We start from the raw sequence: 144,179 nt of genomic DNA on the forward strand, positions 1-144,179 counted from the left end.
CGAATATCCTATTGCAGAATACATGGAAACAGAGTTACCAAACTGCTCAATGAGAAGAATGATCTAACTCTGTGAAATGAATTCACACATCACAATGCAGTTTCACAGAAAGTTTCTTTCCAGTTTTTATCTAAGGATATTTCCTTTTTCACCATAGGCCTCATTGAGCTCCCAAAGATCCCTTTGCAGATTACATGAAAACAGTGTTAGCAAACAGCTCCATGAAAAGAAAGGTGTAACTGCCTGAGATGAATTCACCCTTCACAAAGCAGTTTCTCAGAAAGTTTCTTTCTAGTTTAAATCTGACGATATTTCCTTTTTCACCATAGGCTTCAATGTGTTCCCAAATGTCTCCTCTCAGATACCACAAAAACAGTGATGCCAAACTGCTCAATCAACAAAAAGGTTAAACTCTATGAGATGAATACACACATCAAAAACCGTTTCTCATAAAGCTTCTCTCCAGTTTTTATCTGAAGTTATTTCATTTTCACCTTAGGCCTCTAGGAGCTCCAGAATATCCCTTTGCAGATTCCATAAAAACAGTGCTACCAAACTGCTCCATGTAAATAATCGTGTAACTTTGGGAGATGAATTCACAAATCACAAAGCAGTTTTTCAGAATGCTTCTTTCTGGTTTTTGGCTGAGGATATTTTCTTTGTCACCCTAAACTTGAATGTGTTCCAAAATATCTCATTGTAGATGCCAAGAAAACAATGTTAACAAACTGCTCAATGAAAAGAACAGTGTATCTCTGTGAGATGAATTCACACATCACAAAGCAGGTTCTCAGAAAACTTCTTTCTAGTTTTAATCTGAGGATATTTTCCGTGTCACCATAGGTCTCAAAGCACTGCCAAATATCCCCTTGCATATTCCACAAAAACAGTGTTAGCAAACGACTCCCTGAAAGGAAAAGTGTAAGTCTATGAGATGAATTCGAACATCACAAAGCAGATTCTCAGACAGGTTCTTCCTAGTTTTTATTTGAGGATATTTCCTTTGTCAGAATAGGCTTCAGTGCAATCCAAAATATCCCTTCTCAGATTGCACAAAAACAGTGTTACCAAACTGCTCCATGAAAAGAATAATGTAACTCTGTGAGATGAATTCACAAATCACAAAGCAGTTTCTCAGAAATTTTCTTTCTAGTTTTTGTCTGAGATTGTTTCCTTTTTCTCCAAAGGCCTCAATGCACTCGTGAATATCCCTTTTCAGATTCCAAGAAAACAGTGTTAGCAAACTGCTCAATAAAAAGAAAGGTGTAAATGTGTGAGATGAATTCCCACATCACAAAGAAGTTTCTCAGAAAGATTATTTTTGTTTTTTGTCTGGGGATATTACCTTTGTCACCATTGACTCCAACGCGATCCAAAATATCCCTTCTGAGATTCCCCAAAAACAGTGCTACCAAACTGCTCCAAGAAAAGAATGGTGTAACTCTGTGAGATGAATTCACACATCACACAGCTGTTTCTCAGAAAGCTTTTTTTTAGTTTTTACCTGAGGATATTTCCTTTTTCAACATAGGCCTCAATGCGCTCCAGAATATCCCATCACAGATTCCACAAAAAAAGCATTACCCATCATCTCAATGAAAAGAGTGGTGTAACTCTGTGAGATGAATTCCCACATCACAAAGAAGTTTCTCAGGAAGACTCTTTCTAGATTTCATCTGAGGATATTTCCTTTGTCACTGTTGGCTTCAATGCAAATCAAATTACCCCTTATTAGATTCCCCAAAAGCAGTGCTACCAAACTGCTCCATGAAAAGAATCATGTAACTCTGTGAGATGTATTCACAAATCACAAAGCAGTGTGTCATAAAGCTCCTCTCTAGTTTTTGTATGTTAATATTTCCTTTTTCACCGTTTGCCTCAATGTGCCTCTGAATATCCCTTTGTAGATTCCATGAAAACAGTGTTAGCAAACTGCTCCATGAAAAGCAAGATGTAAATCTGTGAGATGAATTCAAATATCAGAAAGCAGTTTCTCAGAAAGACTCTTTGCGGTTTTTGCCTGAGGATATTTCCTTTGCCACCATAGGCTTCACTATGCTCTCAGATATCCCTTCTCAGACACCACGGAAACAGTGATGCAAAAGTGTTCCCTCAACAGAAACTTTTACCTCTATGAGATGAATGCACACATCACAAAGGAGTTTCTCTTAATGCTTCTTTCTCGTTTTTATCTGAGGGTATTTCTTTTCCACCGTATTCCTCAATGCACTCCCGAATATCCCATTGCAGAGTAAACGAAAAAAGTGTTAGCAATCTTCTCAAAGAAAAGAACAGTGTTACTCGATGAGTCAAATTCACATATCACAAAGGAGTTTCACAGAAAGTTTCTTTTTGGTTTTGATCTGAGGGTATTTCCTTTCTCACCTTAGGCTTCAATGTGGTCCACAATATCTTTTCTGAGATTCCCCAAAAACAGTGCTACTAAACTGCTCCATGAAAAGAAAGGTGCAACTCTGTGAGACGAATTCACACATCACAAAGTTGTTTCTGAGAAAGCTTCTCTCTAGTTTTTATCTGAGGATATTTCCTTATTCACCATATTCCTCAATGTGCTCTAGAATATCACATCCCAGATTCCAAGAAAAAAGTGTTAGCAAACTTCTCAATGAACAAAATGGTGTAACTCTGTAAGATGAATTCACACATCACAAAGAAGTTTCACAGAAAGTTTCTTTCTAGATTTTATCTGAGGATAGTTCCTTTGTCACTCCAGTCTTCAATGCGATCCAAAATATTCCTTCTCAGTTTCCCCAAGAACAGTGCTACCAAACTGTTCCATGAAAAGAATCGTGTAACTCTGTGAGATGAATTCACAAATCACAAAGAAACATCTCAGAAAGCTTCTTTATAGATTTTTTCTGAGGATATTTTTTTTTCATAATTTGCCTAAATGCACCTGTGAACAGCCCTTTGCAGATTCCACGAAAATAGTGTCAGTAAACTGTTCCATGAAAAGAAATGTGTAAGTCTGTGAGATGATTTCTCACATCACAAAGCAGATTCTCAGTGTCTGGATGGAGGGAGAGGGAAACAAAGAACAAAAGTGACTAAGATGGCACACTTCCGGGTTCTTCATCACGAACTTTTCCCGTGCACACGAAAATGTAGCTGGTGCCCGGGAAGGTGCAGATCAACTGGGCATGCGCCAGGAGACGTCAATCTGAAGAGACCGAGATTTATCTGGCCGCACCTACAGAATGCCACCCGACACGCCCGTGTCCCGCCTATTGCCCTCCCACTCCCAGAAAAGCCACTCCCAGCAGGCGTGCGGCACTAACTTCCTCGCCCCCCTCCTATTATGGGGACCCAGGAACCTCGCCCGAGAATGCCGGAGCGACCTTCCTTGGCCTCTCCTCCTAAGCGGACCCAGGAACCTCGCCCAAGAACGCCGGAGCGACTTCCTCAGCCTCCGCCGCCGGAGACCGGTGAACTTTGCCCTTTCTTCCTTCATATTGGCTAGCTAATAAAGTTTCCTTTTTTACCTTGCCTACTTGCCTTTTCTCTGGCGCCTGCTCTGGTGGTCACATAAAACAAATCAGTTGGTGCCAAACCTGGGAGGAGACCCCTCCTCAGGGCCCCCCAAGGTCCAAGGAGCCTCCTCCTTCCATGCTGCATATGGACTAGGACCTAGACATCGCTTTCTGCACCTTCAAGTCTCCTAGGGGTGAGTACCTTTTGCCTCCCTCTCATATTCCTCGGCCAGAAGTCCCGTGCAGGCCCAACATTTTTCTTTTGGTCACCAGGTGACCCACAGGAGAGTTCCCAAAGGTAGAGACGTCTGCCCGAAGGAACTCCATTCCAGTCCGTGTGAGACCCGTCGAGGACAGAGACGTCCACCTGGAGGTAATCTCCATTCCGGCTCCAGGAGCCTCCCACCAGTCTCTAGTGGCTCCAAAGGATGCTTTGTAGCCAGGTAGAGTTCGGTCTCTGTTTCTGCCTATTGGTGAGAGGAAGGCAATGGGAAACCCCCAATCCAAATACCTAGAGACTCCCCTTTAAGGTGTCTTCTAACTAATATCAAAACTTTACAATTAGAACAAGATCTTAGGCAAAAGCAACTGGTGTTCCTCTCCACTGTGGCATGGCCAAAATATAAATTAGACAACCAGTCTCAATGGCCGCCTGAAGGCACTCTAGACCATAACATTTTAATCGACCTCAGTAATTTCTGCCAGTGCTTAAGCAAGTAGTCTAAAATAAATTATATACAAAAGTTTTAAGACTTGCATTCTCGACCAGACTTGTGTAGCCAATGTTCCTTAGCCCAAGTCAAGTTGGCTAAGGTGTGGACCTAGCAAAGTCAGAAAAGAGTCATCCTTCCTGTCTGACTCGCCTGTGTCAGCTTCCCCTCCCTTCCACTCCCGCCATATACTCCACCTCCCCCTCCAGCTTTGGCCCCACCTTCCCTTTTGGCTCCACCTTCCCCTTCCGCTTCCGCTGTAGTTCCACCCTTCTCCTCAGTCCCTCCCACCATAGTTGAGGCTGCACCTCCCTCCAACCCCTCGGCAATTCCTCCTGGTCACCTTAGTTCGCCTATATCTGCCCATACCCACTCTAAAGATTGCCTAACTACCCCTGCTCCTACTCCCACCCTATCCAACAACCCTCCTGCAGTCTTAGCACCCTTGTGTGAGGTGGCCAGAACAGAGGGTGTGGTTAGAGTTCATGTTTCCTTCTCACTAGCAGATCTTTCAAAAATTGAAAAATGTTTAGAAGATTTTTCTGCCAATTCTGCAATTTACACCAAAGAATTTAAGTACCTTTGCCAGGCCTATGATTTAACCTGGCATGATCTCCATGTTATTCTTACCTCTACTCTAAACCCTGAGGAGTTAGGGTGCATCCTAGCGGCCGCCAGGCAGCATGCCAACCAGCTACATTTAACAGACCCTGCCTTCCCAGTAGGGGAACAAGCAGTCCCCTCTATAGACCCAGACTGGGGCTATCAGGTAGGCCAGCCAGGCCAGCGAAGACGAGATATGATGACTCAATGTCTTCTGGCTGGTATGCAGGTGGCCTCAAATAAGGTAGTAAATTTTAATAAACTAAAAGAAATTATTCAAGGTCCAGATGAGAATCCGGCCACATTTTTAAACAGGCTAACTGAGGCTTTAACTCAATACACTCGGTTACACTCAGCTTCCCCAGCCGGGGCCACTATTCTAGCATCATATTTTATTTCACAATCGGCCTCAGATATTCGGAAAAAAACTCCAAAAGGCAGAAGATGGGCACCAAACTCCTATTCAAGACCTAGTCAAGACTTCCTTTAAGGTCTATAATTCAAGGGAGGAAACAGCTGAGGCCCAAAGACAGGCCCTCCTAAAACAGAAGGTACAGCTCCAGACCCAAGCCTTAGTTGCTGCTCTGCAGCCTAGCCTTAACCCAAAATCGGAGAGCAAAACCCCCAGAAACTCAAAGACAACAAAAGGGGCTTGCCATAAATGCGGTGACCCAGGGCATTGGGCTAATAAGTGTCCCCAGAGTTCCCAGCCGCCTAGGCCAACACGGCTGTGCTACAAGTGTGGAGTAGCTGGAGACTGGGCTACAAAGTGTCCTAACCGTCGTCTGCCAACAACTCCTTGTCCAGTGTGCCAGGAAGAAGGGCACTGGAAGTCAGACTGCCCCACCCTGAAGACGGGCATGGCGACTCAAAGTGTTGTCCCTTCTCAGGACCCTGGGAGCTCCTTCCAGCTCTTACATCTGGATGATGACTGAAGGTGCCGGGACTCGGGGACCCCCATCACCCTCGCTGAGCTGTGGGTAACTCTCCTGGTAGCAGGTAAGACAATTAATTTTTTAATCGACAACGGGGCTACCTACTCTGTTTTGCCGTCTTTCGAAGGGCTTAGCCTTCCCTCCAATATTTCTGTTGCAGGAGTCAATGGCTCCCCGTCCAGCCCTCGGAAAACCCCACCTCTTAGTTGCTGCCTGGCCAACAACTATTTTGCACACTCGTTCCTCGTCATCTCATGCCCCACTTCTCTACTAGGCCGAGATGTCTTAAGTCAACTGAAAGCCTGTATCTCCTTTCCTACTAGCGCCCCTCACCCCACCTGCCATCTGCTTCTAGTATTGACTAACTCAAATGACTCCAACAATCCTACTAAACCTTCTCTTGGTTTCCCCATTCCTATAGATCCCCAAGTATAGGACACCTCCACTCCTGTCATGGCAGACCTTCATCCACCAATACTTATAAAACATAGAAACCCATCTCAGTTTCCAACCCGCCCACAGTTCTCTCTCTCTCCACAACACTTACGAGGACTAAAACCAATCATTACGAGGTTACTTAGCCAACACATCCTCATCCCCACTCATTCTCCCTGCAACACCCCAATCCTACCTGTAAAGAAGGCAGATGGAACTTTCCAGTTAGTGCAAGATCTTCATCTTATCAACGAGGCTGTTTGCCCCACCCATCCAGTAGTCCCCAATCCCTATACCCTTCTTTCTCTCATCCCACCTAACACAACACACTTTACTGTGCTGGAGCTAAAAGATGCATTTTTCTCTATTCCCTTACATCCAGATTGTCAGTTTCTCTTTGCTTTTACATGGGAAGACCCAGACACCCATACCTCCACCCAACTGACATGGACAGTGCTTCCCAAGGGTTCTGAGACAGCCCCCATTTCTTTGGGCAGGCCCTAGCAAAAGACTTAGCCTCCTGTCCTTTTACCAACAGTAAAATTCTCCAAAATGTAGATGACATTTTACTCTGCAGTCCCACGAGACAGGACTCCTTTAGACACTGCAATCCTCCTTTATCATCTAGGATCCAAAGGTTACCGAGTATCCAAACACAAAGCTCAACTCTCACAACAATGTGTCATATATTTAGGTATTGAAATCACTCCTATGATGCGCTCACTTACCATGGACCGTTTAACTCTAATACAAAATCTTTCTCCTCCTCAAAACGCTAAGGAAATCCAATCCTTCCTAGGCCTAGTAGGGTTTTTCAGACACTCTATTACTAATTTCGGAATCTTAGCTAAACCTCTGTATGCAGTTGTTAAGGAGACTCCCCAAGGACCTTTGTCTAACCCAGCTGTTAAGGAGACTCCCCAAGGACCTTTGTCTAACCCAAAGTTAATCTATAAATATTTCACTCACCTAAAAAATCTGCCTTCTCTCACACCTTACTATCTCACTCCCAGACTTCCAACGTCCCTTCCAGCTTTTCACGGATGAAAGACAAAAAGTTGCTGTTGGCCTTTTAGCCCAACCTATAGGCACCACCTACTGCCCCATGGCATATTTATCTAAACAACTAGATCCCACCGTACAAGGATGGCAGCCCTGCCTTCGGGTCCTAGCAGCAGCAGCCTGCCTAACCCAGGAAGCAAAGAAACTCATTAGAGGTTGTAACCTAACAGTCTTCTCTACTCATCGCCTTCAAGATCTTATTGCCCACAAAAGTATTAGCCATCTAACCCCGTCCAGACTCCAACTCTTTCACCTCTTGTTCATAGAAGACTCCACCATTGCCCTAGGAGTCTGTTCCTCTCTGAATGCAGCAACCTTACTTCCTGACCCTCTCAAACAACCTCATACTGAACACTCCTGTCCAGAACTTTTAGAGGCCCAACCACTTAGTCACTTACATTTACATGACCAGCCCTTAGAAGGCTCACAGTTAACCCTATTTGTAGATGGCAGTTCCTTTATAAATTCTCAAGGGAACAGACAGGCAGGATACACGGTAGTTACATCTTCTACTGTCCTAGAAGCTAAGCTTTTGCCACAAGGGACAACATCACAGCAGGCAGAACTTATCGCACTAACTAGGGCTCTCCTCCTATCCAAAGGTAAAACAGTGAGCATATACACAGACTCTAAGTATGCCTTCTTGATTGCACACACCCATTCTGTCATCTGGAAAGAGAGAGGGTTCCTAACCACCAGTGGCACCCCTATAGTCAACAAGAAACAAATACTGGAAATGCTAGATGCTTTATCAGCGTCTTCCAGAGCAGCCATCATACACTGTAAAAGTCATCAGACTCCATCTAACCCGGTGGCAGCTGGCAATGATTTTGCCGACACCACTGCCAAATTGGCTGCTGGATTCTCCACTCCCACACTTCCTTCTGTTTGTTTTCTTTCTCCTCAATATACCCCTAAGTATATCCAAGAGGAAAAGACTAAGCTATTACAAGATTCAACAGCCATACTATCCGCAGACAATTGGATTTACCTCAACAATAAATTAGTTATTCCTAAAATTCAACTCCACACCATTCTAGAAGACATACATAATTCCCTACACATAGGACGCAAAGCTCTATATAACCTCCTAAGCCCCCTCATCCACTGCCCCACACTCATGAAACACCTAATTATGATCAATCAACAGTGCTCCACATGCCTCAAGTCAAACCCTCAAGGTGCATTGTGCCACCCCCATTCAAGCCATCAACTCAGAGGGCACCAACCAGGCGAGGATTGGCAGATTGACTTTACCCACATGCCAAAACATAAAAAATTCAAATATCTCTTAACCCTCGTTGATACCTTCTCAGGATGGATAGAAGCCTATCCCACTACAGGAGAAACTGCCAATATAGTTGCTTCCATGCTTACTGAACACATTATTCCTAGGTTTGGCCTCCCACTCACTCTCCAGTCTGACAACGGCCCAGCATTCATCTCCAAAGTAGTCCAGCAAGTGGTGACCCTCCTACACATTACCTAGAAACTCCACATCCCTTATAGACCTTAGTCCTCCGGTAAAGTAGAGAAGGCCAACGGGCTCATCAAGCAACAACTCACCAAACTCTCACTCAAGACTCGACAATCGTGGGTAACTTTCCTTCCCCTGGCCCTAACCCGGCTGTGAGCTGCCCCACAGAGTTTGACAGGCCTCAGCCCATTTGAACTAGTCTACAGCCCGCCTCTCACTCTCCAGCAGTTACCCACCCTTTCTTCCCCGCTGGCAAATTATCTTCCATACCTCACCCTCTTGAGACAACTCCTAAGACAACATGCAGAACTAGCACACCCCCTCCAACAGATACCTATAGCCCACATCTCTCTCTCAGCCCAGGAGACCAAGTATACTTAAAAGATATCCAAGCCAAAGATCTTCAGCCCAGGTGGAAAGGCCCATATACTGTCCTCCTATCCACATACACAGCAGCCAAACTTCTAGGACACATGCACTGAGTCCACATATCACAATTAAAGAAAGCCCCCACAGAAGACAATCAGTGGACATCTACTAGACTTGCCCCTACCCGCCTCAAACTCACCAAACTCCCTCAACCACCACATGTTCCCTGACCTCTTATGCTTATCCCGATTTCTCACCATACTCTATATAAACATAACAGAATTCCAGTATATTACCCCAGATCCCTACTTGCCCCCAGATCATAGCCCATCACAGTGGTTTTCCCGCTTACTCACCTTCATAGAATACCTCCAGTGGCAAGGTGTACTCTGTGATGACACTCAAGATGAAGTCCTACTTTATACTTGCATTACTATTCTCATACACTTCAACGTCCATTACTAACCCCACTTTTGTATGGAGATTCTCTATAGTTGAGACATGGAAAACCAATAACAAACAACATTCACAGCTACAAGGCACTGCAGACTGCCCCCCCCAAGGCTGTCAGTCCCTCCTCACCATAAATTTCACCCTTGCTTCTTGCAAAAATAGATGGCCTAACCCGTTTCTCTGCTTTCTATATGACCAAACAGAATATAACTGTAAAAACTACTGGCAAAAACTAAAACTAGGATGCCCCTATCAATATTGTAAAATCCACTATGCATATGATGGAGAACACTTCTTCACCCAAAACGTACAGTCTGTACCCTATCTATATCAACTAAATATCCAAGACCCGTGGGACCCCTGATGGGCGGATGGGGTAAAAGGAGGACTCTACGCTAGATGATCAGCTTCATATCCGACTGCCACCCTCTTAATCAAAAGGACACTTGTCCAACAAAAATCCCTCCCTAAAAATATACAAGTCCTACAAAATTTAACCTTAGCCATACAATCACAGCAACAGGCCCTACAAGACCAACTACACCCCCCCCATAAAGACCCCTTCTCGTAGTTAAAGCTTGTCCATCAAGGGTTAAACCTAACACTTGCAGCTCACATAACACATCTCCCCCACTGTTTCCTCTGTGCAGCCCTTAAAGAAGCCCCCTTAGTGGCAGTCCCTTTACCTACTGCTTTCAAGGCTACAGCTGGCTCTACAAGCACCTCCCAAAAACCATTCTTACTCCAAGTCCCACTATACCAAAACCCAGAAAATCCAATCCTTCCTTTCTGCTACTCTGCCCCAAAATCCTCCTGGTGTAATTACACCCAACCGCCCAAGAAAACCCAGACAGCTAACGTTGGAGGTTATTTCTGGTGTAATAAAACCCTCTTCAAGGTCCTTAACCACACATCCATCAGCCAACCACTCTACGTCCCAGTGTCTTTAGTACCCAGTTTAACTCTATATAGCAAAGCAGAAGTGGCTGAACTCACCCTACAATTTAACTCTCCTCCTAATAATCTCCAAAAACAGGTCGTCTTCCTTCCCTTAGTCATCAGAATTTCTCTAGCCTCCTCCTTAGTGGTGTCAGGACTTGGAACTGGGGCTCTTGCCTACTCTGAACAATCTACCCGATCTCTAACTGCCCAAATTCAAGAAGCCATAGAGGCTTCGATTGAAAGTCTAGCTTCTTTACAACACCAAATCACTTCAGTAGCTCAGGTGGCAGCACAGAACAGGAGAGCACTAGATCTTCTCACAGCTGAAAAAGGAGGAACATGTCTTTCCTTAGGAGAAGAATGTTGCTATTACATAAATGAGTCAGGTCTAGTTGACATTAATATCCAAACCCTAAACTGCATTAAAACAAAATTTAAAAACTACAATACTCCCTTAACCCCTGGTCCACCCATATGGTTATTACCAATAATGCAACAGGTGCTCCCATTCCTCATCCCTGTATTAATTCTCTGTCTTATCCTATGTTTTGCCCCCATTTTAATCAAATTTCTCCGAGCCAAAGTTCAAGAGATCACCCATGTCGCCTTCAACCAGATGCTCCTACATCCCTACGTCCAGGGGCCAACCATGGACCCTCATAACAACGCCCCTGACAGCAGGAAGCAGCCGAACAGACAATGATGCCCCCAATCAGCATAATCAATAAAAGGTTGGACTGTCTGGACGGAGGGAGAGGGAAACAAAGAACAAAGGTGACTAAGATGGTGCACTTCCGGGTTCTTCATCACCAAAATTTCCCACACGTGCAAAAATTTAGCCGGCGCCCAGGAAGGTGCAGATCAACTGGGCATGCACCAGGTGATGTTAATCTGAAGAGACTGAGATTTACCTGGCCGCACCTACGGAACCCCCCTGACACGCCCGTGTCCTGCCTATTGCCCCCCCTCTCCCAGAAAAGCCAGTCCCGGCAGGCGCACGGCGCGAACTTCCTCGGCCCCCTCCTCATATGGGGACCCAGGAACCTCGCCCGAGAACGCCAGAGCGAACTTCCTCGGCCCTCCTCCTACGTGGACCCAGAAACCTCGTCCGAGAATGCCGGAGCGATTTCCTCGGCCTCCGCCGCCGGAGACCGGTGAACTTCGCCCTTTCTTCCTTCACATTGGCTAGCTAATAAAGTTTCCTTTTTTACCTTGCCTACTTGCCTTTTCTCTGGCACCTGCTCTGGTGGTCGCATAAAACAAATCACTCAGAAAGCTTCCTTTTGGTTTTAGTCTGAGGATATTTAGTTTGTCACCATAGGCTTCAATTCACTCCCAAGTATCTTATTGCAGAGTCAACAAAAATAGTGTTATCAAACTGATCAATGAAAACAACAGTGTTACTACGTGAGATGCATTCACAATAACCTTCTTTCTCAGAAAGCTTCTATCTAGTTTTTATGTGAGGATATTTCCTAGACCTCAATGCACTCCCAAATGTCCCTTTGCAGATTCCACGAAAACAGTATTAGCAAACTCCTCCATGAAAAGAACAGTGTAACTCTGTGAGATGAACTCACAAATCACAAAAAACTTTCTCACAAAGCTTCTTTCTAGTTTTTATCTGAGGATGTTTCCTTTGTCACCCTAGGCTTCAATGTGATAAAAAATATCCCTTCTCAGATTCCCCAGAAACAGTGCTACCAAACTGATCCATGAAAGAAATTGTGTAACATTGTGAGCTGAATTAACACATCAAAAAGCGGTTTCTCAGTATGCTTCTTTCTAGTTTTTATATGAGAATATTTCCTTTGTCACCATAAGCTTCAATACACTCGGAAATATCCCATTGCAGAATCCAAGAAAAGAGTGTTAGCAAACTGGGAAATGAAAAGAACAGTGCACCTCTGTGAGATGAATTCACACATCACAAAGCAGTTTCTCAGAAAGCTTCTTTCTAGTTTTTATCTAAGGATATTTCCTTATTCACCATAGGCCTCAGAGTGCTCAGAAATATCCCTTTGCTGATTCCATGAAAACAGTGTTTGCAAACTGCTCCATGAAAAGAAAGGTGTAACTCTGTGAGATGAATTCACACATCACAAAGGACTTTCTCAGAAAGCGTCTTTCTAGTTTTTATCTTAGGATATTTCCTTTGTCACCATAGGTTTCAATGCAATCCAAAATATCCCTACTCTGACGCACCAAAAACAGTGCTACCAAACTGCTCCATGAAAAGAATCATGTAAACTTGTGAGATGAATTAACCCATCAAAATGCGTCTTCTCAGAAAGCTTCTTTCTGGTTTTTATATGAAGACATTTACTTTATCACCATGCACTTCAATGCGCTCAGAAATATCAGATTGCAGATTCCAAGAAAACAATGTAAGCAAACTGCTCAAGGCAAAGAACAGTGTAACTCTGTGAGATGAATTCACCCATCACAAAGCAGTTACTCAGAAAGTTTCTTTCTAGTTTTATCTGAGGATATTTCCTTTCTCATCACATTCCTCAATGTGCTCCCAAATATCCCATTGCAGATTAAACAAAAAAAGTGTTAGCCAACATCTCAATGAAAAGAATGGTGTTACTTGGTGAGATGAATTCACACATCAAAACGCAGTTTCACCAAAAGCTTCTTTTAGGTTTTTATCTGAGGGCATATCCTTTGTCAATATAGGCTTCAATGCGCTCCTAAATACCCTATAGCAGATTCCATGACAACAGACTTATCAATTTGCTCATTGAAAAGAATAATGTAACTCTGTAAGATGAATTCACACACCACAAAGCTGTTTCTCAGAAAACTTCCTTCTAGTTTTACATGGGGATATTTACTTTTTCACTATAAACCTCAATGTGCTCCCGAATATCCCATTGCAGATTCCATGAAAACAGTGTTCGCAAACTGCTCCATGAAAAGAAAGGTGTAACTTTCTGAGATGAATTCACACATCACAAAGAATTTTCTCAGAAAGTTTCTTTCTAGGTTTTATCTGAGGATACATCCTTTGTCACCTTAAGCTTCAATGTGAATCAAAATATCCCTTCCCACATACCCCAAAAACAGTGCTACCAAACTGCTCCATGAAAACAGTGTTGTAATTCTGTGAGATGAATTCACACATTAAAAAGTGTTTCTCAGAAACCTTCTTTCTAGTTTTTATCTGAGGATATTTCCTTTTTCACCATATTCCTCAATACGTGCCTGAATATCCCATTGCAGATTAAACAAAGTGTTATCAAACTTCCCAGTGAAAAGAATGGTGTAACTCTGTGAGATGAATTCACACATCACAAAGAAGATACTCAGAAACCTTCCTTTTGGTTTTTATCTGAGGATATTTCCTTTGTCACCATAGGCTTCAATGCACTCCCAAATATCCTTTTCCAGATTCCATGAAACCATTGTTATGAGACTGCTCAAGGAAAGAACAGTGTAACTCTTTGAGATGAATTCACACAACACAAAGAAGTTTCTCGGTAGGATTCTTTCTAGTCTTTTCTGAGGATATTTGCTTTTTCAGTGTAGGGCTCATTGTTCTCCCAAATATCACTTTGCTGATTCCACGAAAACAGTTTTAGCAAACTGCTCCATGAAAAAATGGTATAACTCTGTGAGATGAAATCACATATTGCAAAGAACCTCCTCAGAAAGCTTCTTTCTCGTTTTTATCTGAGGGTATTTCCTTTTTCAGCATAGGCCTGAATGCCTACCCAAATATCCCTATGCAGATTCCACGAAAACAGTGTTATCAATCTGCTCAAGGAAAAGAACAGTGCATGTCTGTAAGATGAATTCACACATCAGAAAGCAGTTTCTGAGAGAGATTCTTTCTAGTTTTTATCTGAAGATAGATCCTTTTTTTGCTATAGTCCTCAATGCACCAGCAAATATCCCATAGCTGATTAAACAAAAAAGGTGTTCGCAAACTTCTCAATGAAAAGAACAGTGTAACATAGGCCTCAATGTGCTCCAAAATATCCCTTTGCAGATTCAACAAAAACAGTGTTAGCAAACTGCTCCATGAAAGAAGGGTGTAACTCTGTGTGATGAATTCACACATCACAAAGAAGTTTCTCAGAAACTTCTCTTTAGTTTTTGTCTGAGGATATTTCCTTTGTCACTATAGGCTTCAATGTGATCCAACGTATCCCTTCTCAGATTCCTCAAAAACAGTGTTACCAAACTGATCCATGAAAAGAATCGTGTAACTCTGTGAGATGTATTAACACACCACAAAGCTGTTTCACACAAAGCTTCTTTCTAGTTTTTGCCTGAGGATATTTCCTTTGTCAAAGTAAGCTTCTATGTGCTCTGAAATATCCCATTGCAGATTCCAAGAAAACAGTGTTAGCAAACTGCTCAATGAAAAGAGCAGTGTAACTCAGTGAAATGAAATCACACATCACAAAGCAGTTTCTCAGAAACCTTCTTTCTCATTTTTATCTGAGGATATTTCCTTTTTCACAACAGTCGTCAATGCTCTCCCAAATATCCCTTTGCAGATTCCATGAAAACTGTGTTAGCAAAGTGCTCCATGAAAAGAATGGTGTAAATCTATGAGATGAATTCACACATCACAAGGAACTTTCTCAGAAAGCTTCTTTCTAGATTTATCTGAGGATATTTCCTTTGTCACTATATTCCTGAATGTGCACCCGAATATCAGATCGCAGATTAAATGAGAAAAGTGTTAGCAAGCTTCTCAATGAAAAGAATGGTGTAACTCTGTGATATGAATTCACACATCACAAAGCAGTTTCTCAGAAAGTTTAGTCTTGGTTTTTATAGGAGGACATTTCCTTTGTCACCATATCTGCAATGTGCTCTGATATATCCCACTGCAGATTCCAATAATCAGCAATGTTAGCAAACAGTGCTACCACACTGCACCATAAAAATAATTGCATAACTCTGTGAGATGAATTCACAAATCAGAAAGCAGTTCTCAGAAAGATTCTTTCTAGTCTTTGTCTGAGGATATTTCCGTTGTCACCATAAGCTTCAATGTGCTCCAAATTATCCATTTGCGTATTTCATGAAAACAGTGTTAGCATACTTCTCAACAAAAAGAATGGTGTAACTCTGTGAGATAAATTCACACATCACAAAGCAGTTTCTCAGAAACCTTCTTTCTAGTTTTTATCTGAGGATATTTTCTTTTACAACATAGGCCTCAATGTACTCCCAAATATCCCTTTGCCGATTGCATGAAAACAGTGTTAGCAAACTGCTCCATGGAAAGAAAGGTGTAACTCTGTGAGATGAAATCACACATGACAAAGTAGTTTCTCAGAAAGCTTCTTTCTCCTTTTTATCTGAGGATATTTCCTTTGTCACCATAGGCTTCAATGTGATCCAAAATATCACTTCTCAGATTCCCCAAAAACAGTGCTCCCAAACTAATCCATGAAAAGTATTGTGTAACTCTGTGAGGTGAATTAACACATCACTAAGCGATTTCTCAGAAAGCTTCTTTCAGGTTTTTGTCTGAGGATATTTCCTTTGTCACCATAAGCTTCTATGCACTCTGACATATCCCATTGCAGATTCCAAAAAAACCGTGTTAGCAAACTGCTCAATGAAAAGAACAGTGTAACTCAGTGAGTTGAATTCACACATCACAAAGCAGTTTCTCAGAAACCTTCTTTCTCGTTTTTATCTGAGGATATTTCCTTTTTCACAATAAACCTCCATGCTCATCTGCATTATCCCTTTGCAGATTCCACAAAAACTGTGTTAGCAAAGTGCTCCATGAAAAGAATGGTGTAACTCTATGAGATGAATTCACACATCACAAAGAACTTTCTCAGAAAGCTTCTTTCTAATTTTTGTCTGAGGATATTTCCTTTGTCACCATAGGCTTCAATGCAATTCAAAATATCCTTTCTCAGATTCCCCAAAAACAGTGCTACCAAACTGCTCCAGAAAAAGAATTGCATAACTCTGTGAGATGAATTCACAAATCAGAAAGCAGTTTCTCCGAAAGAATCTTTCTAGTCTTTGTCTGAGGATATTTCCTTTGTCACCATAAGCTTCAATGTGCTCTGAATTATCCCTTCGCAGATTCCATGAAAACAGTGTTAGCAAACTGCTCAATTAAAAGAATGGTGTAACTCTGTGAGATGAATTCGCACATCACAAAGCAGTTTCTCAGAAACCTTCATTTTGGATTTTATCGAAGATATTTCCTTTTTCAACATAGGCTTCAATTCGCTCCTAAATATCCCTTTGCAGATTCCACAAAAGCAGTGTTAACAAACTACCCAATGAAATGAATGGTTTAACTCTGTGAGATGAATTCACACATCACAAATCAGTTTCTCAGAAAGCTTCCTTCTACTTTGTATCTGTGGATACTTCCTTTTTCAAGATAGGCCTCAATGCTGTCACAAATATCCCTTTGGAGATTCCACAAAAAAAGTGTTAGCAATTTGCTCCATGTAAGGAAAGCTGTAGCTCTGTGAGATGAATTCACACATCACAAACAACTTTCTCAGAAAGCTTCTTTGTAGTTTTTATGTGAGGATATTTCCTTTTTTCACTATATTCCTGAATGTGTGCCGAATATCCCTTTGCAGACTAAATGAGAAAATTGTTAGCAAACTTCTCAATGAAAAGAAAACCAGTTTCTCAGAAAGCTTATTTTTGGTTTTTATCTGAGGATAATTCCTTCGTCACCATAATCTTCAATGCGCTCCGATATATCCCACTGCAGATTCCAAGAATCAGCAGTGTTAGCAAACTGCTGAGTGAAAAGTACAGTGTAACTCCATGAGATGAATTCACACGTCACAAAGCAGTTTCTCAGAGAGCTTCTTTCTAGGTTTTATCTGAAGATAATTCCTTTTTCAACATAGACCTCAATTTGCTCCAAAATATCCCTTTGCAGATTCTACAAAAGGAGTGTTAGGAAACTGCTCAATGAAAAGAGCAGTGTAACTCTGTGAGATGAATTCACACATCACAAGGAAGTTACTCAGAAGGCTTCTTTCTAGTTTTTATCTGAAGATATTTCCTTTGTCACTCTTGGCTTTAATGCGATCCAAAATATCCCTTCTCAGATTCCAAAAAAACAGTGCTACCAAACTGCTCCATGAACAGAATCCTGTAACTCTGTGAGATAAATTCACACATCACAAAGACGTTTTTCGGAAAGCTTCTTTCTAGTTTTTGCCTGAGGATATTTCCTTTGTCACCCTAAGCTTCAATGTGTTCTGAAATATCTCATTGCAGATTCCAAGAAAACAGTGCTAGCAAACTGCTCAATGAAAAGAATAGTGTACCTCTGTGAGTTCAATTCACACATCACAAAGCAGTCTCTTAGAAAACGTATTTTTGGTTTTTATCTCAGAATACTTCCTTTGTCACCATAGGCTTCAATGTGCTCCCAAATATCCCTTTGCAGATTCCACAAAAACAGTGTTAGCAAACTGCTCCTTGAAAACAAAGCTGTAACTCTGTGAGTTGAATTTACACATCATGAAGAAGTTTCCCAGAAACCTTCTTTCTAGTTTTTATGTGAGAATATTTCCTTTGTCAACATAGGCTTCAATGTCATCCAAAATATCTCTTCTCAGGTTCCCCAAAAGCATTGCTACCAAACTGCTCCATGAAAACAAAGGTCTTTTCATTGACCAGTTTGCTAACACTGTTTTCTTGGAATCTGCAATCAGATAATTTGGAGTGTATTGAAACTTATGATGACAAAGGAAATATCCTCAGAAAAATACTAGAAAGAAGCTTCCTGAGAAACTGCTTTGTGATGGGTGAATTCAACTCACAGAGTTACACCTTTCTTTTCTTTGAGCAGTTTAGTAACACTGTTTTTATGAAATCTGCAAAGGGATATTCAGGATCACTTAGAGTCCAAAGTCAAAAAAGGAAATACCTTCAGGTAAAAACTTGAGAGAAGCTTTCTGAGAAACTCCTTTGTGAAGTGTGCATTCATATCATAGAGTTAAACGTTTCTGTTGAGGGAGCACTTTGGCATCACTTTTTTTTGTAACCATAGGCTTTGATGCGATTGAAAATATTCCTTCTCAGATTCCCCAAAAACAGTGCTACCAAACTGCTCCATGAAAAGAGTGGTGTAACTCTGTGAGATGAATTCACACATCACAAAGCAGTTTCTCACAAAGCTTCTTTCTAGTTTTTATCTGAGGATAATTCCTTTTTCACCATGGGACTCAATGCACTCATGAATATCCCTTTGCAGATTACAAAAACACAGTTTTAGCAAACTGCTCCATGAAAAAAAAAACGTGTAACTGTGTGAGATGAATTCACACATCACCAAGAAGCTTCTCAGAAAGCTTCTTTCTAGTTTTAATCTGAGGATATTTCCTTTGTCACCTTAGGCTTCAATGCCATCCAAATATCCCTTCTCAGACTCCCCAAAAACAGTGCTACAAAACTGCTCCATGAAAAGAATGATGTAACTCTGCAAGATGAACTGACACAGAACAAAGCAGTTTCTCAGAAAGCTTCTTTTCACCTTTTATCTGAGGATTTTTCCTTTTTCACCATATTTCTTGATGAGCTCCAGAATATCCCATTGCAGATTCCAGGAAAAAACAGTTAGCAAACTTCTCAATGAAAGGAATGATGTGACTCTGTGAGGTGAATTGACACATCACAAAGCAGTCACAGAAAGCTTCTTTTTGGTTTTGATCTGAGGATATTTCCTTTGTCACAATAGACTTCAATGCACTCCCAAATATCCTATTGGATATTCCAAGAAAAAAGTGTCATCAAACTGCTCCATGAAAATAACAGTGTAACTCTGTGAGATGAATTCACACATCAAAATGCAGTTTCTCAGAAAGTTTCTTTCTAATTTTTATCTGAGGATATTTCCTTTTTCACTATACATCTCAAAGCACTCCCAAATATCCCTATGCAGATTCCATGAAAACAGTATTAGCAAACTGCCCCATGAAAAGAAAGGTATTACTCTGTGAGATGAATACATACATCACAAAGAGGCTTCTCAGAAAACTTATTTCAATTTTTGAAAGAAATATGTGAGGATATTTCCTTTGTCACCATAGGCTTCAATGCAATCCAAAATATCCCTTCTCAGATTCCCCAAAAACAGTGGTACCAAACTGCTCCATAGAAAGAATCATGTAACTCTGTGAGATGAATTAACGCATCACAAAGCAGTTTCTCAGAAGGCTTCTTTCTAGTTTTTATATGAGGATATTTTCTTTTCCACCATAGACTTCAATGCACTCCCAAGTATCCCTTCTCAGATACCACAAAAACTGTGAGGCCAAAGTGCTCCCTCAAGAGAAATATTTAACTCTATGAGATGAATGCACACCTCGCAAAGGAGTTTCTCTAAAACCTTCTCTCAAGTTTGTACCTGAAGATATTTCCTTTTTCTCCATTGGACTCTATGCGCTCCCGAATGTCGCTTTACAGTTTCCACAAAAACAGTGTTAACAAACTGCTCAATGAAAAGAAAGGTGTAACTCTGTGAGGTGATTTCACTCATCACAAAGCAGTTTCTCTGAAAGCTTCTTTCTAGTTTAAATCTGAGGATACTTCTGTTTTCAACACTGGCATCAATGCGCTCCCAAATATCTCTTCCCAGATACCACAAAAACAGTGAGGCCAAACTACTCAATGAAGAAAAAGGTTAAACTCTATGAGATGAATACACACATCACAAAACCACTTCTCGAAAAGCTTCTCCCATGTTTTTATCTGAAGTAATTTCCTTTTTCAGCATAAGTCTCTAGGAGCTCCCAAATATCCCTTTGCAGATTCCATAAAAACAGTGCTACCAAACTGCTGAAAGAAAGCAAATGTGTAACTCTGTGTGATGAATTCACCCATCACAAAGAAATTTCTCGGAAAGCTTCTGTTTATTTTTTTCCTGAGGCTATTTCCTTTGTCACCATAGGCTTCAATGTGCTCCCAAATATAATATGGCAGACTCCATGAAATCAGTGTTATCAAAAGGCTCAAAGAAAAGCCCTGCTTAGCTCTGTGAGATGAATTCACCATCACAAATCAGTTTCACAGAAAGCTTCTTTCTACTTTTATCTGAAGATATTTCCTTTTTCACCATAGGCCTCGATGCGCTCCCAAATATCCCTTTGCAGATTCCACGAAAACAGTGTTTGCAAATTGCTCCATGAAAAGAAAGGTGTAACTCTGTGAGATGAATTCACACAACCCAAAGAACTTTCTCAGAAATCTTCTTTCAAGTTTTTATCTGAGGATATTTCCTTAGTCACCATAGGCTTCAAGGTGATCCAAAATATCCCTTCTCAGATTCCCCAAAAACAGTGCTACCAAACTGATCCACGAAAGTAATAATGTAACCCTGTGAGATGAATTAACACATCATAACACAGTTTTTCAGAAGGCTTCTTTCTAGTTTTTATATGAGGATATTTCCTTTGTCACCAGAAGCTTCAATACGTTCTGAAATATGCCTTTGTAGATTCCAAGAAAACAGTGCTAGCAAACTGCTCGATGAAAAGAACGGTGTAACTCTGTGCCTTGAATTCAAACATCACAAAGCAGATTCTCAGAAAGCTTCTTTCTAGTTTTTCTGTGAGGATATTTCCCTTTTCACTACAGGCCTGAATGTACTCCCAAATATCACTTTGCGGATTGCACAAAAAGAGTGTTAGCAAATTGATCCATGAAAAGTAAGGTGTAACTCTGTGAGATGAGTTCGCACATCACAAAGAACTTTCTCAGATAGCTTCTTTCTAGTTTTTATTTGAGGATAATTCCTTTTTCAGCATAAGCCTCAATGCACTTCCAAATATCCCTTTGTAGATTCTATGAAAACAGTGTTAGCAAACTGCTCCATGAAAAGAAAGCTGTAAGTCTTTGAGGTGAATTCACACATCACAAGCAATTTTCTCAGAAAGCTTCTTTCCAGTTTTTATCTGAGGATATTACCTTTGTCATCCTGGGCTTCAATGCAATCCATAATATCCTATTGCACATCCCAAGAAAACAGTGTTATCAAACTGCTCAATAAAAAGAACAGTGTAGCTCTGTGAGATGAAATCACACATCGCAAAGCAGTTTCTCAGAAAGTTTCTTTCTAGTTTTTATTTGAGGATCTTTCCTTTGTCACCATAGGCTTCAATGTTCTCCAAAACATCCCTTCTTAGATTCTGCATAAGCAGTGCTACCAAACTGCTCCATGAAAAGAATCATGTAACACTGTGAGATGAATTCATAAACCACAAACAGTTTCTCAGAAAGCTTCTTTTTAGTTTTTATCTGAGGATATTTCCTTTTTCACTATGTGCCTCAATGTGCTAATAAATATCCCTTTGCAGATTCCACGAAAACAGTGTTAGTAAACTGTTCAATGAAAAGAAAGATGTAACTCTGTGAGATAAATTCACACATCACAAATAACTTTTTTGGAAAGTTTCTTTCTGGTTTTTATCTGAGGATATTTCCTTTGTCACCATTGGCTTCAATGTGATCAAAAATATCCCTTCTAAGATTCCCCAACAACAGTGCTACCAAACTGATCCATGAGAATAATCGTGTAAATCAGGAGATGAATTAACACATCACAAAACAGTTTCTCAGAAAGCTTCTTTCTAGTTTTTATAGGATGATATTTCATTTGTCACCCTAAGCTTCAATGCATTTTGAAATATCCCATTGCAGATCCCAAGGAAACAGTGTTAGGAAACGGCTCACTGAAAAGACTAGTGTAACCCTGTGAGATGAATTCACACATCACAAAGCAGTTTCTCACAAAGCTTCTTTCTAGTTTTTATCTGAGGATAATTCCTTTTTCACCATGGGACTCAATGCACTCATGAATATCCCTTTGCAGATTACACAAAAACAGTTTTAGCAAACTGCTCCATGAAAAAAAAAAAAAACGTGTAACTGTGTGAGATGAATTCACACATCACCAAGAAGCTTCTCAGAAAGCTTCTTTCTAGTTTTAATCTGAGGATATTTCCTTTGTCATCTTAGGCTTCAACACCATCCAAAATATCCCTTCTCAGACTCCCCAAAAACAGTGTTACAAAACTGCTCCATGAAAAGAATGCTGTAACTCTGTGAGATGAATTGACTAATAACAAAGCAGTGTCTCAAAAAGCTTCTTTTCAGCTTTTATCTGAGGATTTTTCCTTTTTCACCATATTTCTCAATGAGCTCTGGAATATCCCATTGCAGATTCCAGGGAAAAACAGTTAGTAAACTTCTCAATGAAAGGCATGATGTGACTCTGTGAGGTGAATTGACACATCAAAAAGCAGTTTCAAGGAAAGCTTCTTTTTGTTTTGATCTGACGATATTTCCTTTTTCACGGTAGACTTCAATGTGCTCCCAAATATCCTATTGCATATTCCAAGAAAACAGTGTCATCAAACTGCTCCATGAAAATAACAATGTAACTCTGTGAGATGAATTCACACATCAAAAAGCAGTTTCTCAGAAAGTTTCTTTCTAATTTTTATCTGAGGATCTTTCCTTTTTCACTATATGCCTCAAAGTGCTCACAAATGTCCCTATGCAGATTCCATGAAAACAGTGTTAGCAAACTGCTCCAGGAAAATATATGTGTTACTCTGTGAGATGAATATACACAGCACAAAGAGGCTTCTCAGAAAGCTTCTTTCAACTTTTATGTGAGGATATTTCCTTTGTCACCATAGGCTTCAATGCAATCCAAAATATCTCTTCTCAGATTCCCCAAAAACAGTGGTACCAAACTGCTCCATAGGAAGAATCGTGTAACTCTGTGAGATGAGTTGACACATCACAAAGCAGTTTCTCAGAAAACTTCTTTCTAATTTTTATATGATGATATTTTGTTTGTCACCCTAAGCTTCAATGCACTCCGAAGTATCCCATTGCAGATTCCAAGGAAGCAGTGTTAGGAAACTGCTCACTGAAAAGAATAGTGTAACCTTGTGAGATGAATTCACACATCACAAAGCAGTTTCTCACAAAGCTTCTTTCTAGTTTTTATCTGAGGATAATTCCTTTTTCACCATGGGACTCATTGTACTCGTAAATATCCCTTTGCAGATCACACGAAAACAGTGTTAGCGAGCTGCTCCATGAAAAGAAATGTGTAACTCTGTGAGATGAACTCACACATCACCAAAAAGTTTCTCAGAAAGTTTCTTTCTAGTTTTAATCTGAGGATATTTCATTTGACACCATAGCCTTTAAGGCAATCCAAAATATCCCTTCTCTAATTCCCCAAAAACAGTGCAACCAAACTGCTGCATCACAAGTATTGTGTATCTCTGTGAGATGGATTCACACAACCCAAAGCAGTTTCTCAAAAAGCTTCTTTCTGGCTTCTTCCTGGGGATATTTCTTTTGTCACCATAAGCTTCTATGCACTCTGACATATCCCATTGCAGATTCCAAGAAAACGGTGTGAGATAACTGCTCAATGAAAAATTCAGTGTAAATCTGTGAGATGAGTTCACACGTCACAAAGCAGTTTATCAGAAACCTTCTTTTTGGTTTCTCTCTGATTTTACTTTCTTTGTCACCATTGGCTTCAATGTGCTCCCAAATATATCATTGCAGATTCCACGAAAACAGTTTTAGCAAACTGCTCAATGAAAAGAACAGTGTAACTCTGTGAGATGAATTCACACATCACAAAAAACTTTCTCAGAATGCCTCTTTCTGGTTTTTGTCTGAGTGTATTTCCTTTGTCAACATACGCTTCAATGTGATACAAAACATAGCTTCTCAGTTTACCCTAAAACATTGCTACAAATCTGATCCATTAAAAGAATCATGTAACTCTGTGAGATGAATTAACACATCACCAAGCGGTTTCTCAGAAAGCTTCTTTCTAGTTTTTATATGAAGATATTTCCTTAGTCACGTTAAGCTTCAATTTGCTGTGAAATATTTCATTGCAGATTCCAAGAAAACAGTTTTAACAGACTGCTAAATGAAAAGAACATTATAACTCCGTGAGATGAATTCACATATTACAAAGCAGTTTCTCAGGAAGGTTCTTTCCAGTGTTTTTCTAAGAATATTTCCTTATTCACCATAGGCCTCAATGTGCTCGCAAATATCCCTTTGCAGATTCCACGAAAAGAGTGTACACAAACTGTTCCATGGAAAGAAAGGCACAACACTGTGAGATGAATTCCCACATCACAAAGTAACTTCTCAGAAAACTTCTTCATAATTTTTATCAGAGTATATTTCCTTTGTCACCACAGGTCTCAATGCGACCCAAAATATTCCTTCTCAGATTCCCCAAAAACAGTGCTACCAAACTGCTCTTTGAAAAGAATCGTGTAACTCTGTGAGGTGAATTCCTGAATCACAAAGCAGTTTCTCAGAAAGCTTCTTTCCAGTTTTTGTCTGATGTATTTCCTTTGTCACCATAAGCTTCAATGTGCTATGAAATATCCCATTGCAGATTCCAAGAACACAGTATTAGCAAACTGCTCAATGAAGAGAACAGTGTAATTCTGTGAGATGAATTCACACATCACAAAGAAATTTCTCAGAAAACTTCTTTCTAGTTTTTATCTGAGGATAATTCTTTTTTCAATATAGGAAGCAATGTGCGCCCAAATATCCCGTTGCAAATTCCATGAAAATAGTGTTAGCAAACTGCTCCACGAAAAGAAAGGTGTAACACTATGAGATGAATTCAGACATCACAAAGAACTTTCTCAGAAAGATTCTTTCTCGTTTTTATCTGAGGATACTTCCTTTGTCACCATACGCTTCAAATGGATAAAAACTATCCTTTCCTAAATTCCCCAAAATCAGTGCTAACAGACTGATTCATGAATAGAATTATGCAACGCTGTGAGATGAATTAACATATCACAAAGCAGTTTGTCAGAATCCTTCCTTCTAGTTTTTATATAAGGATAATTCTTTTGTCACCGTACGCTTCAATGTGATCCATAATATCACATTGCAGAATCCAAGAAAACAATCTGTGATTGTTTTCCTGTAATCTGCAAAGGGATATTTGTCAGCACTATGAGGCCTAGAACAAAAAAGGAAATATCCTCTCATAGAAACTAGAAAGAAACTATCTGAGAAACTGAGAAACTGCCTTGTGTTATGAGAGTTCATCTCACAGAGTTAAACTGCTCTTTTCATTAAGCAGTTTGTTAACACCGCTTTCGTGGACTCTGCCAGGGGATATTTGGCAGCCCTTTGAGGCCTGTAGTGAAAAAGGAAATATCCTCAGATAAAAACCATAAAGAAGCTTTCAGAGAAACTTCTTTGTGATGCGTGAATTCATGACACAGAGTTGCAGATTTCTCTTCATGAAGCTGTCTGCTAACACTCTTTTCGTGAAAACTCCAATGGGATATATTGGAGCTCGTTGAGGCCTACGGTGAAAAATACAAATACTCAGATAAACACTTGAAAGAAGCTATCTGAGAAACCGCATTGCAATGTGCGAATCCATCTCACACTGTTACACTCTGCGTTTCATGGAGCAGTTTGCTAACACTGTTTTCGTGCAATATACCAGGGAATACTTGGAAGACCTTTGAGCCTTATCATGAAAAAGGAAATATCCTCAGATAAAAACTAGAAAGAAGCTTTCTGAGAAAGTTCTTTGTGATGTGTGAATTCATCTAACAGAGCTACACCTTTGCCTGCATGAAGCTGTTTGCTAACACTGTTTTTGTGGAATCTGCAATGGAATGTTTCTTAGCTCAGTGAAGCCTCTGGTGACACAGGAAATATTCTCAGATAAAAACTGGATAGACGCCTTCTGAGAAAGTTCTTTGTGCTGTGTGAATTCATCTCAGAGAGTTACACCTTTCTTTTCATGGAGTAGTTTGCTGACACTGTTTTCCTATAATCTGCAAAGCCACATTTGTCAATATTATGAGGCCTAGAATGGGAAAGAAAATATTCTCTGATAAAAACTAGAAAGAAGCTACCTGCGAAACTGCGTTGTGTTATGCGAGTGCATCTCACAGAGTTAAAGTGTTCTTTTCATTGAGTAGTTTGTTAACACAGTTTTCGTGGTCTCTGCCAGGGGATATTTGGCAGCACTTTGAGGCCTATAGTGAAAAAGGAAATATCCTCAGATAAAAACTAGAAAGAAGCTTTCTGAGAAACTACTTTGTGATGTGTGACTTCATCTCACAGAGCTACACCGTTCTTTTCATACAGCAGTCTGCTAACACTGCTTTCATGGAAACTGTATTAGGATGTTTGGGAGTGCATTGAAGCCTTAGGGGAAAGGAAATATCGTCAGATAAAAACCAAAAGGAAGACTTCTGAGGAACTGCTTTGTGATGTGTGAATTCACATCCCAGAGATGCACTTTCCTATCACGGAGCAGTTTGTTAGCACTATTTTTGGGGAATCGGAGATGGGATATTTTAGACCTCATTGAAGCCTACACTGACAACGGAAATAGTGAAAAAGGAAATATCCTCAGATAAAAACTAGAAAGAAACTTTCTGAGAAACTGCTTTGTGATGTGTGACTTCATCTCACAGAGTTACACCATTTCTGTGTAAACTTGCTTCCATTTAGACTACAACAGCAACAGCCAACACTACCACCTCTACTGATCCCACCACCACAACAGCCAGCACTGTAACTGAGCTGTCTGCTACCACAACTGCAGGCACTTCCACTGAGAATACATCCACAGCAGACACCACTGCCACTTCTACCAAACCTACAGTGACAACCACCACAAGCACTGCAACTGAACAGTTTGCCACCACAACTGCAGACACTTCCATTGAGACTACAACCACAATGGCCACCACTGCCACCTTTAGTGAATCCACAACCACAACAACAGCCAGCACTGCAACTGAACAGTCTGCCACCACATCTGCAGGTACTTCCATTGAGACTACAACCACAACAACCACCACTGCCACCTCTACTGAACCGACAACCACAACAACAGCCAGCACTGCAACTGAACAGTCTGCCACCACAACTGCAGACACTTCCATTGAGAATACAACCACAACAGCCACCACTGCCACCTCTACTGAACCCACTACCACAATAACAGCCAACACTGCAACTGAACAGTCTTCCACCACAACTCCTGGCACTTCCACTGTGACTACAACCACAACAGCAACCACTACCACCTCTAATGAACCCACAACTACAAAAGCAGTCAGCACTACAACTGAACAGTCTGCCACAACTGGAGGTACTTCCACTGGAGTTACAACCACAACAGACACCACAGCCATGTCTACTGAACCCATCACTACAACAGCCAGTACTGCAACTGAACAGTCTGCCACCACAACTTCAGGCACTTCCACTGAGGCTACAACCACAACACCAACCACTTCCACCTCTACTGAACAACCACAACAATAGCCAGCACTGCAACTGAATAGTCTGCTACTACAACTGCAGGCACATCCACTGAGGCTACATGCCCAACAGCCACCAATACCACTTCTACTGAACCCCCAACATCAACCACAGCAAGCACTGTAACTGAACAATCTGCCACCACTACTGCAGCCACAGCCTCTGAGACTATAACCACAACAGCCACCACTGCCACCTCTACTGAACCTGTAGCCACAACAACAGCCAGCACTGTAACTGAACAGTCTGCCACCACAACTGCTGGCACTTCCACTGAGGGTACAACTACAACAGCAACCACAAGCACCTCTACTGAACCCACAACCACAACAACAGCCAGCACTGCAACTGAACAGTCTGCCACAACAACTGAAGGTACTTCCACTGGAGCTACAACCACAACAGACACCACTGCCACAACAACTGGAGGTACTCCCACTGCAGTTAAAACCACAACAGACACCACTGCCACATCTACTGAACCCGCACTACAACCTCCAGTATTGCAACTGAACTGTGTCCCACCACAACTGCAGGCACTTCCACTGAGGCTGTAACCACTACAGTCACCACGACCACCTCTACTGAACTCATAACCACAAGAGCAGCCAGCATTGTAACTGAACAGTCTGCCACCACAACTTCAGGCACTTCCACTGAGACTACAACTACAGTGGCCACCACTGCCACCTCTACTTAACCCACAACCACAACAACAGCCAGCACTTCAACTGAACACTCTGCCACCAGAACTGCAGGCACTTCCACTGACACTTCTACTACAATAGCCACCACTGCCACCTCTTCCGAGTCCAGTAGTAGAGCAACACCTGGCACTGCAACTGAACAGTCTGCCACAACAACTGCTGACCCTTCCACTGAGACTACAATGACCACAGCCACCACTACCACCTCTACTGAACCAAGCACTACAACACAGCCAGCACTGCAACTGAACAGTCTGCCACAACAACTGCTGACCCTTCCACTGAGACTACAATGACCACAGCCACCACTACCACCTCTACTGAACCAAGCACTACAACACAGCCAGCACTGCAACTGAACAGTCTGCCACAACAACTGCTGACCCTTCCACTGAGACTACAATGACCACAGCCACCACTACCACCTCTACTGAACCAAGCACTACAACACAGCCAGCACTGCAACTGAATAGTCTGCCATAACAATTGCAGGCACTTTCTCTGAGGCTACAACCACAACAGCCACCACTACCACCTTTACTGAACCCACAACGACAACAACAGTCAGCAACTGCAACTGAACAATCTGCCACAACAACTGTAGGCACTTCCACTGAAGCTACAACCACCACAGCCACCACTGCCATCTCTACTGAACCTAAAACCACAACAGCCAGCACTGAAACTGAACACTCTGCCACAACAACTGCAGGCACTTCCACTGATACTGCTACCATAATTACCACCACTGCCACCTTTACTGATCCTGGCAGTTAAACAGCCAGCATTGAAGCTTAACGGATTACCACAAGTGCAGCAGTTTCTGCTGAGTCTTCAACCACATCGGCCACCACCACTTCTTCCTCAGAAGTCACCACTTCAATCCAACCAACCACCTAATTGCCAGCACTTTTACTGAGGCTACCACCATGGTGAGCACTACTACCTCCTCTACTTGATTGACAACACCAATAGCAGCCAGCACCTCCACTGAAACAACTGCCACAATAACATCAGGTCCTTCCACTGTGGCTACAACTACAACAGTCACCACTCTCCCTTCTTCTGTACCCACAACCACAATAGCAGTTAGCCCTGAAACTAAACAGACTGCCACAATGACTGTTGGTACTTCCATGGTGGGTACAACCAAAATTGCCACTGCGATTGCCCTCATTGAGTCTACAACCACAATAGCAGCCATAATGCCCACTGAACAGACTAGTACAACAACTGTAGGGACTTCCACTGAGCCATCAATCACAATGATTCCAACTTCTGCTTCTACTGAATCTTCAACCACAACTGCACCTACCGGTTCACCTGAACTGACTACCACAACAACCACAGGCACTCCCACTCAGGCTACAACCACAAAAGTCCCCATTACTACTTCTACTGAACCCACTACTCCAACAGCATCCATCACTTTGACTGAACTAAACCTTGAAAATAGAAATAGCCACATTTTGCACATTTTGACGATGGTCATTATCGTAACAATCATAGGCAGCATCTCTACTAGCCTGTAAGTATAAGAGTCAGGACTATTGCTTCAAAAGAACCAGTTATCACAACAGCAGCCATTCCTTCAATTTAACCACAAATCACGCAACCATATATAGCACTTCAGCTGAATTTAACAGAACAGCAACATGCACCTCATCTAATGAGTCTGTAGACACTAATGGTATTGCTACCATTTTTTTTTTTTTGAGACAGAGTCTTACTCTGTCACCCAGGTTGGAGTGCAGTGGTGCCACCTCTGCCTCCCAGGTTCAAGCGATTCTCCTGCTTCAGCCTCCCAAGTAGCTGGAACCACAGGCCTGTACCACCATGCCTGGCTAATTTTTTGTATTTTTAGTAGAGATGGAGTTTCACCATGTTAGCCAGGATGGTCTCGATCTCCTGACCTCATGATCCACCTGCCTCGGCCTCCCAAAGTGCTGGGATTACAGGCATGAGCCACCGCAACTGGCCTGCTACCATTTTAAATAAACTAATAACCACAACAGCAGCTGCTACTTTAACTGAAGTTAGTATAACTACATCTACTGGTAGCACCTCATCTGAACGTGTCAGCATAATTGTGAGCACCATCTCTTAATCCAAACTTATCATTGTAACTCCAAGCTTTGTTCCTTCAACTGAATGTATTACCACAATCACAATTATCTTTTCAACTGAGGCCACAGCCATGACAACCAGGTTCATATTAGCTAAGTCTATGACCATTGTAACTTTTACTGAATCTAGTATCATAAGATTACAATAACAGTCTCACTCATTGGTATCCACAGTGGCCAAAACTCCCACTTCGGTTGAAGCTACAACTACATAAATCATCCAACAACTTTTAACTCAACCCTGAATTGCTCTCGTATCAAATGAACCTACAAATGATTATTACTTTAACAAAATCATCAGACACTACTACCTGCACTTTAATTGAATTTACAACCCTCACAATAGCTACCTCCAACTCAGTTACTGAGTCTCTTCTGTTTTCTGATACAACTAAAACAACATCTTTAACCTTCACTGCCACCAACTCAATTAATGAAAGCCAACACATACGCTACTAACTCAACTGACTCTTCAATCACAACTCTCTAGAAATGTCAGCTCAATTTACAATCTCCATGAGCATCATTACCTGTTAATAGAAAATGAAATCGCAGTTATAGTTTCTACATAATCTGCTATCACAATACTGCCAACTCTTCCACTGCCCCTTCAAATGAGTCCATTCATAGCCACAACAACCATGCTACATCAACAAAATGTGCTACTCCCATAACATCTACTGAAATTTCACAATAGAGACCACCACATTTCTACTCTATGTACTCCTACAACAGACAAAACTTTACTGAACCTTTTAATAGCCTATCACTGGAATCTACAAGCATTACAATTTCTATTTCATGTTATTCAAAGCCATTCACCACTTATTCATAAATACAAAGCTTTCATTTTTTTTCTAGTAAATTGACTAAGTCTGATTACTACTCTCACTTGACAAAAATGGCAACTTTCTAATGACCTATTCTAGGGCAACTGTGGTTAGTATACCTACAAATTAAATCCTAACACCTACTACCATCATTCTTATACTAAATTCTGTATCTGCCATCAGTACCATAGGGAATTATATGGCCAATATCACTGCCAACGTGTAACTCCAAAAACGTGGGGTTATAGTGGTTACCAGAAACAACCACTTCTTAAACAAGACTTACTTATTGCTTATTGACCAGTTCAGCTATTACTACCATGACAATGAAATCATTTTCATGCCTATACTTAGATTTAAAAATATGACTTAGCAGACCTGAACACTAAATGTGGAGTTTTCCTATTTTCTCTGTGAAGTTTTAGATAATGCAATTTTCATACAAAGTAAGTTCAATCTATTTATTTATGTTGGAAACCTCTTCTGATTAAATAAATAAGTTACCAAATATGAATATAGTCTTTTATTATTCCAAAATTTTAGTGCTTAATACATATACTCATTTTGTAATAGGGAAGGAACATTCTGTACGGTGAGGGTATATTAAATGTATGAAGTACCACATTTCCTTTTCAGACTGTGTGAAATTATTTCCACTTCATTATTTACTGTTTAAATTGTTTTGCTATTTAAGTAATATTTATGAATGTGTTCTCACTATTTCTGGTTTTAAAAATTTATTTTCCGCTATGTTTTCAGTAATCTTTTACAATCATTCAATTTAAAACTTTGAGTAACCATTTTCTGTGTGCCTGCTATTTGCTGAAATACTGAAGAAAATTTAGAAAAAGAAAATAGCAATGCAGGCCAAGCACAGAGGCTCACATCTGTAATTCCAACATTTTGGGACCCTAAGACAGGAGGATTGTTTGAGGTCAGGAGTTCAAGACCAGCCTGGACAACAGGGTGAGACCCTGCCTCTATAAAAAATAAAAATTTAGGTGGACGTGGTGGTGCACACCTGTAGTCCCAACTACTCGGTAGGATGAGGTGGGGGGATTGCTTGGCCTAGGAGCTCAGGGCTGCAGTAAGCTACGATCATGCCACTGCACTCAAGCCTGGGTGATAGAGCAAGGCTCTAAAAAAAATGCAGATAACAATAAAAAACTTACAAATTTGGGTTCTGTTATTTAGAATTCTTGGTAATTGACAGATTTAAATTAATGTTGATGGTACTTGCATTCCAGTGCAGTTATACTAAATCAAAATCATCAAGAATGGGCCAGAATTCCATATTTTTCAAAAAGTGTGTAGCCAGGGCTCATAACTATCCAATGAAGCATTGAACTCAGGACGACATTGTGACTTGTTATAGCTTTTGGATGGTGTTGATGAGATTGATACAAATCATCTAACAGTTTTTAAACACTAAGAAAATTCAGTTACTTTTTGGTGTTATTGCTATGTATAAACGAAAGATGGTGGTATATAGGCACTTCACTTGAGCACGTGGTTGGGAGTGGGAGTGAAAATGTTTTATTTACCAAAAAAAAAGTGTTCTCAAGAAATTTAAAACAAAGATTTTGATAGACTTTATGCTACTTAGAAATCATATTTAACTGTTTTTTAAATGTCATTCCTATAAAAGTGTTTTCCCCCATTTGGCTAGCCTGCTTACTGTCATTATATGCAATTAATTTAACAAAACTGTATTCAAACACTTTAACTCTATTTCTTTCCTTTCCTCATTATATTTTCAATTAGTATTACTTTGTTATTAAGTGTATCACTGATAAAACTTTTTCTGCAAATTCTTTCACAGTAAATAAAAGTTATAGGAAAATAACTTTTATTAGTTATAACTTCTACATTTTTCTAGTTCTACATTTTGGCTGCTAATTAGGATGAGAAATGTTCCAGAGTAAATTCATTATGTAAATAAATACAAATTTGTTTTTTTTTAAAGATAGAAGGTTTTCCCAGTTTAACACATTGTAGGTGCTTAATAGATATTTATTTAATGTAGTTGACCCGGCTGGGCGCGGTGGCTCAAGCCTGTAATCCCAGCACTTTGGGAGGCCGAGACGGGCGGATCACGAGGTCAGGAGATCGAGACCATCCTGGCTAATACGGTGAAACCCTGTCTCTACTTAAAAATACAAAAAACTAGCCGGGCGACGAGGCGGGCACCTGTAGTCCCAGCTACTCGGGAGGCTGAGGCAGGAGAATGGCGTAAACCCGGGAGGCGGAGCTTGCAGTGAGCTGAGATACGGCCACTGCACTCCAGCCTGGGCGACAGAGCGAGACTCCGTCTCAAAAAAAAAAAAAAAAAAAAAAAAAAAAAAAAAAAAAAAAAAGAAATAATGTAGTTGACCCTTGATCTCTGCTCAGTCTAAAATCTGCATAGAACTTTTAACTCCTGAAAAATTTAAGTACTAATAACCTACTATTGACCAGAAGCATTTCCGATGACAAATCAACACATCTTTTGTATATGTATTACAGACTGTATTCTTAGGTAAAGTAAGCTAGATAAAAGAAAATATTCACAAAATCAGAAGGAAAAGAAAACACATTTACTATTTATTAAGTGGAAGTAAATCATCATAGACTTCTTCCTTCTTGTCTTCATGTTGAGTAGGCTAAGGAGAAGGAAGAGGAGGGTTCGGTCTTGCTTTCTCAGTGTGGTGGAGACATAAGAAATTTGCAGCACGGTTAAGTCCCATGATGTTCAAGGGTCAACTGTGAGCACGTAAAGGCATCATAAGAAGGCAATATGAGGTAAACTTTCAGAGCCAGGGACTTGGCCTCTATGTTTAACCACTATGTGTACCTGGCATCTAGTAGATAATAAACATTTGTTCCACAAAAGAAAATAGTGATCAATATAAGAATTTATTATCAAACTAAGATGACTAGAATTGGAATTAGACTGTTACCTCAATTTTTAGTCTACTTTTGTTTATGTTAATCTATTCCTATTAGTATCAGTATTAGTTTTCTAATTTCCTTAGTTGAAGTACAACATATTAGTAGAAAATGCAGAAATCATTAGACACAATGCAATGAATTATCACAAAGTGAACACACCCATATGCAAATCAAGAAATAGAACATTATCAGCCCTTCAGAAACTCTCATGTGCTATTCCCCAATCACCACTTCATTTTTCTTCCCCACAAGGTAAACACTGTTCTGATTTCTAACACTGTTAATTACTTTGTCTGATTATGAACATAGTAGAAATGAAATAGTATCACATGAACCCTCTTCATCTGTCTCTTCATCTGGCTTCTTTGACTCAACCTTATATTTGTGAGATTTATATATGTTTTTGCTTATGCCAGTGGTTCCTAGTGTTACGTACTAATCCATGTGGCTATCCAAAGGACCCTGCATCATTTATTTAAAAGCCTATCCTTTCCCATTTTTCTGCAGTCTTACCTTGTCATAAATCACATCTGCCTGTTGACTCCTATTATTCTGAATTTGCTTGATTAATTCTCCCTGTGTGTAACCAAGGTCCCATTCCATGACACCTCTGCCACTCCTTCAGTGACACAGATGTCCCCTTCAGCCACTCAGCTACAAAACCCAGCGTCATCTCTTGTATCATCCTCTTTACCCTGTTCAGCCTCTGACTGTCCTCCCAGAGCCATTCTGGCCCTTTTCACTTTCAAAGCAGATACCTTCATTGCTCTGTCCCACCTAGTGGGCTTTAGGGCTGAACAATTCAGAAAGGGAAGGAAAAAGAAGAGTGCAGGGGCCATTGAAAATAATATGCTGAGAATAGATAAGGCTCAAGGACAGTATCTCTAGCTAGTTGCACTTTCAATGAACTCCAGTAGTCAAGGATACTATCTCTAGTTGAACTTTTAATGAACTCTAGTAGGCGCCAAGAAGGCAGACAAAATAAGAAAGAACTTAGAGACAAAGAACTAAGCAGAAGGTTATATCTGGGTGCAGAAAGTTTGTTTTGCATTGTGTTATTTTTGCTGACGTGGAATTCATGGAGTATAAATAAAGTGAGGCGGAGGCTCTAAGCGCGGCCGCCATGTTCTCTGTTTGTCTTTGTCTCTTGTGTCTGTTCATTCTCCACCACCCCCGGCACGGACCCCAAGAAGTGGTGCAGCGAGCAGGGTGCACAGGGTGAGTAGTGGGGAACAAGAAGGGGAACCCCCTAGGAGTGGGTAAAACCCGGAACTCATTAAGGGGAAATCATTAAGGGGAACCTTCTTAAGCTTTCATTATGGGGAATTCCAGTTCCTTGGCCTCAGAATATTTAAGATTATTACAAGGGCTTCTACTTTCGATTGGGGTTGATGTAAAAGAGAGAACTTTGCGGAAATTGTTTGCTCATGTGGAACAACATTGCTCTTGGTTTCAATATCAAACTGAAGTACAATTAAATAAGCGAGAGTGGCAACAGGTTGTTAAGACCCTTCGTCAAGCGCATCAGCGCGGCGATGTAATGTCAGCGCCTTTGTGGGCCCTTTGTGCCTCTATTACTCAGGCTTTGGAGCTCTTAGAGACAGACTCTGAAAAGGGAGAAGGCAGGGATGAGGAGTCTTTGAAGTCTCCGATAGCCGTTTCCCCTCCTTTAGATAATTCTGTAACTGAAGGAGAAGGTCCTTTGTGTGATAATGTGTCTCATGAAAAGGAATCAGAAATTCAAAAGGAGCTTCAGTCGGTTGTTCAATTGTTACAACAAATTTTACAATTGCAGTTATCTCCCCCTCAACCTTCTCCTCCACCCACTCCTGTTTTTACTTTTCCCGTGGTTCATCCACCCCCATCAGTACCTAAGGCGGAGGAAGAGGACAGTTTTCCCCCACCGCCACCACCACTGCCGGTGGAAATGCTGCCTCGTTCAGGCACGGTTTTTGCTGTTCCCACTTCTACTGCTAAAGCTGTAATTAAGGTATTGGATTCTCAGGAGGATGAGGATCCTCTACAATTGTTCCCCATTATTAGGCAACCTTTTGGTCCTAATGACCAATTTCCTCAAGGGGGTATAAATGTACAGTATAATGTTCTTCAATTTAAGTTTCTTAAAGAAATGAAGGCAGCTGTTGCTAATTATGGCCCTCAATCTCCTTTTGTCATGGCGCTTCTAGATTCTTTCTCCTCTGATAATTTGTTTTTGCCTCTTGATTGGGAGACTTTGGGGAAGGCTGTTTTGGACCTCTCTCAGTGGCTTCAGCTATGCAGTTGGTGGCTGGAAGATGCTAAAAAACAGGCCTGCCGTATTGCTGCTAAAAATCCTCCAGGGCCAACAGAGGAGCAATTAACAGATACTGGTCAGTTTGCTACCGTAGCGGCTCAATCTGGACTCGATGATATGGCATTATCACAAGTTAAAGGACTGTTTTTAAAGGGTTGGTGTAAAGTAGAATCATCGGGGAAAGCTGCCTTGTCTTTTGTTAAGGTTTTGCAGAGTGCCAATAAACTTCATCTTGATTTTGTTGCTTGGCTCCAAGATGCTGTAATAAAGACTGTGGGTAACGGGGCAGCAGGCAAAATCCTGGTAACCACACTAGCTTTTGAGAATGCTAATCAGGAATGTCAGAGGTTGTTGCGTCCTCTAAAAGCTGCTGGAAACTTACAAATAGAAGATTTTATTAGAGCCTGTGCAGGAGTGGGAGGGGCTGCCTACAGCATTCAGTTGTTTGCTGGAGCTTTATCTAAGGCATTCATGGGAAAAAAGGGAGTTTGCTTTCAATGTGGAAAGACCGGTCATTTTAAAAAGGAGTGCTGTAAGTTCTCTAATAGGAGTGACTCCTCCAAAGTAGAATTTAAAAAGCTTCCTACTGAGCCCTGTCGTCGTTGCAGCAAAGGACGACACTGGACTAATGAATGTCACTCTAAGGTGGATAAAAACGGTAACTCTCTCATTTCCGGATCGGGAAACTTGCAGAGGGGCCCTTCAGCTTGGAGCCCCAACAACAATACAAGCCCTCTTCACTTGCAATTTCCAGTTAGCTCCGGGATCCAGCATCAGCAGGCCAGTCAGCCAATGTTAACCCCCAATTCTCATTAGCTCAGCTTTTCTCTGCTACTTCCGGTAGCGCCGCTGCTGATGTGGCGATTTTACAGGCTGTTGAACTCGCCCCAGAAATGGGAGTTGTTAAATTGGCTACAAGTGTTTTTGGGCCATTACCTCCACATACTGTTGGATTGCTTATAGGACGAAGTAGTAGCATTTTACAGGGTTTACAAGTTCATTTGGGTGTTATAGATTCTGATTATAAAGGGGAAATTCAAATTATGGCTCAGGCTCATAAACCTATATCCCTGAAAGAGGGGCAGCGAATTGCACAACTCCTTGTACTACCCTATTTTCAGTTTCCTTCACGGAGGCAAGAAAGAACCGGAGGTTTTGGAAGCACGGGTGAACATATTTTTTGGGAAACTTTAGTAACTCAACAAAAACCCTTGTTTCCCCTCGAAGTGGAGGGAAAAATTTTTCAGGGCTTGGTCGACGCTGGAGCTGACGTTTCTATTATTGCCTCTGATCAATGGCCTTTGCAATGGCCTAAACGGCCTGTTGCTGTTTCTCTTACAGGATTAGGTTCTGCCTCTGAGGTGTATCAAAGTTCTCAATCCTTAAATTGCCGAGGGCTGGATGGTCAAGTGGCCCAAGTTCAGTTTTATATTGTTCCTATTGCCCTAAATTTATGGGACCGAGATTTATTGCAACAATTTGGAGCTTTTGTTTCTATTCCTCATGTCTCTAATTCTGCCAAGAATATGATGTTCTGCATGGGCCACAATCCCCTTGAAAAATCTTTAAACATGTAGCCACTGTTCAGCAGCCTCAAGCCCTTCCTTTGACTTGGAAAACTAATGTTCCTATATGGATTAAACAGTGGTCTTTAACACGTAAAAAGCTTAAGGCCTTGGAAAACTTGGTTCAGGAACAATTGTCCTTAGGCCATATAGAGCCTAGTACTTCTCCATGGAATTCCCCTGTCTTCGTGAAAAAAAAAAAAAAAAAAAAAGAAAGAAAGAAAGAAAGAAAGAAAAAAAGTAAATGGAAACTATTAACAGATCTTCGTGCTATTAATGCATGTATTCAACCCATGGGATCCTTACAACCTGGCCTTCCTAACCCTTCTATGATTCCTCAAGAATGGTTACTTATGGTTATTGATTTAAAAGATTGTTTATTTTTTCTATTCCTTTGGATCAAAAAGATTGTGAACGTTTTGCCTTCTCTGTCCCTGTTTTTAATAATTCTCAGCCACTTTCTCGATATCAGTGGAAGGTTTTACCTCAAGGAATGTTAAACAGCCCTACCTTGTGTCAAGAATTTGTCCATTGAGCTCTGAATCCTGTTCGAAAATGTCATCCTTCTGTTCTTTTATATCATTATATGGATGACATTCTTCTTGCTGCACCTACTAAAGAAAAGCAGCAAGATGCTTTCGCATCGTTACAAACTCAGCTTTCTTTATACTCACTTAATATTGCCCCAGAAAAAATTCAAATGGATTTTCCTATTCAATATTTAGGTTATACCTTGGGAGCGCAAAATATTCAGCCCCAAAAGATCCAAATTCGACGTGATCATTTAAAAACATTAAATGAGTTTCAAAAGCTTTTAGGAGATATTAATTGGATGTGTCCTGTTTTAGGAATACCAACGTATCAATTACAACATCTTTTTTCTATTCTAGAAGGAAACAGTCACTTGGATAGCCCACGTCATTTAACTCCTTTGGCTTTACAGGAACTCCAGCTGGTAGAAGAGCAGCTTCAAAAAGCCCATTTACATTATATCCTTCCCGACGTCCCCCTTTCCTTTTGTTTATTTCATACTTTACATTCTCCTACAGGTATGATTCATCAAACAAATAGGCCGTTAGAATGGATTTTTTTATCCAACAAAACATCTAAATGTTTGACTACTTATATCGATCGTTTAGCTAAATTGATCATCAAAGGACAACATCGCTGTCGACAACTCTGGGGAGGAAATCCTTCCTTCATTATTTCTCAATTTACTCATAGTCAGATTACTTATCTTCTTGCCACTTCTGATTCTTGGCAAGTTGCTTGCGCTTCATTTGTCAGACAATTTTCTACCCAATATCCTAAGTCTCCGATTTTTTCATTCTTTAGGCAGCATTCTGTATTGCCCTTCTCACCAATATCTATATTTCCTGTTCAAGGTCCTACTTTTTTCACTGATACTAGTAGTAATGGTAAAGCTAAATATTGGAGTGTTCATCAATCTCGAGTTACAGTTTATCTTTATCCCTCGGTACAACAGGGAGAACTGTTTGCTATTCTCATGGTCTTACTTGATTTCTCTTCCACCAGTTGTAACATTGTTAGTGATTCTCAATACGCCGTCTATGTTACTTCTTATATTTCTCAAGCCACTCTACCTCTTTGTGCCACTTCTTCTTTTCAAAAACTCTTTTCTTTGTTGTCTTCTACTTTGAGCCAACGTCGAGCTCCTTTATTCATCACTCATCTTCGTTCTCATTCTCAACTTCCTGGACCATTAGTTCATGGTAATGCTCAGATTGATTCACTTTTAATCGGCCACCTGCAGGCTGCAGAACAAGAACATGCTCTACATCACACTAATAGTTCTGGTCTTCAACGACGATTTCATTTAACTCGTAAACAAGCTCGTTCTCTTATTCGAGCTTGTCCTTCTTGTGCTCCTTTGAGCATTCCATCTTTCCATCCGGGGGTTAATCCACGAGGTACTCAAGTTAATCAGATTTGGCAAATGGACGTCACACACGTCCCTTCTTTTGGACGATTAAAGTCTGTTCATCATACCATTGATACTTTCTCTCATTTTCAATGGGCAACTCCTTTGCCATCTGAAAAAGCTGATTCTGTTATTACTCATCTCTTAGCTTGTTTCGCCATCATGGGCATTCCTTTAATACTTAGAACTGATAATGCCCCTGCTTATGTTTCTCGTAAGTTACAAGTTTTCTTACAGCAATACAATATTCAACATCTCACTGGTATCCCAGGCAACAGTCAAGGTCAAGCCATCATTGAGCGCGCAAATTTAACCTTAAAAACTCAACTGCTAAAACAAAAAAGGGGGAAATGAGTCCCCCAGAAATCAGATTTTAAAGGTTTTGTTTACCTTAAATTTTTTGAATCAATGGAGACAATTGCAGGACTCCGCTGCCGTAACTCATCTTTCCTCACCTCCCTCGACAATAGTCCCCGCCGATAATTTAAAGGTTTGGTATCCTAATGAAGAAGGTAAGTATGCACAGGGGCAAGTTCTAAAACAGGGACAGGGCTATGCTCTTGTCCTTACAGGGAGCGGACCTGAGTGGTTTCCTACAAGGCGACTGAAACCCTGTTGAAAAGAAAATAAGCATGCATCTATTCCTTTGTTGGATGTGTCTCAGCAGGGGATTTATTTCCCTTAGTGAGGCTTTGTATGAATATTGGACTTATATTTCCTTTCCACCCTTGTATCAGGGAGTTGCCTGGGGGGAGGCAGAAGTTAAGGTTTTCACCAATGACACTATTGGATGCCGTCCCCCTATATGGACAAGGACAACATAGAACGGGAAATGGGAATAATAAACAGCACATACCAATTTGGAGTGGAAGGACTTCCGATTTGCATGGGAAATAGTCCTCATTGTCTCCGGAAATCGCATGAAGCTTGGGCTGTTCGCTATAATCATAGCCATGTGGCTGCCAATACTGTTATTATTGTAACTAGAAGTTTTCATTATAATCATACTGTATATATTAATGAGACTATTCCTAGTTCCTTACCTTTTTGTCCTATTCCAGAGGTTTCCCCTAATATTGAGGTATTGGAGTGGCAACATTGTCGGGGAACTAAGCCCCGGATTTTATTAGCATATAATGCAAGTAATTGATTGGAGTGTGCACGGTGATTTTCAAACAAAATTTAGTCACATACCTTTGAAATGGCACCAGGTAAATAAAAGTATTGCTGCTAACAGTAATGAAACTTTGGTATGGCGTGAAGGAGGCTTGTCGCCACCTACGCCTCACCTTAAATACTCTTTACAAGTACAAAGTCATCTTTGGAAGTTATTAGCTGCAGGTGATGCTATTAGTACTTTTGTGGGGAATATGTCCCTTAATCTTTCTAACCCGAATAACCCCTTTCATATTCAATTACATCGGAATGTCTCCCGATATATTATTGCTTGTGTCTGAAAGCCTTACCTATTGTTAGCAGGAAATTTAATATGGGATAATGATACAGGGATTGTTAATTGTAAAGATACGTGTACATTTTTGTCTTGCCTCAATCATTCCTGGTGGCAGTTTTACGGGGGATATTTATATCCTCAGGGCTCATAAGGAAATTTGGCTACCTGTCAACCTTACGTGACCGTGGGGGGCATCACCTCTTGAGACTTATATTTGGACTTCCCTTCAGCGGACCTGTCGTGCCCTTGGACTTATAATTGCCTTGGTGATGAGCCTTGTTGCCATTGTCTCCACTGCAGCTGTGGCAGGGCTCGCGCTACATCAAAGCATAAAAAATGCTGAATTTGTGCAACAATGGCACGAGCAATCTCATCGGCTGTGGCTTCAACAACGGAACATCGACTCTCAACTCGCTGAAAGATTGGACAACGTGGAACAAGCTTTGACGTGGCTTGGAGATCAGCTCACTGTCCTCAGTACTCGAATAATATTGCAATGTGATTGGAACTCCACGCAATTTTGCGTAACACCTGTGCCTTTTAATGTTTCTCAGAATTGGACCGAAATCCGAAGATTATTAATAGGCCATAAAAATATTAGTTTGGACATCCAAGAACTCACTGAAAACATTTCTGTAGCATTTTAACAACAATTACATGTATTGTCCAGAGCAGCTACTATGCAGGAGCTGGGTCAACGCCTTGCTGCACTTAATCCATGGACCCAGATGAAAACATGGATTTTTACAATCTCTGGAAGCATATTGCTTTGGGCGCTTGGATTAAGTCTACTTTTCCTGATAATCCAATGCTCCCTCCGTCGCATCCAAAAACAAAAGAAAAACCAGGAACAAGTATGGGCTGCCTTTCTAAGATTGAGGCAAAACAAAAAAGGGGGAAATGCAGGGGCCATTGAAAATAATATGCTGAGAATAGATAAGGCTCAAGGACAGTATCTCTAGCTAGTTGCACTTTCAATGAACTCCAGTAGTCAAGGATACTATCTCTAGTTGAACTTTTAATGAACTCTAGTAGGCGCCAAGAAGGCAGACAAAATAAGAAAGAACTTAGAGACAAAGAACTAAGCAGAAGGTTATATCTGGGTGCAGAAAGTTTGTTTTGCATTGTGTTATTTTTGCTGACGTGGAATTCATGGAGTATAAATAAAGTGAGGCGGAGGCTCTAAGCGCGGCCGCCATGTTCTCTGTTTGTCTTTGTCTCTTGTGTCTGTTCATTCTCCACCACCCCCGGCACGGGCCCCAAGAGAAGAGAAAGAAAAAGTACAAGCAAGAGCAGAAGGTATTTATGTGGTTTGAAGTTATCTTATTTTCTCCATATGAAATTGGCCTCAAAGTTGTTAACTTAAAGAAAAGAACTGAGGTAAAATTGAAATAAGTAGAGAGTTTATTTGGACCAAATTTGAGGACAGCAACCTGTGAGACACAGATTCAATTTTCCCTGAATATATGCTCTAATTAGCAGCTAGCAAAAGTGAGTTTTTAAAGGAAAAAAAAGAAAGTAGTTCCTACATTGTTCATTAAAATAACATAAACTATTGATTGGCTATAAGTTATCTTCATGAGATATCTTTATTTAATCTTGTGAAGATACTGAGTGAAGGTCACACTGTGAAACTTGTGATGACATTTTGGGTAATTTATCAACTAGTCTGGAAACTATAAGGAAGAAAAGAAAGAAAAAATGCCTTTAACAATTGCCCTGGGCATGGATATGGTGGGGCAGGGAGTGGGGGTGGGGTGGAGTGGGAGTCCTGTCCAGATTGAAGTCTCATATTCATGTTTCTCTGAACCTGATCAATTTTGCATACCTCACATAGCTCACACTGCTCTGAGCTACTCTTCTTTCTCAAACTTTTCCTGTTGATAAGAAAATGATCGATCAATTGTTCCTGCTTTGAAAAAAACCTTTTACTCTGGTTGCTTTTAAGATTTTCTCTTTTTTTGATTTTCTCGCCGCTCGGCGCGCCCCGGCCCGACGCGCCGCGGCGGAGGCGAGCGGGAGGCGGGACGGGGCGGGGAGAGCGGCGGGGCCGGCGGGAGGACGCGCGGCGCGCCCTGCGGAAGCCGCAGGTCCCATGCCGCGCCGCGACCCCCGCGCCCCTGCCGCCCGCGCCCGCGGCCGCCCCCCGCCGCCCGCCGCCCCGGGCTCGCTGCGCCGCGCCCGCGCGTCCTTAGCGGGGCCACCGAGCGATGCCCGCCGGGCGCCCGCGAAAGTTTGTCGGCTCCCGCTGAAGGGCAGCGGCTACCCCGCGCCCCCGTGCCCCGCTCCGGCCAGGATCCTTCACGTAAATGGGTCCAGTCATGCCTCCCAGTAAGAAGCCAGAAAGCTCAGGAATTAGTGTCTCCAGTGGACTGAGTCAGTGTTACCGGGGCAGCGGTTTCTCCAAGGCCCTTCAGGAAGACGATGACCTCGACTTTTCTCTGCCTGACATCCGATTAGAAGAGGGGGCCATGGAAGATGAAGAGCTGACCAACCTGAACTGGCTGCACGAGAGCAAGAACTTGCTGAAGAGCTTTGGGGAGTCGGTCCTCAGGAGTGTCAGCCCCGTCCAGGACCTGGACGATGACACCCCCCCGTCCCCTGCCCACTCTGACATGCCCTACGATGCCAGGCAGAACCCTAACTGCAAACCCCCCTACTCCTTCAGCTGCCTCATATTTATGGCCATCGAGGACTCTCCGACCAAGCGCCTGCCAGTGAAGGATATCTACAACTGGATCTTGGAACATTTTCCGTATTTTGCAAATGCACCTACTGGGTGGAAAAACTCCGTGAGACACAATTTGTCACTGAATAAGTGTTTTAAGAAAGTGGACAAAGAGAGGAGTCAGAGTATTGGGAAAGGGTCGTTGTGGTGCATAGACCCAGAGTATAGACAAAATCTAATTCAGGCTTTGAAAAAGACACCTTATCACCCACACCCACACGTGTTCAATACACCTCCCACCTGTCCTCAGGCATATCAAAGCACATCAGGTCCACCCATCTGGCCGGGCAGTACCTTCTTCAAGAGAAATGGAGCCCTTCTCCAAGATCCTGACATTGATGCTGCCAGTGCCATGATGCTTTTGAATACTCCCCCTGAGATACAAGCAGGTTTTCCTCCAGGAGTGATCCAAAACGGAGCGCGGGTCCTGAGCCGAGGGCTGTTTCCTGGCGTGCGGCCGCTGCCAATCACTCCCATTGGGGTGACGGCAGCCATGAGGAATGGCATCACCAGCTGCCGGATGCGGACTGAGAGCGAGCCATCGTGTGGCTCCCCGGTGGTCAGCGGAGACCCCAAGGAGGATCACAACTACAGCAGTGCCAAGTCCTCCAACGCCCGGAGCACCTCGCCCACCAGCGACTCCATCTCCTCCTCGTCCTCCTCCTCCTCGGCCGACGACCACTATGAGTTTGCCACCAAGGGGAGCCAGGAGGGCAGCGAGGGCAGCGAGGGGAGCTTCCGGAGCCACGAGAGCCCCAGCGACACGGAGGAGGATGACAGGAAGCACAGCCAGAAGGAGCCCAAGGATTCTCTGGGGGACAGCGGGTATGCATCCCAGCACAAGAAGCGCCAGCACTTCGCCAAGGCCAGGAAGGTCCCCAGCGACACACTGCCCCTCAAAAAGAGACGCACCGAAAAGCCCCCCGAGAGCGACGATGAGGAGATGAAAGAAGCAGCGGGGTCACTCCTGCACTTAGCAGGGATCAGGTCCTGTTTGAATAACATCACCAATCGGACGGCAAAGGGGCAGAAAGAGCAAAAGGAAACCACAAAAAATTAAAAACAAGTCACTGATTTGTTTTGAACTTACGGCCATTTGGTTTCAGCATGTCAGGAGATTTCGAATGATTTGTGGCAATATCAGCGATTTTTTTCTTTTTTCTTGTTTTTGGTTTGGTTTTCTTTCTTTTCTTTTCCTTTTATTTTGTTTTAATTTGCCCCCCTTCTTTGTTTTGGACCCTTAAGAATTTTATTTTTAAAGGAGATTGAAGCCATAGAACTCATATTGACACTCAGCTGTTTTACAAAAGCTTTTCATTATCTGAAGACAAAACCGAAAAAGCCAAAATTACCATTGCTTCCTCCAGCTTGTCAGAAACCTGTGGCTGAATCCACAGGGATGTCAACGTCAATACCCCAGGAACACACATTCGGCACCTAGAAGGCACGTGGGCAAAGTAATCATCGTTCAGGCCCAACCCTTAGGTTTAAAAAGTCAGGTTGTCCATCCCATTGGGTTCACTGAGGCACATAAAGCAATTGAGGAGAAGGAGGACCCCTCGTCCGCCTAGGAACAGACCCAAGCCTGTGGCACCAGGCATCTGAGGGTGCCAGGAAATCCACTGGAACTGTCACACGGCAAGCACAGAGGGCCAGCCACCAGTCCTCCATGCTTCTGAACCCTGAAGCCCGATGACGTCTTACGAGGTGGACGTTGGACTGTTCACGCACATCGGGCGTCAGTGACTCATGGAGAAGAAATGGGGTAAATTTTTAGTGATGTTGCTAATCATTGAATTCTGTTCTCTATTAAATTAAGAAAATATTCCAAAAGCCATAAGCCTGAAGGTTGGCCCTGTGCACACACACACACACACAGACACACACCACAACACACCACACACACATACACACACACACACAAGAAGGAGAGAGAGAGAACACTGATGTGGAAAACAAGCTGTGTCTTCTTAACTGCCCAAGTGAAAAGCAACCAAGTCCAGGAAATTACAATAGCTGTTAAGGAAAGGAAATAATGGTACAGATCTTTTTCTGTCTATCAAAACTATTTGATCCAAGTGAAAAAAAAAAAAAAAACTAGAAAGCTACGGAACCTGCCATTAGTATTGTGGTGTATTTTTAAGATTAAATGCACACCGATGGACAAAAAAAAAAGTAAAACATGGCAAAAAATAAAATAACTCCTATACTGCCCTCAAAATGGAGTTTGCAATTAATGTCAGGATTTATCTTTGCAAAAATCAATGATTTCCACATTCAGCCAGTATAGCCAGCAGTAATTTCTGATCCACAATGCATGGATTCCTTTGAAGAAAAAAAAGAAAAAAAAAATCACAAAAACAAACTTTTTTTATTCAAAAGTAACAAAGTTCTTGTAAGGTAAATAATGTATTTAGCATGAAGCATGAATTATTTTCATATAAATATAGAAAATAGAGAAAAGGCTATGCCTCTAATTTTTAAGCCCTTAGGCTTAGAGGTTCTTTTGGTTTTCTTCTTTTTTCTTTCTTTTTCTTTGCTTCCTTTCTCTCCTTTTTGTTTTTGTTTTTTGTGTTTGTTTTTGTTTTTTTCGGGTTATTTTGTTTTGGTTTTTTGAAGCAGGTGTTTAAGGTTTAACCTTCTTCAGGGACAAATTCTGACTGTTGGGGAACTTACTCTGCAATATAAAAATATCTTCATGCTCTGGTAGGGCTTGGATGGTTGAACTCTGTACTGCCTTGTGTGCACTTCAGCCCCGACCCCCTCTGATTCTCTGTTGAAAAGTGTGTCCTTTCTCTCTGTCTGTACATGTTTAACATGACGCAATAATTTGAGGGCAAACTTAGTAGTGAGTGTGTATGATAGAATCAAGAGAATTATGGGACGCTTACTTGAGAAAATCATTACCATGATTTGGTTCTAAGAAAAAGGCAGTGAATAATTATGCAAATTAGCCAGAAGAAGGGGAAACGTGCTAATGGGCCTTATTGGGTGAGGGGACGAGATGGGGTTCACGTGAAGGAGGAAGCGATGCCGAGGTAGGAAAGGCCAGCCCCAGACATCCTATCACCACAACGCCATGTCGCAGTAGGAAGCAGGGGCCGGCCATCGCTACCTTCAGCACACTGACCAACCTGGAATTAAGACCACCTGGATCGTGAGAGCTGAATTTAGAAACCAGACAGTGTCATGCAGCCCAGAAACTCCTGCTGTTACCTTTGCCTAAGAAATTTTCTTTGGAGGGGATGGGGGGGTTCCAAAGAGAAATCTCTAGAAGAATATGATCTTCCATCCAAGTGGAGGGAAACTTTAAAACACAGACACCCAGTACTGTGGCTCAGGATATGATGCGTGAGGAGAGGGAGGGAACAGAGATGACCTTAACTTTTAAACAAGGGACTGCTGTGGGCCAAAGCCAAGCCCATCTGCCAGGACCAGGTAGTGTCAGAAGCTCCATCAGCCCGGACAGTGGGAACTAACTGGTGCATTCCCCACACTTACCTTCCGGTGGGTTGCTGATGAGAGAACCTGAAAAAACCTGCACCTCTACAACAGGTCGAATTCATGACCTGAAGCTGAATACTTCTAGCATATTTGTTCAGGGTGTAGATGGGAATAAAATATCTTTGCAGTGCTCTGTTCCCTCCGTCTCCCCAGACATCTGCCACCCTAAAAGCCATCCACAGCTATGGAGCCTGAGCGACACCTTGATTTGTGTTGTCACCTGACGAAGCCTAAAGACCTCCAGCTCAGTGCCCCACCTTCATCCTACTCCCCCGATGATAAAATTCAGACCTCTCTCCTGAAAGGCAGAGGTTCAACATTCAGGACTGTTTCTGGCCAGGGACTTCTTCCAATTAAAACCCCTACCGTGGGCTGTCTCCCCTCATTTCATTTTTCTAAAGGGGCAGAGGCCTCTTTTAGAAAATAATAAAATGCAATGTGTGTGATTTACTTTTCTGATCTCTTTGAGAAATAGAGAAATATAAAAGTGTGTTCTTAACTCCAGAACCACTCTTTTTGCATAAATACCTCATCGGGCAGCTTTCTAAGTGTGATTTTCCTGAGTCTCCCTTCGTTGGATCTGCCGGAAGACTTGTCGGGGAACCTTTAGTGAGGGTACTTCTTCCTATTTTTCTTCTGTTTTTGGAGGCATACACATTATGCATAACCAAAACAATGGCTTAATTGTGTTTAACTTTGCATTTTGATTGTTGAGAACAAAAACAAAAAGTATCAATGTGTATGTGGCTGTTTGTAGTGAATTCATTGCAGAATGAGGTTGTCCGTGTCCTTAACAAGCCAAGGGGCAGGAGGCACCCTCTCTTATCCCCTCCTCCAAGAGCAGTAGAGAATTTAAGCACAAGCCTATTTGTGAAAGAATATTTTGCTTAAGTGTCATTCACTTTAGTCTTGGAATTCCTTCCCAAACGTCAGTTGTTCTTTTAGCTTCCAAACTAGCATATGTATCCATTAGTCTGACAGATCGCCTGAACACCATTAAGAGGTGTGGTGTTTTTGCTTTCATTTCTCCTGCTGGGAGAAGTGGCGGTTCGTGTGTCATTCCAGTATCTCACATACTCACACGGGGCAGGGGGGAGGGGGAAACGGGAAACTATAGCAATATTTAAAGATGCTTTGGAAACCAACCGTGAACGCATCAACGCCACGATGTCTACGATTACTTGCTATTGGCCCTCGGACACATTTAAGAGAAAGAGACAGTCACTCTTTTTTTCTTAAATGATATACACATAGACAGTTATTTTTATCCTATTATAATTGTCTTTTATCTTTATCTAGTACTATGTGGAAAGGGTTTGCATCATAGATATTTCCCAGCCTTATAAGCTCCTACTTCCCTGCCCCTCTCTAATCAGTATTCTTTAAAGAGTTCTTTGGTGAAGCCATCTATCTGAAACTAAAATGAACCAAACCCATATTTCAATGGTGGTTGGAGAAAACCATGGCCAGAATGATTGTGGCAGGTCTCAATCTTGGGAGTTTTTAAGAAGGAATGTGCCAGAGGCCTTTCCCAAGAACGGAGTTGAGTTTTGTTTTGTTTTGCAGAGGCATTCAATGTGTCTAGTGCTTGCTGGCCACAGCAGTTACTACCAGGAGCCTTCTGGGAGGGGCCGTTGTGTTGAAGGAGGCTCCTGCCTGAGGGACAGTATCAGGCAGTGGGCTCTGTAGAGTGAGAACCAGGTGGACGCCTTCGGTGCCCAGCTCAGAGTCCTGCACCACGCCAGGACTGCCCAGGCCAAGGGCTACTGATGCAAGTTCCACTCATTCCACTCTGTGTGGGGTGCCGTGCGCCTCTCCTGGAAGAGCTCTTGGAGAAGGAATTGGAGTTACGTACAAGTGACCTAAATGGGAAGTTTTTCTAGATGAGACTGGATTAAATTCCATGTGATTTATCTTTCCCTTTAATTCAGGTTGGGACTCGTTTCTTTCTGGTGGATCACAGCTGCCCAGATGTTGCAATTGATTTTTATGTTTCTGTAGAGAAGTATTTTTCTTTCATCTTCAGAATTTTTTTTGCCACCAAAAGAAAACATTGGAACTCTGTGTTTCCTCTTGATTGTGACTTCCCAGTGTTGACAGTTAAGTCCTTAGTGTCGTAGGTCCCAGCCCACCAATACTATATCAAACACTGTTATGCACATAATGCAGCACTGTGATCTAATTTAAATAATACTTTTTTATTATTTATACTACTATATATAATATACATCAACACTTTTGCTATATAACCTAAGTGATAACCCTCTTTTAGTTACCTGCCAAACTCTGGACTTGGTTTATATTGCAGTTAACACAGTTACAAAGTTGTAATGGTGTCTTTTTTTTCCTTTGTAACGGAATGTGTAAATCAAAGTATATACATTGTGTGGTGTTCCTGTTTCTGGAGTTTCATGAGGATTTACACATGGCATTCAGTGTTCTGTATAGATCTGCCTACCTTTGTGAATTCATCTGTTAACCCCTCTTCCTTTGAGAGAGCACCGGCGATGGTGGTTAACTCCTTGTGTTTTCTCTGTCTCCTACTGGTTATTCTTGAATTAAGCACAGACTCGTCAGCTCGGCTGCTTTATCATGAATAATGTGTGTGACCTTGCAGTTCTTCCACAGTTCAGCAAACAAGTGCTAGCTTCACTGACCAAAAATTAAGGAAGGAAAACACAGTTTTTAAAATGATCCATCTTTTAACAGCTGAAACCGATGTGTCTATGGTGCTGCATCTTGCTGTTGTACTTCTGAAATCAGACCTGTGGGAACCATCATTTCTGACTTAACCGTGAGATGCTCACGAGTACCCTTCCTGTTGTTTTGTTAGCATTGAAATCAAGACTATTTATTTGGAATACATACAACAGTGTTTTTCCACTGTATTTCATTTGCAAAAGTTGAGAACTGCTTTCTCTACCTTTTGCAAAATAATTGATATTCCATATTGGATTCTCAAAGACTTCGATATGGTGAACCTATTAAACCTAGAAATTGTATTCATCCTTTCATGACTGTGGCCTGAGTTCCCCAGCCCCTCTCCTCCTTTTTTTTAGATGAGATTTAGCACACTCTCAGTTATTTAAACATGCAACATTTCTTGAGTATGTATGTTGAGGCCATCTGAGCTCATAGCTGATTCAGTAACCAGTTTCATGCTGTGTCATTCACACTCACTACTTAATACTGCCATGGTGAAAATGTGGAGGAAAAATGTATCCATGTGTGTCTGGGAAGCATATACACTTGTACATTTTTTAATACTCTGATTCTGTAACATTTCTGAGTTTTGTTTTGTTTTACAGAAAAAAAAAAAAGTGATAAAGCAATCAGAAGACCAAGAGTTTACTATTGATGCTTAGGGTCATCTGACCTTGGCTGGCCAATAGACGTACACGGCCAAATTAATTTACGAGAGTAATAATTTTTCAAAAGCCAATTTTTTTTCTGTATTTTCTGTATGAAACTGCCAATATCATGAATAGAAAGGGAGAACCATAAAGGAAGAAAGAACGTGATGTTCTGTTATGTTCGTGTGAACCTAAAGAAACAATGTGGAGGCAGGCGCAATCAGCCGAACTCTAGGGACTTGATGGTGTTGCTTGGAAGGCATCCATACCTGCATTTTGCATTCTTCATATGTAATCATATTGCCAAAGACAAACTATTTCATCATTTATTGTAAATAACATTTTTCCCCAGACCTACCATAAAGTTTCTGTGATGTATTGTCTTCCAGTTGCAATAAAAATTACTGAGTTGCATCAATTGAAAAAAAAAAAAAAAAAAAAAAAAGATTTTCTTTTTTTGTTTTGGGTTTCTTGAAGTTCAAGTGTGATCTGCCTCTGTCATAGTGTTACTTGTATTTATTTAGTGATGAAACTTTTATTGATTTATACTCTAATGCTCTTGAGTTTTTGGTTTAATATTTTTATATTAGTTTGAAAAATATGAAATCATAATATTTCCCAGCATAACTGCTTCTGCTTATCTTCTCTCTTCCGTCTTCTGTGATGGAAATCATGTCCATTTGGACTCACACTATTCCCCCATTTTTTTTGTCTCTGTGTGCTTCACTCTGTATTTTTTCTGATGCATCTTCTAGTTTGCTAATCTCTCTCCTTAATTGTATATAATTTGCTAACAAAGCCTGATATGATTTGACTGTGTCCCCACCCAAATCTCATCTTGTTTTGTAGTTCCCATGAACTCCACATATCATGGGAGGGACCTAGCAGGAGGTAGTTTATTCATGGTGACAGTTACCCCCATGCTGCTGTTCTCATAATAGTGAGTGAGTTTTCATGAGATCTGATGGTTTTATAAGGGGTTTTTCCCCCTTTTGCTCAGCACTTCTTGCTGCCACCATGTGAAGAAAGATGTGTTTTCTTTCCCTTCCACCATGACTTTAGGTTTCCTGAGGCCTCTCCAGCCCTGTGGAAACTGTGAGTCAATTAAACCTCTTTCCTTTATAAATTATCCAGTTTTGGATATTTCCTCATAGCAGCATGGGAAAGGACGAACACTGTAAATTTGTACTGGTAGAGTGGGATGCTGCTGTAAAGATACCCAAAAATGTGGAAGTGACTTTGGAACTGGGTAACAGGCAGAGGTTGGAATAATTTGGAGGGCTCAGAATAAGACAGGAAAACATGGGAAAGATTGGAACTTCTTAGAGACTTGTTGAATGGCTTTGATCAAAATGCTGATAGTGATATGGACAATGAAGTCCAAGCTGAGGTGGTCTCAGATGAAGATGAGGAACTTGTTGGGAACAGGAGTAAGGGTCACTCTTGCTATGAAAAGAGACTGGTGGCATTTTGCCTCTGCCCCTAGATATCTGTGGAACTTTGAACTTAAGAGAGATGATTTAGGGTATCTGGCAGAAGAAATTTCTAAGTAGCAAAGCATTCAAGAGGAAGCAGAGCTTAAAAGTTTGAAAAATTTGCACGCTGGCAATGTGATAGGAAAGAAAACTCCATTTTCTGGGGAGAAATTCAAGCAAGCTGCAGAAATTCACATAAGTAAGGAGGAGCCAAATGTTAATCACCAAGACAATGGGGAAAATCTCTCCAGGACATGACAGAGACTTTCACAGTAGCCCTTGATTTTAAACCACAGGTCTGGAGGCCTAGGAGGAAAAAGTGGTTTCCTGGGGGGGGGACCCCCTGCTCTATGCAGCTTTGGGTCATGGTGCCCTGTATCCCAGTTGCTTCAGCTCCAGCCATAGCTAAAAGGGCCAATGTACAGCTCAGGCCATTGCTTCAGAGGGTCCAAGCCCCAAGCCTTGGTGGCTTACATGTGGTGTTGGGCCTGCAGGTGCACAGAAGTAAAGAATTGAGGTTTGGGAATCTCTGCTTAGATTTTAGAAGATGTACGTAAATGCCTGGATGTCTAGGCAGAAGTTTGCTGTAGGGGCTGAGCCCCTCATGGAGAACCTCTGCTAGGGCAGTGCAAAAGGGAAATGTGGGATTGGAGCCCCCACACAGAGTCCCCACTGGGGCACTGCCTAGTGGACCTGTGAGAAGACAGTCACTGTCCTCCAGACCCCAAAATGGCAGACCTACCAACAGCTAGCCTTGCATGCCTGGAAAAGCCACAGATACTCAATGACAGCCCATGAAGGAAGCTAGGAGGGGGGATATATCTTGCAAAACCACAGGGGTGGAGCTGCCCAAGGCCATGGGGGTGTGACCTGGATGTGAGACATGGAGTCAGAGGAGATCATTCTGGAGCTTTAAGGTTTGATGCTCCACTAGATTTTGGACTTGCATGAAGTGTGTAGTCCCTTCATTTTGACCACTTTCTCCCATTTGGAATGGGTGTATTTACCCAATGTTGTTACTCCTATAGGCAGTAACTAACTTGCTTTTGATTTTACAGGCTCTTAGGTGGAAGACACTTGTCTCTGATGAGATTTTGGATTTGGACTTTTGGGTTAATGCTAGAATGAGTTAAGAATTTGCAGGACTGTTGAGAAGTTATGATTTTAAGTGTGAGGACTTGATATTTGGGAGGGGCTGGGTGGAATAATATGGTTTGGCTGTGTTCCCACCCAAATCTCATCTTGAATTGTAGTTCTCATAATCCCCACGTGTTGTGGGAAGGACCCATTGGGAGGTAATTGAATCATAGGGTGGTTACCTACATGATGCTTTTCTCATGATAGTGAGTTCTCACAAGATCTAATGGTTTTATAAGGGTTTTCCCCCCATTTTGCTAGGCATTTCTCCTTGCTGCCACCATGTGAGGAAGGACATGTTTGCTTCCCTTCCACCATGATTGTAAATTTACTGAGGCCTCTCCAGTCCTGCAGAACTGTGAGTCAATTAAACTTCTTTCCTTTATAAATTACCCATTCTTGGGTATTTCTTCATATCAGTGTGATAACGGACTAATACAAAGCTGTAAACCAAAAGTATCAGATGTGAGGCTCATTCAGTTTAGAAAGTTTACTTTGTCAAGGTTAAGAACATGCTTGTGACATAGCCTCAGGAGGTCCTGATGACATGTGCCCAAGGTGGTCGAGGTATAGCATGGTTTCATACATTTTAGGGAGACATGAGACATCCATCAATACATATAAGAAGTACATTGATTCAGTCTGGAAAGGATAGCCAGCTCGAAGCAGGGGCTTCCAGTTCATAGGTAGATTTAAAGATTTTCTGACTGGGAATTTGTTGAAAGAGTTATTATCAATAGAAAGGAATGTCTGGGTTATGATAAGGCATTGTGGAGACCAAGTATTTATCAGGCAGATAAAGCCACCAGGTAACAGGCTTCAGAGAGAATACAGTGCAAATGTTTCTTATCAGATTTAAAGAGTCTGTTCTATCAGTAATTCCAAAAGGGAAGAGGGTATAATGAGGCATGTCCAACTCCTCCTTCCCATCATGGCCTGAACTAGTTTTTCAGACTAACTTTGGAATGTTCTTGGCTAAGAGGAGGGGTCAATTCAGATGTTGTGGGGTTTAGAATTTTATTTTTGGTTTACATTATCCCCATTCTGTCCAAGATTTGCCAGAATCAATGGCCACCAAACTTTTACTTTGTCCCATACTGTTAACAGGGTGGCATGTCTGCCTGCTGTAGGCCCATCCTGTTCCTCAGTGGGACTCCTAAAGGCCAAGGGTCTTAGAGCCAAAAGTCTTATAGCCAATGAAATTGTTAGGCTAGATAGGAATGGATGTGGACAGACATTCATTATCCCTGAAAAATTTTAAAGTAATATAAAATCCAACAAACAAAAGCCAAAGGCAAGCTTAGAAAATTGACCATATCTATCTTTAACTTCTATGCATTGAGCTACTGTAATCTTGGTTTTGGTTACAGACTTATAGGAATTAGCTATTGAAAACATAATTATTATTGGCCAGGCACGGTGGCTAATGTCTGTAATCCCAGCACTTTGGGAGGACGAGGGAGGTGGATCACGAGGTCAAGAGATCAAGAATATCCTGGCCAACATGGAGAAACCTTGTTTCTACATTTTTAAAAATACAAAAACTAGCTGGGCATGGTGCCATTGTGCCTGTAGTCCTAGATGCTCGGGAAGCTGAGTCAGGAGAATCACTTGAACCTGGGAGGCAAAGGTTGCAGTGAGCTGAGATTGTGCCACTGCACTCCAGCCTGGCAACAGAGCAAGACTCTGTCTCCAAAACATAATGATAATAATAATCATCATCATCACCACCATAATGATTTTAATAATTAAAATCTTTTAAACTAAGAAAGTTAGAGACTTTTGTTGTGCCACAATGCTTTTTGTGGTCTTTTAGTAATTTTGTTGTAAGATGGCTGATAAAATTTAAAAAATATATGTATCTGCCTAAATTTCATAGCTAGGAGAATTATACCCAGGAGGCTTTGTCATGAGGTATCGTTATATCCTCTCAGTAATAATTTTCTTCAATTATATGGGAAATAGAAAAATTCTTTAAGGTTGAGGTGGATGAAAAGGTGCCATGCACATAATAACCCAGGAGGCAAAGCCCATTATACCAGCTATTTAGACATCTGTGTAGCTCATCCTTGATTTGGAGGATCTGAATTAATTCCAGCCCTCAAAACTGGCTGTTGCAATCTCATGGACCCACCTCTTCCAGGATAGTCCTGGACCTAGGTGCTTGTATACTTTTAGCAGTAGTGCGTTTGCAGTGAAAAACAGATTGAACTCAGTGGGATTCTAAATGAGAAAAATTCACAGGTTTTGTCAAATCATCTCTAGTCTTTAGAATATCATGACTCTAGTTTTCTCAGATGAAGTAAAACTATGGGAGATAAATAATATTCATAATTTGACAATTAAAAGTTAATGTATGTGTCAGAACAGAAAAAGGAATCTATTCCATTAGAGCTCCAAATAAAAACATGAAGAAAATTATAACCTGGTGCTGTGCTCTTTAGACGATTATTGTAGCCAAGAAATAATTCATTATTCAATCTGCACTCAAAAGTCAGGGCTAGAATCTACTAATAGGTGTTACAGTTTTCCTTTGAAACAATTTTCTTTTCTAGCCCTCATTATCTACTAAAGAGAAATAATAAGACCAATTTGTGTGCAAAATAAGTTTCAGGCTTATTATACTTGGCTTGATTATTTGCATAAAGTGCAGCAAAAATTGATTGGCCATATAGGATCTTTTCAAGTTGGCTTTGCTGAAACTTTACCTGAAAATGTGTTATTCCAGTCAAACCCTTGGTAAAATAACCAGCATCTCCAAATGTGACTCGTTTCAAAAGAAGGGACTCTTATTAAACTTATGCAAATAACTATATTGTCATAAAATCAAAATATTTATGAATAGCTTTTGGATTTTGGAATTTAGAGTATGATCCATCATCTAAATTCCACTGGTTACTTTTACCTTTGGTAACTGAATACAGCCCTGCTGCAACTCCATACCATGGGTTACCACATGGCCACCTAGTAGTCAAAGTTTCTTATTTCCTGCACTTTTATTTCTCTTTATTCATTAGTTTTATTTATATATTTTTTCTTTTATTTTAAAGCAACCCTTAAATAGTCTCTAAATGAGAAAAATTACATTTTCTTTAAAAAAACTACATATTCATGTTTTTATAAACTTACCAAACCCACATTTTTATTTCCTACTGTTCTAACTATTGGCAACCCTAATCCCCATAGGAAAACCTAGTATTACTTAATTTCACATAGCATGACTTTAAGAACACTTTAAATTACTGGAGAAAATTGAGATTAAATTTAACAAATTAATCTTACCAAAGATTACTAGTCATATGAACTAAAAAGCATCTGAGCTAGATTCTGTTAGTCTGAGAAGCACTTACTTTTTTTTTCAAGCCAATTGATTAGAGCTTTTTCATATAATGGGTAGTGAAATATCACTTCCACATGACATATATAAATATATAGATACAACAAACACACAGACAGAGGCAGGTCCTATAAGAGTTTTCATTTGCCATTTGCTAGTTTTCAAAAATTTTCCCTTACTTTAGACTATTAATTTAAAACCATTACACAGCAGCCAACAAAAGTTGGAAAGAGTTGCCATCCCAGGCCTTCTAAAATGTAGAAAGAACGGAAGCAGTAGGGTACAGCAGAGGTTGAACTTCTGATTTATCAATGTGAAGAATTTTGAAAAGACAGAGATAATAGATTTTAAAAATTAAAAGCTTCTTGCAATTTCACTGAGTAAATAAAATTATAAGAAAATATAGTTCTAATAGTAACAGCTCCAGTCTCCAACTCCCAGCGCGAGCGACACAGAAGACCGGTGATTTCTGCATTTTCAACTGAGGTACTGGGGTCATCTCACTAGGGAGTGCCGGACAATCGGTGCTGGTCAGCTGCTGCAGCCTGACCAGCGAGAGCTGAAGCAGGGCGAGACATCGCCTCACCTGGAAGCGCAAGGGGGAAGGGGATCCGTTTTCCTAGCCAGGGGAACTGAGACACACAACACCTGGAAAATCGGGTAACTCCCACCCCAATACTGCACTGTAAGCATACAGGCACACCAGGAGAATATATCCCAATCCTGGCCGGGAGGGTCCCACGCCCACGAAGCCTCCCTCACTGCTAACACAGCAGTCTGCCGCGATCTATCGGCAAGGCAGCAGCGAGGCTGGGGGAGGGGCGCCCGCCATTGTTGAGGCTTAAGTAGGTAAACAAAGCCGCTGGGAAGCTCGAACTGGGTGGAGCTCACAGCAGCTCAAGGAAGCCTGCCTGTCTCTGTAGTCTCCACCTCTGGGGACAGCGCACAGCTGAAGACCAACAGGGGAAGTAGCAGGAGCCGGTGCAGACGCGAACGACTCTGTCTGACAGCTTTGGGGAGAGCCGTGGATCTCCCAACGCGGAGGTTGAGATCTGAGAACGGACAGACTGCCTGCTCAGGTGTGTCTGTGACCCCTGAGTAGCCTAGCTGGGAGAAATCCCCCACTAGGGGCAGTCTGACACCCCACACCTCACAGGGTGGAGTACACCCCTGAGAGGAAACTTCCAAAGGAAGAATCAGACAGGTACACTCGCTGTTCAGCAATATTCTATCTTCGGCAACCTCTGCTGCTGATACCCAGGCAAACAGGGTCTGGAGTGGACCTCAAGCAATCTCCAACAGACCAACAGACAGTCCTTCTGACTGTCAGAAGGAAAACTATCAAACAGGAAGGACACCTATACCAAAACCCCATCAGTACGTCACCACCATCAAAGACCAGAGACAGATAAAACCACAAAGATGGGGAAGAAGCAGGGCAGAAAAGCTGGAAATTCAAAAAATAAGAGCGCATCTCCCCCTGCGAAGGAGCGCAGCCCATCGCCAGCAACGGATCAAAGCTGGTCAGAGAATGACTTGGACGAGAGGAGAGAAGAAGGCTTCAGTCCATCAAACTTATCAGAGCTAAAGGAGGAATTATGTACACAGCGCAAAGAAACTAAAAATCTTGAAAAAAGAGTGGAAGAATTGACAGCTAGACTAATTAATGCAGAGAAGATCATAAACGAAATGACAGAGATGAAAACCATGACACGAGAAATACGTGACAAATGCACAAGCTTCAGTAACCGACTCGATCAACTGGAAGAAAGAGTATCAGCGATTGAAGATCAAATGAATGAAATAAAGCGAGAAGAGAAACCAAAAGAAAAAAGAAGAAAAAGAAATGAGCAAAGCCTGCAAGAAGTATGGGATTATGTAAAAAGACCAAATCTACGTCTGATTGGGGTGCCTGAAAGTGAGGGGGAAAATGGAACCAAGTTGGAAAACACTCTTCAGGATATCATCCAGGAGAACTTCCCCAACCTAGTAGGACAGGACAACATTCAAATTCAGGAAATACAGAGAACGCCACAAAGATACTCCTCCAGAAGAGCAACTCCAAGACACATCATTGCCAGATTCACCAAAGTTGAAATGAAGGAAAAAATCTTAAGGGCAGCCAGAGAGAAAGGTCGGGTTACCCACAAAGGGAAGCCCATCAGACTAACAGCAGATCTCTCGGCAGAAACTCTACAAGCCAGAAGAGAGTGGGGGCCAATATTCAACGTTCTTAAAGAAAAGAATTTTCAACCCAGAATTTCATATCCAGCCAAACTAAGTTTCATCAGTGAAGGAGAAATAAAATCCTTTACAGATAAGCAAATGCTTAGAGATTTTGTCACCACCAGGCCTGCCTTACAAGAGACCCTGAAGGAAGCCCTAAACATGGAAAGGAACAACCGGTACCAGCCATCACAAAAACATGCCAAAATGTAAAGACCATCGAGGCTCGGAAGAAACTGCATCGACTAACGAGCAAAATAACCAGTTAATATCATAATGGCAGGATCAAGTTCACACATAACAATATTAACCTTAAATGTTAATGGACTAAATGCTCCAATTAAAAGACACAGACTGGCAAACTGGATAAAGAGTCAAGACCCATCAGTCTGCTGTATTCAGGAGACCCATCTCACATGTAGAGACATACATAGGCTCAAAATAAAGGGATGGAGGAAGATCTACCAAGCAAATGGAGAACAAAAAAAAGCAGGGGTTGCAATCCTTGTCTCTGATAAAACAGACTTTAAACCATCAAAGATCAAAAGAGACAAAGAAGGCCATTACATAATGGTAAAGGGATCAATTCAACAGGAAGAGCTAACTCTCCTAAATATATATGCACCCAATACAGGAGCACCCAGATTCATAAAGCAAGTCCTTAGAGACTTACAAAGAGACTTAGACTCCCATACAATAATAATGGGAGACTTCAACACTCCGCTGTCAACATTAGACAGATCAACGAGACAGAAAGTTAACAAGGATATCCAGGAATTGAACTCATCTCTGCACCAAGCGGACCTAATAGACATCTATAGAACTCTCCACCCCAAATCAACAGAATATACATTCTTCTCAGCACCACATCGCACTTATTCCAAAATTGACCACATAATTGGAAGTAAAGCACTCCTCAGCAAATGTCAAAGAACAGAAATTATAACAAACTGTCTCTCAGACCACAGTGCAATCAAACTAGAACTCAGGACTAAGAAACTCAATCAAAACCGCTCAACTACATGGAAACTGAACAACCTGCTCCTGAATGACTACTGGGTACATAACGAAATGAAAGCGGAAATAAAGATGTTCTTTGAAACCAATGAGAACAAAGATACAACATACCAGAATCTCTGGGACACATTTAAAGCAGTGTGTAGAGGGAAATTTATAGCACTAAATGCCCACAAGAGAAAGCAGGAAAGATCTAAAATTGACACTCTAACATCACAATTAAAAGAACTAGAGAGGCAAGAGCAAACACATTCAAAAGCTAGCAGAAGGAAAGAAATAACTAAGATCAGAGCCGAACTGAAGGAGATAGAGACACAAAAAACCCTCCAAAAAATCAATGAATCCAGGAGTTGGTTTTTTGAAAAGATCAACAAAATTGACAGACTGCTAGCAAGGCTAATAAAGAAGAAAAGAGAGAGGAATCAAATAGATGCAATAAAAAATGATAAAGGGGATATCACCACGGACCCCACAGAAATACAAACTACCATCAGAGAATACTATAAACGCCTCTATGCAAATCAACTAGAAAATCTAGAAGAAATGGATAAATTCCTGGACACTTACACTCTCCCAAGGCTAAACCAGGAAGAAGTTGAATCCCTGAATAGACCAATAGCAGGCTCTGAAATTGAGGCAACAATTAATAGCCTACCCACCAAAAAAAGTCCAGGACCAGATGGATTCACAGCTGAATTCTACCAGAGGTACAAGGAGGAGCTGGTACCATTCCTTCTGAAACTATTCCAATCAATAGAAAAAGAGGGAATCCTCCCTAACTCATTTTATGAGGCCAACATCATCCTGATACCAAAGCCTGGCAGAGACACAACAAAAAAAGAGAATTTTAGACCAATATCCCTGATGAACATTGATGCAAAAATTCTCAATAAAATACTGGCAAACCGGATTCAGCAGCACATCAAAAAGCTTATCCACCATGATCAAGTGGGCTTCATCCCTGGGATGCAAGGCTGGTTCAACATTCGCAAATCAATAAACGTAATCCAGCATATAAACAGAACCAAAGACAAGAACCACATGATTATCTCTATAGATGCAGAAAAGGCTTTTGACAAAATTCAACAGCCCTTGATGCTAAAAACACTCAATAAATTCGGTATTGATGGAACGTACCTCAAAATAATAAGAGCTATTTATGACAAACCCACAGCTAATATCATACTGAATGGGCAAAAACTGGAAAAATTCCCTTTGAAAACTGGCACAAGACAGGGATGCCCTCTCTCTCCACTCCTATTCAACATAGTGTTGGAAGTTCTGGCTAGGGCAATCAGGCAAGAGAAAGAAAGCAAGGGTATCCAGTTAGGAAAAGAAGAAGTCAAATTGTCCCTGTTTGCAGATGACATGATTGTATATTTAGAAAACCCCATCGTCTCAGCCCAAAATCTCCTTAAGCTGATAAGCAACTTCAGCAAAGTCTCAGGATACAAAATTAATGTGCAAAAATCACAAGCATTCTTATACACCAGTAACAGACAAGCAGAGAGCCAAATCAGGAATGAACTTCCATTCACAATTGCTTCAAAGAGAATAAAATACCTAGGAATCCAGCTTACAAGTGATGTAAAGGACCTCTTCAAGGAGAACTACAAACCACTGCTCAGTGAAATCAAAGAGGACACAAACAAATGGAAGAACATACCATGCTCATGGATAGGAAGAATCAATATCGTGAAAATGGCCATACTCCCCAAGGTTATTTATAGATTCAATGCCATCCCCATCAAGCTACCAATGAGTTTCTTCACAGAATTGGAAAAAACTGCTTTAAAGTTCATATGGAACCAAAAAAGGGCCCGCATTGCCAAGACAATCCTAAGTCAAAAGGACAAAGCTGGAGGTGTCACGCTACCTGACTTCAAACTATACTACAAGGCTACAGTCACCAAAACAGCATGGTACTGGTACCAAAACAGAGATATAGATCAATGGAACAGAACAGAGTCCTCAGAAATAATACCACACATCTACAGCCATCTGATCTTTGACAAACCTGAGAGAAACAAGAAATGGGGAAAGGATTCCCTATTTAATAAATGGTGCTGGGAAAATTGGCTAGCCATAAGTAGAAAGCTGAAACTGGATCCTTTCCTTACCCCTTATACGAAGATTATTTCAAGATGGATTAGAGACTTAAATGTTAGACCTAATACCATAAAAACCCTAGAAGAAAATCTAGGTAGTACCATTCAGGACATAGGCATGGGCAAGGACTTCATGTCTAAAACACCAAAAGCAACGGCAGCAAAAGCAAAAATTGACAAATGGGATCTAATTAAACTAAAGAGCTTTTGCACAGCAAAAGAAACTACCATCAGAGTGAACAGGCAACCTACAGAATGGGAGAAAATTTTTGCAACCTACTCATCTGACAAAGGGCTAATATCCAGAATCTACAAAGAACTCAAACAAATATACGAGAAAAAAACAAACAACCCCATCAAAAAGTGGGGAAAGGATATGAACAGACATTTCTCAAAAGAAGATATTCATACAGCCAACAGACACATGAAAAAATGCTCATCATCACTCGCCATCAGAGAAATGCAAATCAAAACCACAATGAGATACCATCTCACACCAGTTAGAATGGCAATCATTAAGAAGTCAGGAAACAACAGGTGTTGGAGAGGATGTGGAGAAATAGGAACACTTTTACACTGTTGGTGGGATTGTAAACTAGTTCAACCATTATGGAAAAGAGTATGGCAATTCCTCAAGGATCTAGAACTAGATGTACCATATGACCCAGCCATCCCACTACTGGGTATATACCCAAAGGATTATAAATTATTCTACTACAAAGACACATGTACACGTATGTTTATTGCGGCACTATTCACAATCGCAAAGACTTGGAATCAACCCAAATGTCCATCTGTGACAGACTGGATTAAGAAAATGTGGCACATATACACCATGGAATACTATGCAGCCATAAAAAAGGATGAGTTTGCGTCCTTTGTAGGGACATGGATGCAGCTGGAAACCATCATTCTTAGCAAACTATCACAAGAACAGAAAACCAAACACCGCATGTTCTCACTCATAGGTGGGAACTGAACAATGAGATCACTTGGACTCGGGAAGGGGAACATCACGCACTGGGGCCTATCATGGGGAGGGGGGAGGGGGGAGGGGGGAGGAGGGAGGGCTTGCATTGGGGAGTTATACAAGATATAAATGATGAATTGATGGGTGCTGACGAGTTGATGGGTGCAGCACACCAACATGGCATAAGTATACATATGTAACAAACCTGCACGTTATGCACATGTACCCTAGAACTTAAAGTATAATAAAAAATAAAAAAATAAAAATAAAAATAAAAAAAAGAAATTATAGTTCTAACCGATTCTTTAGTTTTGTATTCGTGTTCTTTTAATATCAGTCCAATTTTTAGAAAGACTATTTGTTTTGATTTCCTTTAACTATGACCAATTTAATCACCTAACATTTTTATAAATTCCTTCTTTCAATGAACCTTATTATGACTTACACAGACCATTTGTGATGTGCTTGGACTTTCTGTTTTGTTCTAAACATCTCTCTTAAACAATCAGTCATTTTATTTTAGGTCAAAATTTACTATGTGTTTCTTTCTCATAACCTTTCTTACCAAAAATATGTCTTTATATCTATAACCTTCTCTACATGTCTTACTTCCTGGTTCCTTTTACCTTGCTTTATAAATAACCTTTGAATTAGACAAAAATACACTTTTTTAGAAAACTGTTTTCATAAAACTGTTTTTTAGAAAACTGTTTTCATAAAACTGTTTTTTAGAAAACTGTTTTCATGTTTAGAAAACTGTTTTTTAGAAAACTGTTTTCATTTCTCAAACTGGAAGTGACCCAGACATTGAATAAATATCTGTTATTTAATTTGATACAAGTTTAGATGCTAAATTATGTGACAATTTTACTTATATGCATTTATTCCGTTACATTTACTTAATTTATTATTAGTTTTTAACAGTTTACCTACATTATTGATGAAAATGGTGATAGTCATCATTTAAAGTTTTTCCTTGCTAACCATTTTTATAGCCTGTGAATTTTAGATGCTTACCTAAATAAAAACCTTAAGTTTAAATATATAGGCATTTTACCAGTAACTCAGGATTTAGATGTTTTTATTAAACCAACTATATTAAATATCATATTTATCAAAAATTTCACAATCAAATATCATTATGTTTTGTGCTGGATTTATAGGTTTATAACCCTTATGGCAAATTTTTGACAACTTATAGTATTTGGCAGGGATAGGCATGAACCACTTGATCAATAAGTAGAAACGAAAATGCTGACAGTTCTTAAGACATTTCTAATATTACTTTACCAATACTTTTAAAGCCAGCTTATTTATTAAACATTTTAGTTAAGTCACATGAATTTGAAAAGCATTTGGGCTTATTGTTTAATTTTATGAGTATTCTTTAAGACAATTTGGTACCTTGTGTCCAAATCACATAACAAAATACATATACATGTATACATTTTTGTACACATAAACACAGACACACACACATGCTCATACAAACTAAGATCCTATAGCTTTTACTTTAGAGCTCCAGGCATGGGATACTAATACAGACTCACTGGTTTACAAAAATAGTAACAAGAATAAAAAGTTGCATTGAAATAGTGGGTTTCATCTCAGTAGAAAAGTAACAGCAGATTTATACCAGGCAGAAAAGAAATAAATAGACAACTTAGGAACTTTTTAGTTGCAGGTCAACCTCTGGGCTCTGAATTTTTCCTTGATGTAATTTGTCCATCAGTTTAAGATGTGCACAAAATGATCATAATATGCAACCAGCTGGAGTACCAGAGAACCTGACATGCCCTCAACTTTTTCCATTTTACACAAACACTTGCAAGTAGAGACACCATAAAACCAATGAGGTGCCCAAAAGGGGGTCCTTCTCCTTGCCTTTCCTCATTCTTAGATGATTCATTTCCCACATTTTTTTCATAAAAGGAGAAACTGAGCAGTGGCCTAGGGTTTAGTGTAGTGGAGAGAAGTGTGCTGATTGAGTAGAACTCCCACAGTGTGTCACTATTGAGTCATTTCTTCCCTCTTTCTCTCTCTGAAGGGCTAGCAACTTTAAGAGGGTTTAAAACACAGAGTGACCAGCTCTTATATGTGTTTCCTGGACAAGCCTTTTTAATTTTGCTGGAGTTTCCCTATAGGGCCACTGCACACTGCAGGAAGGTCAATCCCCTAGACAATCCCAGTCGGGCCCACTTGGTCACCCAGGGGCACCTTTTGGCTGGGAGGAGCAAAAGATCCTTTCTCTTCAGAGCTGAGGAACTCAGTTTCTCATTTATCTACAAGAATGACAGCTTAGTTCCTCACACAAACGTACAGACATGCCAATCGAGAATAATTTTGAGAGCTAAGGCAATGGAGAAGACCCTTTAGAATGCACTACCAAACTAGACTTAGGATTTTCAACAAAAACTTTTTAGGAGGGAAAAAACCCAGCTAAGACCACTTTCTGTAAACTGTCCTCAGCCATCCCTAATGTTGTAGTTCTTGTCCTCCTTTACACACACCAAGGCCAAATCTTCTCACAGTATAAGGTAGTCTCTGATACCCCCACAAAGCCAAAGAGGTCAGTTAATGCAATACAAGAAAGCAGGGCTGCAGATCTAAGAAGAATCTGCCTATGACTCTTGAAACCCCACGAAGAAAACAGCAGCCTGGGTGAGTGGCACCTTTATTCTGAGCTCTTTTTTTTTTTTTTTGAGACGGAGTCTCACTCTGTCACCCAGGCTGGAGTGCAGTCGTAGGCGATCTCAGGTCATGCAAGCTCCGCCTTCTAGGTTTACTTACGCCATTCTCCTGCCTCAGCCTCCCGAGTAGCTGGGACTACAGGAACCTGCCACCACACCTGGCTAGTTTTTTGTGTTTTTAGTAGATACTGGGTTTCACCGTGTTAGCCAGGATGGTCTCAATCTCCTGACCTCGTGATCCGCCCACCTAGGCCTCCCAAAGTGCTGGGTTTACAGACGTGAGCCACCACGCCCAGCCTATTCTGAGTTCTTTAAGGAATCTGAGTCATTAGAAGATTTCTCTAGATTTTTTTTTTCAGTTGATACTGAAGATGGCCAAGAGTGAAGGAGGAATAGGGTAGAAGAAAAGTAAATGAAAGAACAGTTTTTTTTAAAGAAAGGAAGTGAACAGAGAAACCAACTGGATATTTTTGTTTTTGAGTTGCAAATAATTTTAGCCAATTCAAAGGCCTTGTTCTCCATAATTTGGAATTCCTAATCAGATTTGACCAAGTAGAGTAGAGCCGGTCAAATCCAAAGGAAGACCAGAACAACAGCAAACAAAACAAAACAAAACAAAACAAAACAAAACAAAACAAAGAATGATTACTGAGTGCTCTAATGGTAACGAGAAATTAAGACCAGTTGGTTGTCAATTTTAACTTTTAGTTATTTAGGAGAATTTTCAAGACAAAAATCCCAATTCAGCTACTTACCCAGGAATGGGGCCCAGGGTCAAGACTGCTATCTACCATTCTAGAAGCAGGGAGGAAAAAACTCTGAAATTCACCTTGCCTGTTGGAAGTGAGCTGAAACTCCAGAAAGCAGTTGCTTCCTCTCCATTGCCATGGAAGCAGGAACAAGCACCTTCCTCATTGGAAGTGAGTAAAACTCCAGAAAAGGAGCTATACAGCTAAATAAACTTTAAATCTCAACCAGATTTTGGGAGATTGGGGATTCTATGGAGAAGAGAGCTCCCAGTCTTCACAAAATTGTCCTATTGGTTTGAGCAATAAAGATAGCTCAAGCTGATCAAAGGTCAGGGGCACCTCCACTCAGAATCCCTTTGTGGTTGCCAATTTGTAGACCAAAAGTATCTGAGACACATCTCAATCAGTTTAGAAAGTTTATTTTGCCAAGATTAATGATGAGCTTGTGACACAGCCTCAGGAGGTCCTGATGACATGTGCCCAAGGTGATCAGGGTAGAGCTTGGTTTTATACATTTTAGAGAGACATGAGACATCCATCAATACATGTAAGATGTATATTGGTTTGGTCCAGAAGTGCTGGACAACTCAAAGCAGGGGCTTCCAGGTCACAGGTAGATTTAAGGATTTTCCGATTGGCAATTGGTTGAAAAAGTTATTATGAATAACAAGGTCTGGGGCCTGTAAATCCCAGCTACTCAGGAGGCTGAGGCAGGAGAATCCTTGGGCTGGAGCAGAGGTTGCAGTGAGCCAAGATTGCACCACTGCATTCCAGCCTGGGCAACAGAGCAAGACACCATCTCAAAAGAAATAAAAAGAAAGGAATGCCTGGGTTATGATAAGGGATTGTGGAGACCAAGAATTTATCATGTAGATAAAGCCTCCAGGTAGTAGTATTCAGAGAGCAAATGTTTCTTATAAGACTTAAGGAGTCTCTTCTCAGTCATTCCAAAAGGGAGGAGGTTATAATGAGGCATGTCTAGCTGCTCCCCTTCCCATCATGGCCTCAACTAGTTTTTCAGATTAACTTTGGGATGCCTTTGCCAGGACGAGGGGTCCATTCACATGGTTGGGCAGCTTAAAATTTCATTTTTGGTTTGCAAAGCCATCCATTGAATTCTTAACATTAATTATTTTATTTTCAGTTTTATAATTTAAATTTTTAAAATAGTTTTATGTTTCTGCCAAATTCACCTCCTTGTCTTTAATTTCCTGAACGTGTTAATCAAAAAGATTTTTAAGTCGTATCTGAAATTCCAATACCTTTATTCCTGTGTGTCTGTTTTTTTGCATATTTCCTTTCTCTTGTTTTTCATACAAATGTTATTTTCTCACATGTGTAGTAATTTTTGCCCAATATTTTTTCATGAAAAATTTATAGAAATAATTTGAGAATCTTAGAAGGATTCTCTTTCCCCAGAAATGATCTACATCTGCTTCTGGCAGGCAGCTGGGTTGGAGGTGGATCACTTTAATTCAGTAAGATGTGGAAATGATTCATACTTGAGGTTTCCTGCTTGTGAGGGTCAGTTTGTTTCCAATTCATCTCTACCCTAGTCAGAGACAGTTCTTTGGATCCCAAATAAATACCTGCAATATTTATCAAGACCCATCCTTTTGCATAGAGAATTTAGAATAGAAGCTTTATGAGGACAGGAATCTTTGCTATTTTATTCATTGTTCAAAATTCTGATCAGGACCTGGAAGATATAGGCATCCAATAAATATTTCTTGAATTAATAAATTGACAAATGAGCAAGATACAAATTACAGTAACTAGGGGATATAAATTCATATAAAAAAGTGATGAAATTACAAATCTGACAATATCTAATTTTTAGCAAGTAGGTATAAAACTGAGACCATCCGTACAAGAATGTATACAGGTAGTTTTAGAGCTCGATTTGGCAAAACATGGCAATTGAGGCACATACAGTTGGAACTAGCAAATCCATTCTTAGATATATAGTTTAGAAACATTTGCACATATACACCATGGAATACTATGCAGCCATAAAAAAGGATGAGTTTGCGTCCTTTGTAGGGACATGGATGCAGCTGGAAACCATCATTCTTAGCAAACTATCACAAGAAGAGAAAACCAAACACCGCATGTTCTCACTCATAGGTGGGAACTGAACAATGAGATCACTTGGACTCGGGAAGGGGAACATCACACACTGGGGTCTATCATGGGGAGGGGGGAGGGGGGAGGAGGGAGGGATTGCATTGGGGAGTTATACATGATATAAATGATGAATTGATGGGTGCTGACGAGTTGATGGGTGCAGCACACCAACATGGCATAAGTATACATATGTAACAAACCTGCACGTTATGCACATGTACCCTAGAACTTAAAGTATAATAAAAAAAAAAAAAAAAAAAGAAACATTTATCTGCTTTTCCATGTAAAATTCTTTCTGTCTGTTTGTATATTTGAAATATTTCTTTATTTTTTAAGACAGCATGGTTGGGACATAGTAAGTAAGTATATAAATGAGTGAACAATGAAGCTTGACAGGGGAGCAGGGGTTACTCCCGCTTAAGGTCTTACAGGTCATTCTAAGTTTTAGTGGTTTCCCCTCTGAAGAGGAAATGCCATTGAGGTGTTCTGAGTAGGACAGTGACATATCTACTTTCATTTTAGATCAACAATGTGGATGATGTGTGGAAAAGGGATTGGGGGATTGTAGAAGTGGAAATAGGGAGGACAGTTGGGAGAGTTTGCAATGGATTTGGTAGGAAGGGAGGGCGGGGTGGGTGAAAAGACTCAACATAGTGCCTAACACGTGGTGAGTGATCAATACCATAGATATTACTCTTATTGCTCTGACAATCCAGGGATATGCAGTCATTTGTCCTTTACTGAGAATGGAACCCTAGCCCTCAATATTTTATTCACATACAATGACCATGTTGTTTTCCTGAAGTTATGTCTTATCTGTTCTAGATTTAAAATCAAAGTTCTCGTCATCTGCTTTCTCACTTTGTACGTTGATCTCATTTCTCTACATTTTCACAACAGCCTCTCGGTATACCTGGTCCTATCTTTATAATTTCCTTCAATCTTAGAGTTCCTCTGCATTGTCCTATCTGCTCTCGCCTTCTCCAATGCCCTTCTTCCTCCCCTTTTCCAACCTGTGTACATCGTAACTTTTAAGGTCTGATTATCTTCTCCATGCTGTGACCAGGTTCTTTGCTCAGAGATTATTTTCTTTGCCTTTTTACACGTTGAAAATCATCACCCTGAATATGTTTATTTCCAGCTCCATCCCTTGGGCCTCGCCTGAGCTTCTCTCAGATCCTCACCGCAGAATCCACCCAAACCTCTCACCTGTAACCTCTATCTTGCCCCAGCATCTGCCCTAGTCCCAGGCAGAACTGGGTCAGAGAAAACAATTATATTAGTGCTACTGCCCCTTATCTTCTGCTGTTTGGCAGGGGTGCTTCATACTCATCTTCTGCCACCTTCAACTCAGATTAGGTGGCAAATCCCATATTCTGACCACTGACAGCACAGTCCTACCCTGACATTCTGCTCAAAACCTTCCTTGTGGTCCTGAGTGGGGGCTGAATGTCCCAGTGCTGATTCCTGCAGTCCCACTGTGATTGTAGGGTTAGAGCTGTCCCCAGCTCCCACAGGACCTCAGATTGGACAACTCCATCATGGCCCTGCAGCTCTTAATCCCTTTTCTGTGAGCTAGTTTGTAGCCTCTGATAATTAGAGGATCACTTTTGTGTTGCTGATGAATATCTGGTTGATTCCCATTCATTTCCCAGTAGTGCTTACAGCCATACTTTGTTCTTTTCAGGCCTCATCCCTGGAGTCTAGGTCTTTTCCATAAAGTTTACCTCCAAAGGCTAAACACCTTCTGTCTCCTGCAGACCTTGACTAAGACTGCAAGACCTGCAGGGCTCTTGATGGATTCATGATTCTTGTACTCAGTGAGAGGACGGGCTTCTCCAATGGGGATGCCTTAGTGCTGATCACCTGTTTAAATCTGGGTTGGAGATTGGAGTGTTTGCATGGATAGGAAACCAGGCGTCCTCAATTAGATTTGCTAAGCCATTGCTACTACTTACAGCTTGGACTCCTGCATGCACTGCCCCGTGGATGCTCTATTTCCAGCCCTCAACACTACCGCTGTTTTGCTGCCCTGTCTTGTGTTAATAACATCTAGGCCTCCCTGATGCATTTAAAGATAAGTCACCAGTATTTGTATTTTTTCAGTGTTTTAGTTTGGTCTCTTTGAATGAATCACTTCTAAATATCTTTCATTTCTAATTCCCTTTTACTGTCTCCCCCAATATACTTTCCAAATATCAACTTTATTGAGATATAATTCACACATTATAAAATTTGCCAATTTACAATGTACACTTTTTCTTCTCCTATTATTCTTAACAAAGATGTGCAATAATTATAGAATGACCTTAATTAAATGATTGTTGGTTGAGTGAGGTAACCTCAGATTCACACACTAAACTTAGCTTGGGAGTCACTGAATGTTTCAGAGTTGATGTCTCATCAAGACATAGGGATAATAACCTTTCCTTCTTAGAGGGGTTATAAGAATTAAATTATGAACAGAGAGGTGCACCTACTCATTAAGCACACATCTTTTTATAGTGAATTTATTTATTCTGAATGAAGGAGGAAAAGACAATATTCTATTGATAAAAACACATTTGACATTTTTAATCTAATGTAATGTGGAATTAGAAATATTACTCATATGGGTCAAAACATATTTTTCAGCTACTTGTTTCCGTTTTGAGTGGTATTTATGATTATTATTACAATTGTAATAGTACTGGCAAGTGTGGAAAATACTGCTCAGGTGTTAACACTCATTTAGGAGGCTGCAGTGACATTTTGCAATAACAGATGGTGCTATTCATTCACTTATCTCTTCCCCATTAAAAATAAGTGACTTAGGTAAAAGTCAAATAGTAATTTTTATTTTTTAAGAAGTTTTTTTTTTTTTAATTTGAGTAATGAAGGGGCATGTTTGTGGTGCTAAAATAATTAAGAACTACCATTTAGAAGAATTTTTAAAATGTCAACTTTTATTTTAGATACAGGGGATACACGAACAGGTTTGCTATGTAGGAATATGGCATGATGCTGAGGTTTGGGGTATGGATCCCGTCACCCAGATAGTGGGCTTAGTACCTGATAAGTACTTTTTAAACCCACACCCTCTCCCTCTACCATACAGTATTCTATTGTGTCCATTGTTTCCATATTTATGTTTGTGTGCGCTTAATGTTAGCTCCCCCTTAGAAGTGAGAAAATGCAGCATATATTTTTCTGTTCCTACATTAATTTGCTTAGGATGATGGTCTCTAGTTCCATCCATGTTGCAGCAAAGGACATGATTTCATTCTTTTTATGGCAGCATAATACTCCATGTGTACATGTAACACATTTTCTTTATCCAGTCTATCATTGATGGACACCTGGGTTGATTCCACATCTTTGCTATTGTGAATCATGTAGCAGTGAACATATATGAGTGCATGTGTAGAAGAATAATTTGATTTATTCTGTGTGTCTCTCTACAAAACAGAATCCGGGGCAATAAGTTACAGTTACTGAGAAGACTTTGACTCAACGTAGAGAAGAATGATCTAGTAGTGTTAGTCAACTCAAGAGAAAATGTTGCACCCTAGAAAATGAATGAACTCCTGGTCATTGTAAGTTGACATAGAGTCTGGAAGATGGAGTTGACTTTTGTTCATTGGAGTTTGATCATATTTCTAGGTCCTTTTATCTAAAATACAATTGCATACATTTTTTAAAAGCAGAGTATTATCCGTAATCAAATACAACTACTTTGAGAGGCTGAGGTGGGCAGATCGCTTAAGCTCAGAAGTTTGAGATCAGCCTGGGCAACATGGCAAAACCCTGCCTCTATAAAAAATACAAAACATTAGTCGAGCATGGTGATATGTGCCTGTAGTCCCAGCTACTCAGGAGGCTGAGGTAGGAGGACTGCTTGAATCCAGGAGGTTGAGGCTGCAGTGAGTGCGATCATGCCAACTGTACTCTAGCCTGGGCGACAGAGTAAGACTCTGTCTTAAAAGAAAAAATATACAACTACTGTTACTTAAAAGAACTTTTACATTTATAAACAAAAGTTAATTATTATATATATTACCAGCTGCATTAAGACTAGAATGTAAGCTCCAATAACACAAGTAATCTATTTTATTTATTGCTTTTTGATCACTATTTCCAAAAAATCTGACTTGTATTACATTTTCAATAAACGTTTTCTGAATGAATGAAGAAAAGACACTATCATTAAAATGCATTTGGCATTTTTAATCAATCATTCAAAATGTATTTTTCAGCTGCTTGTTTCCATTTTGAGTAGTATTAATTATTAGTATTACAAGATACTATCTAATTTATTTTTCATTAATTTTAATCTGTTGAAAGGACATTCTGTCGCTGGTATTGGAAGTTGAGTAAAATAAAGAACCACTCTTATTTTTTATGATAATTACATAAGAGAATGTGCAAAAGTTTCCTTTTTTAAAATGTCTACATTTAGTGATTTTATGCAAAGCACTCACTGAATTAATACCAATCTGAGAAGAGTTTTGAAAATTTTTTTGCACCTCTGTGTATTTTTATAATGACTTTTCACACATTAAATTAATTGAATAATATTGGAAATCTAATTATCACTAACTGCACTATATTTTAAAACCTCTTGTCTGGCTTGTTAGTTACTATGCCAATAAAACAGTTAAAAAGGGAACTAAGATAAACTCTTTGCCTGAATATTGTCAAAAATCAAAGAACCGGAGCTGTCATATTGGTCTCAGCCAATGAATGAACTAAGTTGCTTTAATTATCATCAGACCATAGTGAAATTTCAGTCAAGGAGTTTGTGTGTGTGTTAGTCAAAATAGAAAACAAACTGGCATAGCATTCATAGATGAAACTAAAAGAGACCATCAAGTTTCTTTGGCTAAAGAATGGCCAAATATCAAAGCACTTTCACTGCTTTACTGACTAATAAGTGTTTCCAAATTCTTTTGGAAAAAAAAAAAAAAAAAAAAAAAAAACAGAGTGGAAGTATATGACTATGAAGATGGTGGGATACGCAACTGCAAGTGGCATCATATTCACAATCAAAGGTGCAAAATAATTTAAGGTGCACTTTTGTCCCTGGTATTGGGCAAAGTAACAATCCTGGATTTACCCATACGTTATTTGCACATCATATTAATCCGGGTGTTCTATTCTGAATAATATACTAATACCTGCATAAGAAATGTTCTTTGGGTGCAGCACACCAACATGGCACAAGTATACATATGTAACAAACTTGCACGTTATGCACATGTACCCTAGAACTTAAAGTATAATAAAAATAAAAAAAAAGAAAGAATGAATAGTACCTAGTATTTGATAGCACATGTTTATTATAGTCAAAATAATTTAATTGTACATTTTAAATTAACTCAAAGAGTATAACTGGATTTTTTGTAACACAAAGGATAAATAGTTGAGGGGATGGATACCCCATTTTCCATGATGTGATTATTAAACAATGCATGCCTGTATCAAAATATCTCATTTACCCCAAAACACTTACTATGTAATCACAAACATTAAAAAATTTAAAAAGAGAGAGAGAGAAAAAAAAAGAAATGTTCTTTGTCAATGTAAAGATTAGATGAATTTCGCAGAAACATATTTTTTAGTACCTCGTAATTTAGTCTTGCAACTGTGTAATTAATTAGGCATTTTGAAAGAGGAACATGCCAATTATTGTACAAACATCAGAAATAATTTATTAATCTGTAGGCTATCAAAATAAGGTATAAATACTAAAGAATGCTTGCAAAATTTTATCTATGCTGTGGTTATGGTGCCCCAGGGCCAAATTAAGATAGTATCTCCTCCCTGCCGTAATATGTTAGTGTATTATAAAGATGTAATCAACTGTTATAAAAGTCTACAGTGCTGCAGTAATTCTTCTTTATGAAGGTTTTAGAGGTTCAAGCTTCTTTCACTTTGCTACTCTGTGATTCATAGGATATTGCCTTGATCTCTTGAGTTGACTTACACTATTAGATCGTTCTTCTCTATGTTGAGTCAAAGTCAATGCATAAGGAGTAAGTAAGCTGATTATCATACAATGCATTAACCATCTTATTTCAGGAGTGACAAATCATAAAGGATGGCGTCCTTCCTCCCCAGCCCTCTCCTGCTCTGATTATAGCCTCTGTCCTCTGTTTGGCTGAGCTCAAATTTATTCATCTCTCTTAATCCCGTCTCACTCATAACAGTGCCTTATTATTTTTTATAGATGAACAACCTGATTTATTACACACAGAGACATATCCCTTCTTTATTCCCTATAACAGAGCATGAAGCCCTTGAGGCGAGATAGAGACCACACAACACATTGATCATTTGCAAAATACTTGATCTTTCTTAGCTTTGCCTTGAACTTGGACCCTGGTTTTCTGTTAGAGCATTGAGTTACTACTAATACAGAATGTGTCTTTGCATGGGGGGTTTTAAATGGTGATTTTAGTTGCAGGCACTCCAGGATTAGCAGGAGAAAATTGAATGATAGAACTTTCTGAACTGTTATTATGGGAAGTCTCCACACCACTTTTGGTCTCAATAATTTTATTTCTGAAATAGCCGGCAGGGATTGCTCTTGGTAAGCAATTGGTTTTCTTTTAGCTCTGATCATCTATGACCCCTTGTTTTTATACCTAATAGAAGCTCTGTTGTGGTATATCTTCGTAGGATGCACCTATGCTTGAAATATGGGGATATTTAATAAATACGCATCATAATATGATGATAATGGATGATGGGTGATCTTGCCTCATAATATTAATAAAGTACATGAAATAATAAAAGCTAGTGACCTGACTGGATTTAATTACTTTGAGAGATAATTTTATTTAAAGACTATATTTATCATTAAATAAAATGAAAATTTTGATTTATTCAGTACAAGTCTTGTTTTAAATATTGATCTACTAATAATTTTATTACATGTCACGAGATGGTTTAAAATTTTTGGAATAATTTTGCTTAAAAAATGCAACACAGAGCTTCTTTTTCTTCACATTTGTTCCATTGTTTTGTCCCTGTAGACACTCCAGAGTCCAAACAACCATGAAGCTCATAGTTCAGCATGTCAGTTTCTACTAACGTCACCAGTGGGGCTTGCACCAATATCAATGCTGTCTGCGTCAATCCAGGAACCCCTGAACCCTCAGAACTCCCAGAAAGACTATTCCAGAAGGACCAGATAATGTTTGTGATAGTATTGCTTGTTTCCCCAGTGATACTTCTGTGGCAGTACTCTTGGCTCAGTATTTATTGAATGGGTATATGTATGTAATAACATAGGAATTATATATTAGGAATTACATATATATACATGGAGAGAGTGTATATTTCTATAGAATGATGTGTGTATGTATATATACATATATACACATATATATGTGTGTATGCATATATGTGTGCATGTGTATAATATCTAATATCCCATATATATACACACACACATATATCCCATATATATATATGGAATGGGTAGGTAAACTAAGCTCAAGTAGCATGAGAAAGGTGTCAGTGTTCTCCAAGACTCTAAAGGTCCTGCTCTGTGGGAACCTGCCTTTTGCTGCAATCCCAATCCAGCTTCTGAGTTAGCCTGACTGTCTTTTCTTTACCCCTGTGGGCTCTGACTTCTTTTTCTTTTCAAACTTTTTATTATGGGAAATTTAAGACATGCAGAAAAGTAGAGCAAATAGTATAAAATAACCTCATATTTATATCATTCAGTTTCAACAAGTATCAACATTTTCCCGAATGTGTTTCATTTATCCTCTTTCATTCACTTTAGGTCTTTTGACTCGCAGGTAACTCCGCATACTTCTCTATCTGATAAGGACATTTTAAACAACATCACCACTTTTCTGTTACCATACTTATAAAAATTAACAGTAACTCCTTGATATTACCTAAAAGCCAATCTATATTTGAATTGTCCCTATTATCTCCCAAATTATAATTTTTGGTTTTAATGAGGATCTAAATAAAGTCCACACATTTCTTTGATTGTTATATATCTGAATCTCTTTTAGTCTAAAATAGTTTTTCCTCCCCGCTCACCCACCATTTTTTTTTAGATGGCATTGATTTGTTGAAGAAACTAGGTCATTTTCCATGTAGAATGTCCCACATTCAGGATTGGGTTGGTTGTTTCTTCCTGATACTTTTTGACTTGTTACTTTATCCTCTGTATCTCCTGCAAGCCACAGGCAAGAAAAATGTACAGGTGATGCATTCTACATTTTATTGCACACAAAGTCTGTTTTTTTCCACTTACTGTGATGCTAAGTCTACAGGTTCATGTGGTATCAGGCTGATAGCACTATCATAAAGTTCCTTCACTCTTCCACATAATGGCTTTAGTATCTATTGATAATCTTTACCTAGATTCACTTTTGTTTTCCCATTAGGGGTTGGAAACTGGTGATTTTCTGATTATATATTTCCCTCTACAATTATTAGAGTTCTTTGACAAGGATGAACCAACTATTTTATTACCTTGAAATGCAATCCTTAAAGAAAGGACTGCAGAAATATTTTAATATTTCATTTTATTTATTAATTTTCAAAGAGATGAGCTTGCTGCTACTGTAGCAACCTCCAGTGGTGAACCGTGAGGTTTGATTTTTAAGAGTCAATGTTATAATTCCTTTTTTGATGGTTTAGTTTTCCCTTCGGGCCAGTTAGGAGCCCCTTCAAGTTGACTCTTGTGTCTTATTGGCAGAATCTCACTAATCTTTGACAGATCTCTTGCTGAAGGAAAGAATGTCCTAGGAAAATCATTTTGTACTTTGCACACCTCAGACTTATAATTGGCTACCTCTCCAAGGACTACAAACTTTCTTTTGCCCTCCTGATTCTAATCTTAGTGTTTTTCTTTTTGTTTTTGTTTTGCTTTGTTTTTGGAGACAAAGTCTCACTCCATCCCCAGGCTGGAGTGCAGTGGTGTGATCTCGGCTCACTCTGCCTCCTGGGTTCAAGCAATTTTCATCCCTCAGCCTCCCAAGTAGCTGGGACTACAGGTGCTTGCCACCATGCCTGGCTAATTTTTGTGTTTTTAGTTGAGACGGGGTTTTGTCTTGTTGGCCAGGCTGGTCGTGAATTCTTGACTTCAAGTGAGCCGCCTGTCTTGGCCTCCCAAAGTGCTGGAATTACAGGTGTGATAATCTTAGTGTTTTTAACCTTGACTTAGAAACCTTACTTTGTTTCCCTGTGTTTTTCACTTTGATTTGGTGCCTAGGCTCAGATCTCCCATATTTCTGAGCTCCTGCCATATTGCTATATTTACTTCACCTCATATCATGATCCTAAGCCCTGAACCTGGCAGAAAACTGCCATTGCTCTGTGGGTGACATGTTTGGCAGCTCAGTTGGGTTATCCTGGCTTTGAATCCACCCCTCCTCTTTTTCTTGCCATTAGGCAGCATCTTCTGGAGGGTACTGGTCCTTGATACAACTTTAGCAGAGCTGAGGCAATGTGGATGTTGGGGTGAGCTTAAACAGAAGTAAGAGGATGTGTCTCCTTGTCGGCAAAAGTGAAATAAAACATTTTGATTTTCAAGCTGAAAGTTATCTTACCTACCATTTAATCCGGCCTCTTCATTTAATAACTGGAAATACACCTTCAGGAAAGTTGAATATTTTGCGAGAATTTATACAACTAGTTAGTGGCTGAGATGAACTAGTATCAGGCAAACTTAGAAACTTCTACTAAATATCATAGTTTTGAGACTTAAACTTAAGAATGTTTGATTTTTTAAAAAAAGCCTATTGTTTTGCCACATTCGTGCTACCTGTCTGCTTCATAATAACAAAAAGGATTTGTTGCCATGTCACGATAATCATCAGTACCAACCATAATCACAAGCATTGTATAGCATGCGCTAAATCCCAGGAAGTGAGATAAGAACTTTACACATGTATCTCATTTAAGCTGCACAACAACCCCATGTGCCAGGTTATATTATTATGCTTATTTTACAGATGAAGACTGTGAAAAGCAGAATTGGAATAATTTGCTCAAGGCAACACTGTAAATTGCAGAGCCAGGTTGGAAGCCAAGCTGTTTCTGGCTCCAGACTCTATGCCGTCCAACCACCACGTATTCAACCTCTCACTTGAACAGCTCTTTATAGTTCACAAAGCTATTTCATCCACATGAGTCTTTGTGCCAGTATTTTATGTCTACTAGCACTACTGTTACTAATTTTACAGATGAGGACATACACTCAAAGAGGATAAGCAATTTTCCAAGGGAAAATTAGCTTGCAGAAGTTAGACTCTCCTAAGGTCTGTCTGAAAATTGTCATGCTGACGACTCCTAATATGAGCTGAAGCGTAGCAGATGAATGTGTTTTGCCTAATAATTTAAAAGTAAGCCACTGGAAAATTCCTAGGGAGTGTAGTTAATGGAAGAATTTTGAGTTTTAATAGGCTCAGAAAGGAGAAAATTTTTATCAGGAGAATTTAGGCGATTCCTTATTGACAACATAAAGTCAACAACCTACTTGTGTACTGACCTTTGAGGATTTTGTTTTTTTAGCAAGATTTTCTTTATAAGATTCAGACATAAGAATAAGAAAGGATGAGAGTTGTGTGCAAGTTTCTTTACTCCAGTGGTAGGAAAAACTTAAGACCAATCATTGCCCAGGATGAAATGTAGAAATTTAACTTCATATTTATTATGAAAAGAACAAATAATAGTGACATTTACACACTTTTGGTGAGGCAAGTTGCATGTAAGTGGCAAATTATAAATAACAAGCACAAATTAAAATTATAAAGAAGTGACAATGACCTTCATTTTTCTTGAAATGATTTATTTCATTTTTACTATTTTTATTTAAATTGTTTTTAGGTGACACAAAATATATCCAGTGATTAGTCTTCGTGGAAAATTTTTCTTATTTGTCTCTTAGCCTGTGTAATAACAGCAGCAATTGCAGTACTCATTGTGGGCCTGGTCAATAAATATGAGGACAACAGTGCCTCCGTTATTATCCATGTACCCCTAGATGATGGGGAACCTAGAATAATCATTCCTGGAACAACCACATTGCCTATCTCTTAATCTACAGTGACCACGACAACAGAACTAACTACAGCACTTGTGCGTACAACTACCACAACAGATAATTCTACAATTTCAACTGAACTTACGACTATAAGGTCCTCTACCATCATGTCACCTGAACCTGCAGCCAACACAATTTCAACTGAACCTACAAACATAAATTCAGTAACCTTCACTTCAATGGAAGCTATTACCATAATGGAAAAAATAATCAGCAATTCAACGAAATCTACTACAATGAATAGTACCACCACTCCAACAGAATTTATCACTTCAGTTGAGCATAATAGCACCATAACAGTAATGGCCATGTCAACAGAAGTTATACCTAGTATTACTCCAACAGACCTTACAACAATAACCTCTTCAATGGAACAAACAACTCCTGAACCTACAACTATCCTAACTTCTGAACCTACCACGATAGCCATTCCCATTTCAAATGAATCTGTAAGTATCACCTCTTCCATTGATTCTGGAACCCATTTAACTATAGTTACTTAAACTGAACATACGTCCACAACAGAAATGGTCATTGCCTAGAAAATGAATTGTCAGCTGGGATGTTTTCCAACACTGAGACTTTAATCCTTACTTTTCTTTGTTTTCCCAAAGACCTGTAATTGATATCTACCATGATGTTTACATTTCTAAATGATCTCTCATGTGCTAGGTAACCTGAGAGGGGTGCTAGACTAACTGACGGGAGACACATTCAACCTGAATCCACAGAACACAGATTGCGCTACTTTTCTTTCCTAGACTTTGGGATCCTGATCTCAAATTCACTGCTAATGCTTCGTTTTACTTCTTTCCTTTTCCTTTTTTTGTAGAGACAAGGGTCTCACGATGTTGCCCAGGCTGATCTCGAAATCCTGGCCTCAAACAGTCCTCCCACCTCAGACTTCCAAAGCACTGGGATTATAGGCATGAGCCTTTGCAGGTACCTGGCCTCTTTCTTTATTTTTTGTTTTTTATTGAGGGCTAACATTCATAAAGTTCGTTAACGTAATATGTGCGCGTGTGCACGCACACACACACACACACACACCTGCCACACACATCAAGATACAGAATATTTCGGAGAGCAGAGCAAGATGGCCAAATAGGAACAGCTCCAGTCTCCAACTCCCAGCGTGAGCGACACAGAAGAATGGTGATTTCTGCATTTTCAACTGAGGTACTGGGGTCATCTCACTGGGGAGTGCCAGACAATCGGTGCTGGTCAGCTGCTGCACCCCCACCAGAGAGAGCTGAAGCAGGGCGAGGCATTGCCTCACCTGGGAAGCGCAAGGGGGAAGGGAATCCCTTTTCCTAGCCAGGCGAACTGAGACACACAACACCTGGAAAATCGGGTAATTCCCACCCCAATACTGCGTTTAAGCAAATGGGCACACCAGGAGATTATATCCACACCTGGCCGGGAGGGTCCCACGGCCACAGAGCCTCCCTCATTTCTAGCACAGCAGTCTGCAATCTAACCGCAAGGCAGCAGTGAGACTGGGGGAGGGGCGGCCGAGATTGCTGAGGCTTAAGTAGGTAAACAAAGCCACTGGGAAGCTCCAACTGGGTGGAGCTCACAGCAGCTCAAGGAAACCTGCCTGTCTCTGTAGACTCCACCTCTGAGGACAGGGCGCAGCTAAAAAAAACAACTAGGACAGCAGCAGAGGCCTGTGCAGACCCGAACGACTCTGTCTGACAGCTTTGAAGAGAGCAGGGGATCTCCCAACATGGAGGTTGAGATCTGAGAACAGACAGACTGTCTGCTCAAGTGGGTCCCTGACCCCTGAGTAGCCTAACTGGGAGACATCCCCCACTAAGGGCAGTGTGACACCCCACACCTCACACGGTGGGGTACACCCCTGAGAGGAAGCTCCCAAAGTAAGAATCAGACAGGTACACTCACTGTTCAGCAATATTCTATCTTCTGCAACCTCTGCTGCTGATACCCATGCACACAGGGTCTGGAGTGGACCTCAAGCAATCTCCAACAGACCTACAGCTGAGGGTCCTGACTATTAGAAGGAAAACTATGAAACAGGAAGAACACCTATACCAAAACACCATCAGTACGTCACCATCATCAAAGACCAGAGGCAGTTAAAACTACAAAGATGGGGAAGAAGCAGGGCAGAAAAGCTGGAAATTCAAAAAATAAGACTGCATCTCCTCCTGCAAAGGGGCACAGCTCATTGCCAGCAATGGATCAAAGCTGGTCAGAGAATGACTTTGATGAGATGAGAGAAGAAGGCTTCAGTCCATCAAACTTCTCAGAGCTAAAGGAGGAATTACGTACCCAGCACAAAGAAACTAAAAATCTTGAAAAAAGAGTGGAAGAATTGATAGCTAGATTAATTAATGCAGAGAAGGTCATAAATGAAATGACAGAGATGAAAACCATGACACGAGAAATACGTGACAAATGCACAAGCATCAGTAACAGACTTTATCAACTGGAAGAAAGAGTATCAGCGATTGAGGATCAAATGAATGAAATGAAGCAAGAAGAGAAAACAAAAGAAAAAAGAAGAAAAAGAAATGAACAAAGCCTGCAAGAAGTATGGGATTATGTAAAAAGACCAAATCTACGTCTGATTGGGGTGCCTGAAAGTGAAGGGGGAAATGGAAGCAAGCTGGAAAGCACTCTTCAGGATATCATCCAGGAAAACTTCCCCAACCTAGTAGGGCAGGCCAACATTCAAATTCAGGAAATACAGAGAACACCACAAATATATTCCTCGAGAAGAGCAACTCCAAGACTCATAATTGCCAGATTCACCAAAGTTGAAATGACAGAAAACATCTTAAGGGTAGCCAGAGAGAAAGGTCAGGTTACCCACAAAGGGAAGCCCATCAGACTAACAGCAGACCTCTTGGTGGAAACTCTACAAGCCAGAAGAGAGTGGGGGCCAATATTCAACATTCTTAAAGAAAAGAATTTTCAACCCAGAATTTCATATCCAGCCAAACTAAGTTTCATCAGTGAAGGAGAAATAAAATCCTTTACAGATAAGCAAATGCTTAGAGATTTTGTCACCACCAGGCCTGCCCTACGAGAGACCCTGAAGGAAGCCCTAAACATGGAAAGGAACAACTGGTACCAGCCATTGCAAAAACATGCCAAAATGTAAAGACCATCGAGGCTAGGAAGAAACTGCATCAACTAAAGAGTAAAAAAGCCAGTTAATATCATAATGGCAGGATCAAGTTCACACATAACAATATTAACCTTAAATGTAAATGGACTAAATGTTCCAATTAAAAGACACAGACTGGCAAATTGGATCAAGAGTCAAGACCCATCAGTCTGCTGTATTCAGGAGACCCATCTCACATGCAGAGACATACATAGGCTCAAATAAAGTGATGGAGGAAGATCTACCAAGCAAATGGAGAACAAAAAAAAAAAAAAAAAAAAAAAGCAGGGGTTGCAATCCTAGTCTCTGATAAAACAGACTTTAAAGCATTAAAGATCAAAAGAGACAAAGAAGGCCATTACATAATGGTAAAGGGATCAATTCAACAGGAAGAGCTAACTATCCTAAATATATATGCACCCAATACAGGAGCACCCAAATTCATAAAGGAAGTCCTTGGAGACTTACAAAGAGACTTAGACTCCCATACAATAATAATGGGAGACTTCAACACTCCACTGTCAACATTAGACAGATCAACGAGACAGAAAGTTAACAAGGATATCCAGGAATTGAACTCATCTCTGCACCAAGCGGACCTAACAAACATCCATAGAACTCTCCACCTCAAATCAACAGAATATACATTCTTCTCAGCACCACATCGCACTTATTCCAAAATTGACCACGTAATTGGAAGTAAAGCACTCCTTAGCAAATGTAAAAGAACAGAAATTATAACAAACTCTCTCTCAGACCACAGTGCAATCAAACTAAAACTCAGAACGAAGAAACTCAATCAAAACCGCTCGAGTACATGGAAACTGAACAACCTGCTCCTGAATGACTACTGGGTACATAACGAAATGAAGGCAATAATAAAGATGTTCTTTGAAACCAATGAGAACAAAGATACAACATACCAGATTCTCTGGGACACATTTAAAGCAGTGTGTAGAGGGAAATTTATAGCACTAAATGCCCACAAGAGAAAGCTGGAAAGATCTAAAATTGGCAATCTAACATCACAATTAAAAGAACTGGAGAAGCAAGAGCAAACACATTCAAATGCTAGCAGAAGGCAAGAAATAACTAAGATCAGAGCAGAACTGAAAGAGATAGAGACACAAACACCCTCCAAAAAATCAATGAATCCAGGAGTTGGTTTCTTGAAAAAATCAACAAAATTGACAGGCCGCTAGCAAGACTAATAAAAAAGAAAAGAGAGAAGAATCAAATAGATGCAATAAAAAATGATAAAGGGGATGTCACCACCGACCCCACAGAAATACAAACTACCATCAGAGAATACTATAAACACCTCTACGCAAGTAAACTAGAAAATCTAGAAGAAATGGATAATTTCCTGGACACTTACACTCTCCCAAGGCTAAACCAGGAAGAAGTTGAATCCCTGAATAGACCAATAGCAGGCTCTGAAATTGAGGCAACAATTAATAGCCTACCCACCAAAAAAAGTCCAGGAGCAGATGGATTCACAGCTGAATTCTACCAGAGGTACAAGGAGGAGCTGGTACCATTCCTTCTGAAAGTATTCCAATCAATTGAAAAAGAGGGAATCCTCCCTAACTCATTTTATGAGGGCAACATCATCCTGATACCAAAGACAGGCAGAGACACACACAAAAAAGAGAATTTTAGACCAATATCCCTGATGAACATCGATGCAAAAATCCTCAATAAAATACTGGCAAACCAGATTCAACAGCACATCAAAAAGCTTATCCACCATCATCAAGTGGGCTTCATCCCTGGGATGCAAGGCTGGTTCAACATTCGCAAATCAATAAACGTAATGCAGCATGTAAACAGAACCAAAGCCAAGAACCACATGATTATCTCAATAGATGCAGAAAAGGCTTTTGACAAAATTCAACAGCCCTTCATGCTAAAAAACGCTCAATAAATTCGGTATTGATGGAACGTACCTCAAAATAATAATAGCTATTTATGACAAACCCACAGCCAATATCATACTGAATGGGCAAAAACTGGAAAAATTCCCTTTGAAAACTGACACAAGACAGGGATGTCCTCTCTCACCACTCCTATTCAGCATAGTCTTGGAAGTTCTGGCTAGGGCAATCAGGCAAGAGAAAGAAATCAAAGGTATCCAGTTAGGAAAAGAAGAAGTCAAATTGTCCCTGTTTGCAGATGACGTGTTTGTGTATTTAGAAAACCCCATTGTCTCAGCCCAAAATCTCCTTAAGCTGATAAGCAACTTCAGCAAAGTCTCAGGATACAAAATTAATGTGCAAAAATCACAAGCATTCTTATACACCAGTAACAGACAAACAGAGAGCCAATTCAGGAATGAACTTCCATTCACAATTGCTTCAAAGAGAATCAAATACCTAGGAATCCAACTTACAAGGGATGTAAAGGACCTCTTCAAGGAGAACTACAAACCACTGCTCAGTGAAATCAAAGAGGACACTAACAAATGGAAGAACATACCATGCTCACGGATAGGAAGAATCAATGTCGTGAAAATGGCCATACTGCCCAAGGTTATTTATAGATTCAATGCCATCCCCATCAAGCTACCAATGACTTTCTTCACAGAATTGGAAAAAACGGCTTTAAAGTTCATATGGAACCAAAAAAGAGCCCGCATTGCCAAGACAATCCTAAGTCAAAAGAACAAAGCTGGAGGCATCACGCTACCTGACTTCAAACTATACTACAAGGCCACAGTAACCAAAGCAGCATGGTACTGGTACCAACACAGAGATATAGACCAATGGAACAGAACAGAGTCCTCAGAAATAATACCACACATCTACAGCCATCTGATCTTCGACAAACCTGAGAGAAACAAGAAATGGGGAAAGGATTCCCTATTTAATAAATGGTGCTGGGAAAATTGGCTAGCCATAAGTAGAAAGCTGAAACTGGATCCTTTCCTTACTCCTTATACGAAGATTAATTCAAGATGGATTAAAGACTTAAATGTTAGACCTAATACCATAAAAACCCTAGAAGAAAACCTAGGTAGTACCATTCAGGACATAGGCATGGGCAAGGACTTCATGTCTAAAACACCAAAAGCAACGGCAGCAAAAGCAAAAATTGACAAATGGGATATGATTGAACTAAAGAGCTTCTGCACAGCAAAAGAAACTGCCATCAGAGTGAACAGGCAACCTACAGAATGGGAGAAAATTTTTGCAGTCTACTCATCTGACAAAGGGCTGATATCCAGAATCTACAAAGAACTCAAACAAATTTACAAGAAAAAAACAAACAACCCCATCAAAAAGTGGGGAAAGGATATGAACAGACATTTCTCAAAAGAAGATATTCATACAGCCAACAGACACATGAAAAAATGCTCATCATCACTGGCCATCAGAGAGATGCAAATCAAAACCACAATAAGATACCATCTCACACCAGTTAGAATGGCAATCATTAAAAAGTCAGGAAACAACAGGTGCTGGAGAGGATGTGGAGAAATAGGAACACTTTTACACTGTTGGTGGGATTGTAAACTAGTTCAACCATTATGGAAAACAGTATAGCGATTCCTCAAGGATCTAGAACTAGATGTACCATATGACCCAGCCATCCCACTACTGGGTATATACCCAAAGGATTATAAATCATGCTGCTATAAACACACATGCACACGTATGTTTATTGTGGCACTATTCACAATAGCAAAGACTTGGAATCAACCCAAATGTCCATCTGTGACAGACTAGATTAAGAAAATGTGGCACATATACACCATGGAATACTATGCAGCCATAAAAAAGGATGAGTTTGCGTCCTTTGTAGGGACATGGATGCAGCTGGAAACCATCATTCTTAGCAAACTATCACAAGAAGAGAAAACCAAACACCGCATGTTCTCACTCATAGGTGGGAAGTGAACAATGACATCACTTGGACTCGCGAAGGGGAACATCACACACCGGGGCCTATCATGGGGAGAGGGTGGGGTGAGGGATTGCATTGGGAGTTATACCTGATATAAATGATGAATTGAGGGGTGCTGACGTGTTGATGGGTGCAGCACACCAACATGGCACAAGTATACATATGTAACAAATCTGCACGTTATGCACATGTACCCTAGAACTTAAAGTGTAATAAAAAAAAAAAGAAAGAAAGAAAGAAAGAAAGAAAGAAAGAAAGAAAGAAAGAAAGAAAGAAAGAAAGAAAGAAAGAAAGAAAGAAAGAAAGAAAGAAAAAAGAAAGAAATGTTTCTATGGCCGTAGGATATACAAATAGACCCTTTAACTTTCTGTATACACCTTCATGTAAACATAAACCAATGTCAGTATTTACTTATTAAGCTCCATTTTTACAATTTGATGCTTAGAATTTTTAGACTTGTCAGAACTCAGGTTTCTAAATATGCTGAAAAACCAGATATTAATCCTAGATATTAATATTCCTAAGAAAGAAATCCTCCAAAAAACCATGTCAAAATATGACTATTTTGTCTGCTTTTTATAAAATATTTTATTCCAGAAACCAAGCCTTCAGTGTATAGTTATCATAATCATATATCTGTATCATATACAGATTTTATGTATCTATTTATATCCAACAAAATTATGTTTGACTTCAGAGAAAAGGAAGGACATGTAATGAAAATTAAAATGGTGAGTTAAAATTCACTGCCTGAAGAATGAGTGAAACATGTGTGAAGAAATAGCTTGCTTTTGTCATATGGAGCTGTGGTAATCAGCCTGTATAACTCACGAGATAAACCAAAGAAGAAAGTCCTGTTTCTCAGTACGTGTTAATACAAGACTCCTATGGAGGATTTCTGGTTCACCAAAAGAACCAAGATCTTCAGTCCCTGGGTTGGTGTCTGGAAGTTTGCTTGGTCAGTTGCTCAGGCAACCCTGTAATTGGATCTTCAAGATGTCCAAATACTCAGGTGGAAAAAATATATATATACTTGGCCAGGTATGTATCATCTTGATAGTTTTTCTAGATAGTAACAAATGTAAAGATGTTTACAAATATTAGCTTACTTTGTTTTTTTTTTTTACAGCATATATCTGGATAGCTGACTAAATATTTTTCTTTATTATATTATTCAGGCATAGATACAACAATATTTTTCTCTTCAGACCAAATTCAATAATGGAATTTTAAAAGTATTTGAAGATTATAAACACAACAAAAATAAATGTTGGTGTCCTTGTTTTTCTGTTAGGGATCTAAGAAATCTCAAGTTAATTTTTATAAAGTTAGGGTAAAAAACTTATAGAATGTACTTTAGTAAGTACAACTAATGCATTTCAGTTGCCTGTGGCCATTATTAGCTAATGCTGATTATGCTAATGCTAGTTAAACATTATTTACAGCTCTTCAACTCTTCCAGTTTGGAAAAGAGACTCCACCTGTACTGAGTCAGAGCAACCTGACACAGTAAAATTATTACTTAGGCTGCAACCAAGCCTAGATCACAGGTTCCCCATCCTTAGTGTAGACCCACCCATCACCTTCCTCTCTGAAAGGGCTGGGATTCTAACAGGGCCAGAAAATTCTGGGAAACTGCCCCGCTGAGTGAGTTTCACTTTGTTTGCAAAGTGCATTAAAATGTTCAGGTTCACCAGCCACAAGCAAATCGGATGTAATGAAAACAACAGGATCAGCATCTAGTTAAATAAGCAAGGGTATTAACAAAGATAAATTCAACTTCCTCAAATTTGCATAATGAATAGAAAGTAGAATTTTGTTTATTCATATTTGATAAACATGGGACTGATATCTGTTTCTTTGATATTATACTTACAGAAAAAATTAACTTAGCTAATTGTCTACTGCCAGGAGTATCCCATCTTATTTAATGACAATTTTATATTTTTGTATTTTTAATGATAATTCCTAATGGGTCAATGATTATATATCATTCTGGTTTGACAGTTTTCATGGAACTCACTGGTTCATTGGCCAGTAATTTCTATAAATATTAGTAATGGGTTATTAAATCAACACAAAGACAACTAGTGGCAGTGGTGGTAGTAATTAAAATACTATTGCTGTTAACAGTAATGATAGTTAACACCTATTCAGTGAGTATTATGTGCCAGACATTGCTCCAAGCATCTGGCAGTTACTTACTCAGTGATCATATGAGCAAATCTGTAAGTGGGTAATTTTAGTATTCTCCTTTTGAAGTTGATTGAGGAGTGACCAAAGATCACCTTGATTCACAGCTAGAAAGTAAACATTAGCATCCTGTGAGATGAAGAGCCTTACATAATTCTACATTATGTTTCATATGTAATAAAACTTTTGGCTGGGTATAGCAGCTCATGCTTATGATGCCAGTACCTTGGGAGGGCAGAGCCAGAGGATTGCTTGAGCCCGGGAGTTCTAGACCAGCCTGGGCAACATATGGAGACCCCATCGCTATGAAAAATAACATCAAAAATAATTAAATGAGCATAATGGCATATGCCTGTAGTCATGGCTACTCGGAAGGCTGAGATGAGAGGACTGCTTGAGCTTGGGAGGTCAAGGTTTCAGTGAACCATGATTGTGTCACTGCACTACAGCCTGGGTTACAGAGGGAGAGCCCATCTCAACAAAACATAACAAAACAAAACTAACAAAAACTTTTCCACAAGATCCATAAATTCCTGAATCTACTCCTCTCTCACGTTCACTTTATCTTATCCTTCCCCTCTTTTAACACACCCCTTCCCTGAAGTCTTTCCCCGCCAACTCAGTCATTTTCAATCCATATTCACCTCTTCTGAATAATTTATAATTATTGCATTTATTTGTTAATTATACACTAATCTGTTTTGTCTCCCTGTTAGCACATAGACTCCTTGAGAGTAGAAACCTGTATTGTTGTGGACTGTTTTTACATTGCTCTATGCCCAAGAGGAACCCAGCAAAAGCATACTGTAAATTTGACCAATGGTTTGTCTTCTGTATCACTGTCATAGGCTTGCAAGTTCCATTGGATAGAGCATGGTATGAATTATGCAAAGCAGTCACTTTGTGTAAAAATTTTTCACTAGTATCATGTAGTATAGTATATACTACATTACTATATTAGCATAGCATGGTGTAGCATAACAATATACTATTCCTAGTATAGTGTAGTGGAGTACATGGACCTTAACACCAGAAGGTCCGAGCTCCCATGCTCGCTGTTGTGTCATGATGACAAATCATTTCAACTCTTTTTACTTCAATATTTTCATTTCCAAAATGACCTGAGCAGGTTGTACCCAATAAGATGCAAGGACTTCATTCAGCTCACCATCCTCTTCCTTATAGAGACTTCTTAATATATGCTCCACATAAGGCAGCTTGCAATGTTAAGGATATTCAATCCATTTGTGTAATATGAGGAAGAAGATACACATTCCTGAACTAGAACTTTAGTAACTTATCAAAATTAGTTAAAGTATAATATATAATAATATGTCTAGATTTTTTTTTTATCTTCAGAGCATAAGAAAACATTTATTCCTTTTAAAAGTCATACTCTTAGGTATGTTTGATAGAAGAGTTTTATTTTAGCAATTCAACACCATGGTTTCCTAGGCTTCCTACTCACTTCTAGTTTGCCTTTGTAGCCAACCACATGTCCAAATGACCAAGAGGCTCACAGTTCCATATGCTGGTGTCCACCTTCAAATGATATAACCAGTGATGCCTCTCCCAACTTAACTGGGGTCTGCACGAGCCCAGGAGTCCTTGCACATTCAAGATGTCTACAATCAGAATCCGGTAACACACAGGTAATGTTTAGCACAGGAGCTTTTATTCAGGTTGGGATGTGCTCTCTAAGGGCATGTACTTTGCCTATTATTTCCCAAGAAATGTATTTAATTACTTAATTCATTTACATTTGTATTAAGCATCTGCTGTATTCTCAGTATAGGTACACGTCACTGTGAGGCAATTCACAAGAAAATAAATATTTGCTAGTCTCTGTTTTCCAAGAGCTAATGTTCTAATTGGGGACTCAAATATCCATAATAGATACGGAACATACATGAAAATCAAAGGAATAAGTATAAGGTGCAAATGCAAGATTAAGGAGGGGCGGGTGAATAAGAAGGTTGGCAATATTAGGGTTTAATTCACCATTAGGCTCTGATGGGAGACTGTCATATTTAAAATTTCCCAGGTCCTATTATTTTGGCGATCACCTTATTTTCTTACTCTGTGGAGCCTCTGAACCTGTGTGTGGCACTTTCTTTAACTCCCTGGGTTCTGTCCTCTGGTGTATATCACCTTGACACAGAAACCTTACTGTTCTCTGGAGTGTCTCCACTAGCGTTGGACACCAGACTTGGCTCCCCTTGGTTCCTGACCTCATGTCCTGTAGGCTGAATGAACTTTAACTCATGAATGTATCTTTAAGTCTTCAGCCATTGTATAGAAATTTAACATTGACTATAAATTACCGATATGCTTGGCAGTTTGGTTTGGTTCCACACACTCTGGCATTCCTTCCTTTCCCTGCTTAGTCTTGTTATAGAAACTCAGTAGAGAGCCTCTGAGCCTTGTTTTTGGATTCTGGACAAAACAACATGAACTTTATACTGTTTCTGGGACAATGTGAAATAATAAATAAGCTCAGTAGGATGGAGTTAGAAAATGTTTCTTCTTGTTTGCAGAGGTAAAGTAATCCATATCAATCATGGAATTGAAGGAGGTCTTCAATAACATCAAGGCTGCTGGCTCTTTTTTTTATTTTTATTTTTTATTTTTTGTTTTTTGAGGCAGGGTCTCACTCTGTAACCTAGGCTGGAGTGCAATGGCACAATCACGTCTCACTGCAGCTTCACCCTTCTGGGATTAAAAAATCCTCCCATCTCAGCCTGCCAAGTAGCTAGGACCACATGCATATGCCACCATGCCTGGCTAATTTTTGTATTTTTTGTAGAGATGAGGTCTTGCCATGTAGCCCAGGCTGGTCTCAACCTCCTGGGCTCAAGGGATCCACCCACCTTAGCCTCCCCCAATGGTAGGATTACAAGTGTGAACCTCCATGCCCAGCCTCTGCTGGTTCTTAAACTTGACTGCATATTGGAATCACCTGGGGACTGTTTAGGGCAAATCAAATGCCTGAGCCCCACCCCAGACCAATTAAATCAGAAACTCTGGGGGGTGGGGCCCATACAACAATAGTTTTTAAAAGCTACCCAGATGAATCTAATGTACAACTAGTGATGAAAATGGCTGATCTAGTCCCATTAAATTATTTTAAAATTAAGGAAAATATGGCTCAGGAAAGTTTAGAGAGTTGCTAGAACTCGCACGGTTTTTGTCAGAAGGGGCCAAAGCAGGAGGAGAACATAGTTTCCTTTTGTCTGATCATGCGTGTTTAATGTCACTAAAGGGCTCTTTTTAAGTTTGTGTAATGCAGTATTATAGAATCCTCTCCCAGATGTACATAAGCCTTTTTGCCACTTTCTTTTCTTGAACCTCCTTTTCAGTGCCTCCCATCAAGGAAAGAGGATGTTATTTGTCCTAGGGCTAACTTGGTCTTAGGGGCCCTCATTTCCCTGGCCTTGGTGACCACTGCCCTCATTCTTTTGCTGCTGTCTTGGTATCATCAGGCTTTTCATGAAACTCTAGTCTTCCAACAAATACCATGGCCCATATTTTGTAATATTTCAGACCTACTGTATTCTGTCTGAAAGGTACAAGTTTTGTGTTCTATTCCTTGAAGATCTTGCTTTCATCCAGGTAATTATGAAATAATCTGTTGGACTCCAAAGCCCTTGTTTCTAAATTCTATATTATACTGCATCAAAACCAAATATAATATTTTTGAAAAGTGGTAACTTTATGTATGTTATTTTTAATCTTCTCAATAACAATATAAGATGTTGTGCTCACATTAAAAAAAAAGGTAGGAGTGAGAGAGAGAAGAATAGGAGGAACACAGAGGATTTTTTAGAGCAGTGAGACTACTCTGCATGATACTATAATGGTAAATACATATCATTATATAGTTGTCCAAACCCGTAGAGTGTACACCACCAAGAGTGAACCCTAAAGTAATCTGATAATGGTATATCATTGTAGGTTCATTAATTGTAACAAATGTTCTACTCTGATCAGAGAAGTGGACAATTGGTGAGGCTGAACATGTGTGAGGGCAGGAGGCATATGGGAAATCTCTGTATTTCCTGCCTAGTTTTGCTGTCAACCTAAAGCTGCTCTAAAAATAAAGTCTGTTAAAAAGACAAATGGAAAATAGGATAAGAGAAGATGAGATTTTGCAGATTTGTCTTTCTTCTAATGTAAGGGACAGCAGACAATTATTTCTACCTGCATGAAAACATGGACTTCAAGCCCAACTTTCAGAGACACATAGTGACTCAAATTATGTTAACACAGTAAGTTATAAGTAATATACAAGAGATGATAAATTACAAGCAGTTTTGTTTCTCATTGCTGATATTTTTATATACATGCTTAGGTAAAAGAACATTGCCGCAATGACTGGTCTATGTGGAAAGTCTTCCTGGCTTGTCTCTTAGCCTGTGTGATAATGACAGCAATTGGAGTACTTATGGTATGCTTGGTGAATAACAAAGGATCTGCCAGTTCCTCCATTGTTATCCAGCTATCCACAAACAATGGAGAGTGTGTGACTGTCAAACCTGGAACACCCTCTCCTGCTTGTCCAACTACAATGACCACCACTTTGACTGTACCTGCAAGAACAGCCACTGAATCTACAACTTCAACAGCTAAAACTGCCACCACTTCCACAGAACCTACATCTGCTGCAGCTGCCAATCAATTATAATTTGAACAGCCACAGTCATCACTTCAACTGAAACTTCAACCTCTACCACTTCAACTCAGTTTGCAACTATAACGGCTACTCCTATCACTTCAAGTGGAACCATGGCTGCAGTCACTTTAATAGACTATAACTGTTACAACTTCAACAATATCAAGTCCTACTTCAACTTAAACTTACTTGACAACTCAAATAATCACCACTTCTACCATCTCTGACTGAATCAACAACTACATTCCCTTCAACTGAATCTGCAACTACTTCCACTTAACCTACTATAACTACTGTAACTTCTACTTAGCCTACAGTAACAACGCTCATCACTCTTTTCCAACGATGTATAATCTCCACCTATTCATCTGAGGACTAAGCTCTGATTTTTTATCTTGCCCAAATTCCTTTCTAGGGGGTCTGGGGAGTCATGTCCTACAAACCATACAGTCTCATAAGATGGGTTTTATTTAACCCCATATATTGTGACTTACTTTCTAATCTGACTCTGGCATAACAAGGGAAAAAAATCAAAATGTTTTACCCCAAAGTATATTTCCTTGCTATACCTTGAAATTGTCCTGCAAAGTCTCTTGTGGAGGAACTCCACATTCTATAGAGAACATCCTTCCCCCTTTGTTTTCTTTCCTTTCTTTCCAGATCCAAGAGATAATCAACTAAGAGCCAGGCACCCTTTGGGGTCTGATAAGAAACATTTTACAACCTGCTCTCTCTCTGAAGTCTGCTTTCTGAGAGATTCCTCTGAACAATAAAACTTGGTCTCCACAATCCTTTATCTTAACCTGAACATTCCTTTCCATTGATCTCAGGTCTTCAGATAAACTAGACCAATTGTCAACCAGAACATGTTTAAATTTACCTCTAGCCTAGAAGCCCCCACTTTGAGTTCTCCAGCCTTTCTGAACCAAGCCAATGTATTTCTTAAATGTATTTGATTGATGTCTCATGCCTCCCTAAAAATATATAAAACCAAACTGTACCCCGACCACCTTGGATACATGTTCTCAGAACCTCCTGAGGGCTGTGTCCTGAAGCCATGGTCACTCATATTTGCCTCAGAATAAATCTCTTAAAATATTTTACAGCATTTGACTTTTTCTTGTCAATACATCCAAACCTGCAACCACAAATGCCACCACTACCACCTAAAATTTAATAGAACTAGCATCAGTCATCAAAATTACCTATTCTATATTAAGTTAACTTTTAGTTATCACCAGTAATATTAGCCTACAACTACTCCCCACACTGGCTCTTCCCCAAAATTGAAATTGTATAGTATCTGAGTCTAGTTCTAGCCAACGTAACATTATTGCCTACATTAAAAGCTTCTGCAAAGCAAAGGGAATGAAACAAGAAGGCAGCCTGCAGAACAGGAGAAAATGTTTGTATATTGTATATCTAATAGGTGGTTAATATGTAAAATATATCAGGAATTCACATAACTCAATAGCAAAAACAAACAAACAAACAAAAAAAAAACCTGATTTAAAAATGGGCAAAAGATTGGAATATACATTTTCCCAAATAGGACATACAAATGGCCAAGAGGTATATGAAAAGGTGGTCAACAGCACTAACCATCAGGGAAATTAGAGTCAAAACCACAATGAGATACCACCTCATAGCTGTTAGTTTGACTATTATCAAAAAGTAAGTAGATAACAAGTGTTATTGAGGATGTGGAGAATAAGGGATCCTTGTACACTGTTGGTGAGAATGTGAATCAATACAGCCATTATGGACAACAGTGTGGAGGTTCCTCAAAAAATTAAAAACAGAACTACCATATGATCCAACATTCCCACTTCTGGGCATGAAATCATTGTCTTGAAGATATATCTGCATTTCCATGTTCACTTCAGTATTATTCACAATAGTCAAGATATGGGACTGATCTAAGCTTCCATCAATGAATGAATGGATAAAGAACATGTGATATATATAAAATATCTGTCTATATTCAGCCTTTTAAAGGCTGAATAGTATTCCATTGGAATACTATTATATATATATTCCATATATATGTATATATACACACACACACATACACAATTTATATATATATATCTATATATACACACACAATTTATCATATATATACCTATGTACTATATATGTATACACAATGGAATACTATTCAGACTTTAAAAAGAAGGAAATCCTGACATTTGCAACAACATGAATTAACTTGGAAGCTATTATGCTAAGTAACATAGATCAGACACAGAAAGACAAATATTGCTTGATATCACTTACATGTGGAATCTAAAGTAGTCAAACTTAGAGAAACAGAGAGTAGAAAGGTGGTTGCCAGTGGATGGGGAATAGAGAAAATAGGCAGATACAGGTCAAAGTGTACAAACTATCAGTTATAAGATCAATAAGTTCTAGAGATCTAATGTACAGTATGGTATCTATAGTTAATAATAATGTATTGCATATTTGAAAATTGCTAAGGTAATAGATCTCAAGTGTTCTCAAGGCAAACACAAGAAAAATGATAATTATGTCAGGTGAAAATATGTTAATTAGCTCGATTGTGGGAATCATTACAAAGGTATATTTATATGAAAACACCATGTTGTATTCCTTGAATTGTTGTGTTTATGAAAAAAAAACCATGTTTTCCACCTTAAGTACATAAAATATACAAATTTTTCATCAATCATACCTCAGTCTTTAAAAAATAAATATCAAAAAAGAAATATGTTATATCAGTAAATATAATAAAAAGAGATTATATTCTCCATCAATAAAAATAAAAAATAAGAGAATCCATAGAATCTTCAAAATAGCTTCTACAATTAACAAGTTGAGTAAAGGTGTAGGACATAAAGTCAACAGACAAAAATTAATTGTATTCCTATATACTATTGGAGTTGCTAATAACATTTACAATAGCATGAAAACATGATATGCATAGATATAAATCTAACTGAATATGTGCAAGAGCTATCGCTGAAAACTAAAAAGCACTTTTGAAATAAATCAGGGAAGACCTAAATAGAGAAATATACTGTGTTAATGGATTGGAAGAGTCATGTTAAGATGTTCGGATTTCTCCATATTGGTCTAAAGTTTCAATGTAATCCCAATCAAAATATCAGGAATATTTTCTGTGAAATCAAGAAACTAGTTTTTAACTATGTGGAAGGGGGAAGGAACTAGAATAGCTAAAACAATGCTGAAAAAGAAATGCTGAAAGAATCACAGTAATGATTTCAAGACTTACCGTAAATTGTAGCAATCAAGAGTTTTATATAGGTAAATGGAAAGAAGCATAGATCAATGGCCCAGAATAGAGAATCTAGAAAGATCTACAAACATATAGTCAATTCAACTTTCACAAATGTCCAAAGGCAATTCAGTGAGAAAAGAATAGCCTTTTCAAGAGTTGGTGCTGAACAATCAGGCAAATTTATAAACATACATACACATGTACAACTGTCTAATTTTTCAGTGTATGTAAATATGCATATGTCTTTTAAAAAGATCCTTGCCTCATACTTCCCATACTTTCAAAAAGTAATTCCAGATAGATTATAGACCTAAATGTAAAACCTAGAACTGGGAAATTTCTATGAGAAAATCTTTGTGGTTGAGGGGAGGTTCCAAGATGGCCAAATAGGAACAGCTCCAGTCTACACCTCCCAGCATGAGCAACACAGAAGACTGGTGATTTCTGCATTTCTAACTCAGGTACCAGGCATCACCTCACCTGGGAAGCGCAAAGGGTTGGGGAATGCCCTTTCCTAGCCAAGGGAACCTGTGACAGACAGCACCTGGAGAATTGGGTCACTCACACCCTAACACTGTGCTTTTCTCATGGTCTTAGCAAATGGCATACCAGGAGATTACATCCCGTGCCTGGCTCAGAGGGTCCCATGCCCAGGACCAAATCTACATCAGATTGGTGTACCTGAAAGTGATGGGGAGAATGGAACCAAGTTGGAAAACACTCTGCAGGATATTATCCAGGAGAACTTCCCCAACCTAGCAAGGCAGGCCAACATTCAAATTCAGGAAATACAGAGAATGCCACAAAGATACTCCTCGAGAAGAGCAACTCCAAGACACATAATTGTCAGATTCACCAAAGTTGAAATGAAGGAAAAAATGTTAAGGGCAGCCAGAGAGAAAGGCCGTGTTACCCACAAAGGGAAGGCCATCAGAATAACAACGGATCTCTCAGCAGAAATTCTACAAGCCATAAGAGAGTGGGGTCCAATATTCAACATTCTTAAAGAAAAGAATTTTCAACCCAGAATTTCATATCCAGCCAAAGTAAGCTTCATACGTGAAGGAGAAATAAAATCCTTTACAGATAAGCAGATGCTGAGAGATTTTGTCACCACTAGGCCTGCCTTACAAGAGCTCCTGAAGGAAGCACTAAACATGGAAAGGAACAACCAGTACCAGCCACTGCAAAAACATGCCAAATTGTAAAGAGCATCAATGCTAGGAAGAAACTGCATCAACTAACAAGCAAAATAACCAGTTAACATCATAATGACAGGATCAAATTCACACATAACAATATTAACCTTAAATGTAAATGGGCTAAATGTTCCAATTAAAAGGCACAGGCTGGCAAATTGGATAAAGAGTCAAGACCCATCAGTTTGCTGTATTCAGGAGACCCATCTCACATGCAGAGACACACATAGGCTCAAAATAAAGGGATGGAGGAAGATCTATCAAGCAAATGGAGAACAAAAAATAATCAAGGGTTGCAATCCTAGTCTCTGATAAATCAGACTTTAAACCAACAAAGATCAAAAGAGACAAAGAAAGCCATTATATAATGATAAAGGGATCAATTCAACAAGAAGAGCTAACTATCCTAAATATATATGCACCTAATATGGGAGCACCCAGATTCATAAAGCAAGTCCTTGGAGACCTACAAAGAGACTTAGACTCCCAAACAATCATAATGGGAGACTTTAACACCCCACTGTCAACATTAGACAGATCAATGAGACAGAAAGTCAACAAGGATATCCAGGAATTGAACTCAGCTCTGCAGCAAGCAGACCTAATAGACATCTACAGAACTCTCCACCCCAAATCAACAGAATATACATTCTTCTCAGCACCATGTTGCACTTAGTCCAAAACTGGCCACATAGTTGGAAGTAAAGCACTCCTCAGCAAATCTAAAAGAACAGAAATTATAACAAACTGTCTCTCAGATTACAGTGCAATCAAACTAGAACTCAGCATTAAGAAACTCAATCAAAACTGCTCAACTACATGGGAACTGAACAACCTGCTCCTGAATGACTACTGGGTACATAATGAAATGAAGGCAGAAGTAAAGACCTTCTTTGAAACCAATGAGAACAAAGATACAACATACCAGAATCGCTGGGACACATTTAAAGCTGTGTGTAGAGGGAAATTTATAGCACTAAATGCCCACAAGAGAAAGCAGAAAAGATCTAAAATTGACACCCTAACACCCCAATTAAAAGAACTAGAGAAGCAAGAGCAAGCAAACACATTCAAAATCTAGCAGAAGGCAAGAAATAACTAAGATCAGAGCAGAACTGAACGAGATAGAGACACAAAAAACCTTTCAAAAATCAGTGAATCCAGGAGCTGTTTTTTTTTTTTTTTTTTTTTTTTTTAAAGATCAAGGAAGAGAATCTGAGTAACCTTAGCTGCAGATAAAGGTGCATGGGGTTAGTGAAGGGGCAGAAGCGTTTGACATGTCAGCCTCTGGGATAAGGAAAAGACTCCCAGATATGTTGAGACTGCTGATAGTGCTAAGGACATTAGTAGAGTTTAATAGGGTCTTCAGCTACAGAGGGTCTGGACTGAAGCTGAATACAGCACCCACCACAAAATTGGACATGCCCTTCATACAGTGAAGACCATATGGGTATAGGCCACCAGCAAAGGGTGGAGCTGTCTGAAATCACAGCTAAACCACTTTTGCCTTTGTTCCTGCTTCCCTGCTCCCAACTGGAGGGAGATAGAGTTTATAAGAGAGAAGGGGAGGAGGTGACTCAGAGAAAAGATTCCCACACCCACCACACTCTGTGTGCTACCCTTGATACATCCTCAGTATCTTAGAGATACTGGAGAAAATAATATGGACCCAGATGGAGAAAGGAAGGAGATGAGTAGTGAATTGAATTTGAGATTACAGGATTTTCTGTTTTTATTTTTATTTTTTTTTAGTTGGTCAAGATTGGAACCTAATGCCAAAATAAGACTGTTAATAACAAAAGAAAGAATAATTATAGACTGGCTAAAGAGTCATTAAGCACTGTGTTACCCATTGGCAAGGAGGGACTCAACATTGTATAGTTTTGATAAAATATATAGCTAATTCATGTGTAAATTATACAAACTTGAATTCCCCAATAAATGGTTAGTTACACTAGTGGATATTTTTAGCTATTAGAATAATCTAGGTTAATCACAAGAGCTATGTACATTGAAAATCCCATTAGCTGAAACTTTAATTTCAGAAATTGAATTAACCCATAATTAAATTTATAAAATACATTGATTTTACCTCTTTTTAAAGATTCATTTGAGATAGAGTCTCATTCTGTCACCCAGGCTGGAATGCAGTGGCACGATTGTAGCTTACTGCAGCCTTGACTTCCTGTCCGCAAGTGGTCCTCTCACCTCAGCCTCCTGAGTAGCTGGGATCAGAGGCATGCGCCAGCATGCCCAGCTAATTTTTTTGTATTTTTTGTAGAGATGGGGTCTCACCATGTTGCTCAGGCTGGTCTTAAACTCCTGGGTTCAAGCAATCTACCTGCTTCGACCTCCCAAAGTGCTGGAATTGCAGACGTGAGCCCCTGCACCGAGTCTTCTTTTATATTTATTTATTTTTTAATAATGTAACATTTTTAAAAATTTTATTTTTTTTATTTCAAATGGTTTTTGGGGAACAGGTGGTGTTTGGTTACATGAAAAGTTTTCTTTTTCTTAAATATTTATTGAATTCCTGCTGTGTGCCAGACACTGTTCTTTATTTTTAAAAAAATTTTATTACCATAGGTTATTGGGGAACAGGTGGTATCAAAAAGATAATCCACCATGATCAAGTGGGTTTCATACAGGGATACAGGAATGGTTTCACATATGCAAGTCAATAAATGTGATACACCACATAAACAGAATTAAAAACCACATGACCATCTCAATAGATGCAGAAAAAGCATTTGAGAAAATCCAGCATGGATTTATGATTAAAACTCTCAGCAAAATCGGCATACAAGGGACATACCTTAATCTAATAAAAGCCATCTGGGACAAACTTACAGTCAGTGTAATACTGAATGGGGAAAAGTTGAAAGCATTCCCTCTGAGAACTGGAACAAGACAAGGATGTCCACTCTCACCACTCCTCTTCAACATAGTACTGGAAGTCCTAGCCAGAGCAATCAGACAAGATAAAGAAATAAAGAGTATCCAAATTGGTAAAGAGGAAGTCAAACTTGTTGCTGTTTGCTGATGATATGATTGTTTACCTGGAAAACCCTAAAGACTCCTCCAGAAAGCTCCTGGAACTGATAAAATAATTCAGCAAAGTGTCTGGATACAAAATTAATGTACACAAATCAGTAGCTCTTCTATACACCAATAGCAACCAAGCTGAGAATAAAATATAAAACTCAACCCCTTTTACAATAGCTGCAAAAAAAAAGACAAAAACAAAAACAAAAACAAAAAAACTTAGGAATGTACTTAACCATGACGGTGATCTACATGGAAAACTACACAACACTGCTTTTTTATTTCTTAAAATCATTTCTTTCAGCTCTAAGCATGAGCTCCTTCTCTTTCCTCTTGCCCTTTCAAACCATTCTCCCCACACCAGCTAGAAGGAGTTTTCAAAATTACAAATTCTATTTTGCTACTTGTATACTTAAATGAATCTTGTGGTTTCAAATAGCTTTCAGAATGAGACCCAGTGTGCTCCACGTGATCTGCCTCCTTCTTTCCTTTCCATCTGTCCTTGCTCCTAACGAGCTCTCAAAAGGTCCATCAGTCTCTTCACAGGCAGCCAGCTCTTCCTGGAGCACTCACTCCTTTTCTTTCACCTGACTTGCTCCTTATGAAGCCTTTAAAACTCAGCTGAGCTGCTGAATCCTACAGAAAGCCTTTCCTGTTATCGTCAATGGGGTTAGGTGGTTTGGCACCCTCTTTGATGGGTCTGTCGCGCAGACCCTGGCTGAGGGTCGGATGAAAGGAGTACTCAGACACAGGTACGCAGTGTAAGAGCTGCTAAGGGATTGCCACTGCTAGGGGCCAAAGCAAGGGCAGACTTGATAAGCTAGCACTGCTTGGTTTTATTTAGTGCAGACATAATGCCGAAAGCCTGGCACAAACACAATCTATGGGTAATTCACATTACTGTTCCCCTTACAGGGAGCAGTCAGGCATGGATGGCCAAAGATGGGTTTCTGGACAACATGGGTAAACAAGCCTATTTAGATAAATTCCCCCATACTTCCTTATACCTATTTCTCACCCTCTGCCCCAGGGTAAGAGAACAGCTGCCTTCAGCTTACTCTCCCCTGAAACTTTGCAGAGCATTCTGACCTTTCAAAAAGCCTGCTTCCTTCCCTACAGCTTCTTCCACCACTCTGACCGATCCCCCACTTCTCCCCCTTTTCTGTTTTTTGCATCAGGTCTTGTTGATTGAAGAGTACAGATGTGTGCAGCAACAGATTTTTCAGGTGTAGTGGCTACAACTCGTTTTCCAGCTTTGCATCCTAGAATTAGTAAATAACATGAGACAAACATGAGTATAATCAGTAATATTCTTTTTCAATCAAAGAGTGACCCCCAGGAGTGGAGGTCTATCCAGGAGAGGTGTTTTTGCTCATTGTTTTATAGGGCTGTTACTGAGGAATCCTACTGGGGTTATGTTAATCCCTCCTAGCTAAACAGTCACGTTGTTAGAGGCTGGTAAGGGGGTGTTTACCCAAGTAACAGGGCAGAAGAAAGGTGGATCTAGAAGATGGGCCTAATAGAGAGTAGCAGGTACAGGTAGCAGGCAAAGTGAGAGAATTGAAAAAGGTTAATAAAGCATAGCAAGGAACAAATTATCTGGAGTGAATGGTGTCTATGTCCAGAGGAGAATTCGCTCAGCCTCCTAAGTTATCTTCTTCAGCATAATGTCTGGGGCCTGTGTCATCTGAGGAAGCTGCCTCATCCGGGGCTGCAGGTCCTGCGGGGTCATTTCCTTTATTTTTGGTACCGGGTTGGGTTCTAGCCATGCTATGGTATGGTTTGATGCATCGTGCTGGAATCTAAAGAGGACCTGAGTGGGTGTGAATACAAGCACATCCTCTTCCCCATGTTAACAAATCATTTGAACTGCACCATTACTATTTACATATTTCCATAAAACTGCAGGTTTTATGTTTTCAGGGGCTTTTACAAAATACTTTTCTGTGGCTGATTGAAATTTGTCATTTAAATTTAAGAAATTAAGGGTAAATAAGGCTTATGCCAGTACTGTCATATTCCCCCTTTTTGTTTTCTGAGGATATTCTTAAGGGTGGAGTGGGCATGTTCTATGGCCTGTCCTTGGGGGTTGTATGGGATACCCGTGGAATGTTGGATGTTCCATGTGTGATAAAACTGTTGAAATTGTGGAACGATATAAACCGGGCCATTATCAGTTTTAATTTTTGTGGGCTGCCCCATAAACGTGAAAGTTAAGAGAAGAGCTTAATGATATATCAGGTGGACTCTCCAGGAAGAGCATGAGCACTAATTAGGTTTGAACAGGTATCCATGGACACATGTACATATCTTAGTTTTCCAAATTCAGGGACATGTGTAACACCTATTTGCCATAACTCATTAGGTTCTAGTCCTCTAAGGTTAACACCTGTTGAAGGAGGGATTGCCTGTGAGCTGGCAATCTGGGCACTGTAAAACAACTTGTTTAGCTAGTCTTTGGGTAAGTTGAAATTGTTTAGATAAATTACTCCAATTTTGGTGGAAAAATTGATGTGATTGGGTGGCTTGGTCAAGCAGTGATATCATAACCTGCAGGTCTGCTTGATCATTGCCATAAGCCAGTGGGCTGGGCAGTGAGCTGTGGGCCCGAATGTGTGTAATAAAAATAGTATGTGTATGTTGATCTAGCAATTGTGGAAGTTGAAGAAAAAGTGAACACAGGGTGGGCTCAAGAGTGGACTTAATGAGGACTGTCTCAAGGTTCTGTAATAAATGAACAGAGTAAGCAGGGTCACTAACAATATTGCATGACTTGCACACTATCAATGCTAATTTCCAACCTATGGGGCCCCAAGGGTGAGTGAAAAAGGTTTCTAGGGCCAATATTAGGGCTCCGACCTCAGCTCTCTGAGTGATAGTAAATCCAGATCAAGTGAGGGAGTTAAGCAGTTCCCACCAGATAGCTGTTTTTCCATTTTTACCAGAGCCATCAGTAAAAAGAGTTAAATTGTTAGGTACGGGGGAGTGAACTACCTTTGTAGGCATAACTACAGGATTATGAGATAAGAACTGAAGTAGTTTGTCAGCAGGAAGGCTATGTTCTATATGGCCTGCATAATCAGACAGTGCTATCCTGAGTGTCTAGAGATAGGGGCAGGACTGCTTCAAATTTTTCTTTACTTAAGGGAATTCTTATGACATCAGGGTCATAACCTAGCAATTGATTGCATCATTGGCAGCCTGTGTAGATGACTTTGCCAACTAGCTAGACATAGCAAGATAGTGTTTTGGTCCCGGTATATGAGCCAAAAACCCATTCTAGGAAGCGTAGCCCTGGGGCTATCTGTCCTATTCATTCTGTTGGGGAATGATTAGCAGGAAAAACAAACAACTGGACTGAATATTGTGGGTCTATGCAATCTAGTTGCCTCTAAGAAACGGTTTGCTCTATTTCCTCAATTTCCCTTTTGCAGTGGCAGTTAAATACCGGTGGGAGTTCAGGGCTGCGTTGCCCTTTAGGATAGAAAACAGGTTTTGTAACTTGTCAGTAGTTATGCCCAAGGTGGGGTGAAGCCAGTTGATATCGCCAAGTAATTTTTGATAATCATTTAAGGTGTGTAAGTTGTTAGTATTTAATTTAACCTTCTGAAGTCTTACTGATTGAGAAGTTAGTATATATCCAAGATATATCCAAGGAGAGAACATGCATTTCATGGATGATCTTGCAATTAGGAAATTCTTTTCTACTTGGGAGCAAAGCCTGATTTCCATGATACTGACCCATGGTAGGACTGTTCAGCATTCCTTGAAGAAGTACTTTCTAATGAAATCCGGGAGCTGGCCTTTCATTATTGATAACTGGTATTGTAAATGCAAATTTTTCTCTGTCGTGTTTTGCAAGAGGAATAGTATAAAAACAGTCTTTTAAGTCAATAATGAATATAGGCTGATCTCGAGGAATTGCAGCGGGGAAGGGAGCCCCTGTTGAAGGGGCCCCATAGGTTGGAAATTAGCATTGATAGTGTGCAAGTCATGCAAAAGTCTCCATTTACAAGACCTTTTGGGAATGACGAAAATGGGTGAATTCCAAGGGCTGTTTGATGGTTCTATATGGCTGGCTTTTAATTGTTTCTCAACTAATTCACGGGCTGTTTGTAATTTCTCTCCCTTTAAAGGCTACTGTTCTACCCAAATAGGATTTTGAGAGAGCCACGTCAGGGGTAGGAGAGAAATAACAACAGTGGCTATTATTAGAAAGGGGTCTGCAGAGTGACCCTGCATTTGGTTAATAGGTCTCATCCCCAAAGATTAACAGGGATGGGCATCATTAGAGGTTGTATAATAATATAGGGACCCCTTCCCTGGAGCATCGCAGCTGTTATGTTTTGCCCAGCCAATTGATTTTGGTTGGCCTGTCGTCCACACAATTTATCAAATTCTGCTCTGCAGAGGAGGTACTGACTGGCCTCTACAGTTGTTTTAGCTAATACTGACCAGTCCCCTGGGGTTATACAGAAATTGTCTGCCATGGGCTCAATTAATCCTTTCATAAATGGGCTAGAGGTTCCATTTTCTCTAATGCTTTTCCTTATCTCTTTATAAGTGTCAAAAGTAATGGGTTCATATACCCAATTGCCTCATTGATCTTGCATCACCAGGCAGGCCAAGACCTGCCCTTCTAACACCATTTGCCTAAGACAGGGTCCCATAACTGTAGTGTATCCCTTGTCTTGTTTCCAATTTATTGGGAGAGGGGAGCTCAGGAGAAACCTCTGTTTCCTTTTTTGTATCTTTACCCAGTAACGGCAGGGCTGAGGGAGGAGAAGCAGACAGTAAGGTAGATGATGGTTCCTCTTCCCTTCCCATTTTAGGCTCTTTTGTGTAGAGTGGGCTCAAAGCAGTCCTAACTAAGGCCCATAACACTAAAGATGTTACTGGGACCTGTTGTCCTTGTGCATGATGTTGTTTAAAATTTCTCCCCACTTTTTCCCAGAGCTCTAGGTCTAGTGTCCCTTCTTCTGGGAACCATGGGTTATGGGAAACAACTGTTTACATTCAGTCCCTTAATTGAACCTGTGAAACTGAGCCTCCACTAGCTTTAAGCAGCTGTTTCAATACTTTTTTATACTGTGGTCCCATGATGAAACCTTAGCTTGAAAATTTTCCCTAACATAGGAAGCCCGACTAGGCACGAGTGATCTACAGACAGTGCAGTCTCTTCACCTTTGTTTTCGGGGGTTCCGTCGTGATCCATTGTAGTGTTTCTCACAGGGGCCACCAACTGCCAGATCTGTCCCACACACCATGGATGAAAGGAGTACTCAGACACAGGTATGCAGTGTAAGGGCCACTAAGGGACTTGCCAGCACTAAGGGGCCGAAGAGAGAGCAGACTTGATAAGCTAGCATTAGTTGGTTTTAATTTGGTATAGAAATAATGCCAAAAGCCTGGAGCAAACACAATCTGTGGGTAATTAACAGTATTCTTCCTCCTTACAGGGAGCAGTCATGCGTGGATGGTCAAAGGTGGGTTTCTGGACAACATGGGTAAACAAGCCTATTGAGGTAAATTCCCCTATATTTCCTTGTACCTATTTCTCACCCTCTGCCTCAGGGTAAGAGAACGGCTGCTTTCAGCTTATTCTCCCCTGATGCTTTGCAGAGCATTCTGACCTTTCAAAAGGCCTTTTTCTTTCCCTATAGCATCTTCCACCACTCTGACAGATCCACCACACCTCTTGTGAGTTCCCACAGAGGTAATACATGCCACACCACAGTGGAATCACCTGCTCAAGTGTCAGTCTCCTCTCCAGGCTGAGATCACTGGCTTTTAGCTCTGAGTACACAGCACTTGGCATTTGATTTAACCAGCACAAAGCCGATGTCAGTAGGTAATTGTTCAATGAATGAATAAATGAATGACTAAGATTGTTTTTAACAAATCAAGTCTTGCCAACTAACTCACCTCTGGTGAAAGGCATTATGTGACAAAGTGTTAAACAAACTAAATACAAAATGCCAAAGTGTTGCATTACAACACATCTCTTCATTTGTTCGACTAGAAATAGAAACTAGAAGGTGAAGTCACCAGAAAGTGTTGGCATGATTATAGAGCCTTTGTCAAGTTCCAGTCATGGTTGAGTGGAGAATGGAGATTGTGAGTAGGATTTCCAGTTCAAAGAAAAACCTGGATTTTCTGGAGTAAAAACATCACTATAAATGAACTCACCTAGTAGAACTTATTTATGCAATATATACAATTAAACTTGCCAAGTCAGTTTACTTCCAATTAGGAAGGGGATCTTCTTACCCCATCTTTCTACTTCATTTTAGATGAACTAGCTTCTCAACTTATGCTGATAATTTTTTTCAATTTGTTTACTTACCTATAACTTCTTGAAGAAATGACAACTTCTGACTTAGTAAATGTTTAAAATAAAACCAAAAGGACAAAAAATCATGAAAGGTGACCATGGTTGTCAGTGAACCTCCATTTTGCCACAATTCTGCAAATCTATTAAATGAGAAAATGGGGCTAGATAATTTCTCTAGTCTCATACATATTATTCTTCAATTAAACAAGAAACAATTGAGTCATTCCATGAATCCATAGGCTGGAGGCATGCTTTTAAGTAGGAAGCTGACAAGTAAGCTAGAAGTTTGCTTTCTTTTTTCCTTTTCAGTAGGAGGTAGGATACCTTTACTCAAACAATGTTTTGTGGCTAAGAAAAAGTGTACCTGAGAGATATTGGGAGGAACAACACAGCACTGAAAGTGGTTTTGGCGGTTGCCACTAGAGTTTCCTAATAATTTTACCAAGTGGTTTGGACTTTTGCCAAAACAAATGATTCATCTTTTTCTCTTTGGGAATTGTAGTATATGTCAACAGTAACACACTAGTATGTTAATGGAAGAAATTTCATACAGATTACAGAGTCATTTTCTTGTGAGGAAGGCTAATAAGAAAGAAATTAGATATTTTTTCAGTCAAATGGTGGCATGGTTAATATTATTGTTTTACATAAAATATATACTGAAAAAGGTGTAGCCTACAATGAGAAATCATAATTACTGAATTGAATTCACTCCTGGATAGTTAACCTAGTGTTAAGTCCAATATTTATTGAAATCTGTGATTATAAAAAGCATCAAACAAAGTAAATATTTCTAGAGCTGGGATTATGAAATTGGTTGCTATGGGATGGAAGGAAAATACAGGACATAATCCTACATGTACTAAACAACTTCACATCTAAACAATGAGTAGTACAAATATTTTTAACTCTCTATTAACCTGAGCTTTCCACTTATCATCAAATATCTAGCTTTCTGATGGTAAATCAAAATATTTTACAATGATTTTTACTTTACTTGTATTAAGGTTAAAATAGCCATGATTTCATAGGGAAATGCATTTCTAATATATGAACTTGCTGTATGACTAAATAGCTTATGTACTTTATTAAATTGCTTTTCTATTTCAGCCATTTGAGAGAGGCTATTTTTTTCAGAATCCGGATTCAATGCTGCATTTCCATAGTATTCATTTTGCAAACATAACCAGGTAGAAGATAGAATACATGATTTCTGAGAAAATTTCCTGACAGTTCTTCAGGATTTAGCTAAGTTCTTACATGATAGTTTCAAATTGAACACAGTTTTCACAGCCTAAACAGAAAACTTCTTAAGAAACAGCTAGTTTATTACCAGTTTATTATGAATGGTATCACATGCAAGGCAAACAGTAGAACACTAATGCTTTTCCTAGATTTTCTTCTAGAGGATCAGCAGAATGGATCTGTTCCTATAATTCCCCCATGTAAACCACACAGGAATGATCCTAGAGAGAAGGAGTCTTTTCTTTAAGAGTTGAGATAAGATCATAATGCGATAGCATCTTACCTTTACAAGAATGGCCATAATTTTAAAAATTAAAAAAAATAGGCTGGACACGGTGGCTCACATCTGTAATCCCAGCACTTTGGGAGGCTGAGGTGGGCGGATCACGAGGCAAGGAGATCCTGACTACTTTACAGATGTAAACAGATGATAAAGGGGCAAGAGTATAAGCAAAGAGTCTAGGAAAGAATTGAAATAACCTGAGAGATGATTCTAGCCTGGACCATGATTGCAGTGGAGGTAATAAGTGCTAGTATTTCAGGTCTATTTGACAATAGAGCCAACAGAATTTGCTGATGGATTGGTTATGAGATACAGGAGAAATAGGATGGCATCCCATGTTTTGCCTTGTTCGAAAGAAAGGATAGATAGATTGTCATTTACTGAAATGAGTATAGACTTTGAGATTCTTCTCTTCCTGTGGTCCACATCTGGGAAAGCTGATAAGAAAGCCTGGGTACCGGGGGGCGGAGCAAGATGGCCGAATAGGAACAACTCCAGTCTCCAACTCCCAGCGCGAGCGACACAGAAGACCGGTGATTTCTGCATTTTCAACTGAGGTACTGGGGTCATCTCACTAGGGAGTGCCGGACAATCGGTGCTGGTCAGCTGCTGCAGCCTGACCAGCGAGAGCTGAAGCAGGGCGAGGCATCGCCTCACCTGGAAGCGCAAGGGGGAAGGGGATCCGTTTTCCTAGCCAGGGGAACTGAGACACACAACACCTGGAAAATCGGGTAACTCCCACCCCAATACTGCGCTGTAAGCATACAGGCATTCCAGGAGAATATATCCCACACCTGGCCGGGAGGGTCCCACGCCCACGAAGCCTCCCTCACTGCTAACACAGCAGTCTGCCGCGATCTATCCGCAAGGCAGCAGCGAGGCTGGGGGAGGGGCGCCCGCCATTGCTGAGGCTTAAGTAGGTAAACAAAGCCGCTGGGAAGCTCGAACTGGGTGGAGCTCACAGCAGCTCAAGGAAGCCTGCCTGTCTCTGTAGTCTCCACCTCTGGGGACAGCGCACAGCTGAAGACCAACAGGGGAAGTAGCGGGAGCCGGTGCAGACGCGAACGACTCTGTCTGACAGCTTTGGGGAGAGCCGCGGATCTCCCAGCGCGGAGGTTGAGATCTGAGAACGGACAGACTGCCTGCTCAGGTGTGTCCCTGACCCCTGAGTAGCCTAGCTGGGAGAAATCCCCCACTAGGGGCAGTCTGACACCCCACACCTCACAGGGTGGAGTACACCCCTGAGAGGACACTTCCAAAGGAAGAATCAGACAGGTACACTCGCTGTTCAGCAATATTCTATCTTCGGCAACCTCTGCTGCTGATACCCAGGCAAACAGGGTCTGGAGTGGACCTTAAGCAATCTCCAACAGACCAACAGAGAGTCCTTCTGACTGTCAGAAGGAAAACTATCAAACAGGAAGGACACCTATACCAAAACCCCATCAGTTCGTCACCACCATCAAAGACCAGAGACAGATAAAACCACAAAGATGGGGAAGAAGCAGGGCAGAAAAGCTGGAAATTCAAAAAATAAGAGCGCATCTCCCCCTGCAAAGGAGCGCAGCCCATCACCAGCAACGGATCAAAGCTGGTCAGAGAATGACTTGGACGAGAGGAGAGAAGAAGGCTTCAGTCCATCAAACTTATCAGAGCTAAAGGAGGAATTACGTACCCAGCGCAAAGAAACTAAAAATCTTGAAAAAAGAGTGGAAGAATTGACAGCTAGACTCATTAATGCAGAGAAGATCATAAACGAAATGACAGAGATGAAAACCATGACACGAGAAATACGTGACAAATGCACAAGCTTCAGTAACCGACTCGATCAACTGGAAGAAAGAGTATCAGCGATTGAAGATCAAATGAATGAAATGAAGCGAGAAGAGAAACCAAAAGAAAAAAGAAGAAAAAGAAATGAGCAAAGCCTGCAAGAAGTATGGGATTACGTAAAAAGACCAAATCTACGTCTGATTGGGGTGCCTGAAAGTGAGGGGGAAAATGGAACCAAGTTGGAAAACACTCTTCAGGATATCATCCAGGAGAACTTCCCCAACCTAGTAGGGCAGGCCAACATTCAAATTCAGGAAATACAGAGAACGCCACAAAGATACTCCTCCAGAAGAGCAACTCCAAGACACATAATTGCCAGATTCACCAAAGTTGAAATGAAGGAAAAAATCTTAAGGGCAGCCAGAGAGAAAGGTCGGGTCACCCACAAAGGGAAGCCCATCAGACTAACAGCAGATCTCTCGGCAGAAACTCTACAAGCCAGAAGAGAGTGGGGGCCAATATTCAACGTTCTTAAAGAAAAGAATTTTAAACCCAGAATTTCATATCCAGCCAAACTAAGTTTCATAAGTGAAGGAGAAATAAAATCCTTTACAGATAAGCAAATGCTTAGAGATTTTGTCACCACCAGGCCTGCCTTACAAGAGACCCTGAAGGAAGCCCTAAACATGGAAAGGAACAACCGGTACCAGCCATCGCAAAAACTTGGCAAAATGTAAAGACCATCGAGGCTAGGAAGAAACTGCATCAACTAACGAGCAAAATAACCAGTTAATATCATAATGGCAGGATCAAGTTCACACATAACAATATTAACCTTAAATGTTAATGGACTAAATGCTCCAATTAAAAGACACAGACTGGCAAACTGGATAAAGAGTCAAGACCCATCAGTCTGCTGTATTCAGGAGACCCATCTCACATGCAGAGACATACATAGGCTCAAAATAAAGGGATGGAGGAAGATCTACCAAGCAAATGGAGAACAAAAAAAAGCAGGGGTTGCAATCCTAGTCTCTGATAAAACAGACTTTAAACCATCAAAGATCAAAAGAGACAAAGAAGGCCATTACATAATGGTAAAGGGATCAATTCAACAGGAAGAGCTAACTCTCCTAAATATATATGCACCCAATACAGGAGCACCCAGATTCATAAAGCAAGTCCTTAGAGACTTACAAAGAGACTTAGACTCCCATACAATAATAATGGGAGACTTCAACACTCCGCTGTCAACATTAGACAGATCAACGAGACAGAAAGTTAACAAGGATATCCAGGAATTGAACTCATCTCTGCACCAAGCGGACCTAATAGACATCTATAGAACTCTCCACCCCAAATCAACAGAATATACATTCTTCTCAGCACCACATCGCACTTATTCCAAAATTGACCACATAATTGGAAGTAAAGTACTCCTCAGCAAATGTAAAAGAACAGAAATTATAACAAACTGTCTCTCAGACCACAGTGCAATCAAACTAGAACTCAGGACTAAGAAACTCAATCAAAACCGCTCAACTACATGGAAACTGAACAACCTGCTCCTGAATGACTACTGGGTACATAACGAAATGAAAGCGGAAATAAAGATGTTCTTTGAAACCAATGAGAACAAAGATACAACATACCAGAATCTCTGGGACACATTTAAAGCAGTGTGTAGAGGGAAATTTATAGCACTAAATGCCCACAAGAGAAAGCAGGAAAGATCTAAAATTGACACTCTAACATCACAATTAAAAGAACTAGAGAGGCAAGAGCAATCACATTCAAAAGCTAGCAGAAGGCAAGAAATAACTAAGATCAGAGCAGAACTGAAGGAGATAGAGACACAAAAAACCCTCCAAAAAATCAATGAATCCAGGAGTTGGTTTTTTGAAAAGATCAACAAAATTGACAGACCGCTAGCAAGGCTAATAAAGAAAAAAAGAGAGAGGAATCAAATAGATGCAATAAAAAATGATAAAGGGGATATCACCACTGACCCCACAGAAATACAAACTACCATCAGAGAATACTATAAACGCCTCTACGCAAATCAACTAGAAAATCTAGAAGAAATGGATAATTTCCTGGACACTTACACTCTCCCAAGGCTAAACCAGGAAGAAGTTGAATCCCTGAATAGACCAATAGCAGGCTCTGAAATTGAGGCAACAATTAATAGCCTACCCACCAAAAAAAGTCCAGGACCAGATGGATTCACAGCTGAATTCTACCAGAGGTACAAGGAGGAGCTGGTACCATTCCTTCTGAAACTATTCCAATCAATAGAAAAAGAGGGAATCCTCCCTAACTCATTTTATGAGGCCAACATCATCCTCATACCAAAGCCTGGCAGAGACACAACAAAAAAAGAGAATTTTAGACCAATATCCCTGATGAACATTGATGCAAAAATCCTCAATAAAATACTGGCAAACCGGATTCAGCAGCACATCAAAAAGCTTATCCACCATGATCAAGTGGGCTTCATCCCTGGGATGCAAGGCTGGTTCAACATTCGCAAATCAATAAACGTAATCCAGCATATAAACAGAACCAAAGACAAGAACCACATGATTGTCTCAATAGATGCAGAAAAGGCTTTTGACAAAATTCAACAGCCCTTCATGCTAAAAACGCTCAATAAATTCGGTATTGATGGAACGTACCTCAAAATAATAAGAGCTATTTATGACAAACCCACAGCTAATATCATACTGAATGGGCAAAAACTGGAAAAATTCCCTTTGAAAACTGGCACAAGACAGGGATGCCCTCTCTCACCACTCCTATTCAACATAGTGTTGGAAGTTCTGGCTAGGGCAATCAGGCAAGAGAAAGAAATCAAGGGTATCCAGTTAGGAAAAGAAGAAGTCAAATTGTCCCTGTTTGCAGATGACATGATTGTATATTTAGAAAACCCCATCGTCTCAGCCCAAAATCTCCTTAAGCTGATAAGCAACTTCAGCAAAGTCTCAGGATACAAAATTAATGTGCAAAAATCACAAGCATTCTTATACACCAGCAACAGACAAGCAGAGAGCCAAATCAGGAATGAACTTCCATTCACAATTGCCTCAAAGAGAATAAAATACCTAGGAATCCAGCTTACAAGGGATGTAAAGGACCTCTTCAAGGAGAACTACAAACCACTGCTCAGTGAAATCAAAGAGGACACAAACAAATGGAAGAACATACCATGCTCATGGATAGGAAGAATCAATATCGTGAAAATGGCCATACTCCCCAAGGTTATTTATAGATTCAATGCCATCCCCATCAAGCTACCAATGAGTTTCTTCACAGAATTGGAAAAAACTGCTTTAAAGTTCATATGGAACCAAAAAAGAGCCCGCATTGCCAAGACAATCCTAAGTCAAAAGGACAAAGCTGGAGGCGTCACGCTACCTGACTTCAAACTATACTACAAGGCTACAGTAACCAAAACAGCATGGTACTGGTACCAAAACAGAGATATAGACCAATGGAACAGAACAGAGTCCTCAGAAATAATACCGCACATCTACAGCCATCTGATCTTTGACAAACCTGAGAGAAACAAGAAATGGGGAAAGGATTCCCTATTTAATAAATGGTGCTGGGAAAATTGGCTAGCCATAAGTAGAAAGCTGAAACTGGATCCTTTCCTTACCCCTTATACGAAGATTAATTCAAGATGGATTAGAGACTTAAATGTTAGACCTAATACCATAAAAACCCTAGAAGAAAATCTAGGTAGTACCATTCAGGACATAGGCATGGGCAAGGACTTCATGTCTAAAACACCAAAAGCAACGGCAGCAAAAGCCAAAATTGACAAATGGGATCTAATTAAACTAAAGAGCTTTTGCACAGCAAAAGAAACTACCATCAGAGTGAACAGGCAACCTACAGAATGGGAGAAAATTTTTGCAACCTACTCATCTGACAAAGGGCTAATATCCAGAATCTACAAAGAACTCAAACAAATATACGAGAAAAAAACAAACAACCCCATCAAAAAGTGGGGAAAGGATATGAACAGACATTTCTCAAAAGAAGATATTCATACAGCCAACAGACACATGAAAAAATGCTCATCATCACTGGCCATCAGAGAAATGCAAATCAAAACCACAATGAGATACCATCTCACACCAGTTAGAATGGCAATCATTAAGAAGTCAGGAAACAACAGGTGTTGGAGAGGATGTGGAGAAATAGGAACACTTTTACACTGTTGGTGGGATTGTAAACTAGTTCAACCATTATGGAAAACAGTATGGCAATTCCTCAAGGATCTAGAACTAGATGTACCATATGACCCAGCCATCCCACTACTGGGTATATACCCAAAGGATTATAAATTAGTCTACTACAAAGACACATGCACACGTATGTTTATTGCGGCACTATTCACAATAGCAAAGACTTGGAATCAACCCAAATGTCCATCTGTGACAGACTGGATTAAGAAAATGTGGCACATATACACCATGGAATACTATGCAGCCATAAAAAAGGATGAGTTTGCGTCCTTTGTAGGGACATGGATGCAGCTGGAAACCATCATTCTTAGCAAACTATCACAAGAAGAGAAAACCAAACACCGCATGTTCTCACTCATAGGTGGGAACTGAACAATGAGATCACTTGGACTCGGGAAGGGGAACATCACACACTGGGGTCTATCATGGGGAGGGGGGAGGAGGGAGGGATTGCATTGGGGAGTTATACATGATATAAATGATGAATTGATGGGTGCTGATGAGTTGATGGGTGCAGCACACCAACATGGCATAAGTATACATATGTAACAAACCTGCACGTTATGCACATGTACCCTAGAACTTAAAGTATAATAAAAAAAAAAAAAAAAAAAAAAAAAAATAAAAAAAAAAAAAAAAAAAAAAAAAAAAAAAAAAAAAAAAAAAAAAAAAAAAGAAAGCCTGGGTACCCCCTTCTTTGCACTAGCAGGAAGTTCAAGCCATGCTTGCAGAAACTCTCACTCTGACCTCACTCCCTAATCACAGGAAAGCCAAACACCTTTCTTTTCTTTCTTTCTCAAGCCATTTTCAGGCCTGCTTGCAACCCTGCAGTGCTCTCCCCAGAAAGTCTCGTTATGTGAGTAGTAAATCCCTTCAAACCCTCCTGGGGTGTGAGGTCCATCTCACCTATGAAGGACATCTACAACAGAAACAAATCAGTTTCATGGGCTGGGTAGGGAGGATGAAAGGAGGTCTAAGGAATTTATTTGGGGCAAATAAGTTTGAGTCGTCTGTTAGATATCAGAATGAAGTTGTTATATCTGGGTAGACAGATAAAAGTGTCTGGAGTTCAGAAGATAATCCTAGGCTTTAGATAGAAATTTGACAGTCATCAGCTTGTGGGATGATTCCTAAAACCACAGACTGGATAGGCTCACCTAGGGCATGAGCATAGAGCTGGGAGAGAGTACAAGAACTGAGCCCTGGTGCTTCAGGCATTAAAGGTCATAGAGATGAGGAGGAGCCAGAAAAACCTTCTGAGAAAGAGTGTGTGCCTTGTGACCCAGGAGGAGAATCAAGAAAAGTGGTGCCCTTGGAAGCCAAGCCATTATCCAATGGGCCAAGTGAATATATTGAAAGGAGAAAGGCAGAGCCATCAACAGGGTCAAACACTGTTGACAGGTGAATGTGCCCTCTTTCCAGAGAGATTTCTTCAGTAAAAAAAATAGTCTTTGAGCAATGGAAAAAAATGACCATAAATAAATTTAGGACAACCAACCATAAAATTTTGAAGGATTTTGCACATATTATTTAATTGCTTTCCTTTCCTTTATCAGGGCTATCAACACATTATTTATTGATACACAACTACTAGTCTTCTGTTTGTTGGATGGTTGACTTTAAATAATAGAAACCTTCTGTCAGTATCTCTAACTTGGCTTACCTTGAAAATGTTTGCATATGTGGATGCTGTATTGGGTCACCCAGGCATCTCCCCAGATTGAGATACCAGCAAGCCCTCCCTCTGCTGACTTTCCAGGACTGTCTTACAAGGCAGGATGTAAGGTGTATGGCTGTGAATATGGCTTCCCTCAATGGTGGGTGATGGTGAGGCTCATTTCCCTGAGCTGTTTGGCTGCTGGGAGGGTGCCAGCTCTTCTGGGTGACCCAGCAGCCATGAGGTACCACCAACCCAGCCGGAACTCTCCCTAGCTGTGTAAGACTTCCATTCCAAAGCTGACAAAGCAGGGCCCTTCTCCATTTATCCCTGGCTCTGGGATATACCAGGCCCCTCTTCTCCTCATGTTATGCTGCATCTTCTTCTCATTTCATGCTTTAGAGGGGCTCTTCCCAGAGCTTATGTGAGCCAGGTCTTTTTGATGTTACCCTGAAAGACACAGGAAAAGCTTTAGGGTGGAGTGGGGAATGAGGAAGGGACCTCTTGAGGTAGGGACAAGCAAAGGTTGGAACCAGTATTCCCGCTGGTGTAAATCTGAGTTTTGCCAATACTAGCTTTGTTATCTTGGGTGCATTATTAGCCTCCTGTTTAAATCAGTGATAATTATTGGATCTCATTTGGTCGTTGCAAGAATTGAAGCACTGAGAACCCTGAGTAAGAGTTTTGCAGACACAAAAGACACACAAGAAAAAGTCTGACATATTCAGTGCCCTAACACAAAGCTTGTGTGGTCAGAGTTATTAAGTGGAAGGAGATGAATTGGGAAAGAGGCAGTGACCACATTATAATGAGCTTTTATAGATTTCATTTTCAGTGAAACATAAAGTTGCAAAAGGGTTTTATAAAGAGTCTGCTTTGTGCTTTAAGATGATGGCATTAGATTCCTTGGAAAGATGCTTTACAACTATAATCTAGGATCAATATGAGAGACAAAAAATTTTTTAAGCCTGAGGAACTGATGAAGGTCACATTTCTACTGTCTAGTTCTATTTAATGTCAGTTTATTTGGGTTTCTCTGTTTTTGTTTATTAAGCCAAAAATCCAAAGGTGGAATCTTCAGCAAATGTCTGTTTAGTATAATTCATACAAATGTGCCTCATTGTTAATTTACAGTAGGTTCTTAATCCTAATTAAATACTTTCTATGCCTCTTAATTGTATTTTGGAAAAGACAATAGATAACTCCTAAAATATGTTTGGGTTGGTTGTAAATCACTTTATAATGAATATAAAAATAAGGCAGCGTGTTGTAAGCATTAAGGGACCAGTGAACAAAGAGGTGTGTCTTTAACAATTGGCAAGGTCTAACTTAAAGAGGATTTTTCTGTCCTGAAAAGAGCCTTAATCTATTAGATTCATCATATTAGTGAGAAAGCATGTATTGAATGTTAATATTTTCAAGGTCCTATGCTAATCATTATCTTTTAATTTGAAATATTTATAATACAATTCATTTTATTCCATAAGCACTTATTAAATATTTCCTATGTGGTAAGTGTTGGGAATTTGAAAGAGAATATGAAATGATGAACTGAGCATTTCAAAGCTGGGTAATAAAGGCTGTGGAAGCAGCAAGTCCCGGATGCTGCAGACACATAGGAAGAGCAGCAGCAGCCCTAGAAATGGATGCTGGCTTTTGACTAAACAAGTCTGGAAATAAACTATTTTTGGTCCCAATATCATTTTGATCCCAACTGTCTGGTAGTAAACTTTTAGTTACCATTGTGGAAGGCTGAATAATCATGTCCATGTCCTAATCCCTGGAACCTGTGCATATTACCTTACACAGCAGAAGAGACTTTGCAGATGTGATCAAAATAAAGATCTTAAGATGGAAAGATTGTCTGGTTTATCCAATGGGCCAAATGTAATCACAGAGCTTATTATAAAAGAGAAGGGTCAATAATTAGTAGCAGATGGGATGACAGAAACAAGATGTTGGAGTGATGTGAGGGAGGGACTACAAGCCAAAGAATGCAGGTGGTCTCTAGGAGCTAAAGAAGGTAAAGAAATTTTCCCCAAGCCTCTAGAATGAACATAGCCATGACAACATCTTGACTCAGTTCAGTGAGGCTGTTTTTCGACCTCTGATGTCCAGAACTGAAAGCCAATACATTTGTTGTCTTAAGCCACTAAGTTTGTACTAATTTGTTACAGCAGCAATAGTAAACTAAAATGCCATGGTCTCCACTGGTAGTAGTGGTGGCTATGATGAACATTTTTCCAATTAGCTAAGAATAAGGAGGGCAGGACAAGGGCCTCTTCTTTGAAGGGGGTCTCACTACTATGAAGAAGGGGAGAGGAATATTAGTAAATACCTTGTTTGGGGAATCTTGTAAACTATCAATGACCATGTTTGTTTGTTTATTTATTTATTTATTTTTGGAGACAAGTTCTTGCTTTGTTGCCTAGGCTGGAATGCAGTGGTCCAAACATGGCTCACTGCAGCCTCCATCTCTTGAGCTCAGATGATTCTAACACCTCAGCCTCCAGAGTAGCTGGGAACACAGGCACATGTCACCACACCCAGCTAATCTTATTTTTTGTAGAGATAGGGTCTCTAAAAAAGTTTCCCAGGCTGGTCTTGAACTCCTGGGCTCCAGAAATCCTCCTGCCTTGGCCTCCCAAAGGCCTGGGGTCACAGGTGTGAGCTACCACAACTGGCCTTCCACATTTTATTTCTGCAAACTATCATTTGTAAACATGCACTCTCATTTGTTGTTGTTGGTGGTGGTAAGATAACATATCTGTCTGACTGCCTTCTGGGTAATCTTGCCTTTTTATATAATCTTGAAAGTCATGGCAGGGCAAGGCCAAAGAAAAAACTTCATATAATGATACACAGTATATGTCAGAGATATATCATAAATTTAAGTATATTTATTTGGACTGGGTATTTCAAGGGATACAAAGACAAACCTATTATTAGACACTGCCTTTAAAGGATTTTCAATTAACAAATGGAAATTACATATGCTCACAACTGAGTTTTAGGGAAAGCAAGATAAGCTGGAGTTAGCTTGAGGAGACTGGAGAGTGCCTAATGAGGGAATCTGCCCTTTATTGGTAACAGGAGGCCACTCAGTGCCTTAAAACCTACATTTAGGGCTTTTCTCCCTGGAGGCCGTGTGTAGGATGGATTGGAGGGCAAAAAGAGAAAAGACGGAAAGAATCACTAGGACTCTGTTGAAATCACTCAGAGTCATGGTGGTAGAGATGGAAAGGAGAAAACTCAGAGATCTGAAGTCAAGGAGTCTTTGACCCAGTTAGTATATGACTGAAAGAAATATCAAATCATTTGATTCCTGGTCAAGTTTCAAAACCATATTTGAAGTATCTGGTACATAACATAGAAAACTGTGAGAAGAAAAAAGAGCACTGTTTGTGAAGAATAGATAACTGGAATAGATGTAATTTATTTCACATGGCCCCGAAGCCTTGACTCCTACCTGATAACTTTATACCCACCTCATTCCTGAAACTTATTTTCTTAATCTTTTGTCACTGACATGCCCATTTCACTCCTTTTTGCACATTTTGCTCTTTTTGTCTTGTTTTCTGTCCCGTCTCTCTTTCCTGCTTTTCCTTCCAGCTGTGATTATTTCTCCTTGTTTCTTCAAGGCCATTTAGCCAAGCACTTAAACTATTGTGATTTCTAAGCTTCTGTTCTTTGTCTATTGCTTTTCTGACTTTATATGCTTGCTTCAGTCTAACTTACTGATTTTTACACTATCATTCTTTCAGAGTGTATCTATCTGTGGCCCATTTCGTGGCTCTAATAAAGGAATCTTAAGCTGGGAAATAATTGCTGGGATTGGTGAATTACTGTGGACAACCAAATTACCAGCTTATCCAGAATGTGGTAATTTATAGAGCAACTTATGACATTTCCAAGTGTCTCTCAGGAATATGAGCCATCTTGTACTGGGGTACTGTCCAGGACTCCTGGCTACTGGGGATTCCTGCCTTGTGTTATAAGGAAATATAAATGGCCAATAAACATCTTATTCTAAGATGCTCAGCCTCATTACTTACCAGGAAAATGAAAATTTCTCAGTCATACTGTGATAGTTTACACTCACTAGATTGGAAAATATTTTTCTTTTTTTTAATTATTATTACCTAGTCTAAGATGAAGAATATTTTTTTAATCCCTATAAATCTGAAACATTGGCAGTGATTTAAAACAAACGCCATTTTTATGCATTGCTGGTAGGAATGCAGAATAGCACAAACAGAAAAATATTTTGAAATTTCCCAGAAAATTTGAAATGGGCATACCATGAAACAGAGAAACTTCATTTCTAGGTATATATACCCTAGAGAAGTACCAGGAAATATGAACAAAGTGTTCATAGAAGTATTGTTTATCTTAAAAAATAAAATGAATGTATTAGTCCATTCTCACGCTGCTGATAAAAACATACTTGAGACTGGGTGATTCATAAAGGAAAGACATTTAATTGACTCACAGTTCCACATGTCTGGGGAGACCTCATTATCATGATGAAAAGTGAAGGAAGAGCAAAGGCATCTCTTACATGGCAGCAGGAAAGAGAGCAGGTGCAGGGGAACTGCCTTTTATAAAACCATCTGATCTCATGAGACTTATTCACTATTACAAGAACAGCGTGGGAAAAACCTGCCCCCATGACTCAATTTCCTCCCCCTGGCTCCCTTACACAACACATGGGAATTGTGGGAGATACAATTCAAGATGAGATTTGGGTGGGGACACAGCCAAACCACATCAATGAAATAAAGGCAAGTCCAGACACACACCATTTGATATTTTTACCATTTGTGTCTACAAAGCTGCACGGTTATGGAATCTAACCAGCTATATAACCAATTATTATTGGTTAAGCTTATAAGCTATAACATGTGTCGACCAATTTCCTAAAACTCCAGTAAAGTATAATAGTTTGGATGTTCATAAGGGAAAACAGAAAATAAACAAATAATTTGAAGTGTTGCCTATGTTTGTGAGGAGGGAATATTATCTGGGAGGCATATTCTGGGGCTTCAGTTGTATTAGTAATTTCTGTTTATTATGATGGGCAGTAGACATGGAAGCATCTTATCAGTCTTTATTTTTTTTTTTTTTTACTGGTAAATATTGTTTTGGCAAATGCCTAGAAAAATATAATAATTTAAGAAATGTAATTACCCTTTTACCTTCCCCAACTCATGTCACTATATGAAAGTAGATTGCTTGATTCACTTTGGGTGGGTGGTTTTAAAACATAATTGCAGTTGTCAGAGCAATGTCACAAAAGTTCTAGGTTCCATTTTCGCAGGGACTTTAGCCTTCCCTTGCTGCTGATCAGCACAAAGCAGATATAGCCATACAAGAAAATACAGGATTGAAGACTCCTATGAAGATAGCAGAAATGGGAAGTTTGAAACCTTTGTTATAATGAAGCATTTTATTGGGTGGTCAGAACTCTCAGAGTTAAAAAGTGATACTGAACATGCATGTACTAATTAAATTGTGTACTCCAAGTCTGTTGGTTATATGTATTCTCAAACAAAAGACAGACTGTTTGTAAAGATCATAAACTACATATTTACTAAACTTTGTAACCCTGAGCCAGTAACTTATCAGTTAGTCACCTGGTATTAAGTTCTTATAAATTGTGCAGTTGGATACTAACCACTCAGGAAATTCATCTCAAATAATAGACCTGGCCCCCACCCTAGAGGAACTAGCATTATCATATTTGTAATTTACAATTAGTTATGCTCAGTCCTAGGGCAGAGCTGACCTGGGACTGCACTATGTGCAGAGAAAGAATTAAGAGTCACAGGATAAAAATGCAGAAATGCAGATGAGAATTAAAATGATGAAACGTTTTCAGAAAAAGGCAGTATTAAAATTAAGTGCCCATATTATTTGATGGAAATCAGAGAGATTATTGTGAAGAATAGACAGCTGGGTGTAACTGGATGCCATCCAGATGTATAACCAATTATTAATAAGCTTCATAAGATATAACATGTGTAGACCAATCTCCTAAAGCTCAAAGTATAAAAGTTTGGATGTTCATGCCATATTTGTCAAAATATTTATGTCTCATATGTGGTAGCCAGAATGTCCAACAATCTTTACTTGTATTGGGCTCTTGATTAAATAAAAAAAATTAGTAGATTAAATTGTTTGTAAGAAAATGAGCAAAATAATGTATGATGGAAAAACTCAGATATATTATAAATTGGCAAGGAAGACAGAAAAAGAATGCAATAAATGTTCCAGGAAAATTGATTAAATATTTGGGGAAAATCAGAAATTGATTTCAAATGTGTTAATGAGATAATTAATGAAAATCAAAATATAAAAATCAGGAATAATTATTTCAATCTGAAAAGTGTTTAACATTTCTGTAAGTAAAAAAAATTTCTAAAAAATAACAAGAAAAAAAGCTATTGGAAAAATATTTGACACACATGGGATAAAAAATGTCACTGGTATTTTAACATATAAGGTGTTCTTTAAAGAAAAGAACACTGAACCACAATAGTTAAACTACCATGAAACATTAAATAAAGCAAAATATGTATATGAATAAGCATATATGAATATATAAATATGAATACTTTATAAATACAAAATGAATAATATGTAAATAGTTACTATGTTCACTCTCAGAGCTACAAAACAAAGGAAGCGACCACACACACACTTACATTTTTTTCCTGACTCAATTAGCAGAGTCCAACAAAATGGCAAAAGCAAGGGGAAACAGTGAGTAGGGTCGTGTTATTACATTGTTAGTAACAGTGTGAACTGGTACAATTTTCTTCATTAATTTGGCAATATTTATCAATAGATTTTTAAATCTAATTAACTCTACTTTTAGATTGAAACCTAAATAAACAATCAGACATTTTGCATTCAAATGTTTCACAAATGAATGGAAAAAGCAATAAAATAGGCCAGACAGTAATTTGGGATCAGTGAGTAATGAAAACTGAAGTTCCTAGATTTAAAATAGAAAAGTGAGTTTGGCCTCATGTGTAGATACTTGACTTCTTTTAAATTTTCAAATAGTGGTTATAGAACATTATTTCAAAGCTGAGGTACAAAAGAAACCTGATGAGATCATATGTTACCTCTTATTTATATCAGCCTATCTTCTACTAAGTGATTTGTCTATTCAATTCCCTTGTGAAATCAATCAATTTGCTGGTTCAACACAGGCTTTTCAATTTAGAGTAGAACTGAAATTTCTGCTCTGCAGCAACTATTGGTTCTGTAACCTGAAGAAAATTTCTTAAATTCTTTGAGTCTTTCCTCATCTATCCTCATCTATCATATGGACCTAATAATACTTTTTCAGGAGCTTTTGTACCCATCACAGTTTCTGAAAAATAAATATTTCTTATTATTATAAGAAGAGTCAGATTGCTTTCACAGAAGCAGTAAATTATATATATAACATATACAATAAAATAATGTACATAAACTATTCATAAGCATGAATATTCCAGAGTCATTAATACTTTAGTAGGTATGTGTAATGTATAATAAAACTTCATTTATTCCAAGGTGTTCTCACTTCTGTTATTTGGCTTATCACTACTTTTTTTACTCTACTTAGCTTCCAGATAATCTTCTCAAAATTCTGCATTTATCTATTAGGGATTTCATAAGCAAGTCAACATAGCAATAGGAGAGAATCAGAAATTCTTCTTTTCTTATGATTGCCATCTGATCATCAGAGCTAAGAAGTGCCATTATGGTACCAATATTCATGATCTATGGGCAACATGTTTTATTTCTTTATACTGTTATCAACTGCTTTGAACAGTTGACATCTCTGGGATTTACAATTGGCTTCATAATTGTGACTTACAGATAAAATTTTCACCTCAAAGATATTTACAACAGAATCCAGAAACAGAATATCTTCAGTTTTTCTAAGGATTTTGAACAATAATCTCTCTCTTTATTTTCTCATGGATAAAGCAAATTAAGCCCAAGAAATATCACCAGAAATCCTGATGAAGACTGGCTGTTATGCTCTAGTGATCTCCAGCTAATATAGTTTGAATGTGTCCCCACCTAAATCTCATATTGAAATGTAATCCTCCATGTTGGAGATGGGGCCTAGTGGGAGGTGGTTGGATAATGGAGGCAGATTTCTCATGAATGGTTTAGCATCATCCCCCTCAGTACTCTCTTAGTGATAGTGAGTAACTTCTTGTGAGATCTAGTTGTTTAAAAGGTGTATAGCACCTCCCTACTTTATCTCCTGCTTCTGCTGTGGCCGTGTGACCTGCCTAAACCCTCTTCACCTTCCACCATAATTATAAGTTTCCTGAGACCTCCCAAGAAACTGAGCAAGTGCCAGCATCATGCTTCCAGTATAGCCTGTAGAACTGTGAGCAACTAAACCTCCTTTCTTTATAAATTACCATGTTGCAGGTATTTCTTTATAGCAATGCAAAATCAGACTAATACTGACTGCTTTCAACTTTCAGTAGCTTTCCCATGCAGTAGCTTGGGAAAAGGAAAAACCCTATTCTCTTGCCATCTTTTCTGAGGAGCAGTGCTTCAGTCTTTGATGGTTAAGGTGGAGACCAGGCATTTTTTTTTTAAACAGAGTTTGACTCTGTCTCCCAGGCTGTAGTATAGTGGTGCAATTTTGGTTCACTGCAACTTCTGTCTCCCAGGTTCAAGCAATTCTCTGCCTCAGTTTCCCAAATCATTGGGATTACAGGTGCCCACCACCATGCCTGGCTAATGTTTTTGTAATTTTAGTAGAGATGGGGTTTCACCATCTTGACCAGGCTAGCCTTGAACTCCTGACCTCGTGATCTACCCACCTCGGCCTCCCAAAGTGCTAGGATTGCAGGCATGAGCCACCGTGTCTGGTGAGACCAAACTTTAAAACAGAAGAAAACAGCTTAAGACTTCAGAGCTTAGCACAGACCATAAAGTTTAAGGTTCAGGTTTAGGTTCAAGGATTAACAGTAATTAATATACTTGCTGAATTAGCAAACAATCAAAGCAAAATATTTACCTAAACTCAAGGTACACGTTCCCTAATACAAATAATGTGGATTCATGGTGCCAGCCTGTTCCCTGCTGAGAGCCTCCAAAGTCAAGTGTTCTCAGTACCTTCTGTGAAGTGAGGGACTGAAGCTCCAGGATTAGAGGTCATTGAGAGTGGTTTTGAGAGAGGGAAGAAACATCAGTTAAATGTCAATTCTAATCATCTTAAAGCAATTGTACTGACTGCCAGACCACAGGTATATCAACTAGTTTATTTCTGTTTTATTTCTTACCGTGCCATCAAGCCTTGAAAATGGTGGTTTCAGTGCACCAAACCTAATCAAAAGGCAAAAGCACACATGAATGGAAAGATACTCTATGTTCAGGGATTAGAAAAATTGACATTGTAAAAAGTCCACACTATCCAAAGCATTCCACAGTTTTAGTGCAATCTCTACCAAAATTCCAATATCAATCTTCACAGAAATCGGAAAACTACCCTGAAATTTGTGAGAAAACACAAAAGGCCTCACATAGCCAAAGCAATCTGCAGCAAAAAGAACAAAGTTGGAGACATCACAGTACCTAATCTCAATTTATGTTACAAAGCTACAGTAATCAAAACAGCATGGTACTGGCATAAAAACAGATACATTGACCAATGGAACAGGATAGAAAGTCCAGCAATCAACCCATGCATTTATGGTCAGTTGATTTTGGGCAAAGGTGCCAAGAACCCAAAGTGAAGAAAGAATGATCTCTTTAATAAATGGTGTTGGGAAAATTGGATATCCACATGCAGAAAAATGAAAGTTAATCTTTATTTCGCTCTATGTACAAGAATCAACTTAAAAGAAATTAAAGACTTAAAGCAAGACCCAAAACTGTAAAACTACTAGAAGGAAACATAGGGGAAAAGCAATGGTCTGGGCAATGATTTCTTAGATATGACCCCAAAAGTACAGGCAATAAATGCAAAAATAGATAAACGTGAATTGCATCAACCTAAAAATTTTGTGTATGGCAAAGAAAACAATTAACAAAGTAAAAAGACACTGGGAGAAAATATTTGCCAATCATACACCTCATAAAGGCCTAATACCTATTTTAAAATAAACAAGCAACACACATAACTCAGTGACAAGAAAAAATTAGACCTGTTAAAAAATAGTGAAAGGTCCTGAATAGACATATCTCAAAAGACATACAAATAGCCAACAAGAATATGAAAAAATGTTCAACATCACTAGTCACCAGGAAAATGCAAATTAAAAGCAGAATGAGAGATCACTGCACATCTATTAAAATGGCTGTTATCAAAAAAGTGATACTATCTCAAGAAAAGGAAAATATCACAAATGTTGGTGAGGATGTGGGGAAAAGGGAACCCTTGTACACTGTTGATGGGAATGTAAATGAGTATAGTCATTTTGGGAAACAGCAGGGAGGTTCTTCAAAAAACTAAAAATAGAATTATATGATTAGCATCCCAGTTCTGGGAATATACCCAAAGGAACTGAAATCAGTATGTCAGAGAGATATCTGCACTCCTGTGCTTATTGCAACATTATTCCCAATAGCCAAGATACGGGCACTACATAAATTCCCATTAATGGATAAATGCATAAAGAAAATGTGGTATATATACGCAATGAAATATTATTCGACCTTAAAAAAGAAGGAAATTCTGTCATTTGTGACAACGTGGATTCACCTGGAAGACAGTATGCTAAGTGAAATAAACCAGACACTGAAAGACCACATGATCTCACTTGTATGTGGAATCTAAAAAAGTTGAACTCACAGTACTAGAGAGTTGAATGCTGGTTACCAGAATCTGTGGGTTCTGAAGAAAATGGATGGGGATAAAGGAGATATTAGTCAAAGAGTACAAAGTTTAATTAGACGGGAGGAATAACTTATATTGATCTTTGCGTAGCATGGTGACTATAGTTAATAATGAGTATGTATATCCATATATAAATAAAAATATATATGGTTAATGTAATGTAGATTTCAAAATTACTAAAATAATAGATTTTTAAGTATTCTCACTACATAGTAAAGATATGTATGTGAGGTGATAGATATGTTAATTAGCCTAAGGTAGCCATTCCACAATGTATACATGTATCATAATGTCACATAATACCCCATAAGTATACACAATTATTTGTAAATGAAAAAATTTTTTAAAGGCAATGACTTTTTTAAAAAAGCCTTCTGTATTATTTAAAAAACCTTCTGTATTATTCAGCTGCTATGAAGACAGAGGAAAGAAAGGATATTGAAAAAGAATTCAAAATGACTTATGTGAATTGCATTAGACCTCAGAAACATCTATTAACAAGTTCTTATTTTTAACATGTCATTTAACATGTAATATATCACACATAGAGAAATTTTCTTGTGTGGTTGATATTTATTGAATGAATACATTCAAGTTAACACCACTAGGTCAAAATAGAACATTTCAGAACCCGAGAGCCCTTCCATGTTTTGTCCAGCCCCAGTTTGGCTTTTCTCCTTCCCCTGAGAGATAAACACCACCATGAGTTTTGCCTTAATCATTTCTTGTTTTTCTCTATAGCTGCATCACTTATGTATGCATCTCTAAACTAGACAGTTTCATTTTCTATTATTTTTTCCACTACATTGTATTTATGATATTCACGCTTGTTGATATGTTTCTCAATGGTCCATCCATTTTAATTGGTGAAAAGTATATCATTGTCTAATTATACCACAATTTATTTATTCATTCTGCTGTTGATGTGTATTGGGGTCATCATTTTTAAAGTTTACAAATAATGCTAATATGAATATTTGTGTATTTATGTCATCTTTTTCTATCATTTTTACTAACAATGTTTTGATTATTAGTTTTTAGATTATCTCCTCTAAAGAACACTCAGTGGGATTCTGTTCTTCCATCTAGTCTGACAATCTCATTTCCAAAGGGAGCAGTCACTTAATCCACATTCAATGCAAGGATCAACGTACGTTAGCTCAAAACCTCCATCCTACCTTGTACCTCCTAGTTGTCCACTTATCCAATGCTATTTTTTCTCTCTCTTATTTTTCTTCTTTTAAACTATTTAAACATTTTAATTTTTAAAAACAATTTTAAAAATAATGATTTTTAAACCATTCCAACTTCTGTCAATTCTGAAATGAACCTGCCTCTCATCCTAATGGCTTCTTGAGAAATCATCGTGTGTATATTCAAATGAACTCAAAATTATTTTTTTCATTTTTTTTATTATACTTTAAGTTCTAGGGTACATGTGCATAACGTGCAGGTTTGTTACATATGTATATTTGTGCCATGTTGGTGTGCTGCACCCATCAACTCGTCAGCACCCATCAATTCATCATTTATATCATGTATAACTCAGCAATGCAATCCCACCCCCCTCCCCCCTCCCCATGATAGGCCCCAGTGTGTGATGTTCCCCTTCCCGAGTCCAAGTGATCTCATTGTTCAGTTCCCACCTATGAGTGAGAACATGCGGTGTTTGGTTTTCTCTTCTTGTGATAGTTTGCCAAGAATGATGGTTTCCAGCTGCATCCATGTCCCTACAAAGGACGCAAACTCATCCTTTTTTATGGCTGCATAGTATTCCATGGTGTATATGTGCCACATTTTCTTAATCCAGTCTGTCACAGATGGACATTTGGGTTGATTCCAAGTCTTTGCTATTGTGAATACTGCCGCAATAAACATACGTGTGCATGTGTCTTTGTAGTAGAATAATTTATAATCCTTTGGGTATACACCCAGTAGTGGGATGGCTGGGTCTTATGGTACATCTAGTTCTAGATCCTTGAGGAATTGCCATACTGTTTTCCATAATGGTTGAACTAGTTTACAATCCCACCAACAGTGTAAAAGTGTTCCTATTCCTCCACATCCTCTCCAGCACCTGTTGTTTCCTGATTTTTTAATGATTGCCATTCTAACTGGTGTGAGATGGTATCTCATTGTGGTTTTGATTTGCATTTCTCTGATGGCGAGTGATGATGAGCATTTTTTCATGTGTCTGTAGGCTGTATGAATGTCTTCTTTTGAGAAATGTCTGTTCATATCCTTTGCCCACTTTTTGATGGGGTTGTTTGTTTTTTTCTTGTATATTTGTTTGAGTTCTTTGTAGATTCTGGATATTAGCCCTTTGTCAGATGAGTAGGTTGCAAAAATTTTCTCCCATTCTGTAGGTTGCCTGTTCACTCTGATGGCAGTTTCTTTTGCTGTGCAGAAGCTCTTTAGTTTAATGAGATCCCATTTGTCAATTTGGGCTTTTGCTGCCATTGCTTTTGGTGTTTTAGACATGAAGTCCTTGCCCATGCCTATGTCCTGAATGGTACTACCTAGATTTTCTTCTAGGGTTTTTATGGTATTAGGTCTAACATTTAAGTCTCTAATCCATCTTGAATTAATCTTCATATGAGGGGTAAGGAAAGGATCCAGTTTCAGCTTTCTACTTATGGCTAGCCAATTTTCCCAGCACCATTTATTAAATAGGGAATCCTTTCCCCATTTCTTGTTTCTCTCAGGTTTGTCAAAGATCAGATGGCTGTAGATGTGCGGTATTATTTCTGAGGACTCTGTTCTGTTCCATTGGTCTATATCTCTGTTTTGGTACCAGTACCATGCTGTTTTGGTTACTGTAGCCTTGTACTATAGTTTGAAGTCAGGTAGCGTGACGCCTCCAGCTTTGTCCTTTTGCCTTAGGATTGTCTTGGCAATGCGGGCTCTTTTTTGTTTCCATATGAACTTTAAAGCAGTTTTTTCCAATTCTGTGAAGAAAGTCATTGGTAGCTTGATGGGGATGGCATTGAATCTATAAATAACCTTGGGCAGTATGGCCATTTTCACGATATTGATTCTTCCTATCCGTGAGCATGGTATGTTCTTCCATTTGTTTGTGTCCTCTTTTATTTCACTGAGCAGTGGTTTGTGGTTCTCCTTGAAGAGGTCCTTTACATCCCTTGTAAGCTGGATTCCTAGGTATTTTATCCTCTTTGAAGCAATTGTGAATGGAAGTTCCTTCCTGATTTGGCTCTCTGCTTGTCTGTTACTGGTGTATAAGAATGCTTGTGATTTTTGCACATTAATTTTGTATCCTGAGACTTTGCTGAAGTTGCTTATCAGCTTAAGGAGATTTTGGGCTGAGACGATGGGGTTTTCTAAATATACAATCATGTCATCTGCAAACAGGGACAATTTGACTTCTTCTTTTCCTAACTGGATACCCTTGATTTCTTTCTCTTGCCTGATTGCCCTAGCCAGAACTTCCAACACTATGTTGAATAGGAGTGGTGAGAGAGGGCATCCCTGTCTCGTACCAGTTTTCAAAGGGAATTTTTCCAGTTTTTGCCCATTCAGTATGATATTAGCTGTGGGTTTGTCATAAATAGCTCATATTATTTGGAGGTACGTTCCATCAATACCAAATTGATTGAGCGTTATTAGCATGAAGGGCTGTTGAATTTTGTCAAAAGCCTTTTCTGCATCTATTGAGACAATCATGTGGTTCTTGTCTTTGGTTCTGTTTATATGCTGGATTACGTTTATTGATTTACGAATGTTGAACCAGCCTTGCATCCCAGGGATGAAGCCCACTTGATCATGGTGGATAAGCTTTTTGATGTGCTGCTGAATCCAGTTTGCCAGTATTTTATTGAGAATTTTTGCATCAATGTTCATCAGGGATATTGGTCTAAAATTCTCTTTTTTTGTTGTGTCTCTGCCAGGCTTTGGTATCAGGATGATGTTGGCCTCATAAAATGAGTTAGGGAGGATTCCCTCTTTTTCTATTGATTGGAATAGTTTCAGAAGGAATGGTACCAGCTCCTCCTTGTACCTCTGGTAGAATTCAGCTGTGAATCCATCTGGTCCTGGACTTTTTTTGGTGGGTAGGCTATTAATTGTTGCCTCAATTTCAGAGTCTGCTATTGGTCTATTCAGGAATTCAACTTCTTCCTGGTTTAGCCTTGGGAGAGTGTAAGTGTCCAGGAAATTATCCATTTCTTCTAGATTTTCTAGTTGATTGGCGTAGAGGCATTTATAGTATTCTCTGATGGTAGTTTGTATTTCTGTGGGGTCAGTGGTGATATCCCCTTTATCATTTTTTATTGCCTCTATTTGATTCCTCTCTCTTTTCTTCTTTATTAGTCTTGCTAGCGGTCTGTCAATTTTGTTGATCTTTTCAAAAAACCAACTCCTGGATTCATTGATTTTTTGGAGGGTTTTTTGTGTCTCTCCTTCAGTTCGCCTCTGATCTTAGTTATTTCTTGCCTTCTGCTAGCTTTTGAATGTGATTGCTCTTGCCTCTCTAGTTCTTTTAATTGTGATGTTAGAGTGTCAATTTTAGATCTTTCCTGCTTTCTCTTGTGGGCATTTAGTGCTATAAATTTCCCTCTACACACTGCTTTAAATGTGTCCCAGAGATTCTGGTATGTTGTATCTTTGTTCTCATTGGCTTCAAAGAACATCTTTATTTCCGCTTTCATTTTGTTATGTACCCAGTAGTCATTCAGGAGCAGGTTGTTCAGTTTCCATGTAGTTGAGCGGTTTTGATTGAGTTTCTTAGTCCTGAGTTCTAGTTTGATTGCACTGTGGTCTGAGAGACAGTTTGTTATAATTTCTGTTCTTTTACATTTGCTGAGGAGTGCTTTACTTCCAATTGTGTGGTCAATTTTGGAATAAGTGCGATGTGGTGCTGAGAAGAATGTATATTCTGTTGATTTGGGGTGGAGAGTTCTATAGATGTCTATTAGGTCCGCTTGGTGCAGAGATGAGTTCAATTCCTGGATATCCTTGTTAACTTTCTGTCTCGTTGATCTGTCTAATGTTGACAGCGGAGTGTTGAAGTCTCCCATTATGATTGTTTGGGAGTCTAAGTCTCTTTGTAAGTCTCTCAGGACTTGCTTTATGAATCTGGGTGCTCCTGTATTGGGTGCATATATATTTAGGAGAGTTAGCTCTTCCTGTTGAATTGATCCCTTTACCATTATGTAATGGCCTTCTTTGTCTCTTTTGATCTTTGATGGTTTAAAGTCTGTTTTATCAGAGACTAGGATTGCAACCCCTGCTTTTTTTTGTTCTCCATTTGCTTGGTAGATCTTCCTCCATCCCTTTATTTTGAGCCTATGTATGTCTCTGCATGTGAGATGGGTCTCCTGAATACAGCAGACTGATGGGTCTTGACTCTTTATCCAGTTTGCCAGTCTGTGTCTTTTAATTGGAGCATTTAGTCCACTTACATTTAAGGTTAATATTGTTATTTGTGAACTTGATCCTGCCATTATGATATTAACTGGTTATTTTGCTAGTTAGTTGATGCAGTTTCTTCCTAGCCTCGATGGTCTTTACATTTTGGCATGTTTTTGCGATGGCTGGTACCGGTTTTTCCTTTCCATGTTTAGGGCTTACTTCAGGGTCTCTTGTAAGGCAGGCCTGGTGGTGACAAAATCTCTAAGCATTTGCTTATCTGTAAAGGATTTTATTTCTCCTTCACTGATGAAACTTAGTTTGGCTGGATATGAAATTCTGGGTTGAAAATTCTTTTCTTTAAGAACGTTGAATATTGGCCCCCACTCTCTTCTGGCTTGTAGAGTTTCTGCCGAGAGATCTGCTGTTAGTCTGATGGGCTTCCCTTTGTGGGTAACCCGACCTTTCTCTCTGGCTGCCCTTAAGATGTTTTCCTTCATGTCAACTTTGGTGAATCTGGCAATGATGTGTCTTGGAGTTGCTCTTCTGGAGGAGTATCTTTGTGGCGTTCTCTGTATTTCCTGAATTTGAATGTTGGCCTGCCCTACTAGGTTGGGGAAGTTCTCCTGGATGATATCCTGAAGAGTGTTTTCCAACTTGGTTCCATTTTCCCCCTCACTTTCAGGCACCCCAATCAGACGTAGATTTGGTCTTTTTACGTAATCCCATACTTCTTGCAGGCTTTGCTCATTTCTTTTTCTTCTTTTTTCTTTTGGTTTCTCTTCTCGCTTCATTTCATTCATTTGATCTTCAATCGCTGATACTCTTTCTTCCAGTTGATCGAGTCGGTTACTGAAGCTTGTGCATTTGTCACGTATTTCTCGTGTCATCGTTTTCATCTCTGTCATTTCGTTTATGATCTTCTCTGCATTAATTAATCTAGCTGTCAATTCTTCCACTCTTTTTTCAAGATTTTTAGTTTCTTTGCGCTGGGTACGTAATTCCTCCTTTAGCTCTGATAAGTTTGATGGACTGAAGCCTTCTTCTCTCCTCTCGTCCAAGTCATTCTCTGACCAGCTTTGATCCGTTGCTGGCGATGGGCTGCGCTCCTTCGCAGGGGGAGATGCGCTCTTATTTTTTGAATTTCCAGCTTTTCTGCCCTGCTTCTTCCCCATCTTTGTGGTTTTATCTGTCTCTGGTCTTTGATGGTGGTGACGTACTGGTGGGGTTTTGGTATAGGTGTCCTTCCTGTTTGATAGTTTTCCTTCTGACAGTCAGAAGGAATGTCTGTTGGTCTGTTGGAGATTGCTTGAGGTCCACTCCAGACCCTGTTTGCCTGGGTATCAGCAGCAGAGGTTGCCGAAGATAGAATATTGCTGAACAGCGAGTGTACCTGTCTGATTCTTCCTTTGGAAGTGTCCTCTCAGGGGTGTACTCCACCCTGTGAGGTGTGGGATGTCAGACTGCCCCTAGTGGGGGATTTCTCCCAGCTAGGCTACTCAGGGGTCAGGGACACACCTGAGCAGGCAGTCTGTCCGTTCTCAGATCTCAACCTCTGCGTTGGGAGATCCGTGGCTCTCCCCAAAGCTGTCAGACAGAGTCGTTCGCGTCTGCACCGGCTCCCGCTACTTCCCCTGTTGGTCTTCAGCTGTGCGCTGTCCCCAGAGGTGGAGACTACAGAGACAGGCAGGCTTCCTTGAGCTGCTGTTAGCTCCACCCAGTTCGAGCTTCCCAGCGGCTTTGTTTACCTACTTAAGCCTCAGCAATGGCGGGCGCCCCTCCCCCAGCCTCGCTGCTGCCTTGCGGATAGATCGCGGCAGACTGCTGTGTTAGCAGTGAGGGAGGCTTCGTGGGCGTGGGACCCTCCCGGCCAGGTGTGGGATATATTCTCCTGGTGTGCCTTTATGCTTACAGCGCAGTATTGGGATGGGAGTTACCCGATTTTCTAGGTGTTGTGTGTCTCAGTTCCCCTGGCTAGGAAAACGGATCCCCTTCCCCCTTGCGCTTCCAGGTGAGGCGATGCCTCGTCCTGCTTCAGCTCTCGCTGGTCAGGCTGCAGCAGCTGACCAGCACCGATTGTCTGGCACTCCCTAGTGAGATGACCCCAGTACCTCAGTTGAAAATGCAGAAATCACCGGTCTTCTGTGTCGCTCGCGCTGGGAGTTGGAGACTGGAGCTGTTCCTATTCGGCCATCTTGCTCCGCCTCCATTTTATTTTTCTTCTTTGATCATTTCATGTGAAAAAATGTTTGTGTATTTTATATCAGGAAACCATTATCAAAGTTTCAGATTCTCCTAGAACTTGGTTATTTCTTTATTTAATACATGTATTTATATTATTTTATATTTTTATATGCTTATGGTCCTGGATAAGATAAACTTTCCTCACCCCTAACAATCAGGATTTTTTTTTTTTGCTTGATTATTTATTTATCTGTAGTTATCTACAGATAAATACCCAGTTACCCAGAAATACATACTGTTCAAATGAAAGAACACACTGTGGTTGTGGATTGTACAATGTGGCCTTCCAGCCAGAGTGGGTAAGGTTTAGGGGTTGGGGAGGAGGTGGGAAGTCCTCAGTAGTCTTTGGAATAATGGTAAAATGGAACAGGCAGCCCCTTCTCCATCAGATCCTCCGCAGGGCTCCAGCTGCCACTATGTAATCTCCAGACAACACCTGGGCTCCAGGTCCCTAACGGTGCATCAGTGCTGCAGCTGCATTCTATTCCTGTAAGATCCTGCTCCACAGCAGAGCGAATATTTTTCTATTTTTATATATTTCTAAACTCAATGGAATTTTTTATTTATGTTTCACATATCCAGATATATTTAAGAAATAATTTTATAATTACAAAATCTTAACATGTAATGTGAAAATTATAAATAATTGCCAATGATCAAAAAAAATCCTGCAATTTTTCCACCATCTAAAGACAATCAATCTGTATGTTTTGATATATCTTTCCATTATTTTTCTACACATTAGGACTAACTAGAAAATTTAATTTATATTGAGATGTTAGTAGCTAAGAAAAACTTAATGTAATTTATTCCTGAGGCAACCTATCGGCATTGGATATGAAGCCTTATTGCTTGGTACAACGGAGGAAGAACTAAGAGGGGATGTTTTGTCACAGATTACAGCATTTGAAGTGATGAAGAATGTCAGTCTTATTCTAAATAAAATCAGTTACCTGTAATTTGTAAAAAAAAAAAAAAAAAAAAAAAAAAAAAGTCATCACTCTGTAATTCGCTGAAATATTCACCTTTCATAAACCTTTGCAGGTTTCTGTAAAACCCTGGTCACTCTTAAAATCATTTATGGTGTGTCTATTGGCCTAATTACCACAACTCTTGTAGTTCAGGTCTTGTATTTTGTCCACTTTGGCAAGCCCACCAGTGACACTGCCATCATCATTCATGCAGACAGAAAGTCCAGTCCTGCCACCTGCCTCTCTGGTTCTAACCCCCGTCTCTTTCCCCATCACCCCTCCCTGGATCTGAGAGCACCCTGCCTTCTCCTCCTGTGGCCAACCAAAGCTTTACTACCAAGGTAACCCATCTGCTATGGTGACAACGAAAACCACAATATGGGGTTGCAAAGTTATCACTGAGTACAATAACTTACATTTTTGAGCCCTCAGTCCTTCTCAAGCCAGATCAACACCCTTATACCAAAGGAGGCATGCCCAGCTTCTCTCCCACCTGCCACCAGTTTCCAAAGCACTTAGCTTCCTGAGATCTCACCCTCTTGTTCTCTTCTTTGCTGACTTCCTACATGGTGATGACTCTGTCTGGCACCCACTTGTGCTCAAATGATTGGAAACAAAAAATTCCAGCTGAGCCTGGGTGATTCATCCAGGCTAGGGCACACAATATTCTTTTTACCTTTCCTGTACAACCATCTTCACTAATCACTAATGAGGGTGTAAACAAATGAAGAGGCTGCCAAGCGCACCCTGCTCTATTGAGCTCTCTGCATAGAGGTTCTTAAGCCAGTATCTACCATCCAGTCACGGTTGATTATGTCTCAGTCTCATAAACTTGACTACTTTCAGCCTTTGTGCAGCAGTAGAGAAAAAAGCAAATGTTCAAGTGAGGTGATTGAAAAGCCTGATTTATTAAACACCTATTGATTTTTACAGAGGGTTCGCCCTATTGGAGAAAACAGAAAACAGTGATCAGTGAGGGTAGGAATAAAGAAGGAAGATTTCAGCAAAAGGTTGAATATGAGAAAAGGGTGAAGGTTTGGATTTAAGAAGAAGTAATTAACATGGAAAATGAGAACACCAGGGGAATTTAGTAGATTTAAAACTAAAGGCATACACAGAAAAAGACTTGAAATGTTAACCAGTGACAGATGTATATGTATCTACACTTTCTCATTGATATTGTCAATATTATCTTCTGTGCTTGACATTTAGCTTAATTTCTAAACTACTTTAAACTGCTACTTAGACTTTATACTTCACATTGTAACTTTGAGAACACATTGCTTATAATTTGCTGTGAAAGGCAAAACTTGTTCAATGCTACTTATATTCTGAGTGCTTAACACTACCTAGAAGTATGATTTCTCAGTCTGGAAAAGACTTCAAAAGTAAAGAAACCTGCTCACCCTACCCCCAACCTTCTAATTCTGTAGAAGGAGGAGATTGTTCCAGAAAAGGGGTGTTCCTAGCCAAAGACCCAGAACAAATGAATTGACGCTAGAACCCACATCTCAAGCTTACAACATCTGATTTTCTTTTGCACACCATTAGAGGTTCTACACAGGTTCTAAAAGCTTTGTTTAGTGTTTCAACATTTCCCAGAGCAAAAGATTTTGTATTCTATATAATTACAGGTTGGTTTGCTGAAGTCAATAATAGGCCATTTAAATTAGCATAGACCTTCAGGCCTTGTTGAGTCATGAAGCTCTGCAAAAGAAAGATTAGGAAGGCAATCGTTCTTTACACATTTGTTATTTATGGGGAGTTACTATTATCTTTTAGACACTGGTAAATGTAGGAATTTGAGTCTTTGAAGAATAATTTTACATTCCTCAAACATTATTTGGTCCACTAGTAGAATTTAAGAATGATGAGGGATATTATATAAATTTTAGAAAAGAAATTTAATGAAGCTCTAGGTAAGATTAATACAAGGGAGTAAGTGTGCATACCTTTTCCCCAGTATTTTTTTGTGCTTTGATTCAAATATTTGTGAAGAAGAAAGCTTAAATTCATTAGATTCAATGTGCTTTCTTATATAACTTAAGTTTTGCTTTGTAATACAAAAGTTTAAAACCTTTTTTTAAAGACCTAAATTTACTCCCAGTAAAGAATAATAAACAATATTTTGCATTCTAGAAACCATTCTAAATAACTTGATGATTGGTAAGAGCCATTCTCGTCTCTTACTTTTAGTGATAATACCAAATGCAGAATGGTCATATGGAAGGATTTCTTTGTGTTTGAGGAGTACTTTTTTTTCCCCCCTGCAGGCAATTTCCTAGGTTAAATGTTGGGTTGGAGGAGATTCTAATCATAGCTCACTGCAGCCTCAACCTCCTAGATTCAAGTAATCCTCCCACCTCAGCCTCCCAAGTAGTGGAGACTGTAGGTGCACACCACAACACCCTACTAAATTTTTAATTTTTTTTTTTTTTTTTAAGAAATAGGGTCTCACTCTGTTGCTCAGGCTGGTCTCAAACTCCTGTCATAAAGAAATCCTCCAGCCTCAGCCTCCCAAAGTGCTGGAATTACAGGTGTGAGCCATGGTGCTCAGCCATATTTATATTTTCAAAAATTGATTCACTAAACTTGAATGATAGTCATATATTTTAAATCAGTCCAGAAGTTTCTCTATTTAGAATATTTTCTACAAGCACTTTTGTGAGCCCATCATTTGTTCTTAAATTCAAGTAACTTCATATGGGATTAAAACATTCAGTTTTCAAATATACTTCCACCAAACTAGAGTATATAATTTATGCTTTTAGATGTTTTACTGAAAAGCGTTCTATCTGGCATTTTGTTTCCAAAATCAGCTCATTTATCTACACTGAAAATCTGTTGTAACCAGTAGCCCTGCTCCCTGATGATGTCCATGAGTATTTTAGGGAAACCTTTTGGACATGGTATATTACTTAAGATATATTTAGAAGGTATATTACTTAAACCAATCACTTTGATATTATGCAGTTTCAAAAGCTTCTTGAATCATTTGTAAAATGTTCTAATTTGTGGACATTCATCTGCTTAGTCCTTAAGTTCTTTAATAGCTTCCTAGGCCTCTCATTAATTGCTGTGATAGTGAAAAGCATCTCATGCTGGTGTTCTTCTCAAGTCAAGCATGACTTCATTTTGCCACATCACTTGCTGGCTTTTGCAATGGCATCATGAGAGCATCTTCCAAGTTTTCCAGTCATCTATCTATCACTGAAAATGATCCCAACCATCCAACAAGTTCTTCCTAAAGTCACTTGCAACGTTTATCATATTTTCCCACCACTTTGAACTTATTATTGTTTCTTCCATTCATGTTTACTTCATATAAGTCTTTCTCTTCATATTGCTTTTGTGCTTATTACACAAAATGAGTTTTAAAAATGCCTACAGTATACCTCAAGACAAAGCACCAACAACATAAATGGAGCAAATTGACAGCAGAAAGGAGAACCTGAAATGATTGTGCCCAACAACACATGTCATCTTTTCCAGCAGCAGAGTGGATGTGGTTTTGCTTCAAATTGTACTTTCATTTGTAAGAAATATGGTAAGCACAGGTGCCTTTGTATCAGATGTATTTGTTTCTACATTTGCATCTGTTATAAATGGAAGGCATGGGCTTATCTTACAAATAAACAAGAGACCCCAAATCATAGCTAACTACTTACTGCACCAAGGACACCTGTGTTTGTTAAGATAAGGTTCAGCTGTAATTGACAAATGTTCTTGAACAATAGTGAAGTTACAGAAGTTATAGAAAATAATGTAGAGAAGTTTATCCCCCAGACACAGTAAATGATTCATGGCAGCTGGTTTGAGTTGGAAAAAGTAATTTCAATATCATCAAAGACATGGACTCCTTTGTCTTATTGCACCACATCCTCAACACATAGCTTCCATTTTTTAGTTCAAATTGGCTGCTTAAGCTCCAGTCATTATGTCTATGTCCAGCCAACAGAAAGAAAGGGGGCTAAAAAAGTTGATCCTTCACTTTAAGAATACTTCTTAGAAGTTGCATACAATAATTCTATTATATCTCATTGCCAGAAGTTAGTCATACAGCCACACCTAGTTGTAAGGAAGGCTGGAGAATGTAATAATTATTCTGGATGTGACCAACTAAAACCAAGGATTCCATTTAGAAGGACAACAGGGAGAATGAATATTGGGGGGCAACCAAGAATCTCTGCCACAACAATTAAATTCAAACATTTTTAGAGGAAGAAGCATTTCACTCCAAATTCCTAATCCCTTCACGAGCCCCAGGTACTCTAAAACTCTTTTATAAATATTCTGTCAATAGCAAAATTCTAACATGTCTAAAACTTGGGAGTCAATTACAACATCAAAGGGACCTGGCCTCAGGGGCTAACCTGACTGATTGTGGATTCATGTCTCTAGGGGGTTCACCTGGCACAAGTGAGCATCAAGAGCCCCACTCCGAAGAGGTAGTCCATGCCTTCTGCTTTTGTTTAGCCCCACAGAGCCCAGCCCTGTGCCTGGAAGAAATATAAAACAAAGCAAGAATTTGCTGACAACAGCACAGAAACATCAGGTAGGAAGAGACCTTAGAGATTAGCTATCTAAGCTCTTCTCCTTTCAAATGAAAGAACTAAAACCTTTGGAAAGCTCTGGGTATGTCCTGGCTCAGTGTAAAGGACTTTTCTCCTATGATCTTGCTTGAAAGTGCATTAGGTTTTCTTCTTTCTAGGTCTCAAAGAGTTTTATGTTTATCTCTCAATATATTGTATAAAGTAATATAGAAGTTAAAGTATACAAACTCTAAAACCAGGCAGTCAGGATTTGAAACCTAGCTCTCTTAGTTGCTATATGACCGTTGGCAAATTATCTAAATTTTCTTTTTCTCAGTTTCCTCATCTAGCAAATAGCAATAAAAAGACCACCTATTTCATACTATTGGGAAGAGTGAATAGATTAATAAATGTAAAGCACTTAAGACAGTGTCCTGGCATGTGGAAAATGTTCAATAAATGTTAGCTAGTGCTGTCACTGTCAATCAATCTGAAGATAATGGTGACTTTTTTTTTTAACTTTTATTTTAGGTTCAGGGAGACATGTACAGGTTTGTTACATAGGTAAACTCATGTCACAGGGGTTTGTTTCCTGATCCTCTCCCTCCTCCTAACCTCCACCTTCAAGTAGGCTCCAGTGTCTGTTGTTCCCTTCTTTGTGTCCAGGAGTTCTCTTCATTTAGCTCCCCTTAACTTGCTAAGGATTATGATCTCCAGCTCCATCCATGTTCCCACAAAAGACATGATTTTGTTCTTTTTTATGGCTGCATAATATTTGATGGTGTTTATGTACCACATTTTCTTTATCCAATCTGTCATTGATGAGCATTTTGGATGATTCCATGTCTTTGCTATTGTGAATAGTGCTTCAATGAAGATTCATGCACACGTGTCTTTTATGGCAGAATGATTTATATTCCTTTGGGTGTATACTCAGTTATGGGATTGCTGGGTTGAATGGTAGATGTTTTGAGCTCTTTAAGGAATTGCCACACTGCTTTCCACACTGTTGAACTAATTTACACAACCATCAACAATATATAAGCATTCCCTTTTTTTCCACAACTTCACCAAGTATCTGTGATTTACTTTTTAATAATGGCCATTCTGACTGATGTGAGATGGTATCTCATTGTAGTTTTGATATACATTTCTCTAATGATCAGTGATGTTGAGCTATTTTTTCATATTTGTTGGCCGCATAATGTCTTATTTTGAGAAGTGTCTGTTCATGTCCTTTTCCCACTTTTTAATGGTATTTTTTTCTTGTAAGTGGTGACTTCTTAAGTGAGAATGTGTTTACCCTTGCTACCTAGTATATTTCTAGCCATTTTCTGCTTTTAATTAAGAATTGATAAATATTCAGAAAATTATAACTAATATCGTCATTCAACTAAGAAAAGTGTCACAAGATGGTTGAAGCTTCTGGGGAAGTATCATTATACGCTTACCTCAAAGCTGAATAGAGTCAGAGGTTGTGTAATAAAAAATAAATTGTGTGTAAAAGACTCTGCCATGACTGGAGGTGAAGGATGGGTGGGAAATAAAAGGATTTACCTTCCTTCCTACTAAAGCTAGAGAGAATGTGCTATCAGCTGGCTAAATCACATTAAGAGAAATACACTAAACACATCTCCAATCAAAAAATAATTTTGGCCAGGCACAGCGGCTGACACCTATAATCCTAGCACTTTTGGAGGCCAACATGGGTGGATCACTTGATCCAAGAAGTTGGAGACCAGCCTGGGCAACATGGCAAAACCCCGTCTCTACTAACAAAATGCAAAAAATTAGCGGGGCATGGTGGCATATACCTGTAGTCCTAGCTACTGTGAAGGCTAAGGCAAGAGGATTGCTTGAGCCCAGGAGGTCGAAGCTGCAATGAGCTGAGATCATGCCACTGCACTCCAGCCTAGATGACAGAGCAAGACCCTGCCTCAAATAATAATAATAATTTTTTTAAATGTTAGCTATTTTATGATGTGGGCCAGTGAGGGCCAACTTAATACAGAAAATTAAGATTGAAAACATCTTTAAAACATATTTTAGTGAATGAAATGTATATCTTTGTATGTTTTTATTTACATAATACTTCAGATTCTCAAGGACACTTTTCCTCAAGCACATCTTAGTAACACACATGCAGTTAAATCAATGGCTCTTAACAAATGGGCTAGATTTTCCTGACAATAGGCAAGAAAGTGAGCTCAAATACTTCTTCATACCTCTGTTCTTTCTGGGGGAATATTCTTATACCAGATTTCTCTTGAGAAAATGGCAGCATCTCACAAAGAATATCCCCACCGCCATTTTCTCCCTAGAACAGCATCATGGGAGGAAGCAGCACTGCACATGGAACCACTGAAAGTTGGGGCCTTGCTTCTTCCATCTAACAGTTGTATGGCCATGGGAGAAATCTTTCAAATGCATTGGTTATCAGCTTCTTCATCATGAAATCGAGATATTAAAACTTGCTTTTAAATTTGATTTGAAGATAATCGGATATCATGGGCACAAAAGCATTTTGTAGCTGGCAAGGATCATACCAATGAAGGATGGTATTATTTTTATTTTTACTCATTTTGGGGAAAGAAGAAACACTGGGATTTCCACAGGTGTAGTATGGCTCTTGTATTCTAGAAGACTGAGATAGTGATCCACTGTAGTTAGTAACAGGCTCTTTGGTCAGAGAAAATTTGGTTTGGATTTCCATTCAATGTGTAAGTTGTGACTTATATTGTCAAGGCCCTTAAACTATCCAAATGTGGATTCTCTATTTGCAAAATGGAAGGAATAGTAGTATATAATTCATAGAGTTGTTCTGAAGATTAAATAGGTTACTATTCTGCTGGAGAATAGTAATATATACTAAATGCTTACCAAGTGTCAGTAGTTATTATGGTTTTCATTTTGAATTGCTAGATTGTTCATAATTTGTCTCAGGGATCCTCCAAAACAGGATTGTGGAGCATGTGATTTTTTTTTCAGTGACAACTCAGTCTTTTCTAGAATGCCTTTTCCATGTTTCTTCCACCTGGCCAGGGGTGCAAGCAGCAATTCCAAAACAACCCACTTTCTTTTTTTAATGTCCCT

The 144,179-nt window shown here is 39.7% G+C and overlaps 2 protein-coding genes across 3 annotated transcripts; both read left to right on the forward strand.

The window, feature by feature from the left end:
• Window positions 1-43,800: 43,800 nt before the first annotated feature.
• Window positions 43,801-51,222, forward strand: LOC115895492 (forkhead box protein N3). Of its 2 annotated transcripts, XM_030925968.1 has the most exons (2): window positions 43,801-44,724; window positions 44,791-51,222. In XM_030925968.1, the coding sequence occupies exons 1-2, from the start codon at window positions 43,980-43,982 to the stop codon at window positions 45,456-45,458; spliced, it is 1,413 nt and encodes a 470-aa protein (XP_030781828.1). In that variant the 5' UTR covers window positions 43,801-43,979; the 3' UTR covers window positions 45,459-51,222. The 2 variants fall into 2 exon arrangements, with proteins under 2 accessions (XP_030781828.1, XP_030781827.1); XM_030925967.1 differs by having other exon boundaries at window positions 43,801-51,222.
• DYNAP (dynactin associated protein) lies at window positions 46,091-94,607 on the forward strand. Its single transcript, XM_030925825.1, has 4 exons — window positions 46,091-46,136; window positions 80,151-80,596; window positions 90,870-91,034; window positions 93,734-94,607. Exons 1-4 carry the CDS (start codon window positions 46,091-46,093, stop codon window positions 94,064-94,066), a joined length of 990 nt encoding a protein of 329 aa, XP_030781685.1. The 3' UTR covers window positions 94,067-94,607.
• Window positions 94,608-144,179: the final 49,572 nt, after the last annotated feature.

The sequence above is a fragment of the Rhinopithecus roxellana genome, chromosome 21 (assembly GCF_007565055.1).
Source record: "Rhinopithecus roxellana isolate Shanxi Qingling chromosome 21, ASM756505v1, whole genome shotgun sequence".
In the NCBI taxonomy this organism is placed as follows: domain Eukaryota; kingdom Metazoa; phylum Chordata; class Mammalia; order Primates; family Cercopithecidae; genus Rhinopithecus; species Rhinopithecus roxellana.

What these genes read in the sequence shown, in the direction of transcription:
- LOC115895492 (XM_030925967.1), top strand. Translation starts at nt 43,980, where the DNA reads ATGGGTCCAGTCATGCCTCCCAGTAAGAAGCCAGAAAGCTCAGGAATT.
- DYNAP (XM_030925825.1), top strand. Translation starts at nt 46,091, where the DNA reads ATGACGTCTTACGAGGTGGACGTTGGACTGTTCACGCACATCGGGC. An exon ending in ACTGTTCACGCACATCGGGC is followed by an intron (nt 46,137 to 80,150) that starts GTCAGTGACTCA and finishes CTTAATCTACAG; the next exon opens with TGACCACGACAACAGAACTA. An exon ending in CAGAATCCGGTAACACACAG is followed by an intron (nt 91,035 to 93,733) that starts GTAATGTTTAGC and finishes ATACATGCTTAG; the next exon opens with GTAAAAGAACATTGCCGCAA.